General features: G+C 43.4%; 1 protein-coding gene across 1 annotated transcript; it reads left to right on the top strand.

The window, feature by feature from the left end:
• Positions 1 to 55,440: 55,440 nt before the first annotated feature.
• On the top strand, positions 55,441 to 123,411 carry TMCC3 (transmembrane and coiled-coil domain family 3; the record flags this gene model as incomplete). Its single annotated transcript, XM_079715632.1, is given in 6 exon segments — positions 55,441 to 55,518; positions 93,749 to 93,787; positions 93,789 to 93,809; positions 114,411 to 115,327; positions 117,870 to 118,005; positions 123,109 to 123,411. Coding segments are annotated over 6 exon segments (1,494 nt in total).
• Positions 123,412 to 144,179: the final 20,768 nt, after the last annotated feature.

Here is a 144,179-nt window from a genome sequence, read left to right as displayed (position 1 = left end):
TGCCTTGGCTTCTTCGGACACTGACTCTTAGAAGCCATGCCATGAGGAAGCCCAAGGCACCCCACCAAGAGGCCCCCCTGGAAAGGAAAAAAGAATGCTTGTTACAGTCAGCACCAGCACACCAACCACGTGAGTGAGTCGTCTTGCAAGTGGATCCTCCAGCCTCCGCTGAGTGACCCCAGTTAATGCCACATGGACCACAGATGAGATGTCTTCACTGAACACTGCCCAAATTGCAGAATTCATGAGCAAAATAAATGACTATCTTTGTTTTAAGCCACTAAATTTTGGCGTGGTATGTTGTGCAGCAGTAGGTAGCTGGAGCACCTGCCAACTTTGCTTAACCAATGTAAACTAGAATCAAATGTAAGGTCAACAAAGTATCATCTTCTTTAATGTGTTATTACAGGAAGTCTCCTCTAGAAAAAACTTAACTCTTAATTCAAACCATCCCTGAAAATAATCCCAGAAATTATTTTTGCATTAATTGCACAGATTTACTGACTAAATTGGAATCTTATAAGAAAAAACACATTTGCTAATTGAATGTCAACAAAGTGCCATCAGACTAATTGTGGAACCTAAGTCAATGTAAAATCAGATTCTAAGTGAATCTGTGAGTTGCTGGAAATTAGGTATAAGAACTACACAGTTTAAAGTTAGTTACTCACTTTAGCTAAAAAGGCAGAAAAATAAAATCTAACATTTTTGTTCAGGGCTCCCCACTCACTCAAGACATTTGTTTGGCAAATATTTTCCCAACCAGACAGCACAATTACATAGGGTGTGTTCCACCTGAACTGGCCAGCCCAGTTGGAGAGTGACTGATTACCAGGGTGATGTGTTTACTTTAAAGGGAAATCACAGGATTATCGCTCCCATTTCTCCTGAACTCTTTCCAGTTGGTACTTCCTGTGTTTAGTATGCAAGATAAGTGAAGAGGGGAAGAAATGCCCTTGAATGCATGGCTGGTGGTAAAATGCCTGTGAGACACTTAAGGGCTTTAGCCAGTGGTGAAATACCTATTAGAAAGTCGGTGGGTCTATGAAACCTTAGGGTGGCCAAGATATACAGTTGAATGGAAAAAAGCAGGTGGGCAGACAAATAGAAGGTAATGTGTCGAGCAATTTGTTTGATATAGAGATGGATGAATAAAAGATAGTGAGTTAGAAAAAGAGGTGGTTTTAGAAAGGCTGATAGGATCTATTCTGTTAGACCAGGGATGCTACTCAGCTCTGCAACTCTGGTGAAAAAATAGCCACAGACAGCACACAAACTAATGGATGTTGCCAGTGGAACTTTATTTATGGAGATTGCAAACTGAATTACATGTGATTTTCATGTGCCACTAAATAGTCTTCTTCTTTTGACGTTTTTTCAACTATTAAAAAATGTAAAAACCGTTGTTTTAGCTCACAGGCTGTGCGTAAACAAGTGGCAGGCTGGATTTGGCCCTTGGGCCATAGTTTGCTGACCTCTGTTGTGGTTTGGGTGGGGAAGGAGTTGGATGATGAGGGAGGGGGCGGGGGTGGGTAGGAGAGGAAGTGGCTTGCTTTCTGCCTTCTATTTTTTTCCTAAAATTTATTTATTTATTTATTTATGGCTGCGTCGGGTCTTTGTTGCTGCACACGGGCTTTCTCTAGTTGTGGCAAGCGGGGGCTACTCTTCGTTGCGGTGCGTGGGCTTCTCATTGCGGTGGCTTCTCTTGCTGCAGAGCACGGGCTCTAGGCACGCGGGCTTCAGTAGTTGTGGCACACGGGCTCAGTAGTTGTGGCTCGCAGGCTCAGTAGTTGTAGCGCATGGGTTTAGTTACTCCACGGTATGTGGGATCTTCCCGGACCAGGGCTCAAACCCACGTCCCCTGCATTAGCAGGCGGATTCTTAACCACTGTGCCACCAGGGAAGTCCTCTGCCTTCTACTTTCTAAACTTTTGTATTTTGAGAACTTTTAAGGACAGATATGTATATATGGCTTTCATAATTAAAATTATAAAATTAAAGATATGTCCATGTTAGGGTCTAAGGAAAAAAAACTGTACAAGGGCCCTGTAGCTTTCAGTGGGAAAAGGACAAGTGATAGCCCCTGGGGCTCATGTTCAAATAGTTTAAAATCTCATTCATTCAGATTTACCCACACAGAATTTGGGTTGAAGGTCCCATTTGCTTACTCCAAAAAGAAGATTTATTTATCAACTTTAATTGTAAACACTTTAAGACAAATGGTGTTACTAATTATAAATGATTTTTATCTGCTTCTTAAAGCAATTTCATTAGAATGTCTCCCTGAGAAGGCTGTGGGCCTAGAGTAAGATACTTGAAAGCTATGCCATATTTATTTTTAAATGCTGTGTTACTCAGACTAATTCAGACTACTCTCTTCTCTCATTTTACCCACAATTTGTTGCGCTTTTCTGATATCAATCTTAGGCTAATTTGCGTTAGGGTTGTTTATATTCTTCTTTTTGTCCATCTTCATTCTCTGTAATCTCCCGGAAGGCATGATACTGGCTCTTATAGATCACAGCTTTCATTCATTCATTCATTCAACAAACATTTACTGAGTGCCTCCTATGTACCAGGCATCATTCTAGGCCCTGGAGAAACCAGAGTGAACAAAGCAAAGTTCCTGATCTGTGGAATGAACATTCTTTTTGAATCTGATTTTGTCCTGTTCATCTGAATTGATTTTTCCTTCAGAGATAGCAGATGAGGTTTCTGTCACAGCTCAACTCTGATTGACTGTTAGTGGCTGCTTAGGGTAGTATGTTAGGAGGAATTCTGAGAGTCAGCTAGAAAGAGGACCCTCTTTCATTACTCATTCGGGGAGTGGAGTGCTGTGGGTCACATATGTTATCCCTTATGTAGACCGTGAATTGTGGCACATGGGAGGTGGAATACATACAGATTTGGTATCAACAGGATTCGAATTAATTTCTCTCCTTTCGTAAAAAAATTAATTTTTATTTAAAGCAAGATAACAGAAGGTGTAGAAAGAAGGTATCTATAAAATGACAGGAGATTTTAAGATCCTAAATATATGTGTGTATTATTTTTGAAACATGAAAGTAATAAAACTTCTTTAGGATTAATTAAATGTTGTATGAACAATGAGAAGATGTTGATCAATTTTAAAGACTGTCCTCACTTTTACATAAGTGTTTTTTCCATCTTTATATGGTTTTTAAATTATAGATTCCCTATAACTCCCTGAGGAAATCTTTATCTTCAGATGAAGATCTAAGACCTCTGGTGCCATAGCTCTTCACAGAATATTTTGAGAAAGCATCAGCCACTTCTTTTTGCACAAGTGAATTCAGTAATTGAATTCAGTAAGCCTAAGATACTTTGTTAATAATCGAAGACTCAAAAAAAATCAACGGTACTTGGTTAAAAAATATCATGGTTTTTATTTTAGTTTTCAGTATGTGTTGTGTATACATATACATGTATGTACAGTTGACCCTTGAACAACAATAGGTTTGAACTGTACAAACCTATGAATACTTTTGAATAATTTGAATAGTTTGTCTATTTATATGGGGATTTTTTTCAATAAATATACAGTTGGCTCTCTAGTATCCTCGGGTTTCACATCTGTGAATATGGAGGGCTGACTATACTAAGCCATTTTCTTTCTTTTTTTTTTTTCCCCACATCTTTATTGGAGTATAAATGCTTTACAGTGCTGTGTTAGTTTCTGCTCTACAACAGAGTGAATCAGATATATGTATACATATATCCCCATATCTCCTCCCTCTTGCGTCTTCCTCCCACCCTCCTTATCCCACCCCTCTAGGTGGTCACAAAGCATGGAGCTGACCTCCCTGTACTATGCGGCTGCTTCCCACTAGCTATTTTACATTTGGTAGTGTATATAAGTCAATGCTACTCTCTCACTTCATCCCAACTTCCCCTTCCCACCCCGTGCCCTCAAGTCCGTTCTCTACATCTGCGTCTTTATTCCTGCCCTGCCGCTAAGTTCATCGGTACCGCTTTTTTAAATTCCATATATATTAAGCCATTTCCTATAAGGGACTTGAGCATCCTTGGATTTTGGTGTATGCAGGGCTCCTGGAACCAATCCCGGGTGATACTGAGGGACGACGGTATTTATATTTTAGTTGACTAACGGGTTAGTTGTCTTTTGGGCTCATTAAAGAATTCATTCTCACATAGAAAGCATAGTCAGCAGGTCACTGTGGTCTTTTCTATCCCCACTATCAAGAAGCAGCCCCCAGGTTAATTTCTCTTCTGCCTCTCCTTTGTGGTGTAGCTCATGAGGCCTGGGTTTACTCGTCTTTAAAATGAGGGAAATGATATCTACCTCAGAAGATTGTTTTAAGAGTTGTTTATTCTTCTTATCATAACTATTGTCTCATCTAAATCATTGCTATTAATAGCTAACATTTACTGAACGTGTATTATGTCCTGTCTTGGGCACTTTACATGTATTATCTCGTTTAGTTCTCTCAATAACACTACAAGGTAGGTCAGATGAAAAACTGGGATGCAGAGAGGTTGCAAGTCTGCTCAAGACTACACAGCACGTGATGACATGACGTATGTGAAAGTCCCTGCACCAGGCCTACCGCATAATTGGTGCTCACTACATGTTGAGGGAACCACCAGCTCTTTGTGGGCAGTTTGTTTATGGGTTGATTGGGAAAGCCCATTCATTCTTGTTCCTCCTCCAGGCTTCCTAAGGTTAGATATGTCCCTCAGGATATTTCTAGTGGTGTCCTTCTTTTCATTTACTGTGAAGGCTTCAGCTTGGGCCTTTGACAAGACTACAGTATCAACTAGAGTCCAAACAGGAAATAAATGACACACACACATCAGATAATTTGAAGAGAATTAATAAAGAAACTCCTTACAAAGGTGGAGAGAAAATGCAGGAGATGTGCAGGGCTACTTCAGGCTGGTAACAGAAGGGCTGATACCAGCCCTAGAGCTGAAGAGGAAGGGAGTGGTCACCAGTACCTGGGGACAAGAGGCTGTGGGGGGCTGCCTGACCAGAGCTGTGACTTTTGGTTAAAGGATGCAGCCAGCTTACAGTGAGCCGTAGAAACTGGGGGAATGAATACCCCAGCCTCACTCTTCTTTCACCTCTCCTGCCGGTGCTCCCCAGCGGTGAGCCCACCTGGAGGCTGTTGCTGCAGCCCATGTAGACTGGGCTCCCAGGGAAGGTAGAGTAGATCCTGAGGGGCAGCTGGAAGATATTCAGCACTACTTCTGACCCTGGGCGTGACTGGGAAATGGTGAGGAGGACTGCAGACCGTTTCTCACGCTTCTTGGCACTTGTGCAGGATCTGACATGCTTGGCTCCAGCTGTTTAACAGATGGCTAGATCCACCAGGTAGACAGTTACAAATCACTGCTATAAGTGCACATGTGGAAGAGTCTCTGGCAATCCTTTAGTCGGAGGACGAAGAATTGACTTCAAAGGGGAGGAAAGCACACAGAACAGTAAGAAAGGCAAATATTTGGTAAACAGATGTTTGCCCTGCAATGCAGATTGTCAGATGAAAAAGTTATCTCTGGTAATAGCTCTCTTCCTGGTACAGGCTCCCTTTCTACATTTAGGCAGTTAAGGGGGAGGTAAAGAAAAAACTTTTCCTGTTGCTGGGTCTTGATTGCCTTCAGCTCAAAATAATCCACGTGCCAAAGTGGCATATTTTGGGGTGGCCTCTTCTGCTCTCCTTTACCACCAAAAGACATGCACAAGGGTGTTTATAGCAGCCTTATTCCTAATAGATCCAAACTAATAACCCAAATGGACATCAACAGGGAAATGGATAAATTGTGGTACTTTCATATAGCGAAATATTTCATAGCAATGAAAATAATTAATTTAAAAAGTGATCCAATGACACATGCAAAAGCATGAATGCATCTCAAAGATATTATGTTGAGTAAAAGCCAGGCATAAAAGGAGTACCTGTATGAAGTTCAGGGACAGGTAAAATTAACTGATGGTGATTAAAGTAAAAAAAAAAAAAAATTACCCCTTGTGCCAGGGTGGGGATGGGAAGATACTGATTTAGAAGAGTCACAGTGAAACTTTCTGGGATGTTGGAAATTTTCTGTATTTTGATATGGATGGTGTTACAGGGGTATACCTGTATAAACATTCTGTAGACTGTATACTTTAGATTGTGTACTTCACCCACTTTACTTCCTGTATAATATACTTCAATAAAAATGTTTTTTAAACAAGTGTACTGTATTGAGTTTTACAGCTAAACTCTGGCAAATGTAGCAATGATAATACCAGGAAAACACAACGAAACTTTTACCTTACTACAGAGTATATACATAGATACAATCTTTCTGGAGAGTTTGCTAATGTTGATTAAAAACCTTAGGAATATATATGCCACATCATATTACTCAGCCATAAAAAGAAATGAAATTGAGTTATTTGTAGTGAGGTGGATGGACCTAGAGTCTGTCATACAGAGTGAAGTAAGTCAGAAAGAGAAAAACAAATGCTGTATGCCAACACATGTATATGGAATCTAAAAAAAAAAAGGTTCTGATGAACCTAGGGGCAGGACAGGAATAAAGATGCAGATGTAGAGAATGGACTTGCGGACACAGGGAGGGGGAAGGGTAAGCTGGGACGAAGTGAGAGAGTGGCATGGATATATATACACTACCAAACGTAAAATAGATAGCTAGTGGGAAGCAGCTGCATAGCACAGGGAGATCAGCTCCGTGCTTTGTGACCACCTAGAGAGGTGAGATCGGGAGAGTGGGAGGGAGACACAAGAGGGAGGGGATATGGGGATATATGCATACATATAGCTGATTCACTTTGTTATACAGCAGAAACTAACACAACATTGTAAAGCAATTATACTCCAATAAAGATGTTAAAAAAAAAAAAAACCTTAGGAATAAGCACACCTTTGACTGTTACTGAACCAGATTAGTATCTGCTAGCCTGACTTGCAGCAAAGCCAATCTATTGACACTGGGTTGTGGTGAAGGAAAGTACAGTGTTTATGGTAGGGCACCAAGCAAGGAGAATGGGCAGCTCATGCTCAAAAGACCCAAACTCCCCAGTGGCTTTTAGGGAGGGGTTTTTAAAGAAAGTCTGAGGGGGAGGGTCATGGGGTGCGTGATCAGATTGTGTTCAGTTCTCTGATTGGTTGATAGTGAGGTAACGGTGCTGTTTTGGGAATCTCAATCATCAACTATCTGATTTTAACCAGTCTGGGGTCTGCGTGCTTTTGGTTAGCATGCAGTTAACTTTTTCCACCTGATGGGGGTTTTAGTATCTGTAAAACAACTCAAAGATATGGCTCAGGATATTACCTATGGCCCTTGAGGAGGAACTAAAGATCCTTAACTTTGTTTTATGGTTAAACTGTCATAATTTTGTCTTGTTTGACTTTGTTTGGTTTATTTCTGATTTTGTAACTTTTCTGATTTTGTAACTTTGCTCTTTGGAACTTGGGGAAAGCCTGGGAGGCTAAAGCTTTTTTACAAGGAAGAGGCTGGAGACACAGGGGATGGGTGGGGGGGCATGTCTCGGAAGACCCCATAGGGTCCCCCTCAGTTTTATGACCTAGCAATATCCTATAGACATCATTAAGAACATATGCGCAGGCTTATCCTTAAGGATGTTTATTTCAATGTCCTTTGTAATACTGAGCATTTGGAAACAATCCAGTGTTCAGTTCTGAGAACTGGTAAATATGTTTTGTAATAATATGCAGCTGTTTGAACAACACGATGGGGAAAGGAGCTATGTTTGTAGTCGTGTGTTTCTACTAAGGAAACAAGGTAGACATAGTAAAGACTGCAGGAAACTATTAGTTGACTCAAGTAGCTGTAGTGATGATGACGACATTTGAAATATGTGTATTGAATCAAATTGATAAATGTTAATAGATATTGATTACATATTATTCACCTCCCTAGAAGAGAAATATTATAGGTCTTACATTCCTTCCTAAAATCTATTTATTCTCATATTCTTTGGTTTAGGCTTAGATTTACTTTCTATGTTTCTGACTCAGATTCAGCAAAGAAATCTTGTCTGTGGCCTGAAACAGCAGTTTTCCTTTTTAGCAATTGCTGGTTAAAAAAACCCTAGGCCTGCAAGAGAGGGTGTTAATGTAAGTACAGAGACTGAGAGTTAAACAGTAAGGCAGTTTAGAAGAGAAAGCTGTTGGATAAAGTTGAAGGCTGAAAACCTTCCCATAATAAAATCCTACTCTGTTTTTAGTAACCATTAAACACCTTTTTAGAGATGTCTCTAAGAAACCCACTTGGAGACATCCAGATTTTCTAAAATTTAATAGTATCTCCAATGGAAATAACATTAACCTGTCAATTAATTGTCATGGGGTAACATTATTCAAATTGGTAACTGTAGCTCCCCAAGATTATATAAAGTTTTGATTATCTTTTCAAGAAACGGATCCTCAAACTTTATTTCTGTCTTTTCTTCTTCTGGCCAAAAGAAGAATTAAGTAAGTGACTCTGGTGGGTTCCTTATTTTGAATAGTGCATATAAGAGATTTTGTACTGTCGTTTCTAAAAGCTTTCTTATTCAAGTTAGCCAAGAATCTTTGGAAGAGGGTAATTTTTTCATTGGGGAAAGGAAGAATCACATTATTGTCAAGGTTGCCTTATATTCAGCCTTTTTTTTAAACTTCTTGGCCTCTATTTCTGTGTCTGTAAAATGGAAACAATAATGCTACAACATCTTAGTGGTATTAGAAGAATTAAACAGAGTCTGACATGAGGCAAGTGATGATAAATAGTAACTGTATATTTCTATATACACATACATAATAACACATAGATATAGCTCTGTGTATAGGAGTCATTATCTTAGTTTTTCATCTCCTGCCTAGCACCATATTTGGCCCATACTAAGCCCTATAGTTTTGTTTGTTTGTTTGTTTGTTTGCGGTATGCGGGCCTCTCACTGTTGTGGCCTCTCCCGTTGCGGAGCACAGGCTCCGGACGCACAGGCTCAGCGGCCATGGCTCACTGGCCCAGCCGCTCCACAGCATGTGGGATCTTCCCGGACCGGGGCACGAACCCGCGTCCCCTGCATCGGCAGGCGGACTCTCAACCACTGCACCACCAGGGAAGCCCCAGCCCTATAGTTTTTGATTGAAGCCCCCTTTTTTGGTTTGTCATATATGGCAAAAAAAAAAAAAAAAAAGCTTTGGTGACTCATTTTATTCTCCAGGCCACAGCAACTTGGGGTTTCAGTAGAATTACAAACATTTTCTAGTAAAACTTAACATGGCAACAGCATATTTAACGCCTTCCAAAACTGCCCTTTTTATTCAAGAGGATTCTTGTGGTGCCCTGTCCTTCTACCTGATTCATTCATTCATTCCATAAATATTTATTGAACAGTAATTACTACTTGTGCACATAGTTAGGTGCTGGAGACACATGTGAACAGGACAATAAGAGGCCTCTGCCTTCATTCATGGAGATATATTCTGCTGGGGGTGCCCTCCTCACGTCACTTTTTTGGCTGCTCCAGTGTTTACCAAGCAGTTCCCAAGCCCCCCTCCCGCTATTGCTTGGGGGGAGCAGCCTCTTGCTTCAGTGGGCATAGCTGTTCTCTGAGGAATGGGCTTCCCAGCCTTCCAAGCAAAGAGACCCTCCACCTCTTTAACTCTGCTGGACTTCTGAATAGGTCAGTGGTTACGTAGTCCAGGCTGATCTGGAACCCTCTCTCCAGGAACTCCATTGAAACGAAGTTATTGTTGCACAGTCTTGGCTGAAGACTTGAAAAATATCCCATAAACAAACACCAGGTTATCTGAGGCTTGTCCACACGATTTACCAGCACCCTTTCGCATTACAAAGATGTGAAAGGAACACTAGGGAAATGTGTCAACCCCTATTGGCAGGAACCGGAGATATTTTCAGGGAAGGGCAAGGGATTCCAATCCAGAATCTCTTTAGATTCTTGAAACTGAAAGGATTATGCAAAGATAAAAAGCAAAAGTAAACACTAAAACTGTGAACGAAGAATGAGCACAAAGGGGGGAAATCCTTCTATGGAAATAAGCTTTCCTCCAGAGGAGAAAAACAAGAACTTGATGAAAAATCTGTCAGCCTGGAGTAATAAGTGGAGGAGCCCAGGGTGCACGCTGCCTCCTGTGTCCCCATTTCTCTGCTAAAACCCTTTGTTTTCAAATGTAAATTAATGTTTGGTAGCTCAGAGACTGATGTCTCCAACGCCAGCTCCATTGTGGAGTGGAGACACAAACAACAAATGGGAAGATGATTTCAGGAGTGGGTTAAGCAGACGGTGAGAGGGTGCAGTGAAGTGAGAAAAAAAAAAAAAAAACAGAAACAAGCAAATTCTGTGAAGTCTGGGGCAAAGGTAGAGGCAGCTCGATTTGAGAAGTTCCTTCTCCTGAGTCATGAATTTGTGCACTAAAGTGTTATTTGTTCGGCATCCGCTCAGTGTCTTACATTGTGTGCTGGGCTCTGGGGACACAGTGGGGGGTTGGGGTGGGGGAGGAGCTAACATCCGCGCAGCCTCTCCCGTTTCCCAGGCAGCGCTTAGAACTACCTCCCAGCGCTGGAAAGTGGGGGGACCAGCCTCAGACTGAGGTCTTTCCAGCTTCAGAGCTCACTGTCTCCCTGTTGTTTTGGAATCTCTGTCCTGTTGTGGGTTTGTTTTTATTTTTACTTTTAATCGTGGCTAAAGTCTTTATTTCTATTGTGGAATGCCGCTTTTCCTTTGATCTTGGAAGCTGCTTTGGGCCACAGTGTTCTTCTGACCCAGAGCACCATATTCTCAGGTGGTATGTGACTGATTCCACCTTCTCCTTCCAGTGACTATTTGTTTTTCCCCTTACTCTCTGAACAGGTTTCTTTCTAAGCTCTGAATGATGCTTTCTGTTGCCAGATATTCTTTCTGAAGTCCTCCCCAGGTCTTCCCTAACTCCCCAAGACAAAGGCCTCCTCCCTCCAAACCAAACTAAGTATAAACCAGAATGAAAGCAGGGAAAGAGACTCGGTGAATTACCGAAGGTGCTCCAGGATTTTCACTTTTCCCATTCTGAAATCAAATTCTATTTGAAAGACAAGGACATGTTTACAGTAGAACATGATAAAACGAAGGTCCTTGTGTTTGATTCAGAGAACTCTAATGCAGATGCTGTAGGAGAATCGTAAATAAACATGATTGTGAAAACTTTAAAATTATAAGACATTATGCCGGCGTCTTTAATTTTAACCATTCATTCATTCAACTGATAGTTTTTGAGCACCTACTATGTGCCAAGCACTGCAGTGCTGAGGATACATTGGCAGTAAACAAAGTAGACAACAAAAAAATTCTTGCTCTTACAGGGTTTATATTCCAGCTCTGTGGATATTGACTGGGGAAAACAGTCAATAAACCTAACAAGTAAGTACATTATATGTTAGAAAGCGGTTAAGTGCAAAGAAGGAAAATAAAGCAGGGAACGGAGTATCGAGAGTGTGGTCGCATTGCAGTTGTACACAGGGAGGCCAAGGAAAGCCTCACTGAGATGACACATTTGGTTAAAGGTGTGAAGTGAGGGAATGGGTGTTCAGTCTGAGGGAACAGCAAGTACAAAGGCCCCAGTAAAGCACGCTGGGCACGTGTGCTTGGAACAATGAAGAGCCGAGGCACAGAGGCTGAAGGGGTAGGTGAGGTCCAGCTGTGGAGGTCTTCGGTGGATTTTGGCCTCTTTCTGAGTGGGATGGGAGCTATTTCAGGGGTTTTGAGCGGGATGGACAAGATTTGACTTGGTTTTAATGGAGGTTAATGAGGTCAAGAGAGGGATTTTTTTTTTTTTTTTTTTTTTTTGCGGTACGCGGGCCTCTCACTGTTGTGGCCTCTCCCTGTTGTGGCCTCTCCCGTTGCGGAGCACAGGCTCCGGACGCACAGGCTCAGCGGCCATGGCTCACGGGCCCAGCCTCTCTGCGGCATGTGGGATCTTCCCGGACCGGGGCACGAACCCACCACGTCCCCTGCATCGGCAGGTGGACTCTCAACCACTGCGCCACCAGGGAAGCCCTGAGGGAGGGATTTTTAAGAATGGGAAGATATCAACATGTTTGTGTGCTGTTGTAAACAATCCATGAGGGAGAAAATAAGATGATGCAGGAAAGAGAGGGGAGAATCGCTGGCGAGATGCCCTTGAGTAGGGAAGGGGGTTGGGGATGTAGAGCAGGAAGAGAGGGTTGGCCTCAGGATCACAGACAATTCATCTGCGACAGGAGGGAAAGCACAGTGTGTGTACAGGCACCGATGCACATGGTGGGTCGATGTGGCAGTGGGAATTGTGGAAGTTCTCTCCTGGTTGCTACATTTTTTTTTTTTTTTCCAGAGAATTGGAAAGCAAAATCATGAGCCAAGAGTGAGGATGGGGGAGGAGGAGGTATCGGAGGTTTGAAGAGAGAAGAGCATGAATTAACCATCTAGGAGAGAGGAAGAGCAGACGGACCAGGGAAATGTAGGATTATGAGGTGGCAATGCTGGTTTCTGGTCATGGATCTAAGATGAGAGCAGCCACATGGGTATGTTCTTCTCCAGCCATGCTGAGGTACACTCCTGCAGGCACAGAGTGAGTGGAGAGTCAGATTTAACCAAGGCAGAGGTTTTGCTGGGTGAATGCTATGAAGGGAGGGTGAGGCAAGAGAGTTGGGGATATAAGTAAGTGAATGATAAGCTGCTTTAAGAAGCTAAGTGGAGATACGGAGGATATTAATGATAGTGAACAGATGGTAGGATCAGTGCATCATAGGTCTCCGTGGATTGGGAGGGTACTGAAGGGAGTGAGCTGGAAATCAAGGAAGTGGTGGCTGGGATGCTTGAAATGGATGAGAGAGGCAGTGGGGTTTTGGCAATGACACGGTCTAGAGCATGACTGTGGGGAAGCTGAGGTAGGGTGGAGGACAAGATATTGGATGGAAAAGTGGTCAAGGAACCTAGAGGCAGGGGTATTGGGAGGCTCCCCTGTGGATTTGGAAATCACGAAGTATTTTATAACATGAGTAATGTTGGCAAAGGTAACAGTGAGTCAGGGGCTAAAATCTTTAAGGAATGAGAGGAGATGGGGAGTTCCCTGGCAGTCCGGTTATTAGGACTCCACGCTCTCACTGCCAAGGGCCCGGGTTCAACCGCAGGTTGGGGAACTAGGATCCCCCAAGCCCGTGCAGCATGGCCAAAAAAAAAAGAAAAAAAAAAGAATAAGAGGAGAGTGATAAGGGGTGGCTTTCTCTTGGTAACTGCAGCAAGGAGAAGCAGGCTGTGGTCAAGTCTAATGACAACTCTTAAAAGGTGGTGAGTATAGGGCTTCCCTGGTGGCGCAGTGGTTGAGAGTCCGCCTGCCGATGCAGGGGACACGGGTTCGTGCCCCGGTCCGGGAAGATCCCACATGCCGCGGAGCGGCTGGGCCCGTGAACCATGGACGCTGAGCCTGTGCGTCCGGAGCCTGTGCTCCGCAACGGGAGACCACAACAGTGAGAGGCCCGCGTACCGCAAAAAAAAAAAAAAAAAAAAATGGTGGTGAGTATAGAGAGAAAGGAAGATGTTTGACAGAGGAGCAAGGAGGCCAACTGTGGAGGTGGACTCAGGGCCGTCGCACAATGAGAGTGGGGGCGAGAACAGCAGAGGAAGCAGTGACCGGAGGTTTCAATTAGAATAAGAAGTGAAGAAAATGTTCAAAGTCTGAGGATAGAGAGGAATTTGCTGATGAAGTACTAGGGTTCTGAGGACAGAGTGGAGAGGTTTGGGGTACTGGGCTGTCAGAACTGTACGGGGGTGACAGCCTGGTGATGATGCTTATTTGCCTGCATCCCTGGGAATCCTGGGCTTGTATTAACCACCTTAGCTGAGGTGATGGGATGGGTCTTGTTGGTTTTGAAGGCTGAGAATATATGTGCCGGGAGGGAAGATAGTTCGGTAAAGGCAGGTCTCGCCAGGACATCTTGGAGCTTTTTCTCCTCTCAATTGCAAGTGTGTACAGTGACTACTTAGGAGAAAAGTAAACGAAAATGCATCAAAGCCCTCATAATAGTTGTATCAGGCTGGTGGAATTATGGACAATTTTTCCTTTCTTTTTCACTATTTTCCCCTTGAAGCCCATACAAAGATCTCACCACTGAACTCCGTGTAAAAATTCTACTACCTCTTGCTTGTAACTTAAATAAAACATCTAGTACTCTTTTACAGGGTTCAACTAATTTTATCTAGAGTCACAGAGGAAAAAGCATGCATTAAAAACAACGATGACTAAGACAGGAATAAAGACACAGACCTACTAGAGAATGGACTTGAGGACACGGGGAGGGGGAAGGGTAAGCTGTGACAAAGTGAGAGAGAGGCATGGACATAAATACACTACCAAACGTAAGGAAGATAGATAGTGGGAAGCAGCCGCAGAGCACAGGGAGATCAGCTCGGTGCTTTGTGACCACCTAGATGGGTGGTATAGGGAGGGTGGGAGGGAGGGAGACGCAAGAGGGAAGAGATATGGGAACAGATATATAACTGATTCACTTTGTTATAAAGCAGAAACTAACACACCATCGTAAAGCAATTATACTCCAATAAAGATCTTAAAAAAAAAAACGATGACCACAAATAATACCCCTGCTGATGATATTTCCCTGGGTGTTTTTTTTTTTTGCAGTATGCGGGCCTCTTATTGCTGTGGCCTCTCCCGTTGCAGAGCACAGGCTCCGGACGCGCAGGCTCAGTGGCCATGGCTCACGGGCCCAGCCGCTCCATGGCATGTGGGATCTTCCCAGACCGGGGCACGAACCCGTGTCCCTTGCATTGGTAGGCGGACTCTCAACCACTGCGCCACCGGGGAAGCCCATTCCCTGGGTGTTCTTAATGTGTTTTCACAGGATATCCCAGATAAAGCAAATGCCTTTCTGTCCTTGAATATGGCTAAGTACAATGCATGCTGCCCCAGACTGGGTTACATTTTGTTGGCCAGATCCAAACTCTCAGGTTCTTCCAGGAAGTGTGTTTCTAAAAATTTTGAAGGCCTGTATAGAGAGTTCTTTTGTGCCCAGATGGACAGATTTGTAATTATTAACAACTAAAGGGTTCTTTATGTCTTTGCTAACTCATCTGAAGGCCCTCGGGCTGTTAGAGGTGAAATTATTCTAAATTTTCAGTTTGGCTATCAGATCTCTTACTTTTTATTAGATGAAGAGTGCGGTTATTCCCTTAACCATCATCCATCCTTATCCCCAGCAGGACTTTTTTTTGTAATTAAACCTCCTGGTCCTGCAAACCAAGATTATTGCACAAACGTGTGTAGAAACTTGCCAGCCCATGATCTACTTAACATACTAAACACCACAGAATAGTTTTACCATTAACTATCATATCCTGCTTTAAAGAAAGTATATTAATTTTCCTCTTGGTTATAGGTAGAACACTATCTTATCTAAAGAGAGATACACTGAAATTGAACCTAAGTTTGGGGAATACCCTTAATCACAGTGTATTACTAGAATGAATGAATAAATATTTGATTAGTATTTCAAAGACTCTCTTAACCTCCAAGCATTTCAAGGGATTGACCTGGATCTTGAGTATGAAATCCTGCAGAAAAAGTAAGAACTTCTTGAAACTAGCAACAGAGAAAACTGAACTGTATTCTTGAATGTGTCTAACAGTAAATCCCTCTGTCAACTTGGGCAGTTGGCTTAACCTGTCTGGTCCTCAGTTTTATCATGAAAAATGACAGGATTTGACTAAAACTATAAAATTATGTGGAGTATGAAGGGATCATAGGGATTTGATAATTTGCTTCAAAGGAAACTAAGGGTTCTAATTTCCAGTTCACTTCTTTTCCATTATACTGTGCTGAGCTGTAAGCCACTTCCAAATCAAAAAGTTGGTTGATTCCAACTTTAAAAGTAGTTTCAAAATTGTGGCGACTTTGAAAGCAGATTTGTACATGTCCGTCTCCACCACCATTCATACCTCATGCCTACTGAGCCATCTCTGAGGAGTTTTGGATCAAAACTCCTACATCATAGTGATGGTTGCACAACTCTGTGAACGTACTAAAAACCATTGAATTGTGTACTTTAAATGGGGGAATTGTATAGCGTGTGGATTATGTCTCAATAAAGCTAGGTCAGAATTCTTTTGTTTGCAGGTAATTGGAACCAACTCAAACCAACTTAAAAAAAAGGGGGAGTTAATAGCCCATGTCATTGAAAAGTCCCACACTGGATGTCCAGGCATGACTAGGTTCTGGTCTCAAACAATAACATGAAACCCCAGATGCCTGCTCAGTCTCTCAGCTCTCCTCTGTGGGAGCTTCAGTCTCAGGAAGACTTTCTCCACAGGTGGCCCCTGGCAGTTCTCAGCTTATATTTTCACCAATTTAGCAACTCTAGCAGAAGTATCTCCAGCAAAAGTCCTTGGACTGAATGTCATTGGCTTGGTTTGGGTCACATGACCATCTAATAATAGCATCAACACTTACTATGAACCAACTCTATTCTTACAACATCCCATTTTATAGATGAAGAAATCAAGGCACAGAGAGGTTATGTAACTTGCCCAGGATCACACAGTAGTGAGTATAGGAGCTGGATTTGAAACTCAGGCAGTCTGCCCCTAGAGTTTGTGGTCTTATTGGTCTTAAGTACTATGCTGCCCCCAGTCATTGGAGTCAAGGGAAAGGAGTGAATGCTCTGACTGGTTGGTCCTGGAGCAGATCTAGTATTTGGAACTGCATTCTCTCCTGATGTCCTCTGTCCCAGATCTCTGGGGATTGATTTTTTATATATATATATATATGTATGTATGTATGTATAGGTGTGTATATATATATATATATGTATATCTGTCAGATGATTATATATCAGATGTTCCTGAAGTTTAGGTTTGTGAGCACTCTGCTTCAGAGACTGCAGCCATCTCTTCATCATGTTCTCTGTAATCACCATCACCACCCTGACTGTAGCCATTTGGAAGGGAAGCCACAGAGTTTGTTAGTAATAGTAAACTCAGGCCTCCTTGTCCCAGAATCAGAAGAACCATGTTAAGATCTTGGCCTGTCTTAAAATAATACACCAGTCTACAACCTTGGGAAGGAACAATAGAGTAACTGTTCAGTGTTTCATCAGCAACAAGAAGTTAAGGGAGACTTTAAAAATCACTCACAGAATAAGTCATAGCCAATAGACACACCCACTTATTTATTTATTTTTGGCTGCGTTGGGTCTTCATTGCTGCATGTGGGCTTTCTCTAGTTGCGGTGCGTGGGCTTCTCATTGCGGTGGCTTCTCTTGTTGTGGAGCACGGGCTCTAGGTGCGTGGGCTCAGTAGTTGTGGCTCGCGGGCGCTAGAGCACAGGCTTAATAGTTGTGGCGCACCGGCTTTGTTGCTCTGCGGCATGGGCATGTGGGATCTTCCTGGACCAGGGATCGAACCCATGTCCCCTGCATTGGCAGGAGGATTATTAACCACTGTGCCACCAGGGAAGCCCCAACATTCGTTTTTTTTTAAATGTAGATAGTTAGAAAATTAAAAGAAGCTTTTCCATCTTTTTCTGATGCAGGAAATAAACTTACCCATGGTAAGTATTTCTAAGGTGTCAGTTACTTCGCATCACTGTTATTGGAGTCACCTGGGATGCTCTTTATTAAATCATAATGCTTTGTGGTGGGCCTGGGAATATGCATTTGTTAAACACCCTAAGTGATTCTTATGGCCTCTAAAGTTTGAGAATCATCATTGTAAGTAGGGGGGAAAAGTGGCTAGGCTCATTAAAAGTAGGACCTTAGGGGGCTGAAGTTGAACCAAAGGCAACATCCATATGAGGCATCTTCCCTTGGGTAGAGAAAGGGGGACTGCTGACAGTCTCAGATTTCAAGCAGCTTTAATTGTTAGATGGTCCTGCTACAGTTTATCTCTCCTCATTCTTTATGTTCAGAGGTGTGGGTGTCTATATTCACTGTTAGCTCTGTAGAGCAGAAAAAAATAACACTAACCAATAAACTTCAGTGAGGAATTTTTCAGATGAAAAAAGTGTTCCTGTGAGCTATAAACCATGACTTCCAACAGTAGCCATTTAATATTAATAATATAATTGCTAAATAATAAGAGCTAACGTTTCCTGACTATACAGTGCTGGGTGCTTTATAGGCATTATCCCCTTCTGTCCGCCAGTCACCTTACGGATGAACAGGTGCTGATGTTACCTCCATTATCAGACAGGGGGACCCAGGCACAAATGTTAAGTCGCAGAAGTGGGGCACAGTTGGGACTGACGGGGTTCAGGACACGCTACCCCAAAATGTGGCACTTGGCATATTGAATATTTTTAGCTGAAGGAATTTGACAAAACAGCACAAGCAGGAGGGTCACCCTGACCTTTCCTCTGTCTTCTCCCCTGACACGGGTCATAAAACCCTCGGGGGAGAGGTGTCTTCCCTATACCCGGAGGAAAGGAGCATCCTTATCTCCAAAGACAAAGGGACCTCGGAGAGAACCTGAACAAACAGGATTTGCCAGGTTTCCCCCAGTTTATTGCAGTTACCTCACACTCCTTAACCTATCATATTCCTCCACCACTGTACAATCTCCATCAAACCTGGCTTAAGCATACTCAGGCTTAATTGTTTTGTGGGGTCTTCATTTCCATATGAAGGCTCTCATGTCATGTAAAACTTATGTTAAGTAAACGTGTATGCTTTTCTCCTGTCAGTTTACTTTTCAGGCCCAGCCAGGGACCCTAAGAGGGTCGAGGAAGACTTTTTCCTTCTCCACAGAACATTCAGACCAAGTTCACTTAACATGAAAGCCCATCTGCTGTTTGAGCCATATCGATAGGCTTGTGCTCTCAACAAGAATTTATTTTTCTCCACGAGACTGAAAACAAAGAATATGAAGAAACATTGACTGCAACACACATACATTTATAATAAACTTACCTGAAAAGAAAGACCCTCCTAGGACTCGCCATTCTAAGAGTTCTTATATGTCTCAGATACCTGGCCACTAAAATTAGGAAACAGTGGTACCCATGTCCTGTGGGCCCCTTTGAGCTGCTTGAAAGTTTCAAGGGTCATATTTCTCCTCCTTCCCTGGGTCTTGGATTCTTGACTTTGGATGGCCAGTTATAATTTCTGCTCTTGACTTGTGCTAAAGCCTTTATGCTGGATGCAGTCGAGAGGGATCATATGCCTGGGAAAATCAGGCACAGTGATCTATCTAGAGATGCATAAAACCACACCAAATTACTTTTGCTCAAATTCAGGCACCCACTTTGAGCCAGGCCCTGAGTTAATATAATGGGATATCCAAAGCTATATGACCTCAGAAATTCATAGAGCAGGTGGGACACGTGCACAAATCATTACGATACAAGGCAAGATGCAGTAGAACATGTGAGCTCTGGAGTCAAACCGGCCCCAGTCCAGTGCCCCCACTGCCCTTTTAAAGTACCTAACCTTTCTCTGCCTCAGTTTTCTCATCCACAAAAGGGAACAATAATAATAACGGTGTGTCCTCATGGAGGTCATTGTGAGGATTAAAGGAAATAAAATGTATGAAGTGCGTTGCATGATTCCTGTCCCATAGTGTGTGCTCAGTAAGTAATCTTATTACCAGCTTTACTTACTGATGTAGACAAAATGTTATTTGTGGCGAGAGGAAGAAGTTATTGCTTCTAATAACCGAGGAAGACTTCTTTTGGGAGGAGCATTCGATCTGGGCCCAGAGGGTGGGGTTTCTGTGAGAGAGGAGGGGTTATCCCATCAGCAGGAATGCAAAGCATGGAGATGGGTCAGGTTAGCACAGGTAGGGAATGGTGAGCGATGCAGGATGGCTGAGGCACGGAGGTTGGGCCAGCTGCAGAAAGGGAGGAGGGAAAGTCTGGTCAGAGGTAGTTTGTGGAAGTTCACCAATGGTGATCATGTGACCGAGCAAAGGGCTTGTGTGCCCGCAGCGCGGAAAGCCAAACTGACAGCGGGAGTTTGCAGCAAAGTAAGGACTTCTTGCAGAGCGCCAAGCAAGGGAGTGGGAGACAAGCCTCAGATACACTCCAACTTGGTCTTTGAGTTAGGGGTCATTTTAAGGAGAAGAACAAAGAACCTGGTCATCATCGTCTTGTGACATTTCTTTTTTTTTTTTTGCGGTACGTGGGCCTCTCACTGTTGTGGCCTCTCCCGTTGTGGAGCACAGGCTCTGGACGCGCAGGCTCAGCGGACTTGGCTCACGGGCCCAGCCGCTCTGCGGCATGTGGGATCTTCCCGGACCGGGGCACGAACCCGCGTCCCCTGCATCGGCAGGTGGACTCTCAACCACTGCGCCACCAGGGAAGCCCCTTGTGACATTTCTTGATGGTGCTTTCGGAAGTCAGTATGTCTCTGGTTTACCATTCTCTGTCCGGGTGGTGCATGGCTTGGGGGTCTGTGAGCTCTTCTTGCCCTAGAGAAACAACCTGAGTTTGTACGTTAAAGATGACATCTAGGGCTTCCCTGGTGGCGCAGTGGTTGGGAGTCCGCCTGCCGATGCAGGGGACACGGGTTCGTGCCCCGGTCCGGGAAGATCCCACATGCCGCGGAGCGGCTGGGCCCGTGAGCCATGGCCGTTGGGCCTGCACGTCCGGAGCCTGTGCTCCGCGACGGGAGAGGTCACAACAGTGAGAGGCCTACATACCACAAAAAAAAAAAAAAAAAAAAAAAGATGACATCTAAAATAGCAATTTTAGTACATTAACAGTGTTATTGACAACAGCAATCTTAGTCATCTGACTGGTTGATTAGTGTTCAGTTAGCACAGAATTGAGGTCAGAGGGGACAAGAATGGGAATACAGTTTTGGAGAGAGTGATTTATCATCAACTTGGTAAGGGAACTCAGTTTTAGGGGTACTTGGTTTCAGTTATATTTATTTCCTAGTCCACCTTCAGTCTCGGGTGCCAAACACCCAGTAAAGCAGAATTGCACTGCCTTCTTCTTCCTTTTCCTCTCCCACCCCACCCCTCCCCCTTCCAAGCCTCCTCCTCCTCCTCTCCTTCCTCCTCCTCCTCCCTTTTTTTCCATTGAAAATACTCCAGATCCTAGTCAGGGCCGATTTGGAGGCAAGGAGAATTCCTGGCAGCCTTAGAAGGCAACTCTTGTAGAAGTCACGAGTGCATCACCGAAGTTCTCCTCTCTCCAGCCCCACCTTGGCTGCTGCTAGCTACAGCCGCAGGAGCCCAGATGGTGCAACTTGAGTGTTACTGTCGTTGGGCAGCAGAGGACCCCAGGCCCTGGGGGTCAGGGGAAGGAAGGAGAACCGATCTTGTTTTGCAGAGAGAGAGGAGGATGCCGGGAAGAATTGTGTGGAAAGGGTGACTTAGCTGGTATCTGCTTGAATGTGGGATTGATTCACTCCTACTCAGAGGTTCTTGGAGCCCAGAATGTTACATAAGTGAAACGCCTGATGCATTTGGTCTCTGTAACACTTAATCCACTATCTCCGCCCCGTTGAACGTTTTCAATATTTGTAACATACAGTGATAGCTAAAGGGCAGGACTTGATGTTTTACATTTTAAAAATTAAAAGTAAAGCCCTAACCGTTCTCTTCTTTGTCCCTCTAATTGGAGATGGCCATGTCCATGTCTCCGTAAGAAATGAATGCATTCGGGGAGTTGGTACAGGGCTGGAGTCATGTGTGATCTTGCCCTAAGTAAGGCCTCAATTTGGAAGTGTTTAGGAGAGAGGCTGGAAGCTTGTTTGGTCTATAATTAGACTGGCTGTACTGGTTTTTCTTTGGTTAGTAAATGCACAAGCATTTAGATGTGCCAGGATTTGGGTACAGAATTGTTACATTGTCAGATTCAGAGCAAACTGAAAGTAAGTATGTCACAGTCAGCATTTTCAGAGAGCAGACAGCACTTCAAGCTTAGGCCTGGTTTAACCTGATTCACAGTCAGTCAGCTTCCACAACACCAGTTGTAGGAATGAAAGGTAAATATGCAGGTCTAAATAAATGACCTTGTGGAATTGTTAAGAAATCGCTGATTTTTTTTTTTTTTCTTTTTTGCGGTACGCGGGCCTCTCACTGTTGTGGCCTCTCCCGTTTTAGAGCACAGGCTCTGGACGCGCAGGCTCAGCGGCCATGGCTCACGGGCCCAGCCGCTCCGCGGCATGTGGGATCTTTCCGGACCGGGGCACGAACCTGTGTCCCCTGCATCGGCAGGTGGACTCTCAACCACTGCGCCACCAGGGAAGCCCCTCGCTGCATTTTTTTTTTGTTCCCTTGAATCAGTTGGTGAATGTTTGTACACATATCCAAACAGGTTGCTTCCAGGCTGCATACATTATAGTAAGTATCATTTAATGCTTACTTACCTTCAATCACAGGAAATACTGGCAATACGTTGCATTTGTATAAAGCCCTTTTACTGGCTCCACCTCATGTGATTCTGCCCAGAGCCAAGAGAGCCATAATAAACATTATCCTGACACTGAAGTTGGGCAGATTGCACAAGGTGACAAAGTTCAACAGTGGCTACCCCAGAAGGACCAGCCAGCTGGGTTTTCTGCCTCGAGGTCCAGTGTGTGGGCCTCCCCTGCGCATTGTCACAGAATAGTATGGCTCCATTGATTTTTCTAAAGCCCTGATTTTTCAGCTTCCCAAGAGAACTGGAGCAGGTCTTTTTGTTTCTTTTTTATGTTGACCCAGTTACACACCTTTTCTATAGATTTCTCCATCCTGTAGGATGTGGCAAGCAATTTTTGTGCATAGCCAAGGATTTTTAAAAACCCACTTTGTAAGAAAAATTTGAATTTCTTTGGAGCAGGAAACAGGGAAAACAAATACCTTATCTATGTTGATTGCTCCCACAGAGTTGCTAAGCAAAACTCTAAAAGGGGTTGTGTTTTAGAAATTCAAATTATCTTGTTGTCACCTAAAATAAAACCCACCTTGATTCTAAATTAGTGTAGCTACCGTGGAAAACAGTATGGAGGTTTTGCAAAAAACTAAAACTAGAACTCCCATATACCCACTCCTGGGTACATCTCCGGAAAAAAAACAAAACACTAATTCAAAAAGATACATGCACCCCAATGTTCATAGCAGCATTGTTTACAATAGCCAAGATATGGAAACAACCTAAATATCCATCAACAGACAAATGGATAAAGAAAAGTGGTATATATATATAGATAGATAGATATCTCTATACACACACACACACACACACACACACACACAGTGGAATACGATTCAGCCATAAAAAAGAACGAAATTTTCCCATTTGCAGCAACACGGAAGGACTTGGAGGGTGTTACGCTATGTGAAATAAATCAGAGAAGGACAAATGCCGTACGATACCACTACATGTGGAATCTAAAAAATACAACAAACTAGTGAATGTAACAAAACAGAAGCAGACTCTCAGATACAGAGAACAAACTAGTGGTTACCAGTGGGGAGATGGAAGGGAGGAGGGGCAAGATAGGGGTGGGGGAGTAAGAAGTACAAAGTCTTCTGTATAAAATAAGCTGCAAGTGGCTTCCCTTCCCTGGTGGCGCAGTGGTTGAGAGTCCGCCTGCCGATGCAGGGAACACGGGTTCATGCCCCGGTCCGGGAAGATCCCACATGCCGCGGAGCGGCTGGGCCCGTGAGCCATGGACGCTGAGCCTGCGCGTCCGGAGCCTGTGCTCCGCAACGCGAGAGGCCGCAACAGTGAGAGGCCCGCGTTCCGCAAAAAAAAAAAATAAATAAATAAATTTAATTTAATTTAATAAGCTACAAGGATATATTGTACAGCACAGGGAATATAGCCATTATTTTATTTTATTTTATTTTATTTTATTATTTTTTGTGTGTGTGTGGTACGTGGGCCTCTCACTGTTGTGGCCTCTCCCGTTGCGGAGCACAGGCTCCGGACGCGCAGGCTCAGCGGCCTTGGCGCACGGACCCAGCCGCTCCGCGGCATGTGGGATCTTCCCAAACCGGGGCACGCACCCGTGTCCCCTGCATCGGCAGGCGGACTCTCAACCACTGCACCACCAGGGAAGCCCTAGCCATTATTTTATAATTATAAATGGAGTATAATCTTTTAAATTGTGAATCACTATATTGTACACCTGTAACTTACATAATATTGTATATTAACTATACTTCAATTAAAAAAAGAACAGGAAAAAACCCACCTTCCCTTTAACTGTAGCCCTAGCTCTCTCTCCATTCTCTCCTTCACAGGCCAACTTTGGGGAGACCTGGCTGCTTCCCTGTCCTTATTTCCTCCTCTCCCTCTCACCTCTCACTCTTCTCCACTCTGGACACTGCCAGGTTTTTCTTAAGCTCACCAGTGGTCTCCATGTGAGTCAATTCAGTGGGCAGTTTTTAGGACACAATTTAATTCCTCTCTCAGCAGGATTTAGTATACATAGTGACCTTGGGAAATTTACTTAACTTCCTCATAGGATTGTAGCGGGGTCTAAAGGAGATAGTTCACAAGAAGTAGTGAGCACAGTGTCTGCTACAGCGATAAGCAATAATAAATGTTAACCATTGCTTCTAGCAGCACACTCTTCCTTGGTTTCAGTGACACTGTTTTCTTGTTTTCCTCTTACCTTCAATCCCTTCTACTTTTCTATGGTATCATGAAATGTTGGAATTTATTCCACAAATAATTTAGCAAGTGCACATCTCTTGCCAGGAAATTTTCTTGGCTCTAGGAATCCAGCGGTGAATAAAATTAAGTTGCTGGCTTCATGGAGTTACCTTTGGAGCTGGGAAATTATAAAAATTAATATATACTACACCAGATGGTGATTGACATATAGTAAATATAAATATAGTATATAGCATATACTACTATGTTATATAATACTATATTAGATATAATGAACTATGTCAAGTGGTTATATATCAGATATTGATAAGTTTTAGAAAGCAGAGAAAGGGGAATGGATGAATGCTTCAATTTAGGATAGGCTGCTCAGGGAAGTCCTCACTGATTGGCTTATATTTAACTAGAGATCTCAGGAAGTGGGAAGTAATACACGTAGAATATCTAGAAGACCATTCAGGCAAAGGGAACAGCAAGTGCAAAGGCCCTGAGGTGGGGAGTACTTGGTAAGTTTGAGGATCAGCAAGAAATCAGTGAGGCTGGAGCAGAGTGAGCCCAGCAGGAGAGGGGTAGACATGGAGATGAAGTCAGAGAAGCACCCTGGGGTGAAGAGAGGGGCAGGGCAGATCATGAGGCATTTTTCAGGCATCGTAAGGACTTTGCTTTACTTCGAGTGAACTTAGAGGCCATTGGAGGGTTTTGAGCAAAAGAATAACTTTAGTTTTAAAATAATCACCCTGGATTCTGTTTGGAGAATAGACTATTGGGGGCAAGGGTGGAGGCAGGGAGCTGGTTAGGAGGCTATTGGGATAGTCCAGCATCTCTGTGGGTCTGTTGCAGACCCTTCCCCTCTCATCTTGCTCTCTCTTCTAGACCACACTTGGCTTCAAAGAGCATCGAAGTGCCTACAACTCCCACGCTCAACTCTCTTGTTCCTCCCTCTCTTCTGACCTCCAGTCTTACTTATCCATCTGTTTACTTCCATCTGCACTCGATGGCCACTCAGTGTGTCCGAATGTACCCACGCTCCTCCACGTCCCCTCTAGCTCCTCTGGGGTCGCAGCTGTCACCCAACCAATTGCTCAGGAGCCCTCCTCCGACCCTTTAGAACACCATATCTGGGGAATCAGCAAGTCCTATTCTTTTTATTCCACAGCATTTCTCAGCTGAATTCTCCACACTATTCCAAGCCTAGTAGAGAGCAGTAGCCTCCTAGCTGGTAACTGAATCTACTCAGCCCCTCCAGCTACCACTGGCTTGTTAAATGATATTTTCCACAAAAATGTAGAACTCTATGAGAAGCAGTAGAAATTTTTTTTTTCTGTAAAGATGTGCCTTTCTCACAGTGGAACAGCCTTTTCAGTTAGTAAAGGGGACACAATAACATCTGAAACATTTGCTTTTGGATTATGTTTCTGACTTGGAGAGCTACCCAAGGACAGTAGGTATCCCACTAACATTTGCATGACTAGAATGCTACTTCTCAGAATAAAGAATGCTGTTCTTTATTATCATACCTGGGCAAACCCCAGATATGAATTATAATATTTTCCCTTGACCACAGGAAGCTTATTAACATCTGGTTTTGAATAATAGTTTTGTACCTACATCCTGCTACTCAGAGGACCCTGCTACATAATTAGAGATTTTTTTAATTAAAAAAAGGAGGTGGGGCTTCCCTGGTGGCGCAGTGGTTGAGAGTCCACCTGCCGATGCAGGGGACACGGGTTCGTGCCCCGATCCGGGAAAATCCCATATGCCGCGGAGCGGCTGGGCCCATGAGCCATGGCCGCTGAGCCTGCGCGTCCGGAGCCTGTGCTCCGCAACGGGAGAGGCCACAACAGTGAGAGGCCCACGTACAGCAAAAAATAAAAAAAATTAAAAAAAAATAAAAAAAAAAAAGGAGGTGGAGTGGGTGTGGTACATGCGCGTGTTCTCTTCTTTATTTAGTTTTATCAGAAGAAAGAAACTAGATTCTCTACTTCCACCCCAACTGTAGCAGGAGTGACCTAAAATGACCACAAACAACAATAACAATCAGATCATATGACTTCTCTGCTTAGAATGGATCAGTGGTTTCTAATTGCCCTGGCAATCAATTCTAGATTCCCTCCTCTGGCCCACCAGGCTCTGTATGATCTGGTACTTGCCTTCTCTCCAGCTTTATCCCTTACTTTTTCCAGCTGCGATAGATTTACCTCCATTTCTCACATATACACCACTCTCCCCTCAGCTGTCCTTCTCTATTCCTTGTGCACCCCCTTGAAAGCTGGTCTTTCTTTAAGCTTCGACTTAAATGTCTCTTTATCAGGGAATCCTCCTCAGCCGCTAGATCTGGTTCGGCCTCCCGGTCATAGGCCCCGTCACAGCTCTGTTTCTCGCCTGGAGCCCACAGCATACTGCACCTGCTTGCTTAGTGTCTTTCTGCCCCATCAGTGCTTTGCTCCTCTCGTCCAGGTGCTGTTGGTCTCATTCTGCTGCTGTCTCCCTACAGCCAGGCCAAAGCCTGACACACAGTGGGCCCTCAAGAAATATCAACTGGCTGGTTTGCCTGGCATGTGAGGATGTTGCATAAAACAAAGTGTTTTCCAAGTGAGGACTGCAATGGCTACTCTCATTAATTTGGTGATTCATTTTATTCACAGGGGAAAGGTGCCGTAGTTGTTTCAAGTGTACCTCTTAAAAAAACGGAAACAGATTTTCCAAGGGGGATGGTGAACTAAGAGAGCAGGAAAGCTGGGATAATCCTGTGGCCGTTTATCCGCCTTGTTTGGGGCTTCATTTCACTTGGTTCTGTTTCATAAACTGTAATGACTTTCTATGCCTAATCCAGTAAAATAAGATTCCTCACACTCTCGATTTGAATTGATAAATGGAATATTTATAAATGGAATATTTCCTGCCATATCAATAAACAAAGGATTTCATAGTCACCAAAGATTGCAGCCCTCCAACATGAGCTGGTGAGCTCTGAGGAAACTCAGGGCTGAAAAGAATACCTGCCATCTAGCAGCCATCAGACTGCAGTCACTCCGGGTGGTGAGCCCTGAGGAAACTCAGGATGCGTCAGGATGCTGGCCCCGGATAGCTGCGGTGCATATCAAAGGAAGGATTTCAGTGAGCCCAGACTCCTGCATCTTCCCATACATAGAAAGGCGCTAAATTCCTTAACTTGAGATTTCTGGTTTTCTTTGATTAACAGTAATCCTTTGACGTTCCCAACTACCTGTCCTTTGTTGCAAAACTCCTACATATCCGGGCTTCTCCCTTCCCCTCCTGGGAGCAGTCTCTCAGAGTTATCTGAAACGCTGTCTCCTGGGCCGCAGTCCGCATTTTGCCCCAAATAAAACTTAACTCGCAACTCTCGTGTTGTGCATTTTTGTAAGTCAACTGAATGAATATGCATAATGTGCTCTCCCTGAGTTGGAGGTCTAGGGAAGTCTGGGAGAGTGAAGATAGAAAGTATCCTCACAAACCCCCAAATCCAAAATTGTTACTTTTGGAGTGGGAAGGGGGGAGGGGCAGTTTAGGGGTAGGGAAGTAAGAGGTACAAACTATTATGTATGAAATAAGCTACAAGGGTATATTGTACAACACAGGGAATATAGCCAATATTGTACAATAACATAAATGGAATATAACCTTTAACAGTTGTGAATCACTCTATTGTATACCTGTAACTTATATAATATCCTACATCAACTATACTTTCATTGAAAAAACAAGTTACTTTTCCCTCCCCCTGCCCAGGTCGCTATCAGAAGCTGCAGATAACATTCTGTGGAGTTCGTTGCTGTGGTACCAGTATGTTTTATAATTTGTATAGTAATGTCCATGAAATAAGGGATGCTTTTCCCATTTCCATTGGTGTAGGAGGCGCTCAAATCCTGCCTGGATTTTTGGAAAAGTTTTTTCCATTTTGAAAAGAGTTAACCCAAGCTTAAAGACTTCAGCTTCCTTTTTAAAAACGTTGGCCCTTTTCTTCAGGAAATGTGTGTTTCTACCGGGATGCAAATGGGATTTCAAATACTGAAGGAAGTAGATTTGATTTACTGAATATACTCTTGGCAACTGAGAGAAGGCTATCTGAGATTTAAAAAGAATAATTACCAGGTTTGTCAGTGTACCACTTTGGGTTACAAAACTGCACAAGGTTACAAGGGTATCGTGCCTGGAACTTACTGATTCTTTTCTTTTTAAAAATACCACCTAATTATGAACGTGGTGACATAAAAACAAAAGCAATCATTCCCTTCCCAATTTCCATTCTAGTGAGGCTGACCCAAGGGCAGACTTAGATTTTCAAAGTGTTCTGAAAGAAAATTGAGTATTTTAAGGAAAAACAGCTTTAACCTTAGGCTGTAACTTCATGCATTAAATGTGAGCAGAAGGACACAAAAAGTCTGCTAATGAATATTACTTGCCATCTGTTGAAAAATAATATTACGCCACGGGGCTCCTACAGTAGTAAAAGTACATGCTCTTTGAGTCGTTTTTTTACTACAGTAATAGGTAATGGGTCACACTTTTACCTAATCACTCATGCAATTCAGATTTACCAAATGGAGATTTAAGGATGACCTTTGTGCTCACAGCACTTTGAGTCAACAGGTGTGAAGCATCAGGTCTCATTAGCCCTGGGGTCCAACAGTGTTGAGTTGTAGGTATGTAGTTACCAGCTATTTTAAATAAATATAAATTATTTATTCTGTCTGCCAAATAAAACTATTTCCAATTAACAGGACCACAGAAATTGAGCACCAGTACTCAGTTTGATGAAACATTTCCCAACAAGACTATAAGTTCTGTGAAACAAATACAAAGTTCTAAGAAGCTTTCACATTTAAATATGCTTGGTATATTTTAAATGTACATTCTGCCTTCCTTGGCTTGGTTCCTGGTGCCAGGTAGTCTTGAGTTTGCATCAGTTACTAGCTAATTCTTGTACCTTTTTGTGTCTCTCACCATGAACATCAGGTGATGGGTATGTAAGATGTACTCAGTAAATTTCCCATTCAGGTAAGACATGCTGAAGTGTCTGCATTGCACTTCTTTCGAATAATTCAAATAATACTTCAAAAGATTATGGAATTTTTCATCACTGACTAATTAAGGTCAGACAGCCAGGATTTCACTTGATTTATACCTAGAGATTTTTTGTTTTTATTTTTGTCTTTTTGGCTGCGTTGGGTCTTCGTTGCTGTGCGTGGGCTTTCTCTAGTTGTGGCGAGCGGGGGCTACTCTTCTTCGTTGCGGTGCGTGGGCTTCTCATTGCGGTGGCTTCTCTTGTTGCGGAGCACAGGCTCTAGGCACGCGGGCTTCAGTAGTTGTCTCACGCAGGCTCAGTAATTTTGGCTCGCAGGCTTTAGAGCGGAGGCTCAGTTGTTGTGGCGTATGGGCTTAGTGGCTCCGCGGCATGTGGGATCTTCCCGGACGAGGTCTCGAACCCGTGTCCGCTGCATTGCCAGGCGGATTCTTTTTTTTTTTTTTGCGGTACGCGGGCCTCTCCCGTTGCGGAGCACAGGCTCCAGACGCGCAGGCTCAGCGGCCATGGCTCACGGGCCCAGCCGCTCTGCGGCACGTGGGATCTTCCCGGACCGGGACACGAACCCATGTCCCCTGCATCGGCAGGCGGACTCTCAACCATTGCGCCACCAGGGAAGCCCAGCAGGCGGATTCTTAACCACTACGCTACCAGGGAAGTCCTATACCTAGAGATGTATTAATTCGTACTTTCTTAAGTAAATGTCAATTATGCTGCCAAAACAGAAACCAGTAACAATCCAGAGATTGAACAGTAGGAAATAAACCCAAGGTCTTGAGAAGCTCTTGAATCTAATTTTATATAATGCCATTATAAGTATCAGTTTTGAACTAAATATAACTTGGTCTGTTTATTTTCTTTGAAAGTGTAGGGAAATGGGGAAGCGTTGGTGTATGGTATCAGACAGACTTGGGTTTAAATCAGTCATTTCACGTGACAGTGGGCGTCTCTCAGTCTCAAGCCCCCTGTCCCAGGACTGTGACAAGGATGCTGTGAGGTATGTGTGTAAAAGTGTGTGGACATGGACCTGACCAGTGCCCACAGTAACTGCAGTCTCTCTTCTCTCTCTTCTCCCACTTCTTCCTCCAGCCCCCTCACTGATGTAGCGAGTCATTTTACACATCTGTGCCTCAGTTTCCTCATCAAAAAAAAAAGGCTAGACCATACACTCTTGAAGATTCTGAAAAGTTCTACAATTCTAGGCTTTAAAAGTATAAATACTTAAAAAAAGGGTTCCTACCTGGAAAAAAATATTGGTACCGTACTGAGAATTATGACTGATCTATAAATGAAAGAATCTACAGACCATGAACTGTATTTACGCTAAAAGTAAATTCTTCTGAGAGCAAGTTAATTGGAAAATCCAGAAAGCATCAATAATTTCTTGCATTCACCTTAAAAGAGCAATGAAATTCCATATTCTGCAGTCTTGAAATGAGTAAAATGGAACGATATAAATATTTATTGGAATGAGAGTGGAGCAAGAAAAGATCTGCTTTGTCTACTGGTGGGTGGTAACACATCTATGGATCATTGTTTGCACTAAGTATTTAATAATCCCATCTGTTGAAAATGTATATTCGGAGGTACTTTGAAATTGCTATAAGCTACCTAGAAATTGGCAAGGAAGTACTCCTGGAGAGATTCCAAACTCTGCAGCAGACCAAGAAGTCCAATATAAATCAATATGTAATTATAAAATCCCATCTTTGGCCACAGCTCTTTAAATATATATACTTAGGCATGGTATAGACTTTCAACACCAGAATCTGGGACTGTGGAGTCCTTTGCTAACCTCAGATTCAATTCTGTTTATTTGACCTGAAAAACCCACTCCTCATTTGACCCAGCAATGGCAGAACTTCCTCCTGCCCTACCCCCCAGCGATTGCTATGGCATCATCCCCTCTGATACCTCCATGCTCTCCTTATCTCCCAGGTCCTTTTAAGTAGATCACATCTCATTTCAAAAGTGAATTCCTGAGTTTTATAACAACTTTATATTTCTTTTTCCTTCCCGTTACCTCTTTTTCACACCTGAAATTCACTTGGTCCATCCTGCCCTAGCTTTTCATTCAGAGAAGCGCCATTACTGTACGTTCTTACCTCTCAATAGTGAATTTTATTTTTCTTACTGTACTTCTTTCTTTAAAAATCTCAATTCACCGGTTCCCTTTTCTCCCATCTCTTCTGTTTCTCACCTCACACTCTTGCTTTCTGCCTATATATCACTAGGCCCTACACATATGTCTTACACAGAGGGATGGCATATTGAGAATTGGACTGGCTCAGAAGGAGAAAAGGCTGGATATTTTGCAGGAGCTGTTAAAGGCATTTAATGGACTGTTACCTCTTTCATTATCTCTTTGGATGAAATCCTTTATGTAACTCTGTCTCTATGCGAAGTAGGAGTTTAAGAGAGTACCTAATGAGAATGAGCAGTTTTCTACAAAAGAAATCACGGTTTTATTTCCCAGGCTGTGGAGTTTCTCTGTGGGTTTAGAGATCCCTTCTCTTTCACTTCCCAGCTGCTGTTCCTCCTGGCCTCACAGCACAGCTGCTTACATATATTTACCAAATTAATCATACCATAAGTGGTGTTTGGGGCTGCATTGTTTCCCCCTAAAATTCATGTGTTGAAGCCCTAACCTTTTGTGCTTCAGGATGTGACTGTGTTGGGGAATTCCCTGGTGGTCCAGTGGTTAGGACTCCGCGCTCTCACTGCCAAAGGTCTGGGTTCCATCCCTGGTCAGGGAACTAAAATCCCACAAGCTGCGCAGCAAAAAAAAAAAAAAAAAAAAAAAAAAAAAGAATGTGACTGTGTTGGAATATAGGGTCTTCAATGAGGTGATTAAGTTGAGGCCATTAAGTTGGGCCTTATTCCAATCTGGCTGGTGTCCTTCTAAGAAGAGGAAGTTTGAACACATTGAGACACCAGGGGTGCGAGTGCACAGGGGAATGACCATGGGGAAAGGCAAAGCAGCAAAGGGGCTGCCATCTGGAGGCCAAGGAGATTGGCCGCAGAGGAAACCAGCCCTGTTGGTCCCTTGATCTTGGACTTCCAGCCTCCAGAACTGGGAGAAAATAAGTTTCTATTATTGAAGCCACTCTATTATTGAAGGTATTGTGTCATGACAGCCCCACAAACTACTATAAATGGTTATAGCACTACCACATCTGTGTTAGGAGGTCGCTGCAGGATCAAACAGGAGAATCCAAGATATGAGATCTAGAAAACAGGGTGAAACAACTCTCAAGCAGGAAATAAACTCACTGGAGAGGTGATCTGGAACATATGTGATACTGATATGTAACGTGTTTGGAAGATTCTTTTTCTTTCCAAGCCCAGTTTTGGGGTTTTGGCCTCCCTGGAAGTCAGGGAAGAAATTCCACGCCAGGCTCAGAACTACAGAAGTGTAAGCAAACCTAGCAGCATCCAGAGAGTGCTGCCTCCACACTGATGCTCTGAATGTCTGCTGCGTGGAGTTACTCTAAGAGTAACCAGCTTAGATCTGGGTGAGAGTGAGGGTCACACTGAGCTTGCCTCAGTGAACCAACCCAGATGGGGGTGAGTCAAGAGGTGCTGTTCAATAGCATGGCACACTGTCACTGTACAGCTGGATTTTGCTTCCAGCTTTATGGAGTTAGCTTCAAAGAAGTCTTTAGAAGTACTTTATACAGTACCTGAGTCCCTCCATGGATTTACTGGCCTCCACCTCAGTTCTGCAGTTTTGACTTTCATAAAGCCACAGGGACTGCTGGCTTGATTCAGTATATTAAAGAAGAAAAAAATGTGTTTTACATACCCTGTTTTGTGGGCATCTTTAAAATAAGTCCTTAAAAAAACCTTCATTTTTGTTCCTTTTTATTTCCAATGGGTAGGAACAGTGTATTAATATAATTCATATGTTGCCTAGTCCACTTGGAATTGTCAGTGAATCATCATAGAAAATATGACATAATTTTCAGAGATGAATTGCACCTGAATTTTTTATTTTGGTGTGAGATAGGGATCTACTGCTGTTTTACTTTTCTCCATGTGAACTGCCAATATTTTCCTTTCCCTATTGATTTATAATGCTGCCTCTGCCATGGATTATGCTTCCAAATATGCTTGGGTCTCTATTTTTGAGCTCTCTCTCTGTTGGTCTTTTTCCTGGTCATGGTAACTGAATATTACTGCTTATAAAATGAATTGATACCTAGAAAGGAGAATTCACCCTGTGTGTCCCCACTCACCATATTTTTTCCCCAAAGTTAGATGTTTTCTTCCACTGAATTTTAAAGTAACCTTGTCAAGTTTAGGAAAAACCCTTTTGGATCAGGTTCTGTTTCATTTATCAATTGATTTAGGGGAAATTGACATCTAGTTGATACTGCATCTTTCCCTCCATGAATACCTTAATATTAGTTTTAGGCTTTCTTTTATAGAAGAATGATTTTTTTTAAAACCCACTCGTGTATACTATATTCAAGTTCCCAAACGTTTATGAAAGGATTTCCATTGTAAGAACCACATTGGGTACTGATGGGGATTTTTATAATGAGCAAGTTAGCCCTCCTATTTCAAAAAGATCACAGTCTAGTAGAGAGGGGTGTGGTAGACATATAGACAATTTATTTAATACAAATTAGATTGTCAGAAATTCCCTGGCGGTCCAGTGGTTAAGGCTCCATGCTTTCACTGCCGAGGGCCCAGGTTCAATCCCTGGTCCAGGAACTAAGATCCCCCAAGCCACATGGTGTGCCGCCCCACCCCCCAAAAAAAGGAGGCTGTCATAAATACTATAGTAAAATTATACATAACATATTAGCAGGGAAGGAAGATTAATTTTGACCTAAGAGATCATTTGGGGGGGAAGAGCTATGCATAATAAAAGTATTAGTATGTTTATTATTTGTCTCATATTTTCTGTAATGAGATATAGAGAATACATGTCAGCCTCTATGTTTTCATATTTTGGCAACTAAATAAAAGTGGCCTTTGTTGTTTATGTTGGCATGTAGTCAGTATAAAAAGTATTAATGAATATTTTGCATTTTGGGGGTCCTAAGTTTTCAAAATGTAATTTAATTAAAGTTAAATAAAATTAAAAATTCATTTCCTCAGTCCCAGTAGGCACATTTCAAGTGCTCACTGGCCACATGTGGCTAGTGTCTGCTGTATTAGACAGTCATTTGTTATACAATTAATCTTTATCTAAATAAGGGAAAATATTTAAAGCACAGTAATTTAAATAGGTGTTTCTGGCCTGGAATTTTATGAATAATATACATTCTAATTGATAACCTGTATTCTAATGGGTTTTATCTAAAACATTCTGCTATTTTTGGATTGAAGAAAATGCAATTCTGTTTGTAAAAGGATCAGATGGAGCTAATCAATAATGGGAAAAGCCTCATCTCAGTAGGGCTTTGTCTAGAGAATAGTTTTGCAATTAGGAGTGTCAGGAGGCTACAGTGAAATTTATGGATTTTCTCCTTCTTTGGGTGGAGCAGAAATTCTAAATCAACCTTTATAAGCTTCTTGGTCTCTTCTCATATGTTTTCTTTGTTTGTTTTTCCTCTTATTACCTTCAAGAGTCCCTTTCTGCAGTTGAAAGGATTATTGTTTTTAACTCCAAATGACCAAACCCTGAAAAACCGACATGTTGCATTTTTGGTAACTTCTGATAGTTCCTATATATGTGTGTGTTAAGAGTATGCTCATGCTTGTAAGCGGGGGTGCCTGCCTGCTGGGTACCCTGCATGATGTTATTATATATTAGATATTTTAAATCTTATGCCTGGGGTAGCAGTTTCTTCCTTTAGTGAAAGACATCCCTTCAATGGAATGTCAGAAATATTAACTAGAAGTACATCAGCCCCAGCTGATCTGGCAAGGAACAATGAGAAATAATAGAACTATAGGATACCTTTCAAAACTGTCAGCTAGGATGGTGAGTACTTCACAATACTGGTAGGAAATTTAACCTTCATTCCACAGTGATATGAGAATTGAGTTCTCATTTTGTGAAACTTGAAATGCAAAACTGGAAATCTAGAAGTGCTTGGAAATGATTTAAAAAAAAAAAAGAGGAAGATTTACAGGAGCCTTCAGATAAAGTCCTAATGATGTAATTTTGAATTTCAAAAGCCCTGTTCATTTTCTTTCATCAAGGAAAGAACAGGAAACATGAAGAATATAGAAATCATCTTCATGGGGCTCTTAGGAATGCTGTTGTTCATTAAACTGTTTGGGAGAAGCAGGAAAAGGTCAAGCAGGAGGTGGGGGCAGGTCAAGTTCATATGAGCTAAGTGTTAAGTGAGGGGCCATGCAACAGTGGAGTTTCCAGATGCTCTGAGGTTCTTCCCTGTTCCTAGTCTCAGTGATGCCAGCATAAGCCTTTGGTTAAGAGACAGTTATTGTTTAATGGGTTCAATTATCCCCATTCTACAGGTGAGGAAACTGAGGCCTATAAAGATTAAATAAATTGTTCAAGGACATATACCTAGTAAGTGAGCTTTGGCATCAAATGGGCCTGGAATTTGGACTCCACTTTTGCCATTTACTAGCTGAGTACCCTTGGTCAAATAACTTAATGTATTCAGAGACCCTATTGCTACTCAGTAAAATGAAAAAATAATAGCACCTGCTATCAGAGAGGTGGGGGTTTGGCATAACTCAGAGTTGATGTACTTAAAGTTCCGGTGCAGATGGAGTAGGCGAAATAAATAACTGTTGTCTTTTGCTGACTCAGTACAGAATACGAGAGAGATGCTGCAGGAAGACACAAAAGAAATGGAGGACGATTTTTTTCTTACTCTTCAGTAGCAAAATATTTGGGGGCCTCTGCTGACCATTTTGCTCTGAACATTTGAGGGGTGGAGTGGGGGTAGTGGGTCAGGGAGTCTTAGCATTTGTGATACTTTATACCAGGCATTTTGTTAGGCTCTGGGTCAGTCAGTATTAGGTTCGGCTGCATATAACAGAAAAACCTAACATTGTAAAATGAGTTAAGACAATGGGAAATAGGCTCTAGTTAGCATGTTCATGCATTTGATTTTCAGAAACAGATGACTGACATTAACTGGAAAATAAATACAATTTCCAAATACAAGTACCACAGTTTATTTATCCATTTGTTGATGACAGCTGGGTTGTTTCCCCATGGGGACTCTTACCACCACGAACATCCTTGTCTGTGTGTCCTGGTTGACTTGTGTCCTCTAGGACAGTGGTCCCCAACCTTTTGGGCACCAGGGACCGGTTTTGTGGAAGACCAAACGGGGGTGGGGGTGGGTGAGCAGGGATGGTTTAGGCCGCAATGCGAGTGATGGGAGGGATGGTTCAGGTCTTCGGACCGGGGGTTGGGGACCTCTGCTCTAGGATATATACCGAGGAGTGGAGAGTTTGGGTGATAGGGTAGGCATGGCTTCAGCTTTATGAGATGATGCCCGATCGTGCTTCAGAGCGGTTGTACCTGTTTATGTTCCCACCTCCAATGTGTGAGAGTTCCTGCTGCTTCAGATCTTTGCCAGCACTAAATACTAAAATACTTCATAATTTCTGTCATTCTGGTAGGGTTATCCTGATTTTTTTGGTATAGCATTATTAAGTAAACATTTCCCCATGTGATTACACATTCTTCCTAAGTATAATTTGCAATAGGTATACTGTAGTTTTGTATGACTATCATAATTTACATAATTAATCCTTTATTCATTTATTTATTTATTTATTTATTTTTCCGGTACGCGGGCCTCTCACTGCTGTGGCCTCTCCCGTTGCGGAGCACAGGCTCCGGACGCGCAGGCCCAACGGCCATGGCTCACGGGCCCAGCCGCTCCACGGCATGTGGGATCCTCCCGTACCGGGGCACGAACTCGTGTCCCCTGCATCGGCAGGCGGACTCTCAACCACTGCGCCACCAGGGAAGCCCCAAATCCTTTATTTTTTATAAACAATAAACAACTGTTTCATAAACAATCCTTTAGATTGCTTCAAACTTTTCAGAATGATAAAACACTGTGATGGGCAATCTTCATCTGTAAAACATTTCCTGTATTGTATTATTTTTTTAGGATAGAGTCCTAGAAGTGGAATTATTTAGTCAAAGTGTACCAGCAAAAAGAAACTGTTTTAAGTGGGCGTCGGTGCCTTGAGGACAAAGGGAATCAAAGATTAGTGTAAAGGGAAGAAGTTTGCCTTTCTTGGTCCAGAGCTTAGCCAGAGGCTCCTAGTTTCTTCTTTGTTCTGTTACTGAAATTGGTGAAGGTGAGGTGTGACATTGGAATGCACCCTCTTCCTTAATAGGACACTTTCCAGGAAAACAGCCATCTTTGAAGTCTTACTGATAAGGAGAAAAATATATCACGTGAAGACAGATTTTAGGTTTTATTTTGTTTTCTGTAGGCATTTATTGAGCTGTTATTTGGAAATGCTTTACATATATTATCTGTTAATCCTCAACAACGATGAGGTGGATTTTCTTATTATTCTCAGCTTACGAACGAGAGGACCAAAGATTTATAGCTAAGTAGGTAGCAACGTCAAGATTTGAATCCAGGCAATGTGTCTCCAGTGTACCGTAGTGTCTCCCTGCAACAGTATAAGAGCATTTCTACTTAATGTTTATGTGACTAATAGAAGCAATAGATACTGTCAGTATTCAGAGAAGGGATGGATGAGTGTGGACCGGAGTGCATGAGGAAGGCTTCAGCAAGCAGCATCTTCCCTTTTGGTTGGACTGTGTGTGACTTGGAGTGTTTTTTAGACATCACATCAGATTTCTCTGGCAGTATCATCTCAGCATCCTTATCTTGCAAAGTGAATTGATAAAATGAAAGTGAATTCACAGACACTGTGTTCCTTCTGAAGTGTAGCTAGCTCATCCTTCAGGCTCGGTATGTGTTTGATGAGAAAGAAGTCTCCTTGTCTGGTCATGCATAGGGTGGAATCAGCTAGAGATCTCCAGAACACTGCTGCCTCTGTGGTGGAGGACAGTAGGAACCTTCAGCATCACAACTCCAGTTAAAGACTTAACCGAACGGGACACTCTGTGCCGAGTACAAAGTAAGGCATTTTCCTCTATGTTTGTTTTCTGTCGTTGTTGTGACTTCTGGGAAACTGCAGGAGCAGGCAGCCAAGAGTCATACACAATGATCACACAGTGCAACCCTTTCCTAGTAAATGGTAGGGTCAAGAGGTTAGAAATAACATAGCGCTCATGTTATCATCTGTGTGTTACATGATGTAATACAAAGACTCAGGCCAATATGGGAACCCCACTGCAGAACAAGGAATTTCTGGAATTCTCTATTCAATGTAGAGAATGTAAATTTTTGCATTTTACTAACAATGTACATTTTTACTAAACAACTCAGTATGTAATGAGTCTTTTTGAACGTGAACCAAATCTATGAACTTTGATATACTCTTCCAACCAAATCAGGACTTGTCAGTCATTTATTCAACAAAAACCTTATAGAATGACAGCTCTGTGCCAGGTGTGATGCTCAGCACTGGCTGGCCCAGGATAAAGGACTCTGCCCTTGGCCTCAAAGTCTTCACGGTTGAGTAGAGCTTTCAGACACAGTATCGCTGCAGCCAGGTGCTGATATTGGTGGTCGCATAATGAGCACCACCCACAGTCTTGCCCTTGACCCTCGATTTCTACAGCTGGTCCCCTCTTCTGGTGCAGCGAGGGGCCAGAACCTGAAAGAACTCTGCTCTGTGGACCATTTCTCCAGGGAAGAAATTCCCTGTACCACCCACTCCTACTTGCTGTGTTTTCCCCCCCTCCCTAAACCCAAAGATTTTCCTGTGAAAATTATCCCAATTGCACCTACATTTAAAATTAAATTTTTAGTTAAATTTTAATTTCAATTTAAAAATTTTTTAAATTTTTAATTGTATAGCCACATGCAGTTGTGGGAATAATACAGAGAGATCCCATGTATCTTTTACCTAGTTTCCCCAAAGGTAACATCTTGCAAAACTAGTAGTACAGATAACATGTTAACGTTGACACAATTCACAGTCTTATTCAGATTTTTTCAGAGTTGCTTGTATAGTTGCTCATTGAACAACATGGGTTTGAACTGCATGGGTCCACTTATATGCAGATTTTTTTCAATGAACACATTCAGTACTACACAACCTGCAGTTGGTTGAATCCGAGGATGTGGAACTGCAGATACTAGGGGCTGACTATAGGACTTGAGCATCTCTGGATTTTGGTATCTGCAGCGGATCCTGGAAGCAATGCCCTGTGGATACGGAGGGATGACTCTGTGTGTGTGTGTGTGTGTGTGTGTGTGTGTGTGTGTGTGTTTAGTTCCCTGCAGTTTTATCATATGGGTGAGTACTGTCCACCACTGCACTCAAGATACAGAAGACTTCCATCACCACAGGATCCCTGGTGGCGTTGCCCTTTTACCACCATATCCACCTCCTCCTGCAACCCCCTCCCTCCAGGCCCAGTTCCTAATCCTTGGCAATCACCAATCTCGTCTCCATTTCTATCGTTTTGTCATTTCAAGAATGCTACATGAATGAAATCACATGGTATATAACCTTTGGAGCATAGCTTTTCTCACACAGCATAATTCCCTCAGCACTCACCCAAGTTATTGTATATCAGTAGTGTGTACCTTTCTATGGCTGAGTAGTATTCCATAGCATGGACGTCCAACAGTTTGTTGAACTGTTCACCTGCTGAAGGCCATCTGGGCCATTTCTAGTTTTTGGCTTTTATGAATAAAGCTACTATGAACATTTTTGTGCAGGTTTTTATGTGAATGTAAGTTTTCTTTTCTCTGGGACAAATGCCCACGAGTGCAATTGCTGAGTCAAATGGTATTTGCGTGTTTAGTTTTATAGGAAAATGCCAAAGTATTTTCCAAAGAGGCGGTACCATTTTGCAATGCTGCCAGAACTGTATGAAGTATCTAGTTTCTTCATATCCTTGCCAGCGTTTAGTGCTATCACTATTTTTTATTTTAACCATTCTGATAGGTTCTGACAAGTATGTAGTGATGTCTCATTGAGGTTTTAATTTGCATTTCCGTAATGGTTAATGACATTGAACATCTTTTCATGTGTTACTTGCCATCTGTTATCTTCTTTGATGAAATGTGTTTTCATGTCTTTTGCCCATTTTTCAGTTGGATTGTTTATTTTTTTACTACTGAGTTTTGAGAGTTCTTTATATATTCTGGATACTAATTGAACTAATTTGTTGGATTGTGGTTTTGCAAATATTTCTCCCCATCTGTATCTTGTCTTTTCATCCTCTTAACAAGGTCTTCACAAAGTAAAAGTTTTTCATTTTGATGAGATAAAATACATTTTTGTACTTCTTGTTTTTTTCTTTTTTTTTTCTTTTTGCAGTATGTGGGCCTCTCACTGTTGTGGCCTCTCCCGTTGCGGAGCCCAGACTCCGGACGTGCAGGCCCAGAGGCCATGGCTCGTGGGCCCAGCCGCTCCACGGCATGTGGGATCTTCCCAGACCAGGGCATGAACCCGTGTCCCCTGCATCAGCAGGCGGACTCTCAGCCACTGTGCCACCAGGGAAGCCCATTTTTGTACTTCTTAATGTAGTTTCATGTCTACAGGGAAGATAAACGTTAGAGACCAGTTTCCTGAACACTTGAAGTCTCCCTGTAGAATCCTCTTTAAGATTCATTGCTCTTGAGAAATCAATTGCATGGAATCGTTGCATTTGCTAAAAGAGGAATTTTAGGAGGCAAGTTCACTAGCCTGCAGAGTTTGAGTCTTTCTGCTTTCCTGTTTTCATCAAAATCTTGCCAAGTGGAAGTTTTGAGCTTCTGTGCCAGATGATTGCTAATGCTGAATAAATAACAGTGATTGTTTTCTTACAGTCATATAGAACATGTTATCTTAAAATTAAATATAAACATCAGGAGTGCTCATTTCCAGTTGGCTGTAAATCAGGCAGTTAAAATTAGAAATTCATATTCGCCTCAGCCCTGGAAGCTTCTGACCTGCAGTGTAAACAAATTATATATATATGTATATATATAATTTATATATATATGTATATATCAGTATGCGTTCACCTTAAGCTAGCTGAATAAATTTTTAATTAATTAATTAATTAATTAACTTTTGGCTGTGTTGGGTCTTTGTTGCTGTGCACGGGCTTTCTCTAGTTGCTGCGAGCAGGGGCTACTCTTTGTTACGGTGCCCGACCTTCTCATTGCAGTGGCTTTTCTTGTTGAGGAGCGTGGGCTCTAGGCGTGTGAGCTTCAGTAGTTGTGGCACGCAGGCTCAGCACTTGTTGCACATGGGCTTAGTTGCTCCGCGGCATGTGGGATCTTCCCAGACCCGGGCTTGAACCCGTGTCCTCTGCATTGGCAGGCGGATTCTTAACCACTACGCCACCAGGGAAGTCCCTGAATAAATGTTTAAAATCTGATTTATTCTTCTCTTTCCACGCTCTGTCCTTAAATCCTTCGGAAAAAAAAAAAGCTTGCTGTATTTTTTGTCCTATAAATTTTCCCTGCAGAAGGAACACTTTTCCTATATTATTAAATAAAAATGGAATATGAAAGGAAATACACTATCCTTTACTTTATAAGAGGCTTACATTTTCATCTTTAAAGTCAGACTTTCCTTTATGTTTATTTCCTTCTCCCTGCTATAATGACTTGAAGCCTAACATACCTAAGGAGCTGGCTTTCACCAGGAGACCACTTTCTTCCTTTGCCCTGCCACTGTACCAAGGATGTAACTATCTTTGCATCTTTGCATCTCTATCAACTTTCTTTTGGCAGTCTGTCTCCCTGTCTAAATGGGATGGCCTTTCAGGATCGGACCGTGTCTTATTTGTTTTTATATCCCCAGCACCAAGAACAGAGCCCATCACATCAAAGGTGCTCAATAAGTAATTTCAGAGTTCACAAACTTCAGTAACCAGTCAGTATCTGAAAAATGGCAACATTCATTGTTCAGCAAATTTTCATCCTTACATATTGTTTGCTCCAGCCCCTTGAGGGCAAAAGCTATCTTTTGCTTACATCTTACTCGTTTCTTAAAACCCTATTGCTTGGAAAATAACTCGGCATTTCATAAATGTAGAATCTATCCATTCACTCAGCAAGTATGTACTGAATACACGATACTATGTTAGGAACCAGGAATATACACACTTAGCTAGAAGGTATCGCCTTTTCCTTCAGGTAACCTACAGTCTAGTTGGGGGGAGGGCACATATAAATTACCACATAAAATATTTAAATAGCATGATAAGATATTATAACTTCTGTGTTAAAATGAGAGGTACAGGGGCTTTCCTGGTGGCACAGTGGTTGAGAGTCCGCCTGCCGATGCAGGGGACACGGGTTCGTGCCCCGGTCCGGGAAGATCCCACACGCCGCGGAGCAGCTGGGCCTGCGCGTCCGGAGCCTGTGCTCCGCAACGGGAGAGGCCACCACAGTGAGAGGCCCGCGTACCGCAAAAAAAAAAAAAAAAAAAAAAAAGAGAGGTACAGACTATAATTAGCTAAAGAGTCTGCAGGAGGTCATCTGGCATGGACTGGCCAAGGAAGGCTCTCTACCTAGTGGCCTGAGAAAATCCTGTGTCCCCACTAGAATTTTCTGCTCACCCTCCCTCTATTCATGCTTTCCACGGTTCCTGCTTTCTCTTGAAATGCCACCCTTTTCATTGTTTTCTTTCTACCCAGACCCAGCATTGAATGTTGTATTAGGATTTTTAAAACTGGTTTAAGTAAAAAGAGGAATGCCTTGCCTCATATAACCAGAAAGGGGGGTCTAGCCACATCTGATGTGGTGGATCGTCTGCCATGATGGCAGCCAACAATTCTCCCATCCCTGTATGCGCACACTACTCCCTACTCCTTCCATCAAGAGGTGGATACTGTTTCTCTTCCCCTTGAGTCTGGGCTGGACTTTTGACTCATTTTGACCAATAGCATGTGACAGAAGTGGTATTCTGCCAGCTCCAGGCTCTGCCTTAAAGAGGTTTGGCACCTTTTATTTTTAGTCTCTCGGAAACCAGTCACCACGTAACGAAGTCCAACTACCCTGGTAGAGAAGGGGGAGCCCTGGAAGAAGAGAGACTATAAAATATAAAATATTTTGTTTAAATGTATAAACATATACAAATAGAGACAGAGGCCTGGCCAGCCCCATGCATTCCAGCCACCCCCATTCCTGTAGGTGCTGACATACGAGGGAAGCCATCTTGGATACTCCAGCCCCAAACAGTGTTAGAAGAGCAGAGAAAAGTCATCCCCCTTGGAGGCTTGCTCAAAATGCAGAACCATGAGCAAATGAATGGTAGTTCTTGTAAGTCAATATGTTTTAGGGTGATTTGTCATGCAGCAATAGATAGTGGAAAAAGCTGGATCTAGTGCTCTCATAATTCAGTAATGAGTCTTTCTCCTTCCATGGCTCTGTTTTTCTCTTGGAGGAGGCTGTCTTTGTATGTCTACCACATACAGCAGGGACGCTCACCATAGCAGCAGGCTTATAGTCTACCAGCTTAACCATGCCTACTGGAAGGGCACAGTTCTTTCCCAGTAGTTACAGCAAAAGTCTCAGGGGAAACTCTGATTGGCTCTGACTGGGTCACATGTCTATTTCTGCACAAACTTACAGTGACTCTGATTGGCCAAGGCTGAATCACATGCCTCTTCCTGGAGCCAGGGGTGGTGCATGGTCAGCCTCACCTAAACCGCTTGGACTGAGGGTGGGGGTAGGATGGGTCCCAAAAGAAAAATCCAGGCAGTATTTTGAGAATAATGGGCTGGATGCTAGGCAGACAAAAATAACAAATATGTACTATAAGAGTCAAGTAAATCCTACCTCTTTTTTTTTTTAACATCTTTACTGGAATATAATTGCTTTACAATGTTGTGTTAGTTTCTGCTGTATAGCAAAGTGAATCAGCTATACGTTTACATATATCTCCATATCCACTCCCTCTTGCGTCTCCCTCCCATCCTCCCTATCTCACCCCTCTAGGTGGTCACAAAGCACTGAACTGATCTCCCTGTGCTATGTGGCTGCTTCGCACTAGCTATCTATTTTACATTTGGTAGTGTATATATGTCCATGCCACTCTCTCACTTTGTCCCAGCTTACCCTTCCCCCTCCCCATGTCCTCAAGTGCATTCTCTACATCTGTGTCTTTATTCCTGTCCTGCCCGTAGGTTCTTCAGAACCATTTTCTTTTTTTAGATTCCATATATATGTGTTAGCAAACGGTATTTGTTTTTCTCTTTCTGACTTACTTCACTCTGTATGACAGGCTCTAGGTCCATCCACCTCACTACAAATAACTCAATTTCGTTTCTTTCTATGGCTGAGTAATACTCCATTGTATATATGTGCCACATCTTCTTTATCCGTTCATCTGTTCATGGACACTTAGGTTGCTTCCATGTCCTGGCTATTGTAAATAGTGCTGCAATGGGCATTGTGGTAGATGACTCTTTTTGAATTATGGTTTTCTCAGGGTATATGCCCAGTAGTGGGATTGCTGGGTCATATGGTAGTTCTATTTTTAGTTTTTAAGGAATCTCCATACTGTTTTCCATAGTGGCTATATCAATTTACATTCCCACCAACAGTGCAAGAGGGTTCCCTTTTCAGCACACCCTTTCCAGCATTTATTGTTTGTAGATTTTTTGATGATGGCCATTCTGACTGGTGTGAGGTGATATCTCATTGTAGTTTTGATTTGCATTTCTCTAATGATTAGTGATGTTGAGCATCCTTTCATGTGTTTGTTGGCAATCTGTATATCTTCTTTGGAGAAATGTCTATTTAGATCTTCTGCCCATTTTTGGATTGGGTTGTTTGTTTTTTTAATATTGAGCTGCATGAGCTGCTTGTATATTTTGGAGATTAATCCTTTGTCAGTTGCTTCATTTGCAAATATTTTCTCCCATTCTGAGGGTTGTCTTTTCGTCTTGTTTATGGTGTCCTTTGCTGTGCAAAAGCTTTTAAGTTTCACTAGGTCCCATTTGTTTATTTTTATTTCCATTTCTCTAGGAGATGGGTCAGAAAGGATCTTGCTGTGATTTATATCATAGAGTGTTCTGCCAAAGTGTTTTCCTCTAAGAGTTTTATAGTGTCTGGTCTTACATTTAGGTCTTTAATCCATTGTGAGTTTATTTTTGTGTATGGTGTCAGGGAGTGTTCTAATTTCATTCTTTTACATGTAGCTGTTCAGTTTTCCCAGCACCACTTATTGGAGAGGCTGCCTTTTCTCCATTGTATATTCTTGCCTCCTTTATCAAAGATAATGTGACCATATGTGCATGGGTTTATCTCTGGGCTTTCTATACCATTGATCTATATTTCTGTTTCTTTGCCAGTACCATACTGTCTTGATTACTGTAGCTTTGTAGTGTAGTCTGAAGTCAGGGAGTCTCATTCCTCCAGCTCCATTTTTCTTTCTCAAGATTGCTTTGGTTATTCCAGGTCTTTGTGTTTCCATACAAAGTATGAACTTTTTTGTTCTAGTTCTCTGAAAAATGCCATTGGTAGTTTGATAGGGATTTCAGTGAATCTGAAGATTGCTTGGGGTAGTATAGTCATTTTCACAGTACTGCTTCTTCCAATCCAAGAACATGGTGTATCTCTCCACCTGTTTGTATCATCTTTAATTTCTTTCATCAGTGTCTTATAGTTTTCTGCATACAGGTCTTTTGTCTCCTTAGGTAGGTTTATTCCTAGGTATTTTATCTTTTTGTTGCAATGGTAAGTGGGAGTGTTTCCTTCATTCCTCTTTCAGAATTTTCATCATTAGTGTATAAGAATGCAAGATATTTCTGTGCATTAATTTTGTATCCTGCAACTTTACCAAATTCATTGATTAGTTCTAGTAGTTTTCTGGTGGCATCTTTAGGATTCTATATGTATAGAATCATGTCATCTGCAAACAGTGACAGTTTTACTTCTTCTTTTCCAGTTTGGATTCCTTTTATTTCTTTTTCTTCTCTGATTGCTGTGGCTAAAACTTCCAAAACTATGTTGAAGAATAGTGGTGAGAGTGGGCACCCTTGTCTTGTTCCTGATCTTAGAGGAAATGCTTTCAGTTTTTCACCATTGAGAACAATGTTGGCTGTGGGTTTGTCATATATGGCCTTTATTATGTTGAGGGAGTTTCCCTCTGTGCCTACTTTCTGGAGGGTTTTTATAAATGGGTGTTGAATTTTGTCAGAAGCTTTTTCTGCATCTATTGAGATGATCATATGGTTTTTATCCTTCAATTTGTGAATATGGTGTATCACATTGATTGATTTACGTATATTGAAGAATCCTTGCATTACTGGGATAAATCCCGCTTGATCATGGTGTATGATCCTTTTAATGTGCTGTTGGATTCTGTTTGCCAGTATTTTGTTGAGGATTTTTGCATCTATGTTCATCAGTGATATTAGCCTGTAGTTTTCTTTTTTTGTGACATCTTCTCTGGTTTTGGTATCAGGGTGATGGTGGCCTCATAGAATGAGTTTGGGAGTGTTCCCCCCTGTGCTACATTTTGGAAGAGTTTGAGAAGGATAGGTGTTAGCTCTTCTCTAAATGTTTGGTAGAATTCGCCTGTGAAGCCATCTGGTCCTGGGCTTTTGTTTGTTAGAAGATTTTTAATCACAGTTTCAATTTCATTGCTTGTGATTGTTATGTTTATATTTTCTATTTCTTCCTTGTTCAGTCTCAGAAGGTTGTGCTTTTCTAAGAATTTGTCCATTTCTTCCAGGTTTTCCATTTTATTGCTATATGGTTGCTTGTAGTAATCTCTCATGATCCTTTATATTTCTGCAGTGTCAGTTGTTACTTCACCTTTTTCATTTCTAATTCTATTGATTTGAGTCTTCTCCCTTTTTTTCTTGATGAGTCTGGCTAATGGTTTATTGACTTTGTTTATCTTCTCAAAGAACCAGCTTTTAGTTTTATTGATCTTTGCTATTGTTTCCTTCTTTTTCATTTCTGATCTTTATGATGATTTCTTTCCTTCTGCTAACTTTGGGTTTTTTTGGTTCTTCTTTCCTAATTGCTTTAGGTGTAAGGTTAGGTTGTTTATTTGAGATATTTCTTGTTTCTTGAGGTAGGATTGTATTGCTCTAAACTTCCCTCTTAGAACTGCTTTTGCTGCCTCCCATAGGTTTTATGTTGTCGTGTTTTCATTGTCATTTGTTTCTAGGTATTCTTTTATTTCCTCTTTGATTTCTTCAGTGATCTCTTCGTTATTTAGTAGTGTATTATTTAGCCTCCATGTGTTTGTAATTTTTACGGTTTTTTTTCCTGTAATTGATGTCTAGTCTCATAGTGTTTTGGTCGGAAAAGATACTTGATACGATTTCAATTTTCTTAAATTTACCAAGGCTTGATTTGTGACCCAAGGTATGATCTATCCTGGAGAATGTTCCGTGAGCAGTTGAGAAGAAAGTGTATTCTGTTGTTTTTGGATGGAATGTTCTATAAATATCAGTTAAGTCCATCTTGTTCAATGTGTCATTTAAAGCTTGTGTTTCTATATTTATTTTCATTTTGGATGATCTGTCCATTGGTGAAAGTGGGGTGTTAAAGTCTCCTACTATGATTGTGTTACTGTCGATTTCCCCTTTTATGGTTGTTAGCATTTGCCTTGTGTATTGAGGTGCTTCTATGTTGGGTGCATAAATATTTACAATTGTTTTATCTTCTTCTTGGATTGATCCCTTCATCATCCAAGATCATCCATCATCCCTTCATCATTATGTAGTGTCCTTCTTTGTCTCTTGTAATAGTCTTTATTTTAAAGTCTGTTTTGTCTGATATGAGAATTGCTCCTGCAGCTTTCTTTTGATTTCCATTTACATGGAATATCACTTTCAGTCTGTATGTGTCCCTAGGTCTGAAGTGGGTCTCTTGTAGATAGCATATATATGGGTCTTGTTTTTGTATCCATTCAGCCAAGTTTGTGTCTTTTGGTTGGAGCATTTAATCCATTTACATTTAAGGTAATTATCGATATGTTCCTATTACCATTTTCTTCATTGTTTTGGGTTTGTTTTTGTAGGTCGTTTCATTCTCTTGTGTTTCATGCCTAGAGAAGTTCCTTTAGCATTTGCAGTAAAGTTGGTTTGGTGGTACTCAATTCTCTTAGCTTTTGCTTGTCTATAAACATCTTAATTTCTCCATCGAATCTGAATGAGATCCTTGCTGGGTAGAGTAATCTTGGTTGTAGGTTTTTCCCTTTCAGCATTTTAAATATGTCCTGCCACTCCCTTCTGGCTTGCAGAGTTTCTGCTGAAAGATTAGCTGTTAACCTTATGGGGATTCCCTTGTATGTTATTTGTTGCTTTTTCCTTGCTACTTTTAAGATTTTTTTTTTTGTATTTAATTTTTGATAGTTTGATTTTATGTGTCTCAGCGTGTTTCTCCTTGGATTTATCCTGTATGGGATTCTCTTTGCTTCCTGGACTTGATTGACTCTCTCCTTTCCCATTTTAAGGAAGTTTTCAACTATGATCTCTTTTTTTTTTTTTTTTTTTTTTTTTTTTTTGCGGTACGCGGGCCTCTCACCATTGTGGCCTCTCCTGTTGCGGAGCACAGGCTCTGGATGCGCAGGCCCAGCGGCCATGGCTCACGGGCCTAGCCACTCCGCAGCATGTGGGATCTTCCCGGACCGGGTCATGAACCCGTGTTCCCTGCATCGGCAGGCGGACTCTCAACCACTGCGCCACCAGGGAAGCCCTCAACTATGATCTCTTAAAATATTTTTTCAGCCCGTTTCTTTTTCTCTTCTTCTTCTGGGACCCCTATAATTCGAATGCTGGTGCGTTTAATGTTGTTCCAGAAGTCTCTGAGACCATCCTCAATTCTTTTCATTCTTTTTTCTTCGTTCTGTTCTGCAGTAGTTATTTCCACTCTTATCTTCCAGATCACTTATCTGTTCTTCTGCCTCAGTTATTCTGCTACTGATTCTTTCTAGAGAATTTTTAATTTCATTTATTGTGTTGTTCATCATTCTTTGTTTGGTCTATAGTTCTAGGTCCTTGTTAAACATTTCTTGTATCTTCTCCATTCTATTTCCAAGATTTTGGAATCATCTTTACTAACATTACTCTGAATTCTTTTTCAGGTAGACTGCCTATTTCCTCTTCATTTGTTTGGTCTGGTGGGTTTTTACCTTGCTCCTTCATCTGCTGCGTATTTCTCTGTCTTCTCATTTTGCTTCACTTAACTGTGTTTGGGGTCTCCTTTTTGCAGGCTGCAGGTTCATAGTTCCCATTGTTTTTGGTGTCTGCCCCCAGCGGGTAAGGTTGGTTCAGTGGGTCGTGTAGGCTTCCTGGTGGAGGGGACTGGTGCCTGTGTTCTGGTGGATGAGGCTGGATCTTGTCTTTCTGGTGGGCAGGACTGCATCCGGTGGTGTGTTTTGGGGTGTCTGTGACCTTATTATGATTTTAGGCAGGCTCTCTGCTAATGGGTGGGGTTGTTTTCCTGTCTTGTTAGTTGTTTGGCATGGAGTGTCCAGCACTGGAGCTTGCTGGTTGTTGAGTGGAGCTGGTCTTAACGTTGAGACAGAGATCTCTGGGAGATCTCTGACTGATTGATATTACGTGGGGCCGGGAGGTCTCTGGTCCAATGTCCTGAACTCGGCTCTCCCACCTCAGAGGCTCAGGCCTGACACCTGGCCGGAGCACCAAGACCTTGTCAGCCACACAGCCAGGTACGTGGGGAGTTTCTTGGCTTTTGGGAAGTCTGAGGTCTTCTGCCAGCATTCAGGAGGTGTTCTGTAGGAGTTGTTCCACCTGTAGATGTATTTTTGATGTATTTGTGGGGAGGAGGGTGATCTCTACATCTTACTCCTCCACCATCTTGAAGGTCCTCTCTGAGCCTCAGGGCCCTGGGCCACCTGTGGCCCGTTCCCGGCTCCCACCCACCCAGCCCTGTGCTGCTGGCAGCATTGCAGCCACTGAAGCCCGGGCACCTGGACAGATGCCTGCCAAGTCTGGCCTCTCCAGGTCTGAGGTTGTCTGCAAGCTGGTCTCCAGGCCCCCGGCCATCCTCAGCCCACTTCCCACCGTGGTGGCTGTAGCCAAGATCCCAGAAACGCCATACCTCTTTTATGAAGCCTTTTCTCATCATTCCAAACTTTAAACTATTACAGCTCAAAAGGTCTTTTCCAATTCTTTCATGCTTAGCATGTGCTGCCTTATTGTGCCACTTACGCTTTGGAAGTAAGTTCTTATTTCACACCCTAGATTTTGTACTTTTGTCTTCTCCTTATTGTTCTGACTGCATTCGCCACTTTAAAAATTGTGATTTTTAAAAAAAATAGTTTTTTCAGAGAGGCTTTTGGAGGTTGTTATCAGAGGCACAGACAATTTCTTACACTGAGGAAGAATTTAAGTGTTCTGTCTGTCCCTGTCTCTCTGTCTGTCTCTCTCTCTATGGGTCTGACAAAATCCTGGGCATTGCCTCCAAAAGAAGGTGCATGGTCTGGTTTCCCCGTGGGTCCTAATTCCAAATAGGAGAGCCAAATGGTGATCAGCACTGGTTGTTTTCTTTCTTTTCTGGGGAGCTTGCTCTTGTGCTATTTAATTTGGGCTTTTAAAAACATTATTTTGTATGAGTGCCCAGTAGAGCAGCTTTTGGGCAACTAGCTTATAAAATAGATCTAAATGATCTAAAAAAGAACTTCCTCTGTTAATTAAAATTGAACTGAGCCTAATAAAATTTTAATTCATCCTTTTTATGGAGGGTCAGCATTTCCAGAATGGAGTTCTTCTCAGCAATACCAAGACAGTAATAGAAATGGAAAGTAGATGACTGTTGTCACACCAACCAATGCCCAACCTTGATTTGTCAGGGACCTTACTTAGGTCTGCCCTCTCTAAAGTTACACACAGACACAGTTACACACACACATGTACACACATACACTTGAGCAATATAATTTCTATAGTCCTAAGTATCTGGAATAAATGAGGTATCAGGCAGATGGGGGAGGGGAACCCAGATACAGACTCTTATAGATCTCAGAATGGATCTTTATAAGATTAAATTGACATAAACACTTAATAATAACAGACTGTCTTGCCTTTGTATCAAAATTTATACCTGTAAAAGTGCTATTACATTTGTGTATTTGAGATGATACCACCACTGGTGACTTAAATCCAGGATTAAGAATACCATCATTGCATGTGTCCTTTGAGTCTTTGTTGTCTTTAAAATTTTAAATTATGAAATATTGTGTATGTGTGTAGGAATGAATACATAGCCAGTATACCAATAGTCTTTCATTAGGGAATTCCCTAGTGGTCCAGTGGTTAAGACTCCACACTTCCAATGCAGGGGGCCCGGGTTCTATCCCTGGTCGGGGAACTAAGATCCCACGTGCTGCGCAGTGTGGCCGAAAAATAAAAAATAAATAAATAAAATAAAATAATATTCCAAAAAATGGCCATTCATTAAATATGGCATTATTTATAATCTTGTATTTCTCTCCTACTGTATCCTTCTTTTTTTTTTTTTTTTTTTTTTTGCGGTACGTGGGCCTCACTGTTGTGGCCTCTCCCGCTGCGGAGCACAGGCTCTGGACGCGCAGGCTCAGCGGCCAGGGCTCACGGGCCCAGCCGCTCCGCGGCATGTGGGATCTTCCCGGACCGGGGCACGAACCCGTGTCCCCTGCATCGGCAGGCAGACTCTCAACCAGTGCGCCACCAGGGAAGCCCCTGTATCCTTCTTTATCCCCCCACCAGAGGTAAATACTGTCCTGAAATTTGTGTATATGATGCTCTTACGTTTCTTAATAGTTTATATATCTTTGGTCTCCTAAAAAATGTCATTTATTCTTCATATTTTAACTTTATCTGAATAGAATCTCACAACAGGTAATTTTATGTGGCTTGCTTTTTTTGTTTCTCAGTATTGTTGGTGAAATTCATCCATATTGATTTTCTTAGCTCAAGTTTTGCTTGTGGCTTATCTTTTCACTTTATTATTATTTCTTTTCATAAGCAGAAGTTTTAAAACTGTAATGTTGTTGAATCTTTATGGTTTATGCTTTTTTGTGAACTGCTTTTTATGCCGTGAGATCATAATGATATTCTTCCATTTTCCTCTGGCAGTTTTAAAAATTGTGTTTTCTCCTTTAGGTCTTTAATCTATCTGGCATTGATTTTTGTGTACGCCTTGAGGTAGGGGTCAATTTTTTTTTTTTCCCCAAGTGAAAAGGCAGAGCACGTCACTCCATTCCTTTGCTTAAAAATTTCCAGGCGGGGGGCTTCCCTGGTGGCGCAGTGGTTGAGAGTCCGCCTGCCGATGCAGGGGACATGGGTTCGTGCCCTGGTCCGGGAGGATCCCACATGCCGCAGAGCGGTTGGGCCCGTGAGCCATGGCCGCTGGGCCTGTGCATCCGGAGCCTGTGCTCCGCAACGGGAGAGGCCACAACAGTGAGAGGCCCGCGTACCGCAAAAAAAAAAAAAAAAAAAAAAAAATTTCCCGGGGGCTTCCCTGGTGGCGCAGTGGTTGAGAGTCCGCCTGCCGATGCAGGGGACATGGGTTCGTGCCCCGGTCCGGGAAGATCCCACATGCCGTGGAGCGGCTGGGCCCGTGAGCCATGGCCGCTGGGCCTGTGCATCCGGGGCCTGTGCTCCGCAAGGGGAGAGGCCACAACGGTGAGAGGACCGCGTAACAACAACAACAAAATTTCCAAATCTTCCCATTTTCCTCAGAGTTCTTAAAATGGCCTAAATGGCCCTATGTGATCTAGTCCTTTGAAATGTCTCTGATTTCATCTACTGTTGTTCCAGAGAACACTAGCCTCCTTGCTCTTTCTTGAACACTCCCAAATGTTCCTGCTTCAGGGCCTTTGTACTTGCTGTTCCTTCTTTCTGCAGTGTTCAGATATCTACATGGCTGGCTGTCTTTTTCCCAAGTCTCTGCTCAGATGTCACCTTATCATGGAGGCCTTCCCTGGCCACCCTAGCTAAAATCACACACACGCACTCACATTTCATATCTCTCTTCTCTGCTTTGGAGTAACTTACCTGAAACACTCCCTGGGCCTGGTGCAGTTGTATCATATACAGTGGGGGGGTGGGGGGAGTATTTTAAAGTGTTGATTTAATTTTTTGAACGTTTTAGAACTGTATGGGCTTTTCTATTTCTTCTTAAGTTAGTTTTAATAAGTTTATCCTTTTAATTTAAAAATATATATTTTTTTTACTTTTTGAACGGTTAATATATGCACATAGTTCAAGCATTCAAATTTAAAAAACATACACAGTGAGAAATAAATCCCCAGCCCTCCTTTTAGCTACCTAGTTCCTCTCTCCTTCCATCAGTGTCTTGTCTATTTCCCTAGTTTTATGTTAATCCTCCCAGAAATATGCTATGCATATTTAAGCATAAACATATAGTTTTTATATAAATGGCGGAATACCACATATATTATTCTGCACATTGCTTTTTTCACTTAACTGTATATGTTAGAGATATTTCTATAGCTATACATAGAGAGCTGCCATTCTATTGCAGGTACCTAACACTCCACTGGATGCCTGTATCATAATTTATTGATACTTAGTCTCCTCCTGAAGGACATTGAGATTGTTCTCAATTTTTGCAGTGGCCTTCTAACCAGTGTCCCTTACCCATCTTTAATCAGTGCTTCACACAGCTATCAGATATTTCCTCTTCTTAAATTTCCATCCTGATATTGTCATGTCCCCATTCAGAAACCTCCAGCAGCTGCCCAATACCCAAGAATAGGGCTGAACTTCTTAGCCTTGAAAGTAGAGCCCTGCACCACGTGGTGTCCACCTACTTTTTCCATCATGTCTTTCTGTTCCTGAAGAGACTCGCTGAACTGATGACTTGAGGTTTTCCAAATGTACCCTTGTTTTTATGCTCAGTATTTTTCTTCCGCCTGCACTTCCCTCCCTGCTCAACCCATTGAAGGGAGGAGCACATCCCTCCTTCCTTCTAGGCTGGTCACATGCACTGCACTTTCCATATTTCAACTCAGTCTCCCACTAGTACACACTTCATAACCAGACCAGGTGTTCTGAATGTCTCTTCTAGATGCCATCTTTCTTGTGGGCAGGGACTCTTCCCTGGAAATAGGGAATACTAAAATGAAAAGATATGTCTTGACTTTTAAGTAGCTTCCAACATAAAGGTGAGCCAGACATGCAAAATTAAAATACACACCACCACAGATCGTAGTTTAGGGGGAAGTGTATTCTTTGCTCAGTGGAATCAGAAGAAGAAAAATATGAGCTTAAAAAAACCCCAAAAAACAAAAAAAAACCCAACTCTGGTCCCTACTCCAGGGCCTGGCACATAGAAGATGTCCCGTAAGTGCATTTTGAATAAGAGTAACACGAAAGGAAGCATTTAAGGCAAGCCTCACAACATCTTGCCAAAAATCCATCTTTTATCATAAACATACAGATTAAGTCAACAAATAGTGGAGATGTCGCTCACCTCTTGAGGAAAAAGGGCAGTGTGGGAGGGGGTGGAATCAAGTTTCAGCAAGGGAGGGAGGCAAACAGCAGCACCTGGAGAGTGGTCTCGTGCGGGCGGGGCGCGCAGGGGGAGGGGCGGAGAGGGGAAGGGGGAGGAGACTCTCACGTCCCTGCCCCGCCCTCTCCCCCACCCCAAGGCGGTGGCGGCGGCGGCGGCGGCGCAGGGCGGCCGTGAGGGTGTCGGTAGCATCTGCGGCAGCCCGTGCCGCCCCCTGGCCGAGGCTCCCCCACGGCGAGCCCGAGCCCGAGCACGGCAGGCAGCTCGCGGCGCGGCGGCACGGGGCCCCGGGAAAGTTCCCAGCGCGAGCGCCGAGATGCCGGGCAGCGACACGGCGCTCACCGTGGACCGGACCTACTCCGACCCGGGCCGGCACCACCGCTGCAAGAGCCGGGTGAGATGCGGGCGCGGAGTGGCGGTGGGGGCGCCCGGCCGAGGGGCGAGGCCGGGTGGGCTTGGGCTCCCGCGGGAACGACGTCGCCCTGCGCGTTTCTCCGCCTCCCTCCCTCCCTCTCTTCCCGGCGGCCCCGAGTCCGGGCTTCCCCGCTCAGTTCGAGCTGACGGGGTTGGGAAGTGGGGAGTGGGAGCCCGGCCCGCGGTTCCGAGACCCCAGGTCCCCCTCCCGGGCGGGGGCGGCGCAAAGCACCGCTCGCCGTCTTTCTCAGCTCGTCGGTCCCAGCGCGCCCGGGTCTCCCCGACGGCAGGCGCTCCGCCTTCTCTGCCAGGGAGCGCCCGCCGCGCGGTGCGGGACGTGAGGGGATCCCGCCATCCGCGGCACCGTGTTCGCGGAGGACGGCCTCCTTCCCTCTTTGTAAGCTCCGGTGCTGCCGCCGCGTCTCCGCAGCCGTCGGGGATTTCGGGCTCGGGGCTGGTGGCCGGAGCCCGCGCGCTGCACGCGGCCGGAGCGCGGAGGGGCGGCGGACCAGCTTCCCGGTTTCCCGCGGCCGCTCCTCCCGGCTCTGCCCCAGTGAAAAGTCATTCTGACCGCTGCCTCTTAAGAGTTTTTAGCCGGGCGGAGCCGGCGCCCTCTCCATTGTTTGCAGGGTAATTTGCTGTTGCTGATTTTGGCTGTGGGCGAAAATAGCTTTTCAGAGTATGCAGCGGAGACGAGCCGTACAGTGCTTGAACGTAGAGGGAGGCCTCAGCCTGAGCGCTGGTCCCTCGGGGATACCTTTACTCTCCTGAGGTGTTTAATCGTCCAGGCTCAACACTTCGCTCTCCCCTTGGCTGATTGAAGTGCCATTTAGAACAGCAGCTCCTCCACCCTGGCATTTGTTCGGGCGGGGGATACCTGGAGGTGTTCTTTGCTCTAACCGCTCACTTGTCCGATCTCAGCCTTTGAGTGCCAGCCTCCCTGCATCAAGTTCACGGAGGTAGGGTCGTGCTCGCACCGGTTAATCAGTTTAACAGAATGATTTATTTTTTTTTCGGATTAAATATATTTAGTGGAATAATACTTACCTCCTGCATCCAGTTCGCTCTCCCCTCCCCCCAAATAGTTCTCTTAATTTTTTGCGCTTTCTTTAAAAGTTGCATAACAGTTTGTCATGAAAATAACTAGAAACTCCATTTGGAAGAAAACATTGATAAAAGATCTTTGGTTACCTACAGTTAGAAGTTTTTGGAGGGATGGCTGCTGGTGAATACAGTGTTAAATGCGAAGAAAGGTGAAGATCTTTTTCTAGTGCGTTTGTAATTGGAAGGGGTGGCCCATAATGTTGTAGCTGACAGAAGAAATTTCAGATTTGAAAAAAATGTGGAAGCTGGGTTTCTCTTGTCACAACTGTGATGATCTTCGCGTAAACAACAGGATTAGTAATTTTTGAGGGATGGATGGCTCACTGAGCCCATTTAAGCAGTTTGGCAAAACTCACGGAACTTTCCAAAACTCACTCTTTTTACTACTGAGATGGAAAATGGCAAAGCAGATGTGTAAGTCAGCTGAAGACTTTATCTCTCCTGTATCTGCCATTGTTCCATTTCCACACGCATTTTTTCTATTAAAGGACCGCAACCTTATGTGAAGGATGTTTCTTATTTTGTTTAAAATTCTACTGACAGGGCTTCCCTGGTGGCGCAGTGGTTGAGAGTCCGCCTGCCGATGCAGGGGACACAGGTTCGTGCCCCGGTCTGGGAAGATCCCACATGCCGCGGAGCAGCTGGGCCCGTGAGCCATGGCTGCTAAGCCTGTGCGTCCGGAGCCTGTGCTCCGCAACGGGAGAGGCCACAACAGTGAGAGGCCACAACAGTGAGAGGCCCACGGAAAAAAAAAAAAAAAAAATTCTACTGACAGTATCAAACTACTACATTGTTTTGTTAGCATGGAGATACCTGGTTTTTATATAGACCACGTATTAAAACTGAGTTAGACTTTATATGTACTGATTATTCTAAATTAGCTTATTGGGCAAATGAAATCTGGTGAGGACTGGAAGAAATTGGATCAAAGAAGGCTAGAGCTTCAGTGGACAGTGATCACAAGTTCTACAGCACTGATGATGCTGAGATGCTGAGTTTAAACATGCTGATGTTTAAACTTCTTGACTGTCTGTTTTTAGGGTTTTTGTTGAGACAGTGGGGAATAGAAAGAATGAGTGGCATTTTTGAAAACTCCTAAAAGCCTTTCTCAAGTGGGGCTGATGTAATTTTGATCTGTCCTGAAGGCAGCAATAAGTCTGCTGTAAGGAAGGAAAGTCAGCAGTAATTTTCCTGTGCAGAAGGTAGCCCATTAGATGATTCTAATTCCTGTTTTGTGGAACTCACTTAGACGTAGCTATAAAGAGTTATTTTCTTTACACTCAGAATGTATATAATGCCGAGGGAAAACATCAAGTGGCACTAAGGTTTAATTTCTTGATGTCACCTTCTCGACTTAACAATAAACCATCTAGTACAGGATTTAAAAATAACTTTTTTTGTGGACTCATTTGGTAAATGAGCTCCCCTAAAAACACTATAATGAGAACTGGCGGTGCATGTGAAGAGCTGATTAACTTTCAGAGATATGCAGATTCCTCCCAGGCAGGGGCTAAGACTATGAGATCAAGTTCTTGGTTACCGAATGGTCATTTTTTGAGTTCAAAATCGATACTTTGTTGAGAAAACAGGGAACATACACATCTCTCTTGCTGAGCTTGTTTAAGCCTTTGAGACTGGAATAATAATGAGGCAGTGTACTATTTTAACAGTGTACAAGTCTATTTTTACAGCCAGGTGGATTAACCTAAATTTTTCCCCCCTCAGTGAAAATTTAATGTAACTGATGAATTCTGTGATTGTCTCTAAGCTGACAAGTCAGGATCATTCACATTTTTAAACTTCATCTGGGTAAAACTCAGAAATGGTACATGTTAAAACTCAATGCACATAATATCCCTCTGCTTTAAAATAAAGAGCATCTGTAATTAGAATCCTGCTTTTTTTTATGCCCTAGATAAAGCCTATTATCTTTTTATTTATTTATATTTTTAAAATATTTATTTGGCTGCGCTGGGTCTTAGTTGCTGCACACGGGATCTTTAGTTGCGGCATGCGAACTCTTTGTTGCGGCATGTGGGATCTAGTTCCCTGACCAGGGATCAAACCCAGGCCCCCTGCATTGGGAGCATGGAGTCTTAGCCACTGGACTACCAGGGAAGTCCCCCATTATCTTTTTAAGAATATAGGCAGTCTGCTTTCTAGACAGCAACTGGTTTTTATTAATCAATTATGTCTGAATCACATTTTTGTTAGTCCTCATTTTAAATGTCCTAAAATACCATCTTCAGCCACTTGGGTATAGTGGTGAACAGCTGTGGCTCTGGGAGCAGAAGGCTTGGATCGTATTCTGGCTCTTCACACTTCCCAGCGGGGTGACTGCTGGGGCAGGGTCTCACCTTTCTGAGCCTCCAGTTCCCCATCTATAAAAGGTGATAATAATCCCTATTTTGGGGAGTGATTATGAGTCTTCAATAAGAGAATTTGTAAAAACAATGGTTGTGTATACTCAAGTATTAGCTGTTTTTCTCCACATATGTAAGGTGGATAATTTTTTTTTCTTGCTCTGTTGATACCACTAATCAGAACTGCTAGTTGTCCTGAGTGCCTGCCTTCCCTCCATCTCTAGTCTGTCAGCCATGCCACTGGATCTTTGACATTTCTCTGGAATCGATTCCTTCCATGTTCCCCAGTCATCCCACCTTAGTTTAGCCACTTAAGACCTCAGGAAGAGAAAACTGGTACGTTAGCTTCCTCTTTGGTCTCTGATGTCATCAGCTTCTATTCCATCTAGCCTGCAAGGACCAGACTGTTCTGTCTACAGAACCACTTTCATTCGGCTAGCCCGCAGAAGACAGGTTCTGTGCTGGTAGTGCTGCTTCCTAACCATGTCACCTTGGACCTTATAGTCATCCTAAGTCTTAGTTTCCTCTTCCACACCATAGAGGTGTTGTGAGTAATAAATGAGTAATGTCTAAAAATGTCAGGTCCACAGTGAGAACTCAATAGATAGTGGCCAGTTTTTGTTATTACTATATAAGACATATTCATAAGCTTGGAAATGGAAAGACTCTAATTTTGTGAATAATATAGAGACTTTTCTGGCACTTTTAGCACTTGGTGCCTCCCTCCATTGCACATTCCTCATCAATTGATTGTTTACATGTTTATAAACTATAGACACTGGCACTTTGAGAGCAAGAAGTTTCATTCAGCAAATATTTGTGAGCACCTTCTCTGTGCTAGCTGTAGGCATCAGGAATATAAGGGTGAATGAAACAGGCTGGCCCCTCTGGAAACTTAATATCTGGTGAGTGTATCTTATTTATACTTGTGGCCCTAGGAAATACCCTTCTCTTTTACAGGAGGAAGTGATGATAGTAAGTAGTCTCTAGCATCTGAAGTAAAACCTGTGTTGGGCATGGTTGCTACCTGTAGTACATCTTTATACATTCTGAGGTTTGGAAATTGATCCAGAATTGCACGATGAGTAATGGCCAGAGGCAGTGAGGAAGAAGAGGATGTCAGATCCCTTCTCACCATGGAAATGGCTGGGCAGTGGTGTAGTAAGTTGATGATCGCATGCTTACTCCTTGGGCAGGAACCAGAGTGAGTGGAAACTGACTTCTGTTGTAGGTGACACTGACCTGGTGAAGTGGTAAACTGAGTAAGTGGTGTGTGAGTACACTTTTAATCAGTGATTTGTTTTATTCTAAAGAGTTAATTAAAGGGACGGTGAATAGATGAATGTCCAAGTCAGAATTTTCTTAAGTGCAACACGAATGATTGATGCGGTGCATGTTTTTTGAGTGATGCTTTGCTACAGTCTCACCGGTTCTCCCTTTAGATCGGAGCGTGCTGCTGCGATCCACCAGCATGCTTGCTTGTCACGTCCACTGTAGAACACCAAAACAGCTGCTACCAAGTTGGGTCGCAGGACTTCTTTGCTTCAGATCCACCACCTGGGTTTCCAGGGCTGCTCTTAAGGTCAGAAATCAGCCTCATCTTTCTAGGTGGATATTGCCCAAGTCTTAACTTAGGAGAGGCTGTAGCTTTCAGCCCTGCTGTTTCTTAACTGTGTTTTCATGTTTTCAGCAGAGAGGGGGGTGGTGAGAGAGAAGAGAACCACGAATCACTGTACTGTGAATCAGAATGAGGACTTTACATTCCTCAGAAAAGGGACTTCATAGTTGTGCATGATCTGTGCATAATCCAGCTGCTTCCACTGACTTGGGGGAGGGAGATGCTACTTGAAGGAGAACGTAGTGCGTGTGTTGATTATTCCTCTGTAAGAAGGCAAAAAGTACGTAAATGAAAAGAAGAATGCAGCAATGGTGATAATAGCCAACGTGTACCAATTCCTTACTATACACCAGGCATGATATTAAGCACTTCAAATGCACTACCTCCTTAATCCTCACAATATCCTATTTATAGTTCCATTTTACGGATGAGGAAGTTAAGGCCCAGATGGGTTAAGTAATTTGTCCAAGGCCCTGTGGCTATTAGGACATGTTGGAACCAGGGCTTGATGAACCCAGATCTAATAACAGAGCTGGCATTTTAACCACTTCCCAATCTTGTGCTTTTGAGCTGAGTATTGGAGAGCAGCTCCGTCTTATTTTATTTTATTTTTTTGTCTGCGTTGGGTCTTCATTGCTGCATGTGGGCTTTCTCTAGTTGCGGCGAGCTGGGGCTACTCTTCTCACTGCGGTGGCTTCCCTTGTTGCGGAGCATGGGCTCTAGGCGCGTGGGCTTCAGTAGTTGCAGCACGTGGGCTCAGCAGTTGGGGCACACGTGCCCTAGAGCGTAGGCTTAGTAGTTGTGGCACACAGGCTCAGTTGCTCTGCAGCATGTGGGATCTTCCTGGACCAGGGATCAGACCCGTGTCCCCTGCATTGGCAGGTGGGCTCCTAACCACTGCGCTACCAGGGAAGTACGAGCAGTTCAGTCCTATTAAACTTGCTGAGTGCTTGGGGATGGATTACTCAACTTCCACAGGGTGCCCAGCCAAAATTGTGCCCTCGGGATTCTTAGGACACAGCACTTTGCCAGTGCTTTGCAGATAGTTGTATGTTCCCAGTAAGCATTTGGAGAATGCATGATTTATGAACTTTTTATAATGCCTAAGATGTAAGAATTTTGAGAGTAGTTGGGGACATCTTCAAGGCTGTTAAATAAGCTTATGATTTAAAGACATTGTCAAGGAATCTTCTGCCTGGTCTTTGGTCTCTGGAGGATGAGCAGTTGAAGTACACAACGAGGGTCGTTTCTCCTTGTGACAATTGAGTCATGTTCTGGCCTCACAGGATCTCCCCGTAGGACTTGAACTTCACTGAGCTGAAGGCATGCGCTTTTCATACTTAAGGCAGAGGGTTGGTAAGTTAGACTCAAAGGTTTCACCATGTTAGAACTGAAGGAGAATTCAGACATTAACTCCAGACCATTCCACTTGCAGAAGTAGGAAAGTGACATCCAGCCAGACTGTAACCAGTGAAATTACGTAACTAATACAGACTGATTAGGACTAACCATTATACCAGCTTCTCTCTTAGAAGAGAATTTCTTTAAAGAAAACTGCTTAAAACATTTTTAAATACCAAGTTAATTGCTAAGTTACGTGTGATAAACATCTCAAAATTGAACTCGGGTGAAATGGGAATTTCTAACTATTTTCAGTAGAGAATTAATTGATGAACAGATTTAAAATTTTGTGTTTTTAGGTGAAAAAGGCTGAATTTGAATGATTTAGTGTTGGGCCATTATCCTTCTGAATTTATTTCCAGATTTTTGGTGGGGCTGGAGTGAAGAGGAGGGGGAACAATTCATATATCAAACTACTTAGCTGCACTGGGTCTGCTGCCACTTTTTAAACATTATCTTTTCTGAGGTCACTTTTATTGTCATTTTTTTTTTTTTTCAAAATAAAGTTTTGAGAAGTGAGTTCATCTTTGTCTGACCTTCTACCTGTTGGGTAAGGGTACTGGGAAAAAACATATACCATATGCAGAAGTCTTGGAATATATCATATACGGACTTCACTTAGAATTCATCCCCAGTCTTCTGTCACCTCTGAAGCTCTCCGTTCCTGTGAGTCTCTTTTGAGAGCATCTTCCAGCACCAAGTGGCTTTGGTATATATAATTTCCATATAACAGAGCCTGTAAACACAAACTGAAAACATCATCTGGTTCTTAGCCGAAGAAATAGTCATGTGCTGTAACCCCGAGGGAAGACAGGGATGGGGTCCTTCGGCCTTTTGAGAGATGGCACGTCCAGTGCCCATCCCCAGGGACGTGCCTCCCTGAGTGAAAATGTGTGTGGTTCCTGTCTTACATGCTGACTTGAGAGCCCAACCCAGGTGCGGCTTTACCCCGGAGTACCCAGCTGTTCCACAGGCACCTCGAAGTCTGTGTGTCAGACTTAACTCGTTCTCTCAAATCTCCCCCAATTCCTGATGAATGCTTTTCCCACACAGCCAGCCCCCAAACTGGATGCATGGGAAGCCCCCTCAATCAGCCCTCCTCGTCCACCACATCCAGTGGTTTACTTCTTAAATTTTCTCAACCACCTTTTCCTTTTTATCCCTAACCTCACTTATGCAGTTTACTTCTAGATTTGAGGGCTGCAGTAAAGGGTTCAGAGTCTGGACTTTGGAGCCAAGCTGGAATGTCAGCTTCTCCACCTGCCAGCTGTGTGAATGACTGCGAGAAGTGGCATTGGGAAACCCATCACAGCGTTTGTTGTTCTGACATTGAGTCATTCTTTGTCTATCGCAGAGTTCCCCAAACTTCACTCATTCCCACGCCTCCTACAAACAGCTTCGGGCCACCTGTACCCTTATTTGCTTAATACTTCTAAATCAATTCACTCCTTAAAATTTTATCTTTAAAGTATCCATGTGACTACTCTAGCTGCGTACTGTCTGGGCCTCTGAGGCCTGCAGCACCAGATGAAAAAGATGAGCAAATGCGGGAGCTTTGTCAGGGAGCTGTTAGTGCAGAACAAGACTTTCTCCTGGACTGAAGCAGCTGTGTTGGGTTGAGGACTGTTTTCAAGGGACTGACTCACTTCCGGTGATTCTGTGTTTAACGCTTTCATTTTTGTCCTAAAATGATTCAGAATCATTGAGGAAAACGCTGGTGTTAATGTATCATCTCCCTTCCTTTATGAAACAGTTCTTTTAGACCATTTGCCTAGAAAATGCTTAGAAATATATATTTTTTCTTCTCATGGATTGTGAAAATTTGAATAATTGAATGTTTTGGGATGAACAAAAGTGCACCCTGTTGAGTTGAAGGCAGTCTTGTCTGGGTAGGGATACTTGGGAGAAGTTGGGAAAACAAGAGTTGTGTTCCAGGCTGTGTTTCTAGTCTTCCCGTGACCTTCGAGAAACCAAGGCGAGGGAAGGCCTGAGGCTAAAGAATGGATCATCCGGAAGATACGGTTTCTTTGGGAACTTCAGGCAAGGACAGAAAGTGGGTGGAGAAGAAGTATAAGCTCTGTGTGTTTCTGAAGTAAAGTTGAATCTAATTAAGCTGTATCTGTAGGCTTGTTGTAATGTAAGGAAACTAAATGATGCCTTCTTGAGCTGCATCCTTTCTCAGAAAATTTGATGTAAGCACTTGTCCAAAAATAAAGTCTGCCCTTAGTGAAAGCTATGCTTCAACACCTCGGTATATTTACTCATGTGTGTGCAAGTGTGTGTTGGGACCGAAAGTCCCTCTTTTTCTGTCTTTGTAAAGATGTTGTCATAATCCAGAAGGCTTGGAACTCGGCTTCAGTGGTGTACTATTTTAATCTCACTAATTGGAACAGGTGGCCTGGATTTGAGAGTGAATCACTAGTTGGCATAGATTTTAATTTATCTGAACATATGAGGCCCATTCAGTAAGAGCTGTTCAGGCTGTGCATTGGCATCAGGCAAAGTGCTCGAAAGCTTCAACCATTAAAAGCACAGGAGACAGAGAGGAGGGCTGAAGAAATGTAGTTGAATAGTTTGCTGCTTTAACTCCATTCTTTTTTTTTTTTTTTTTTTTTTGCGGTACGTGGGCCTCTGTTGTAGCCTCTCCCGTCGTGGAGCACAGGCTCCGGATGCGCAGGCCCAGCGGCCACGGCTCATGGGCCCAGCCGCCCCGCGACACGTGGGATCTCCCCGGACTGGGGCACGAACCCGTGTCCCCTGCACCGGCAGGCGGACCCTCAACCACTGTGCCACCAGGGAAGCCCTCCATTCTTAAATATTGGGTGAAGAGCTATAAAGGAACGTGGTTAAGGAAAGCTTGTCTAGATGCTTGAGACGTCTACTTGTAAACATTTCTCCAAGTGAGGAAAATGTCTTATGTACATCCTTTGAATTCACCCCACAAGATGGCATGTTTCAAGAGGACTTCATGCTGTCCTCCTGGCTCTGTAGGTCTTAGCACATCGACAAGCGTGAGGTGAAGGGGTGTGCCTGGGCGACTCAGCTTACCGCAAGTGCTCAAGTTGAGGTACCTTAAGACACCTCTCGTGAAATCATGCATGGTCTCCTGATCATGAGCTTCTCTAGCTGGACCACTGCTTTATTTTTAGAGTAACTGTATGCTTTGCATAGTGTCTTGTCAATATCTTGCTTTAAATCCTTCAGACAGAATCCCAGCTTCTTACCCTGACACCAGAGCCTCTTCATCTGACCTCTGTCTTTCACCCTCTCTCTGCCCTTGAGCTCTGGTCTCCTTTCTTTGTGGGCTCCCATGCCTCCCCTTTCTGCCTGTGGGCACTTGCTTCATCCTCTCACATGGGGATGGTTATGTTTTTTATCCAGACATGGAGCCTGGTACATAGTTGGGGCTTGTAAATACTGACCAAATGAGTGGATGTGGGTATGCTCTACAGGACTTCAGAAGCTGGAAAGTGTATTCTACTCTTGGTCCATATCAATGCAGATTAATCGAGCTTGTTATAATTGCTGTACAGGATTCCACTATATGGGTATTCCATAATTTATTTAACCATTTCCTTATTAAAGGATACTTCTATTACGTCCAGTCTTTGATTATTATAGGCACCTCATTGACTGCCCTTGGGCATGCTTCTTTTCCCACGTGTGAAGAATATGTTAATAGGCTAAATTCTTAAATGTGGGATTATTCATCAAAGGGTGTGTGCATTTTAAATCATGATATTGTGAAATTGAACACCGCCCCTGTGCAGCAGAGAGCTAAACTGATAGAGTTTATGTTACGGTCAGTGTATGAACATGCCTCAGCTCACATCTTTCCGACACACAGGGTATTGTCAAGTTTGTTGATCTTCACCAGTCTGGTAGGTGAAAACTGGTACCTCATTTTAATTTATATTTTTCCTGATACGAACGAGGTTGATTGTATTTTTAAATTTTTATTTTGAAATAATTACAGACCCACAGGAAGTTGCAAAAAAATAGTACAGAAATGTCCGTGTACCAACCCTCTACCCAACCCGGATTCTCCCAAGGGTTACATCTTACGTAATTATAGTACAATGTGTTAATATTTTCACACACTTAAAAAACATTTGTCTTTATTGTGAACTACCTGTTTATATATTCTGGCCATTTATCTATTGGGTTATTCATCTCTTAGTTTGATTTGTAGAAGTTTCTTACTTATTAAATAGGTTGTTTGCACCTACATTTTTTCCAGTTTGTCATTTCTGACTTAATTTTCTACTGTTGCATAAAAAATTACTACAAATCTAGCAACTTAAAACAACACCCATTTATCATCTCACGGTTTCCATGGGCCAAGAATCCAGACCCAGCTTACCTGAATCCTCTGCTCAGTTTCATCAGCCTAAAATCAAGGTGTCAGCCAGGCCCACAGTCTTGTCTGAGGCTTGGAATACTTTTCCAAGCTCACTGGTTGTTTACCCAGTTAAGTTCCTTGCAGCTGTAGGACTGAGGCCCTCAGCCCCCAGAGGCTGCCTACTATTCCCTGCCATGTGGCCCTCTCCACAACATGGTAGGCTGTTTCTTCAAGGCCAGTAGGAGAGCGTCTCTGTTGCACTACCTCTAGACAAGGGCTCTTTTAGAGGGCTCACCTGATAGGCCAGGCCCACTCATTATTCCATCTTTTGATGAACTAAAGTCAACTGTCAACCGATTAGGAACCTTAATTAAATCTGCAAAATTCTTTCACCCTTGCCATATAATGTAACCTAATTATGGGAGTAAAATCCCGTCATGGTCACATGTCTTGCTCATATACAAGGAGAGGTTATCTGACAGGGTGTATACACCAGTGGGTAGGAATCTTGGGGGCTCTCTTAGAATTCTGCCTTCCACACTGATTTAATGACATGTTGTATGTGTATAGAGCTAGCATATGCCAAACACCAAATAAATATTAACCAGACTTTGCCATGAAGAAATTTAAAAATTTTAGGGCTTACAGGTTTGTGTCATTCTTAGAATGGTCTTCCAGATTTTAAGAGCCTTTAAAAAACCAAAACACCATGTTTTTTAAATACGTTTTATGATTTTTGTTTTTATGTATTTTAATCTTGATCCAGTTAGAATTTGATTCTCTTTAAGATGTCTACACATAAATGACATAGTTATCCCTGCACCATTTTTTGCATAGTTACTTCTCTTTAAAAATACACTGCTGTCCATATGTAGAGTTTCATTTTTATAAATTTCTTTCTCCTGTTTTAAAAGTATTGAATCAAAGGTTATAATTTTGGTTCATTTATTCTGGGTTGATATCCCCCCTCCCTCCTACACCCCTATCCAGGATTTGAAATGAGCATTTTGAGAACTGTAGCTCATGCATTTAGAAACTTTCAACAGGCATGATTCCAGTATCACCTACCGTAATTACGGAAAGACCAAAAGGTAAAGGAGAAGAGATGGTAAAGTTTGTCATTTAAAAAAAAAAGGTGCTTTCAATTCTTTTGAAGTAGATGTTACCTCTCAACAAGTTCTACATATTCTTTACGGTATAAAGAGTATGTATTGTTGTTTCCTAAACCCTCTGTGCTGCCTTAATCCTTGTGGTCCACCATCCTAGCTCTGGAGATGAAACAGCAGGAATGACTTTCAGCAGACTACTTTCAAGCTTGTGGTCCTCTCACTTAGTAAGCATATGTAGCACTCTTATGCTGTCCTCGGTACTAGGAATTTAAGTTGGTTTATGACTCATGTTAAAATTAATAAAACAAGATTTCATGTTTGTAGGTAATAAGCTGTTGCTTTGTTTGGCTTAATTATCCTTATTTGTAGGTTACTCCTGTGGCTTGCTAAATATCAGTAGATGTTTAGGGCTTGTTCTGTGCACCTAAGTTAATTATTGAGAGGTTCACATGGCTTATAATCCCTGTGTCTGACACAGAGGGAGGTTGAAACTGTTGGTTGTGCCCCGAAATGAACACTTAACGTTTCATAAGCTGACCCAAGAGCATATTAATGGTGGAATGAGTGTGCTTTTATTACGTGTATTTTCATTTTGGAAAGGCACTGTGCTTGTCAGAACCTCCTGACCTAAGCAAATTATCAAGTAATATTCGTTGTATAAAGCCAGCTAAAATTTACCTCATGTGCTGAGCAGTTTAGAGGTACTCACTGAATTGACATCTGTTGGCTATGTGGGCACCAGAATTAAAGTGAGAATCTTCTTTCATTCAGGCGGCTCATTTATGTCCTATTACAACCTGGGGAGCCATGAGGGCTCTTATTTACACCAAATCATTTTCTGTTTCTAATATCCCGAAGTGTTCCTACTGTTTGGGTAGGTGGGAATGTTAAGTTCTGTCGAGAAATTTGACTAGCACTCTGGCCATTTAAAAATGGTCTAATAGCAAGAAAGTTTTTTAAGTACTCAGGGCTCAAATTAAGCTCTTATTTTTAAAAAATATTTATTTGTTTACTTGGTTGCGCTGGGTCTTAGTTGCGGCAGACGGGCTCCTTAGTTGCGGCAGGCGGGCTCCTTAGTTGTGGGTCACCAGCTCCTTAGTTGTGGCATGTATGTGGGTTTTAGTTCCCTGACCAGGGATTGAACCCGGGCCCCCTGCATTGGGAACGCAGAGTCTTAACCACTGCGCCACCAGAGAAGTCCCTAAGCTCTTATTTTTAAAGGAAGACTTAAAAGGAGAGCTCTTCAGCCTTGTGCTGTTTAAGGATGGCTTTGTGAACTGAGCCCACCATTCCAACAGACATATTTTGAAACTTTTCTTTGGGCAAATAGATGAATGAAATAATCTTGTATTTATGTGGCTTCCTTTAAATTAACGTTGACGCCTTCTCAGCCTTCATTTTTGAAATAATTTGTTGCAAATTTGGGGTGATTTTAATGGTAACAGATTTGCTAAATAAGAATAATACATATACTGTTGAAAGACAGATACTAAATCTGTATACAAAGATTTTTTTATGTTTTCTGATACTTTGGACATTTCAGAAATCACAATTACTTTGTTAGTAAATAATTCTTTAAAATAATTGCTCCTTTGTTTATTTGTACAGTAGCCTAAAATGAGCCTGGATGTTTTTCTAGGGCGGCTAGCTTATTAAACTCTCAGTGGATTTTAATTTTCTTAAGTTTATGCTTGCTTTGCTTGTTAAATTTAATTTAAGGTTGAAGTTAATGTCCTGTGGAAGTAAATGCAGTGACATCAGATTCCAAAATTATAAGGTAATGGAATGGCCCATCAGAAACAGCAACTTACACCATATTTTAAAAGTAAACCAGATTCACAGAGGGAAGAATGTTCTGAGCATGAGGAAAACCTGTATCAAAATCATTAACCAAAGTTCTGGTTAAATAGTAGACAACTTTATTTTTAATTACTAAATGCTTCAGATATGGAGAAGACGTTTTTTAAAGTGTGGTACTCAGAGACCTACCTCCTAGATGTAACAGATGTTAACATTTTGCCATGTTTACACCAGATTTCTGTCACTTGTTTTTAAGAGATAAATGGTCCCAGATACAATATCTGGATGTCTTCTCCCTTCCTATTTCCTCAGAGGTCTCCGTAACCTGAATTTGTTGTGTTTCATTCCTTTGTATGTTTTTATACATTGGGAGAATCCGTAAGCAATGTATAGTTTGTATTTTGGATTAAATATTTATATAAATGGACTCTCTTTTGTAACTGGTTATTTTTTCCAACATGGTGTTTATACATTTATTCAACTTCATTTCCATTTTTTACTGCTGTACATTATTTCAGTATATGAGTAAACCAGAGTCTGTTGATAGCCATTCTCCTAATGATGGACAGGCAGGTTGATTCTGAGAAGGTCTGTACACTTGTGGGAGGGTTTCTCTAGGAAAGATACTTAGAAGTGACATTCCTGGGGCAAAGGAAAAAGAATATCTTCAACCTTACCATCTATTCTTAAGTAGCTTTGTCAAGTAACTGTACTTACAGGAGTGATTTCTTAAAGTCATGTTTTAATATTTGTCATAGAAAATTGTCATAATGGTGTTAGATTTTATGTAGATGTTGAATAGTATTTGTTTAAAGTTTGTATGTATTTTAATTTTTTCTGAAAGCAGATATAAAGTTATTTTGAGTTTGCTAGTAGGCAGTTTTTTGGACCATGTCAAGAACTTAAGCATCTATACTCTCGTTAATGTCTATCAAAGCTCTTATTTTAGAATTAAAGCCATCAGTTTATAGAAGTATATTCATTGACATGTCAAGAGGTCATGCTTTTATGTTGATTGAAAAAGTTTTCAAAATATGTGCACAGAAGATACCATTTTTGTTTGTAAAGTGGCACATACAAGTAGAACATGAATAAAGCTAGCAGAAGTGAGTAGTTCTGCTGGCAGTGTGACAAGGGCTTATGTGGGTTACGATAATTTTTACAACAGTACCAGAAAGTAGGTACAGTTATCCTCATTTTATGGATGAAGAACTGAGGCTCAAACAGGGGTAAATAACTCAAGCATGATCATACCAGTAAGAAATGGAAAGGCTGGAACTTGAACCCAGATTGGTCTGCATTCATGAGCCTTTGCCTCTAACCATTAGGCAGAACTGCAACAACCACTGAAAGGATAGCGACATAGAAACCCAAATATAGACACTGGTTACCTCTGGGTAAGTAGAGCATTGGGTGCTTTATTTTTCTTCCACTGGCTTTTTGGTATTTTCATAGTTTTTCTAAAACAAACATTGTTTTGCAGTTAAATTTAGCTAAATGATGAGCAGCCTTTGTCCTGAAAAGGAGAAGATAAATCACAGTAATGCTATAACTTTCTCATTTACTCTTTGTTTGCCCCGGGTCTGGGGAAGGGTCAGTGGTCAAGACTTGTGACCCCAGTGACAGAAACCAGTAGCAGCGCTGCACTGTAGGTCCCAAGCTGCACACCCTAGAGCATGGATCTAGAATTCCCTGGCTTTCTTCTTAGGCAGGGATGATTTGAAGCAGGCTGTGTTCTAACTCAAGATCTCCGTAGAAAATATAAGGAGAGGCTGCCTTATTCCAGTGCCCCCTTCATTGTCCTAAGTGCTTCACTGGGTGCTCAGCGCTGGGCTGGGCCCTAAGACCAGTCAGACGTGAGCACTGCCCTGGAGGTGCTCAGGCTCAGGAGGACAGACTTGCACACAGAAAATGGCAGTGCTTCAGGGAGCCCTGACCTCACATGGGCCCTTCTGGAAAGAATTGACCCAGGGTCCACCCTGAGAGGCTCTAGATGGGAAGGAGTAGGTGTCCGCTGTTAAGGCTTCCTGGCCCACCTCCCTTCATGCTCACACTCTCCTGCATGAGCGTCTCCTGATAGATGTTTGTAGGACGTGGTTGGGAGAGAAGGACAGGTGGTACCCATTTCTGAGGTTTTGGTTCACCTCTGATTAGCCTTTCGATGATGTGCTTTGTATATGAGTATATGTGTGTGTGTGTATCGTTACATCCTCGTGCAAAGGAAATACTAAACCCTGGGCATCACAGATAGGTCCTTTGATTTGACTCAGATGTAAGAAGGATGCTGCCAAAAAGGGAGGAACAGAGATGTCCGTTGTCATGGCAACCAGCAGTTTTTTGTTTTTTTTTTAATAGTGGAACACTGCCTTTGTAACCCAAACCAGACACCCTTAGTTCCTAACTACAGAAAACAGACTGATGCAAACTCCAGAAATTAGAGTACCATCTCTCAGTGGGGCTTTGTTTGCTTTTTGGAAACTGTCTTGCAGTGGTTTGGGTTACTTTGTAGGATTTCACTTATGAAAGGCACCCTTTAAGCGCCTTAGGATTTTGTGAAGTCAGTACTTAGGGCCTTCCCATCATTATTACGCATCACCCTCATTTCCACCCCCACCGCACCCCAGTTTAATCTACGTGGCCAGGATTTTTACTGATACGGGGGATTAGCCTGAGGTGCATTTGGAGTTTGGGAGACGTTATACACTCTGTGGCACAAGCTTCTCCCTGATGAAAAGTGTACACTCTCCCTCCCCTTGAATGCGTTTGCTGTTTGACCTTGTGCGATCTTTCTGTGCTTGGGTCTTCACCATCCATCCCCCTCTAGACTCAGCAGACACCAAGATGCTGAGAGCATCTCACTCCTGCAGTCAGTCTGTAGGCAGGTTGAGAGTCCACCCTTTGCTGTCTGAGAACTCCTGGAGGATTGAACCGTTATGGTTTTCTTTCGGTAGCTTTGGTGAGGTTTCCTAAACCTGGGGTACAAAAGGCCAGTGTAAGAAGAGAGCCCTTCTGCAAACAGGTGGAGCTTAACTTGGGAGAATAAGGACCTCCTTGAGTGGCTAGGCAGAGTTTTTTTGTTTTCTTAGCACTTTGGGAGAAGGCAGAAACATAGGTTACCCTTTACTTCCCCTAACTTCTTGGTCTGAGGTGTCCCCTTCACCCAGGACCACACCTTGAGATCGAGAGCCCTCATGGGCTTCCCTGGGTAGTAGCATCCGGGTGGGTAGTGTCTGTGTCTCCTCAGCACGTGCCAGGGAAGAGGACTCACTCGGGCACCTTTGCATGGCACTGATTTAAGAATGAGCTCCCTGTAGCCCCTGGGCCGGCTTCTTCCGACCCACCTCCACCAAGTTGGCAGCATCTCATGTGGGAGATGTCGGGCCACTGTCCACGCATAAGCAGTACAGGTATGGGTCATGCCTGCAACGATTCTGCTTTCAGCCTAATGCAACACATATGGGTTGAGTACCTTGCTCCGTGCCCGGCATCCCAGGGAACAGAAGAAATTTCCCTACTCTCACCAAGCTTATATTCAGGTAGGATGAGGCAGACAGCCCAGACCTATAGGTAAATTACACGGTATGTTAAGTGGTGATAAATGCAATGTTGAGAAACAAAGCATGGAAGAGGGGGCTGGGGAGGCCCAAGGTGTGTGTGTGTGGGGGGGTGGGATAGAGGAAAGCAGTTTCAAGTAGGAGGCTCAAGGTCAGCTCTACTCAGAGATGCTGCTGAGGATGGGCCTGAGGAAGAAAGCTGTTCAGCTGTGCAGGGGATGAGCTCTCCAGGGAGAGAGAACAGCAAATGCAGACTCCCTGTGACAAGCGTGTGCCTGTTGCTTTTTTCTTTTTTTTCTTTTTTTTTTTGCGGTATGCGGGCCTCTCACTGTTGTGGCCTCTCCCGCTGCAGAGCACAGGCTCCGGACGTGCAGACTCAGCGGCCATGACTCACGGGCCCAGCCGCTCCGCGGCATGTGGGATCCTCCCGGACCGGGGCACGAACCCGCGTCCCCTGCATTGGCAGGCGGACTCTCAACCACTGCGCCACCAGGGAAGCCCCCCTGTTGCGTTTGAGGCACATCAAAGAGGCCATGTGGCCGGACAGGGCAAGCAAGGAGTTGAGGAATCATTAGGACGTGAGGTCCAAGAGGCAGGGGCAGGCCAGTTCACGTTTAACAAGGATCACCTGGGCTGCTAGATTCAGAACCGGCCATTTTCAAGCCCTGCTTTGGTGTATTAGAGCTCAGAGGGGCAGCTCAGTGTCAGGGCTCTGGGGACCACGGGCCTGGTTTTTAAATCCTGGTTCTGCCACTTACAAAGGGTGTGGACTCATCTTAGGCAGTTTGCCCGACCCATTTGAGCATCAGTTTCCTCATGTGAAAAAATAAGTGTAATTCTTCTCTTATGAAGATGTTGAAGGCTTCTGTAAGTTCCTGAACTGAAGGGGTCTTCCCTGACTCCCCTTCTCAGCTCATCCCCAGCCTGGGTGCTCCCTGACCAGACTGGTACCCAAGTCTGTTGTGAGCCTTCTTTGTGTTCTTCTCATGTGTGGTTCGCTTGTCTCTCTCCCCCTGGAAAGCGGGCAGGGATTGTATCTCCAGGGCTTCACACATAATGCACAATATATGTTTGGATGGATAGAGAAATAGAAGGATGCAAGGAAGGAAAGAAAGAATGAATTAATATTTCATGCATAGGTATTAGTGTAATATTTGAGTTCACACGTTCCAACGGACCGTAGGACCTGTTCAGAGGTCAATGTTTGAGGACGTCAAATGGTTAAGGCTTTGGCTACATTTCTTATTTAAATAGGTCTCATTAGGGAAGAAAAGTAATGTACTCTTATTTCCATATTTTAAAATTTAAGGGACTTCCCTGATGGCGCAGTGGTTAAGAATCCGCCTGCCAGTGCAGGGGACACGGGTTCGAGCCCTGGTCTGGGATCCCACATGCTGCGGAGCAGCTAAGCCTGTGTGCCACAACTACTGAACCTGCGGTGTAGAGCCCGTGAGCCACAGCTACTGAGCCCATGTGCCACAACTACTGAAACCCACGTGCCTAGAGCCCGTGCTCCACATCAGAAGCCACCACAGTGAGAAGCCCGCACACCGCAACAAAGAGTAGGCCCCACTCGCGGCAACTAGAGAAAGCCCGTGCACAGCAGCGAAGACCCAGCGCAGCCAAAAATAAATAAATAAATAAGTTTATTTTAAAAAATTATCTTCTCTCTACTTGTGTAGAGAAATGCTTATTTGAAGATCCTAACTGGTGTTTTTACTTAGGTGTTCTCTAAGAAGAAATGTTTTGTTAACAGCTTTCATCAAGAGTCTAAGGAAGTTTTCCTCCAACGTTTTATTGTGAAAATTTTCAAACAAATACGTACAAAATACAAAGGTAGTACTTGCTTCAGCAGCACATACACTAAAAAATTGGAATGATACAGAGAAAAAAGTACAAAGGTAATAACAATTTGTATTAACATTAACTTAATATACAGATGATCTAAATCACTCAACAATGTTGGTATAGTAGTGACTTCAGGGCAGGTTTTTTTTTGTTTTTGTTGTTTGAGTTTGGATGCCTCTATTACCTATATCATTTTCCATGATTTGGAAAGGCTTAATCCGTAACTTTTCTGTGAGAAAAATTCTGTGTGACACCTTTGTTCACTGTGAGATCGTTTGACTTTCATCTGGGACTTCGGCATCATTTATACGTAAAGTCAGTGTTGAATAGGTTGAATTCTGTGCCCTCAAAGAGATGTGTTGAAGTCTGTGATAATTGGGATTTACAATAAGAAATATATATATTTGGTCTTCATCCCCATTTCTGTCCCAAAGCTCCTAAAACCTTAGGAATTTCCTAAGTGATAAGAGTGATAAAGGTGAAATGGGTGTCTTTGGTTAATTCATATAACAAACCTCTTTCAACCACACCTGAGTTTATGTTAGCTTTGGAAAGCCCCTAAAGATGGGGGCAGGTTGCCAGGGGAACTTTTAAGTCCCACTGTGGGGAGGGGAGAAGGGCTGGAGGTTGCATTAATCACTTACAGCCAGTGATTCAATGTCATGACTTTGTAATGAAGTCTCCATAGAGACCCAAAAGGATGGGGTTCAGAGGGTCCCTGGGTTGGTGACCACGCGGAGGTTCTGGCAGAGTGGTGCCCAGAGAGCATGGAATATCCTTGACCTTTCCACATGCGTTGCCCAGTACATCTCTTCCGTCTGGCTGTTCTGAGTTACATCCTTTTATGATAAACTGGTGATCCATTAAGTCAATGTTTTCTTGAGTTCCGTGAGCCTCTCGAGCAATTTAATCAACCCGAAAAGAGGGCTGTGTGAACCTCCAGTTTAGAGCTAGTCATTCAGAAGCACAGGTAACAGTGTGGACTTGAGCCTGGTGTCTGAAGGGGGGGGAGGAGACAGTTCGGGGGACCGAGCCCTTAAGCTGTGGGATCTGATGCCACCTCCGGGTACATAGTGTCAGAAGGAGTTGATTTGTAGGACGCCCTGCTGATGGAGAAGAACTGTTTGGTGTGGGAACCTCCCCCCCACCCCCAGCTGCAACACTAGGTGACCAGCAGTGTGGCAGTCCTGTGAGTGTTTCCTGTATATCGTCCTAGCCCCCGGCCCCTCAGAACATGACCTTCCTTGGAAATAGGGTCTTTACAGAGACAATGATGTGTCAACTGAAGAAAAATGCACAACCTAAAAGTTGAGAATTATGTTTTATTCAGCGGACTTTCTGAGGACTCAAGCCCAGGAGGCAGCCTCCCAGATAGCCCTGAGGGACTGCTGGGAGCCAGGAGGTATAGGAGTTTTTGCAACAGAAACCCAAGAGTTGGAACATCAAGGGATCATAGTTAAAACCAGACATGTCAAGTTAATGAATTTAGCACTTTACTCTTTTGGGGAAGATGGAAGAGGCTGGGCTGATTGAAATCATTCCTTTGATATGCACCTTAACTATCTGGGGCCAGTATCCTGTTTTTCTCTATCCTGCATCCCCTCAGGGTGCAAAGTTGGGGGAGGCTGCTGTGGTTGATGGCTCACTGGCCCCTAGGTGGCCCCCACCCTTTGTTTACCGACGTGGCAGTTGACATTCTTCGTCCACACATTAAAAGGAAGTCAGTTGTTAAGGTGGGCCTTAATCCACCATGACTGGTGTTCTTTGAAATGGGGGAATTTGGAGACAGACATGCACAGAGGAAAGATGATGTGAAGACAGAGGATTAGTGGAGGAAACTACAAGTCAAGGAATGTCTGAGAAGCTGGGAGAGAGACATGCAATGGCTCCTTCCCCAGGACCTGCAGAAGGAGCATGGCCTTGCTGACGCCTTGATTTCAGGCCTCCATAACCGTGAGACAATACATATCTGTTGTTTTAAGCCACCCAGTTTGGGGTACTTTGTTACGGCAGCCCTAGAAAACCAATACAGTTAGCCGACACGTTTCCTATCCACCCACGACAACTAAAGAAGTACTAATACCTGGCCCCAGCGTGAGTAGAAATACAAAAAGCCTTGAAACCCCAGGATTTCGAGGTACTTGGTTAGCAGATGGTTATCTCTGTGATCCTCCAAATTATATAAATATTTTTTACCATCTAAATAAGCACATTCTTGTAAATTGTCTGTAGCAAACTCGTGGAACCCCAAGAATACGTCCGTGGACCCAGTTTGGAAAACTCAGGTGTAGGAATAAGAGGAGCAGCTCAGACTTTGGTTCTGAGTTCAAATCTCATCTCTGCTACTGTGCAGCTGTGCAACCCTGATCACCTTGCATAATCTACCTGAGTCTGTTCTTGAACCTTGCACATGGCACATGTTCAGGAATCAGCTGAGGCATGGAGCCTGGGTGAAGGGAAGAACCCAGAGAGGGAACCTGAAGAGAGTCGGCGAGAGTGGGATGGATCTTGGCCTGGCAGACAGACGGGGTCTGATTCCCCTGTTTGAACACTACCTGAGAGGTTTCATCCAAGTGGTTTTTCCCCTCAAAAAGTCAGATTCTTTTGCTCATGGGGCAGCAGAAGAGAACATTGGGTTCAGGCATGAGCCTTGTTTCCTTAAAAAGGTACAGAGACCCCAGAGACAAAGTAACTTATCCAGAGTCAGGTGATCTTGTCAGTTGGGTTATTTTTTATTTAATAGGACAACCAAAAACCAAAAAGGAGTTGTGTTGGTTTTTCCTTTTTAAAAAAAATAACAGTTTTATTGAGATATAATTCATATACCATTACAATTGACCCATTTTAAAGTGTACAGGTGAATGATTTTTGTATACTCACAGAGTTGTGCAATCACCACCACAATCAATTTTAGAACATTTTCATCACCCCAAAAAGAAACTCCATATCCATTAGCAGTCATTCTCCATTTCCTCCCTCCCCAAACTCCCCAAGCCAAGGCAACCACTAATTTACTTTTTGTCTCTATGGATTTGCCTGTTTTGGACATTTTTTGTAAATGGAATCAGATATAATGCGGTCTTTGTGTCTGGCTTCTTTCAATCAGGATAATGTCAAGGTTCTTCTATGGTGTAGCATGTGTCAGTTCTTCATATCTTTTTATTGCCAAATAATATTTCATCGCATGGATGTATCACATTTTATTTATCCAGTTGATGGACATTTGGGTTGTTCCCATTTTTTGGCTGTTAGGATTAATGCTGCTATACACATGTGTACAAGTTTTTGTGTAGGCATATATTTTCATTCCTCTTGGGAACATACCTAAGAGTAGAATTGCTGGGTTATATGCTAATTCTGTATTTAACCTTTTGAGGAACTGCTGGAGTGTTTTCCACAGCAGATGCACCATTTTTTGTTCCTGCCAGCAGTTTATGAGGGTTCTGGTTTCTCCCTATCTCTGCTAACACTTGTTATTGTATATTTTTTGATTGTGGTCGTCCTGGTGGTTGTGAAGTGGTATCTCATTATGGTTTTGTGTTGGTTTTTGAAATTTCTTTTAATGAAAGTAGTTGTATTCATTATATGAGGAGATAGATAAAATACCTGTAGCTGAAAGGCTGCTATGATTAATAATATAACTGAAATTAACTTCCATGCTTTACCACATTCCTTCTTACTGGTCATTTCTCGAAGCTGTGTATCCAAAACCAGGGTTGGATAGAATAATTGTTGAGTTTTCATGGCTTGGCTTTTACTTCGTTGCTGAAATTGCACAAGGACAAGTACCTAGAGCTTCCTGGTCCTCCCCGTGCCACAGAGTCCAGGGTTGGAAGGCCTTGTCAGCAGCCAGCCTTTTGAGGGATGTAGTAGGTGTCTGGCCCATGTCAACTTAGGTAAGTGACCAGGGAGGGCATTTGCTCATGATTCTCCCAAGGGTTAGCTGCTGCTGTGCAGATGTGGTGGTTATTATAAGTGGGGACAAGCCAGAACTGGCCCCTTTCTCCGGTAAAGAGAGACTCTATGCCCTCTTTACAGACAAGCTTTATAGGCTGCAGATTTTATTGTAAAGAACAAGGAACGTAACAAAATACAAAACACCTGTGTGGCCAGAAATAAATGTTGGGTGAACAAATGATTGGCTTTGGGCTCCAGACAACATTCTAATATGGCAGCTTGGAGCAAGCTGTTTAAGCTCTCTGAGCCTTGGTCCCTTAGTTGCAAAACAGAGACAGGGAAATGCCTCTGTTGCTGGGTTCTTGGGATGACCTAGAAGTGCACGGCTCATGGTAGGCACTCAACAAATGTTAATTCTCTTTCCTTAAGTAGCTCTGCTATTAGTCTCAGGTATTTTTTTCCTACAGGTTTCGTCCAGCTCCAGATACAACAGAACACAGGGTTGTTTGTACTGTTTAGCTTATCTCTTCTTTACAGAGAAATCATGAGCTCTTGGCAAAAATTAAGTATTGGTGGAAATGAATATTGCAATTTGGTAGCTGCTGATTGACACATGTTTGCTAAACAGCTACTCAAATTTCAGGAAGCTTGCCTGGAAGGGAAAAAAAAGGAAGAAATCCTAAGAATATTTTCATCCTCTTTGCCAGGTACTTATTTATAAAACCATCTTCTTGGTAATGGCCCAGCTGACAAATTTTTATGAAACATTGTTTAGCTTTGGCTCAGGAGTTCAAGTTAACCTGCCTGAAATAAAAGGGTTGGGTCCTTTTTGGAGCTCTTTGCCTTAGAAATTTTTTTTTTTTTTTTAAAGAAAGGGCTGTTCTTTTGGTCACTAGATCTTTTTTTAGACCTTTGGGGAAGTCATAGTAACAGGCTCCATGTCTGATTGGGTTCCATGGCAACAAAAGGTTGTGACTTTATTAGGGGAGAATGGAGCATGCCAGGAAAGATAAAAATCAGAGTATGGAAAATGTCTGACCAGATGAATGTGTTTTTTGGATCCTGTGCCCTGGAACAGAAAGGTTTCCCAAACTGGCATCAGTCTCCATTACAAATTTGAATCTCACTGGGTTATCATTAGGTCAGAGGGGTCAGTGCTTATTTCCAAAAGATCTGTCTGCATCTTTGCTTTTTATTGACTCATTCATCCTTGGTTTTTTTTTTTTTTTTTTTTTAATCAAAACAGCAATGTTGTAAGAACCTAACCGGACATAATTCTGACTTCAAAGGTAGAAAAGAAATTTAGCACATTCTTTGTGGAACTGATTACAGCTGTAAATTGTGAGACCGTGTGGGAGTACCAATTAGAGGCAATTATAACTTGATTGAACCCTCCCTGAATTAAAGCTTCCTGTGTGCTTTCCAAGCTGGGGGTTTAGTTTCCCATCAGTGTTTCTTGTTGATGGGTTTAGAGATACTGGTTTCAGGGCAAGGTTGTGGAATCTCTGTAGGAGCTGTCTTCTTCTCTCTCCCAACAGCAAGGTGCAGGCTGTTGCTATAAATGAAAGTGTGATTATTAGACTTCTTTTGCTAAAGTTTCTAATATTTGACCAAGAAGTAGTGAGATCAGAGGACTTTGAATCTTCCTCACCTGGTTATAAATGTGTGGGACTGTATTTCCTTTTCTATCAGATGTGCTGTTTTGTGTGTCCCCTCATCCTGATACTGAAAGTGAAAGAACCCCAAGCGGCAGGTAGCTAGATGTTGGACAGCCTTATAGCAATAGTTATTCTTTAAACCAGTGGCATGTAATGACACACCCTCTGCCTTCAGACCTCATTAGTCACTTACTTGGGGCTTCATCATGGTTAATCAGAAATTTCATAGATACTCATGATAAACATAATAATAAGTAATATTGATATAAGAGGCAAGAAATAGCTCACTAGGTTTCAGGTGTCCCAGCTATGATTAATCAGCTGGTAAGTCCTTCGGAAACTTACTTAACAACTTGAGCCTTGACTTCCTTATCTTAAAATGAGTTTGACCTGAATTGGTGATTCCCAGAATTCCCTGTTTATGAGAACAACCTGGGTCACTGGTTTAACATCTAGAACCTCTATTAGAGATTCTGATTCACTAGGTCTAGGGTGGGGCAAGGATAACAGGGGCCCTAGGTGATCTTACAGTCGGATGTTCAGGAAATACCAGAAGAGCTCGGTAGTTGTCAGACTTTATTTGGACATGAGAATGGGGTGGGGGTGGGGGTGGGGGTGGGGGTGGGAGGGAGAAAGGAGGATGTGTGATCAGGTGATCACAGCCACGATCTGAGAAACAGCAGTCTACACTACGCGAGGTCCCTTCCAGCCCCAAAGGTGGCTTTTCTACATGTCCCCCCGCCCCGTACCCCACCTCAGATAAGCCAGAAGCTTTGATGGGAGGGCCTGGTGGGTTCTGCTTACAGCCAGTGCTGGTTCCAAACTCCATATCAGTGTTCAAAAAAAATTGTTTTAAAATCGTGGAATGATGCAATAGTGAACACCTTTGTTTATAGAATTTTCTACTCTATAGTGTGTAGTTTCGTTAGGATAAGACACAGTGTTTGCTAAGCATGGTTACTTTTGGTGTGCGTAAGGTAGGACCAGCAATGTAGAAATTACCTGGAGAGCTGGTTAAAAAATATAGGAATTGGACTCCCAGACCCAAAGATTCAGTAAATCCTATATGGAGCTTGAGCATTAGTCTTTTTTTTTTTTTTTTTTTTTTAAGTTGAAGGGTTTTTTTCTTTTTCTTTCCAAGGTTTTGACAAAAGTTGTGGGTTCCTCCCAATCTCACCCCAATTTCCAGAGTAAAACTAAGTTTAAGTGTCAGCACACATGTTTAGCACAAGGGTGATGGTTAAATTGAGCCACTTAGATTATGGAAGAGTCTATAACACATACATCAGGTACTTTAGAGAAAAGAAGCCTGGTCTTCTGAGAGGCTGAGACAAGGGTTCCTAAAGTGTAATGATGACATCATTTACCTGCTGGAGCAAACACATTTTAATGTATATCCGCTCTATAGAGTTTCTATTTGTTCCTCATTCTATTTCCTTTTTAACGAAGATTGAGTGACATTGTTAAATGAAGTGTCTTGTAGATCATCCATGTAAGCCCAAATTATGAAGGTTCACTTTGTTTTCCTGTTAACTAGCTACATTTAAAAAGTGCAAGTGCATAGGAAAAAAATCCCATAGTACTAAAGGGCACATGGTAGAAAATGCAGTCTCTTTCCAACTTCTCATCCTTATCCCCAGAGATAAGTGCTGTTAAATTTCTTATGCATCTTTACAGAAATGTTCTCTCAAACAGTGTTCTCACAAAACCTATATATATCATTTATTTAACCAGTCTCCTACTGATAATACAATTTAAGTTCCTTCTAGAGTGCTTTTTGTCCATGTTTGTTTTGCCTTGTAATACTGTACTGAGTATTTTTGTACATCTTTTTTTCTGTAACCGTATATGGATAAATTTCTAAAAGCAAAATTGTTGGGTTAAAGGGCATGTGTCTTTTAAATAGGGATAGATGGGAACAAGATGTCCTTCCAAAGGGTTGTACCAGTTTACCGGGGAAATCTTTTATTTTCAAAAGGCTTTCCTGCCCCAGCTGGTTCTGATGCAGCAGATAAGCAGCTAACTCTCCTTGTTTACTCAAAACCTGTGTCACCAGGGCCTCTGGTTGAAGGAATTAAATGAGATATTTCTTGAGAAAGAGAATAATTAAAAAGATATCTCAGGTTTTCAGAGGGAGAAGAGAATAGAGAATGGCTTGGCAAAGCAAGTAATTAACCCTCAATTTTGCCAGGAGAGGGCTTTGGATCACACGAGGTCACAGAACCTGAACTGGGTTGGGAAGCAAGTCAGGCAGCCCTGCAGCAGAATGTGATAATGAGAAAATCATGCTCTAGATTACGGTAAACCGTTTCCTGGATCTGACCCGCTCCTTTAGTAGACGCCGTAGGGCAGTTTTGGGTGAAGCATTGTGATGAGAAGCTCTTCATTTTAAACACCTCTATTGTGAGTCATGGTGTAGTAGTTAGGTGTGTGTAATGTGCGTTTCAAAGTAATGTTTAAATGGAAAGAATTACATCTCAGTAGTCTGTCAGCCATATGTGTGTGCATCTCCTTAATGCAGGTCGGGAGCCAGGTGGCATGGGGACTGTGCTGGTTTAGTGGCAGTTGCCGTACAGCCTGGCTCTGTCTCTGTGCCTTCATTTTGCCTCCTTGTGACAGTAAGATAGGAGAGGATCTTATAGACACACAGAAAATTAGTTGAGTCTATTCAAGTCTGGGAAGTTCAAGTCCATTCAAGGCAGGGAAGAATTGGAGGGTATCTCGGAGGGGGTCGATATGTCAGTGAGGAGTCAGAATCTTAGATATTGGCTAAAGAGGGATGGCCGGCTGTATTGTGTGAGTTTAAAGGGAGCCATCCAGAGTCCAGACAATCTAAGAGCAGCAAGAACCTCGGGTTAGGGCTGGGCATGTTGGGGAGAGGGATACATGTTCTTCGTCAGCGTGTAGGGACCCAAGTGCCCTCTAAAATTGGTCATGCTTGAGCCGTACCACCTGTGGCCGAGTTGAAGGCAGCTGGGAATTAAACAAGTCCCGAAGACCATAGCTGTGAATTGGATCATTATCTATCTTGAATCAGAATAATTAAATGAGCCGAACAACTAGAGAGCTTTGAGACAATCGTAAAACAAATTTATATTGGAAACCTGTGTGAAGTTTTTGGAGATATTTATGACTAGACACAGAACATGAAGTAGGTATGCTAAACTAGGCTGTCGATGAAAGAATGAGAATATATAAAGCTACCAGGGAAGGATCAGGAAGCAAGGAAGGAGGTGATCGTGAATGTGTTTCAGCCAAGTAAGTTGGAGATGAAATAAAATACCCAGTGACCAAGATGTTTGCAGACTAGGGAGGCAGCCAGAAAAATGGGGTAAGACAGGGCTTCCCTGGTGGCGCAGTGGTTAAGAATCCGCCTGCCAGTGCAGGGGACATGGGTTCGAGCCCTGGTCCAGGAAGATCCCACATGCCGCGGAGCAACTAAGCCCATGCGCCACAACTACTGAGCCTGTGCTCTAGAGCCTGCGAGCCCCAACTACTGAAGCCCTTGTGCCACAACTACTGAAGTCCGCGCGCCTAGAGCCTGTGCTCTGCAACAAGAGAAGCCACCGCAATGAGAAGCCTGCGCCCTGCAACAAAGAGTAGCCCCCGCTCACTGCAACTAGAGAAAACCCGCGTGCAGCAGCAAAGACCCAATGCAGCCAAAAGTTAAATAAATGAATAAATAAAATTTTTAAAAAATGGGTAAGACAAATTAGAGCCTAAATTTGAAGGCAAAACCAGGAGAAAAATGAACAAGCTTGGCTATGTGGAGTTGAATTCTGTATGCCTTAGTGGGCAGTATGATTTTTAAATCTTATTGTAGTTTTTTTTTGTTGTTAATATTTATTTAGGCTGCTCTGGGTCTTAGTTGCGGTATACAGGATCTTCATTGCGGCCCGTGGGATCCTTAGTTGCGGCATGTGGGGTCTTTTTTTTTTTTTTTTTTTTTTTAGTTGCGGCATGCATGCGGGACCTAGTTCCCCGACCAGGGATCAAACCCGGGTCCCCTGCATTGGGAACACAGTCTTACCCACTGGACCACCAGGGAAGTCCTTTATTGTAGTGTTTTGTTTTGTTTTTTTAAATGTGGCTGTTTCAGGTCTTAGGTGTGGTACATGGGATCTTTGTTGCGGCACACGGGCTCAGTAGTTGCGGCGTGCAGGCTTAGTTGCCCTGCGGCATGTGGGATCTTAGTTCCCCAACCAGAGATCGAACCTGAGTCCCCTGCATTGGAAGGCAGATTCTTAACCACTGGACCAGCAGGGAAGTCCCCCTTATTGTAGTTTTTAAATGTCCATTTAAGAGTTATAAATGGAAAAAGCAAAATGAGCCTAACAAAGAAAGTATAAATTTCTTATATACAGAATATACTGTTGATTTAAACTTTGGTTTAAGGCAAGATCCATTTGCTGGAATTCATTATTTAACCTTTAATTTAAGACCTTTACGTGAAGTGAGCCAGAGGATAGAGGCTGTGTAAATACTACCGTCCGTAGGCACTCTTCCTCTTACATGTCACGGTATAGGTTTACGCAGAGTACAGTTCTGTTCCTTTCGCGGGGCTTCATTAGACCGACAAACCTTTCTTTCTTTTGCGAACCTCCATTACCCTTTTCTCCCCCCGTCACACCCCAACACAGAATTAAATCAGTACCGTATAAACCATACAACCATTTTGAAATCTGTGCGTTAGTTATTTAATGCCAAGGGCAAGAAACCCTAGTCTCCTAGACTCATTCCGGCCTGAGTCTTTCATGTGACTTATGGCAGTTCAAATATTTGAGAATCTCTTCATGCAAGGAAGGTCAAAAGGGGTTCAAAGGCGAGTGACTGACAGCGAGGCAACTTGTAATCTGTTGCAGAGGTTAGTACTCCAATTACTATAATAAAAAGCAGTATATGATCACGAAAGGGCAAGAGAAAAATATTTAATATTTGTGTCTGGCCTGACATAAGGTTCTTTACTGATCTTATTACATTCCAGGAGGAGTTTCCTCATATGAGACCACAGTCTCAAAAAGGTTAATTTACTTGCCGGAGGTCATACAGCTGCTGAGTGGCAGCCTGGGGATTTGATCGGGTCTGCCTGACACGAGAGTCCAAGTACTTCCTCTCGGTGAGCTGCCCCAAGGCACTGTCACTGATGGGCTCCAATTCTCTTTCTTAAGCCCCTGTCTCTCTGAGTGCCCCTCTGGACACCTGGGCTTAAATGTCCCACAGGAGCCTCGAATTCATTATGTCTGATGCTGAATCCTCCGCTACCCCGAATCTCTTCCTCCTCCGCCTCTCCTCAGTTGCCTGCCTTGTGCTTCATCTTTTGGCCACCAGAAGGGATGAAACAAGTGGGGTTTTCTGTGACCCTGCCGTTCACCCCCCATCCGATTGGTATCACGTCCTTTTGATGCTGCCTCCTTTGCCTCCCTCGGACGCTGTTATCTCCTTTCCCAGGACCCCCCTGCATCTAGCCATCACCAGCTCTCGCCTTAGATTACTACAGCAGGCTCCAGTCCGCTCCACCGAGATGCATTTGCTCTCCTGCGTTTTCAGAAGGACTTGTCTGAAACAGGGATCTGATTATCCTAATCCCTTGAGCAGCTGCCACCTGTCCTATCAGATGAAATCTAAACACCTTGGTGTGATGTAACTGGAGCCTCAAAATCTCATCCCTGTCTGCCGACCCAGTTCCTCTCCTGCCTTCTTTGCCATGCCCAGTACCCTTCACATCTTCACCTGCCGTCTGGCCGAATGAATCAGAGCGCGCTACCTGAAGGACCTTCTCTCTGACCCGTCTCTTCCTGCCTCGCACCAGCCTTGTTTCCTCTCCTGCCCTCCTCCCCCTCCTCCTCTGCGCCCCCCACCTTGGCTACCCCTCCCAAGTGCTGCCTTCTGGCACCGTGTACACCTCCTACGGCACTCATCAGCGACTGTCATTGTTTCCCTTGCCACTAGCCGGGGGGTGGGGTGCCCCTTTGCAACTCCAGCACGCCTCGCTGCGTCTGATGCTCGAAGGCACCAGCGAGCATGTGTCTCACGAATGAAGCAACAGAGGAAAGAGTCTCCTGACCCCACTCACTGCCCTTCCCTACGCGCTTGCACCACTTACCGCTCGCCCTGCCTTCATCCGTGTTGGGGTTTCCTGTGCTCGGTTCACTGCTTTGCATTGGCTCTGCCCAACTGGAGTCTGTTGAATTGAGCCCGTTTCCTAGTCGGTAAATCAGGAGTGCCAGGCTGGACATCCTCTAAGGTCCTCTCCCACCCCCAGAGTTGTGTGATAACAGGACTTTGTTCTAGTCTGCCTCTCTCCAAATATACAGAATGCATATCTTTTCTTCTGGCAGTACCAAGAGCCTGCTTGTCAGCAGTGGGTTGAATACAGTGTATTATTGCAGGCAGTAGCATTGGTTACAGTGCAGGGCGTGGAGTTTCTCGGAGACAAACACGGGAATACCCAGAGATATGTGAGCAGTATCTCCAAAGTTCAGGGTGAGTCATGGTAGGAGCTGTTTGACTATCCAGCCTGCCTGCCTTGCAGGCTCAGATGCCTCTCAGACAGGGTGGGGAGTGAGCTTGTTTGCTGATCCCAGTCTGCTCCCTGATTTGTGGTGCGGCGTTTGGTAAGTCTCCTCCCCGCTCTGCGGTTTCAACCAGGCTGTGTAAATATGTATCGTAGAGCTGTGTAGTAATTCGTATCCTATGAGATGCTTGAAAGAGATACAAGTTATTTGGGGGCTTTTAATAGTTGTCTTTATGTTTGGCCGAGTCCTTCCGTAATCTCTCACTGGATTTCTAGATACTTAAACTGCTGAAACTCCTAATGAGCCACGAAAATCCTTATCGGTTGGTCCTTTAAATACGTAAATTCAGTGAGTGTGATTTAAGAGGTGAACAAATATCTGACTGAGTAGGAGTGTGCTGGCTCCTGGCTGGAAAAGAGCCAGTTCTCCTCATACTTCCCTGTCATTTTGAAAGTGATCCTGGGTCTGACCAGACTGAGCTGGAGTCTAACTTTGTACTTTAACATCCGGTCTGTTGACAAGCAGACATCCCTCCTTGAAACTTCAGGCTCCACAGAACTGACTGCGAGACAGCTTGTGGTGTGGTGGCTGTGGTTGGGAGAGCGAGCAGCGGAGGGGAAGCGACGGAATCTGAAGAATCAGGGCTCCCCCGCCGGCTGTCCTCAGCCACCCCGTGGTGGTGGATGCAGTGCCCCCTGTGGGGCAGGGAAGGTTCCATATCACCTGAACTCTGCTTATAAGAGCTGCTTGAGCTCATGGGAAATCCGTATTTAATTTGTGATTGTGTGTGTACATCTGTGTCAGGGAAGACTTTGGGATATTGCTGCAAAATAGTCTTTCATTTCCTGGACGTTAAAATATTTTGAACACTTTTATTAATTCAGGTCATTTTTCCCCCAGTTCTGTATCAAATGTTTACCTGGAATGTCACAAAGGTGGGCTTGTTGTTGATAATGATCCCCAACCTTTGGAAACAAAAACAGCTTGGAGGGGGGGCGATGAGGGATATGGAGAGTTTGGAGGAGTTTGCTGCTTATTGTGTGATCCTTTGAATCTTGGAGATTAAATTTCTGTTGTTACAAAAAAATTGGAGGGCTAGTTGAAAAAATAATTGGAGGGCTAGTTGTTCTGACAGCAGAGCATCTTAACAGCCTCATATAGCATTGTGAGCGCAGTGATTGACAGAGATTGATGTGCACGGTTTCAGTTGGAATGAAAGGGAGAAATTACCACCCAAACTGCTAGAGCACAGCTTGTGAAACAACTATAGCTGCCGTCTGTGCAAGGCTAGGAATGGGCCTCTTCTTGCCAGCCGCCAGTTGAAGGGCTCTTCTGGAGAAGCCCTTGCAACGCTGGCCAGCCGCTCCCCCCAGGCTCTTCCTCCTCTCTGTTCCCCTCTTCCAGCCACTGAAGAGCTCAGTCGGTTACCTAAAGTACAAACATGGGTTGTTTGCAGGCTGCCTGGCGGTTACTTTGTAGCCTGGGGGGAATTTGGGGCTCTCTCCTGACTACATCCTTCACATTCCAGGGTGTGAGCCACTGAGGATAATGACCCAGGGAGACTTAAGTCAGGACCTATTGCAGGAGGTGGCCTGAGGGCCTTTGAATCCAGGTCACAATTTAAGTAGGGCCTCAAATTTAGATTTTAACATTATTACCCAAAGAGTTAAGTATAGACCCAGAGATAAAAGCAATGGGATTAAAAGAGGATGTTATTTATCATATAACTTAAATGTACACACACACACACACATGCACACACACACACACACTCAGTTTATTTTACTGTGTAATTTATTCCATAGTTTTTATTTTTAAATGTCTGTAAATTGTAAAACATTATATATAGAAGATATTCCATTTTAACAAGTAACATGAAACACCCCTGCACCTAAAACCCAGGGCAGGAAATCAGACTTGACCCTCTGACCTTTTCCCTGATTCATATCCCGCTATCACAAGCCTCCTCACCCAGGAGGTGATGCTGTCCCCAGGTTTGTGTTAACCGTCCCCTTGCTTCCTTGCTTTTTCTCTATCGTTTACTACCTGTGTGTTTATACCTAAACAAGAGTTTGCCTGCATTTGAACTTTATAAAGTGGAGTTCATACTGCATGTGTTCTTCTTTGACTTGCTGCTTTTAAAATTTATCCACTTTAAGTCTTGAAGCTATGGTTCATTTCGTTCCACTGTATAAATGCACACAAGGTACGTGTATCCATTCTATTGCCTGTAGACCTTTGGGTTATTTTGGGTGGTCGTTACTGTTGTTGTTTTCTGTTGTGGACGTTGCTGCTATGAATTTTTTTTTTTTTTTTGCGGTACGCGGGTCTCTCACTGTTGTGGCCTCTCCCGTTGCGGAGCACAGGCTCCGGACGCGCAGGCTCAGCGGCCATGGCTCACGGGCCCAGCCGCTCCGCGGCACGTGGGATGCTCCCAGACTGGGGCACGAACCCGTGTCCCCTGCATCGGCAGGCGGACTCTCAACCACTGCGCCACCAGGGAAGCCCGAGCTAATGAAATTTTGTAGGTATTTGCTTTGATATTGCAGACTCAAACTCAAAGTGGGTTTAAAAATATATATGACATGGGCTTCCTTGGTGGCGCAGTGGTTGAGAGTCTGCCTGCCGATGCAGGGGACACGGGTTCGTGCCCCGGTCCGGGAAGATCCCACGTGCCGCAGAGCGGCTGGGCCCGTGAGCCATGGCCGCTGAGCCTGCGCGTCCGGAGCCTGTGCTCCGCAACGGGAGAGGCCACAGCAGTGAGAGGCCCGCGTACCGCAAAAAAATTAATAAATCAATACAAAATAAAAATTAAAAAATATGACAATACAAGGTGGGAAAAAACCAAACTATACCAAAAACAGAATATAAAACAAAAAGTATCTCTGGTCCCAGATTCCCAATCCTATTCCCCAGAGGTAATTATCATCCACAATTCCTAAGACACCCTTCTAGAAATTTCTCTACAAATAGAGTACACTTGTATCACATTTATATAAACCCCACCACTGCCCCTCTTTTAAAGCACAAATGAGTGTGTACTATACATATATATAGCTCTGTATCTTTCTTGCTTAACAATTTAGTTTGGACAGCTTCCCGTAGTAGCCAGTTGAGATCCACCTCTATTTTAGCATCTGCACTGTTTTCCATTGTAATCGTTTTTTAAGTGGCTCTCCATTAATGGATGTCTAAGCTGATTCCAGCATTGGAAACGTAATGGTGGTGGTAGTGGTGATGGTGGTGATGAAGGCAGACTGTCCTGTTAGAAGAAGCAAAGAAGAATAGGAGAAGGAGGCAAAGACATAAATATTTTCATCTTTATTTCTGTTCTTTAAATCTCTCAAAAAAATTTTTTTAACCTGTTTTAATGTGTTTGGAGAACTGTATGGAAGTTGAAGAGAACAAGTTTTTTTTTCTGCTTGCCTTTCCTTCCTTGTGGTGGTCATAGTGCTGGAAGAGATTGTGATATTTAAGGATATGAGGGAAAGGAATGTGTTTACAATTTGTTGGCTAAAGAGCTGGGAGATTCCAGTTCTCTTCTCTCCTACTTCTAGTGCAAACAGCACCCTGTCTGTAACAGGAGTGTTTCTTAAAAGCTGATTAGCAAACCTTTCTTAAGGTAATTAATCTCTTTGGACCGTGGAGGACTTTCATTATACACAACTTATCATTGCGTTAATATTTCTCTAAAGGTGTTGGTTGCCTATCCAAACACCATTTTCCTTGCCTTTCTGCCTGGCTGGCAGAGCCAGTACAGTAGAGGCTGAAAATGTTAGATTCTGCTGCCACAGCCTCCCTTGCAGCTAGCGCATGGATGTATGACTCAGGCCCGGCCAGAGGGACCTTGGAGAAACCTGAGGAGTTTCTGGAAAATATTTTCCTTCCTAACAAAATATGAAAGACGAGCAGTATTCTCATATATAGCCAGAAATTGTCTACATGTGTTTCTTAAAGCTGCAGTAGCTCCCTTGCCTCCATGAGAGAACTTGCAAATACCCTGAAGATAGTATAATGAAGAATTAGAAAGAGCTTGGATCTTTGATAACATTTTTAAAAAATTTTACTTATTTTAATTTATTTATTTTTGGCTGCGTTGGGTCTTCATTGCTGCACACAGGCTTTCTCTAGTTGCTGCGCGAGGGCTTTCTCTAGTTGCGGCGAGCGGGGGCTACTCTTTGTTGCGGTGCGTGGGCTTCTCATTGTGGTGCCTTCTCTTGTTGTGGAGCACGGGCTCTAGGCGCACGGGCTTCAGTAGTTGTGGCCCACAGGCTCAGTAGTTGTGGCTCTCGGGCTGTAGAGTGCAGGCTCAGTAGTCGTGGTGCACAAGCTTAGTTGCTCCACAGCATGTGGGATCTTCCCGGTTCAGGGCTCCAACCCGTATCCCCTGCATTGGCAGGCGGATTCTCAACCACTGTGCCACCATGGAAGCCCCCTGATAACATTTTTAAGCCACCAAATTAGCCCTGTCCGCTGATCTTCTTAGTTTGTGACATCATAAGTGCCCTTATTATTGAACGTCTTTTATCCAGTTAATGAAATTACCCTACCTGATGTGGAATTTTATCCATAGGAAATGCTATCAAAGTAGAGAACTCAGTTATAAGACAGTTGAGTGCCTACTGTGTTCAAGAGGCAATGTGAGGCTGTGGGACTGCAAACAAGGGGGGAAAAGAATAAGGCAACTAATAATATGAGGCAGCAATGAATTTAGTGCAACCAGAGGGACTCGGACAGTAAGAGCAGCAGGGGTTCTGAGTAAGCACTGTTTACTAGATTGGAGGTGATAAGAAACACCTCTGTGTGGAAGAGGTTAAATTGAGTCAGACTCTGAAGGAACCCCAAGGTTTTGGTAAGTAGAGAGTTGGGGATGGTATTCCAGGAAGCCTGAAGTTTTAGAAAGAACATAGGCTATGGAATCAGACCTGAGCTTGAGCTTAGGCTCATCACTCACTAGTTTGTGAACTTGTCAAAGTCTTTGATTTCTTTGATACTCATCATGATAGACTAAACATAACTTGTAGGATTGGGGTGGGGATTAGAGACAAAATATATCAAACATCTGTCATGCTGACAGGCACATGGCAGGCACCAGGTGGATGGTGGAGGTGGAAGGTGTGGCTGGACTGCATGTTGGGGGGTGCGCATGAACAAAGGTAAGGTGAGTTAGTAGAAGTGATCTGGGCATGTTGTTCTTGATCTGGTCAGAGATCACTGGATCAGGTCCTTTGGTCTAGGTAAGGAGGTATGTGTACAAAATCTGGAGAGAGACGGGATTGGGTCAAGACATGGAAGACCTTGACTTTTCAACTAATGGAATTTGGACCTCATCCTATAGACAACTGCGGTGACCATTGACTGGGGTGGGGGGGCAGCCTGGAGACAGTGAGATGAGTTAAGAGATGGTTACAGGAGTCCAGATGTGCAGTATAGAAGACCTGAACCGAGCAGGTATCAGATGTTGGAAAGAAAGGAAGGGTTAGGTGTTAGAACCTCAAAAAAGAAAGAGAACTTGGTGATGTGTGAGGCAAGGGCGAGGAAAGACTTAGCAGTGAGCCTCAAAACCCTGAATGCCTGTCAGCTGTTCAGTGTGAACTTCAGAACTGACCTGGAACACTTTCAGATAATCATATCCTAGGTTGCGGCAAGAACATTTGGCAAGATTTATTGAAATTGTCGATGAAAGATGCTCTATTAGTGGTAAATAAATGATAATGCCCAACTCTGCTTGTCATTTAATTCTTGCCTAATTATGTTTGTCACGTTCCCACTGTTTATATATAAAATTTGGTTCCTTTGAAGGATGTGATACTTAATAAAATAAACATACCCTTGCCTCTGATTAGATATGATTGAACACTTTGAGTCAGCCCTGTAATATGAAGTATACGTTCAGTAATTGTTGACTGCGTGTTAACCTAGTATGAAAAGCAGTTGAGCAAAATTTTCTCCGACACAGGGATTATGGTCCTTACAGATAAATTTACAGTGGCCTTATTAATAAAACATCAGCCAAATGAACATCTAAAATAATGAATGACATCACAGGCATCATCAAGTATAGAAATCAAAGAAGTTTCAGTTCATCAAACTCAGGGTAACGTCTTGGGCTGAATGAGGTTTCGTAGTGTTCTCAGTTGGTGGATCTTGAACAGATGGTTCTCTAATATTTTGGAATGCTGAATAAGGTAGATGGACTGAGTCAAATTAATAAAGTGTACCACACTGGAATATTAGTGTGTAGTTAGCAGCCCTTGGAGTCTTATCAGTTCATCAGCTTTCCCAATGTAAGGCAAAAGAAAACCCTACCATTCATATATCTTAGGGAAGTAGGCACCCTTCCATTTGGGCACAAAGTTAATGTTTTCCAGTGGTAATTCTGCACAAGACAGTTCTGTAATAAGCTCAGAGCAGGTGTCCTGTCTGAGAGTTTTTGCAGCCTCGTCGGGAAGTTAGGGCACTAAGCCAGGTACAGGCCCATGATTTGGTTACAGTTCCCAGTAAAGAGCAAAAAAAAGCATCTGTCATTGAAGCTTTCCCAAACTACCTTCTATCCTTCCCAGGCTTTTTTTTCCCCCCTTTTACAAATCTAATTTGGATTTTTAAGTATTTTTCCTGCAGGATTTGAGTCATAATAGATATACAGTGTAGATTAGGTGTACTGTGGTGCTTTCCTAAAGTCAGAAGAATCTTGAGTTGTTTTCTGTAACTGTGGCTTACAGTGAGGAGAATATGATTTGCAACATGCATATGTTGAAGGATTTCTTTTTTCAATCCGTAAATAAAAGACAAAAAGAAGTGTATCCTTCGTCAGACCCTTCTGATAAAAAGCACCAGGCACTGTGATAATTAGTTTAGCATTTCAGATGAGTAGAGATGGAATAAATCATCAATCATGCATTTCTGAGACAAAATGTCTGATTTTCCATCATGTGATGGATACTGTTACTTCAGGTGAGAATTCAGCTGTCCTTAACTTCACATGATTTTTTTAATAGTAGATCTGGTTACCTGATCCCTGCATCCCAGACAGAGACCCACTTAGTGTTGCTGTGCAGTGCAGTATGAGTGTACAGGCACATAATGATGAAGTCTTCCAAATTCATTAATAAATCCTTATGTGACTATGCACAGTACATGAACCAAGTCTGAAATCCCTATATGTACAGTATAGTCATGGTTCTGTGTTTTTAAAAAATTAATAAGGGGCTTCCCTGGTGGCGCAGTGGTTGAGAGTCCGCCTGCCGATGCAGGGGACACGGGTTCGTGCCCCGGTCTGGGAGGATCCCACGTGCCGCGGAGCGGCTGGGCCCGTGAGCCATGGCCGCTGAGCCTGCGCGTCCGGAGCCTGTGCTCCGCAACGGGAGACGCCACAGCAGTGAGAGGCCCACGTACCACAAAAAAAAAAAAAAAAAAAAAAAAACTAATAAGAATCTAAGCAGTGTCTATATTTAAGGGGGGTTATGGGTGATTTTCCCCCTACTCATTTTGCTATTTCAACTTCTCTATTTCTCAATATTTTATTTTTATGATTAAAAAAATTTCCCCTTGCCTGCATGATAAAGTGTCAAGTCTAGCATGGTTTATATAGAGGCTGCCACAGGCTGTCTGTATTCTTCAGAGTTTCATGCCTCCTCCCTTTAGAAATACTTGCCCTGTACCTCTTTTTTGCCCCAGCCCTCGATCAAACCCTGACTTAAAATGACCCATTTAGCTCCAAGTTCTAGACACCCGAAGAAACTTTTCGTTCCCTAATTATTCTACTGTTTGCCTCTGTGGATACACCGTGTTCCTTGCTAGGCTCTCTTGGCTGATTTTTGAGCCTCCTCTTCTAAGGCCACGTCACATATCATCTTCTTAGAAGGTGTCTCACTGAAGCCTTACTTATTTCCACTTCTTTGTTTCCTGTAGTCCATATTACATTTTTCTACAGTTGTATAGTTCTGTATGTCTCCCAGCCCAAGAACTCCTAGGCTAGAGTTTAGCATATTCATCTTTCTGACTCCAGTGCTTTTAGCATACTGCCTGGCTCACAAAAAAATGCCCAGAAAAACATTTTTTAAGTGTCAGTTCTGTATCTTAGGGGGCCTGGCTTGGAACCTAAATTAATCAGTTCCTTTAACTGTCATAAAAACAATTTGGTCTAAGTCAGTGAGTAAGCCTTAGTTGTACTTTGTGTGCTTTTAGTTAAATTCAGCCTCTTTGAGAAACATTGGCTTTCTAAATAACTATTATGTAACGAACCAGGTCATTTTCAATCTGCATCAACATGGTATTTAGGATTTTGCTGACTTTTGCAGAATGTAAGATTAAATATTTTTGTGTCTAAATCTGATGTATTTAGTTACACCATAGATACTAGTGCCTTGCTAGTATACCATACAGATTTCTACTCTTTTTCTGTATTTTGTACATTTGCTCTTCTATATTCTGGTACTGAAAACAAATATTTATTAGAGGGTATCATGAAAATTTCTGAAACTTTAAATATGTTAAAGAGCTGACAAAGTGCAATATGAATTGACACACCATTGAAATTAAAGTTCTTTTCCTGCTAGAATTGAACAAGTCTGTATGTTAATCAACATGCATTTATTGAGTACTTATATGTTATAGGTACTGCAAAGATAAAATAGTAGTTTTGACAGCTCCTGAATTTTCATTTTCTATGATTTTTTTGTATTTTATTTACTTAATTTTTTAAACTATTTTGTGGAATAACTTGTAGTAACATGCATACATCTTAAATGTACAGTTGGATGATTTTTACCTGTGTTGCACCATGTAACTGTCCCCTGTGTCAGTGTTGTCCGCACCCAGCACTCCCTTGTGCCACCTTCTGGCAGATCATTCTCCCTTCCCCTGCTTCCCCACAGTGTAACCAGCTCTGACCTCCCTATCCTTGGAATCATAGAGCATGTCCTTTTGGGTATGTAGTTTCTTTCATTAAGAATGACATTATTGAGATTCACTTATGTTGTGTGTTAATAATTGTTCCTTCTTTATACTTGCTGCATATTATTTTTAACTGCTTTTTGCTTCATTTTCATTTTGGTGAATAAGATTCATTATATGGAAGTGTAAATATTCAATGTGTGTTAATTGGTATGTGCTGAGGGCTGCCAGCTTTACAGACCTAGTAGAGATAGAACTGTCGAGAAGAAGAGCTGCAAAGGCTTAGAGGTTGCAGAGTTCAGCCACTTCATTTTCTCCAATGAGGGACCTAAGACTGGAGGGTTAACTAGACCCCAGGTCCTGCGTGGATCTAGACCAGGTTTCTTCCTGAGGTCAAGATGCTGTGTCACAATTCAGACTTGGTCATATGGATGATCCCAGTTAACAGGAAAGCAGTCTTGGGAAGCTAGTAATTTAGAAATCAGTCATCAGCAAGACTTAATACGTTGGCCCATAAATGGTAAGAATTTCAATTATCTGGAAATTTCTTTCATTCATCTATAATATTGCACTTCCCTCTTTGTGTCAATTAGATTGAGGTGTTACTGACTCTGTTTGTGGAACGTATTCTTTTATTAGAACCAGTGCTTAAAGGAGAAGGAAGGGGAACGTTTTAACCAGTGTGCATGTTTATTATGATATTTTCAGTTTCGATGCATTGTCTTGAACTTTTGCCATTCCCAGATGTTGTTCTTTTAAAGCCTCAATGAAAACCACAAAGATTATTTTTAGGATGAGAAGTCTTAGGGTAAATTCTGATTCTGTGATCTCTGTAAGTAAAAAAGTAGTCCTTAATCTTAAACCTTTCTGCTAAGGTAGTAGTGATTCATAGAAAGTTCCATAGAAAGGCTTTTAAAGAAGAGATTAGTGGACTCATAGCAATGGAAGATTAAATCCCTTACTGTAACATTCTTCAGAATGTTAGAGCCTCCTTAAATATAATCAGTAAACATAGAAACAAGTGGCTTATCTTTCTTCTTAATTATAGAGCACTGGTTTTCAAACAGAATTGAAACCCATTAGTTGGTTATGAAATAGATTTAATGAATAGCAACTATCATTTTATATTTTTAGATGGAAAGGCAGAAGGAAGAGTACAGCAAATACCCATCTGTGTTACCCAGATTCAACAAACATTTTCACATTTGCTTTGTGTCTGCGTGTATGTATGTTACATACAGACATCAGGGCATATCTTTTCTGATACGTATCTAAAAATAAGGACTTTTCCTATATAATAAAATTAACATGTCTAACAAAATTAATTGTAATTTCCTAATACGTAGTTGTCTAAAAAACGAGCTAACCAACCGTGTTTTTTTTGTTTTTTTTTTGTTTTTTTTGTTTTTTTTGTTTTAATTTTTATTTATTTATTTATTCATTCATTTATTTATGGCTGTGTTGGGTCTTCGTTTCTGTGCGAGGGCTTTCTCTAGTTGCGGCAAGCGGGGGCCACTCCTCATCGCGGTGCACGGGCCTCTCACTATCGCGGCCTCTCGTTGCGGAGCACAGGCTCCAGACGCGCAGGCTCAGTATTTGTGGCTCACGGGGCTAGTTGCTCCGCGGCATGTGGGATCTTCCCAGACCAGGGCTCGAACCCCTGTCCCTTGCATTGGCAGGCAGATTCTCAACCACTGCGCCACCAGGGAAGCCCCGCAACCGTGTTTTTTTAAAATACTGTTGCATGTATAAAGATAAGTGTTTCATAAAACTTGTGTTTCAGTTATGTATGTGTGTATACATGTGCACATATGTATGTGTGTAGTGGTACATATGTATTTCTTACTATGGGTCTCATTCAGAATTGGGAATATACTGCTTTATAGCATAGGGAAGTTGGTTATAATAAGTATTTGCTACCCAGTGATACTGCTGGTTCTGTGCTGAGTATTGTGTGGTGTCTAAAAAATGAATACTTCTAGTAATCTAAAAATCCAACAAGGAAGATAAAACAAGTAGGGACCCACTCAACAGTATAAATAAGAGCCAAAATGGATCAGGAAGGATAGGAAGTGACATGGGCCTCAAGGAAGAGATTTTGAAGGAATGGTAGGATTTGGATAAGAGAGAGGGCTTGGGGGCTTCCCTGGTGGCGCAGTGGTTGAGAGTCCGCCTGCCGATGCAGGGGACACGGGTTCGAGCCCTGGTCTGGGAAGATCCCACATGCCGCGGAGCGGTTAGGCCCGTGAGCCGTGGCCGCTGAGTCTGCGCGTCCAGAGCCTGTGCTCCGCAACGGGAGAGGCCACAACAGTGAGAGGCCCGCGTACCGCAAAAAAAAAAAAAAAAAAAAAAAAGAGAGAGGGCTTGGAAATGTTGTGTCCAAAGGGAATGATGTAACTACTGAGGTTAAAAAAAAAAAGTACAGAAATGTATTGTGTTCTACAGTGCTGGGATCTGTCTGGTGGAGGTTGTAAGAAAGGAGGAAGACACTGGAGAACTGGAATGGGAAAAATTACTCAGATTAAATACCAACAGGAGGAAGAACCCAATTCCTTTATTAAAAAGAAGAATCGTACATCTTGAGCATTTTGTAACATGATGTAAGTGGAAGTTTAGAAGATGAGCGTAACGATTCGCTATGGACTAGATAGAAGTAAAATGTTGAAAGCAGGGTGCTTCCCTGGTGGCGCCGTGGTTGAGCGTCTGCCTGCCGATGCAGGGGACATGGGTTCGTGCCCCGGTCCGGGAGGATCCCACATGCCGCGGAGCGGCTGGGCCCGTGAGCCATGGCCGCTGAGCCTGCGCGTCCGGAGCCTGTGCTCCGCAGTGGGAGAGGCCACGACAGTGAGAGGCCCGCGTACCGCAAAAAAAGAAAACAAAAAAAAAAATGTTGAAAGCAATGAAACCCGATTAAACCATTCCCCTTTGTATATGTGAGGTAGGGAGTTGGGGGCTGGATTCAGGTAGATGGACCCGGAAATAGCAAGGAAGTGTCAATCTAGAGAGAAATTGCTAGACAAAGAAATAACAGAATTTGGTGGCAGCTTGAATAAGGGATGAAGGAGAGAAAACTTGGTAATATTAGAGAATGAAGCCATTGATAGATAAGGTCATGGGGTTAACTATAGCCTGATTGAAAAAAAAATCTCACACTTTATAAAGACAAGCTTCCATGACATAATACTCTCAAGAAATAATTTAGGAGACTTTTTAGAGAAAGTAGCAAGTTATGATCATTAGATAAGCTTTTCTAATACAATTTCCCCTTGTTTTGCTTAAAGACTTAGAGATAGGAAATGTTAGACATCTGTCTTTTGGGTCTTAATTTAGAGTTCTGGTTTTACTGAAAATAGCCACATGGAAGACTAATGACACTTATTTAAAAATTAAGACCAGATATTGAGATTTAAAATTTTAGTCATTAGAGGTACTGTACCTTTTTAAAAGTTAGATTAAATCACTCGAATACTAGGTCGTCTGCTTTTCGGTTGGTGGGCATTTTTTTTTTTTTTTTCCTGGTATGCGGGCCTCTCACTGTTGTGGCCTCTCCCGTTGCGGAGCACAGGCTCTGGACGCACAGGCTCAGCGGCCATGGCTCACGGGCCCAGCCGCTCCGTGGCATGTGGGATCCTCCCGGACCGGGGCACGAACCCGTGTCCCCTGCATCAGCAGGCGGACACTCAACCACTGCGCCACCAGGGAAGCCCCGATGGGCATTTTTAAGAAGTATTAGCTTTGCTGTTCAGGTTCATTGAAACTTGATCCTTAGGGCACTTCCTGGCGTGAGTTTGAGATCCTGTTCATCTTTTCTCCTCCCTCTCTGCGGCAAGATGCAGATGCACACACAGGCAGATTCCATGCGGTGGCAGTGCTCAGCTTCTACTGGAAGAGCTTAATCATGACAACAGCAGCACCACTGTTCTTGGCTCTGGACTTTTCTGAAGTTCCCACCTATTGGGGGTATGTTGTGTTTCATAAACGATAGCTTATACTTACAGCTCTTATTCTGTACAAGGCCCTGTTCCAGCTTCATAAATATTCATTGATTTCATCCTCACAGTCACCCTGTGAAGTTGACACCTGCCCCCACTTCACAGATGAGGAAACTGAGTCATAGAGTAAGTAACTACTTGCCCAAGGTGATACAATTAACATGGCAGAGCTGGGATTTGAACCTGCATAGCCTGGCTCTGAATCTGTGCTTTTAAACCACTAACTTAGGCTACCACTGTGCCACAGTTAAGCTCTGTTTAGGACACACTTCTTTGGAATCAGGGCTTTTCCTGTGAATCTGAGCTGGCTAGTTGTTGCAAGTATTGTGAGTGGCCCTAGAAGGCTGTTGCCTTTGTTTGGAAATACAGTCAACCCAAATACAGGCTTGGATTCTAAGAAGGGTCATGGTATAGTGTTTATCTTAAAAATCACAATCCACAATTCAATTCATTTCTTGCAGTTTCCTTCCTCCCAGATTACAAAACAATAAGTTCCTAGAGGACTATTGTCTCTCCGAAACATGACTCTTTGGTGCTTGTGAACTGCTGTAGCTGTGGGAGAAGGAAGCCTCCTCTTATCTGCATCTTGGTAGCAGAGCCTGTAATGATTACAGTATCCACTAGAGCTTTAGCCAGAAGAGGGAGTTGATGTGTAAGCTGGCATGTTCCCCCGGCATTGAGAATCATTTTTAAAATGGTTAAAACAGAAGCAACCTACATTTTTTATTACACAAGATATCTTGGGATTTAAGCTAGTGTTTCGTTTTACTTATTAAATGTCAAATTTGGGATATCTCCAGTAATTGCCTTGTAGCACCAAGAACTGTCCAAAGCCGTCTGTTAGTATTCTCCCTTCTGGTTTCTCTACCATGCATACTTTTTACTTTGTAATATTTAACGGTAGCACAGTGATTTAAGTAAAGGAAATTTTAGGCGTTGTAAGGGTTATGGAAAACATGTTCATGTCTAGGAAAGGGTCTGGTATATGCAGTAGGCTCTCAATAGAGGTTGGAAATATTATGAAAGCCCAGCCCTTAGAGCCAGGTGGAATCACAGCTCTTCTACATGCTAGCTTTATGACTTCAGATAAGTCCCTTACTTTTTCCATCTGGAAATGAGAATAATTGTTGTAATCTCAGATTCTTAAAAGGAAAAATAAAATAAAGTATGTGAAGCATTTCGAAAATTATACGATACTTAATAAGTCCTTAGTAACTAGTAGCTTCTCTTTTTAAAATAAATTTGAACTATCTTGCCAAGATCCTGTCCTCTTTTGGACCATTCTTCTTGAGGCCTGCTTTTGGCCTTAAACAAGTCATTGCCTTCTTAGACTTTAGAGGATGAAAGGGCTCCTTTATTTTTGTGTTCTTGTTCTATACAATTGTGATTTCCTAAGGCACAAGGAGCTATAATCGTCCCTTGGTATCCCTGGGGCATTGGTTCCAGGACCCGCCTTGAATACCAAAATCCTTGGATGCTCAAGTCCTGTAGTCGGCCCCAGCTTCCACAGATTCAGCCACAGATTGTGTAGTGCCGTGGTATTGATTGAAAAAAAATCTGTGTGTAAGTGGACCTGTGCATTTCAAACCCATGTTGTTCAAGGATCATCTTTACCCTTGACAATCTTGCTGGTGTATTGGATAAATTATTTTTTAAAGTTTTTCATTTAATGCAATACAAGACTGCTTCCTTATATGCTACCACAAATAATGGATTGAGTTCAGACATGGATGTGTTAGAAGGAGCAACAGTTAGGATGGTAACCGCAGCGGAAATGTCACTTAGGAAGGGAGTACACCTGCATGTTCCGTACATTGTGGGTCTTAGTATCTGTCGTTTGATAATTGGTTGCCTGTATTCTGCTTGGAGCAGCTAAGAGCCGTGAGACACATTAGTCTCCTGAATATTTGATCTCTTGCATGAATCAAAGCCATTAATTAACAGTCCAAAGTCCAGTCTGTCTTGAAAGCAGTCCAGCACCACCTCAGCTGTGGGTTCTTCTTGATCTCGTTGCAAGCCGCTGAGAGGATGTTAAACATGTGGGACAACTGGCTGCCCCAGTTGGCTCTGTCAACCATTGATTCACGCAACAGATAACAAGGTCCTATTGAGGAAGGAATGTGGGGCAGGACACAGGTGGCTTAGGAGACATTCCTCCCCTCCAGGCTTCAAGACAGTGGGGGAACAAACGTTACACAAATGCTTACCAGACCTAGAGAAGAATTACTGGAAAAGGGGAAAATGCAGATTTGGGGGAGAGTATAAAGGAAGCTGGGCATGGGAACGGGGGAGGCTTTGTGGAAGAGACAGTGTTTGGGTTGGTCCTAGGAAGGTACCTGGGGATGGAGGTATGGAAGGCCAGGGTGAGGTACTTAACACGGAGATTTAGGAGAGTGCATGAAGCATTCAGGGGTTTGTTGGACTAATGGAATGCAGTGAAAGTTAAAAGCTTTAGAGCTTGGTACAAATCTTGGTTCTGTGTCTTATTAGCTGTAACCGTGACTTATTTGATGGCCCTCACTTCCAAATCTATAAAGCAAAGCTAATGGCACCTACTTCATGGAGCTGCGGGGATTAAAGGAGAGCGTGTATCTAGCTGGATCCTTACTCTGGTGCTGGTGCATAGATGTGCTCACAGTAGCTTTATGGATGAGTCTGCTGGGGGTAGGACAGGACCCTGATCAAGAGCATTTTAAATTCTTCACTAAGGATTTCACACTTTAGGGAACTTAAAAGATTTTTGAGAAGGAACAGGACATGGTCTGTTTTATCTTTTAAAAAGATAATTTTGTGCTCGCTTCGGCAACACATATACGAAAATTGGAACAATACAGAGAAGATTAGCATGGCCCCTGCGCAAGGATGACACGCAAATTCATGAAGCGTTCCGTATTTTAAAAAAATAAAAAGATAATTTTATTCAGTCCAAAGAAGTCAGAGTTGTTATACTGATTGTCTCATTTGAAGGTCCAGCATGGCTTAAAGGTAAGGTTGTTTTTCCATACTAATAAATAGCAAAATGTTGATTGAATGCATTTTTCATGGACATTAAAGTTTTTTCTTTAAATGTAATGCTGTTTATAATTTTGGTAGAACTAAAAGCAGCTTTTTATTTCCAATTGCTATTTGGTGAAAATGCTGCTGGCTTACATTAGAAAAAATAAAATTGCTCAAGGGAAATAACTTCAGTATTGCAAAAGGGAAAGAAATTAATATAGATCAGTTTTCCTTTGCTCCCTCAAAACTTAACTGTGTTATTTCTAAGCCCTGTGTGATGTCTCTTAGTGTTCTGATCCATTTAAAACAGAATTCTATACTACACATCATCCAGTACATATGCCCCTACCCTGGTATTTGTTATAGTACCAAAAACAAATTAAACCCCTGGCCTGCAGGGAATAGTTCAATTATGAGGCTTAAGTTTGCTTAGGGAATGTGCTTTAGGGCCTGAGTACCAAATGCTATTTTCTGGCTCAGTCTTTTTTTTTTTTTTTTTGCGGTACGCGGGCCTCTCACTGTTGTGGCCTCTCCCGTTGCGGAGCACAGGCTCCGGACGCGCAGGCTCAGCGGCCATGGCTCACGGGCCCAGCTGCTCCATGGCATGTGGGATCTTCCCGGACCAGGGCACGAACCCGTGTCCCCTGCATCGGCAGGCGGACTCTCAACCACTGCGCCACCAGGGAAGCCCCTGGCTCAGTCTTAATATAGCATCTTTTCAAAGGACATGGACCAAGTTGTGACCCTACTTTCTCTGGGTGCCCTGGGAAAGGAGGATGGAAGGAGCTGTGCCAACTTATAAGCTCGGTGTGTTTGACTACATTCCCCCAATTACATTTGGGAGTGAGTCTAGTTTCATCTCCAGGCAGCCTGACATACCTAGCATCTTTAGATTGAAGTTCACCTAGCTCTTTCCAATGAGAATCAGGTTATGATAGGCACATGGAAAATATAGGTGGAGTAGCAATAATACCCAAAAGTTCTAAAAAAGGAAGGAAAAGCAAATAGGCTCATTGCCAGGTCTAACAGTTACTCTCAGTTTGGTTCTGAAGTTCCTAGTATCCACAGCAAAAAGGGAAACATGATTACTGATATCTGATAGACACCCCTATCATATTTACTATTATATCCACTTTATGTTTTGATCCAAGAAGCTATACTTTAGTAGACAAATTGCCTTCCCTTTTATGTAGGGCACCTATAATGAACAGAGCGTAGATTGAAATAAAAAGTTACTTGGGTATGTATTCAGGCTGCTTCTTTTAAAAGCAGGCATTAGGCCAAGTGAGATCTCCAAGGATTCTTCCACCTCTGAAAGTAACTTCTGTTGCAGGTGACTGTGACTCACATGAAGTTATCCATCATTGTGTATCTAAGAGGGCGATACGTGTCCTTCAAACACCTTGTTCAGATTGGAGATGCCGAAAGACAGCAGGACAGGGCTGGGATTTGTAGTTATTGCTCAGAAGCTTAGCTTAAGCACATGTCCCTGCCAAGAACACTCACCCTCCATGTTTTGGGGGTAGGGGAGGTGGTGAATAAATGCTGTAGGAAAAGGAAAAGATTAGGCCTCGGCCCTGGGGGGAGGCAGGCCTTCTGCCCGCAGGCTTCCTTTCCGGCCATTCTGCCCTGCCCACTGGATCAGGGCCTTGGGAACCATTTCTTCCCCCTTAGAGCTGCCTCTGCTCCCTCAGTTCCTGGGGGTGCTTCTCCTGGAGCACAACGTCCCACTTCTCCCTTAGCCCTCAGAGCAAGTGCTCAGGTCCCTTTCCCGGGAAGGTTTTGCTGACAGATGCTGCTAGGAACGGACGGGGAATAACCATGGTGGGCACAGATCCCAGAACCCCTCCGAAGTTGTTAGGTTAGTGCCCAGGGGTTCTCACTCACCCCTTCCCTAGGTTCTGAGTATAGGAACTAAAAGCCTCAATGACGCTTATTCTAGTTTAGTCCTAAGTTTGGAGCTTCCTGTTTCCCCTTCTTTAGAACTCACCATCCCGCGTCTCCCCGCAAGAAGGAACTGTGACCCCTTCCATCAGGAAGGCACAGGCTCCTGCCCCGGACGCACAGGCTCAGCGGCCATGGCTCACGGTCCCAGCCGCTCCGCGGCATGTGGGATCCTCCTGGACCGGGGCACGAACCCGTGTCCCCTTCATTGGCAGGCGGACGCTCAACCACTGCGCCACCAGGGAAGCCCAGGAAGGCAGAGTTCTTGGTAGAGGTGAGGGGCCGGCGTTAGGGGCTCACTTCCCGTCCCTAAACTTGCCTGTTTTCGAGGTACATGGGGTTCCCAGAGAGTCCTTCCTCTTCTCAGCAGCACCCTTTTCTCATGTCTCCTCACAGCCTCCGCCGCTCCCTCCCTCGGGGACGTGGCTGTCCTTTAGCTGCAGGTGGTTCTCAGTGTAGATTGGTTTTCATTACCATACCCTTCCCCTTCTGCTCTTCAAGGCACAATCTTTTTTACTCTGGCCTCCCCCCTCCTTTAACTTAATTCTTGTATAGATTATAAAGTACACAGTAGATCTTTACCAGGTAAGGGATTAATTTGCGTTAATTGAAAGCTCTTTTGAAGAAATAGGTATTTTTCCTAGTGTATGTAACTCAAAGTAGGTTACCTACCACTGTTGCCTGGTAGAGGCTAAATGAGAAGATAATTACTTCTAATTACAGTATCAAGTGTTTGTAAGTGCTTGAAGATATTTGAAGAATTTGTTTTTGAGAACCCTGAACACTTTGCCTAATCTCCCTTACACTGTTAATTAGCAGTATCTGTGGATAAAGGATTGGGCTTTCAAAAGTACGTGTATTCCAGCCCTGGTTCCAAAGGATCCTTGATTCCAGGTTTACTTTACCTGCAGTCAAGAAAGAGAACTTTTGATGCTACAGATTTTCTTTTTTCAATGATACCAAGAGGAAGAGGTGGGGAGAAATAAAACCTTTATGGTAAAACTAGTGACTCAATTCCTGTTCCGTACACCGTGAACAGAATGTGCCATTGTCAGAAATGAACTACAAAAGGAAGTGTTCTTTGTCTAAACAAATTAGAACAAACATTGTACTAAGACACTTTACTAATAACATATCCTTTTGGATACCACATGAGGGTCTTTCGGATTTTTCATTTTGAGCATGTAGTGTGGAGAAGTAGCTTTCTTCTCAAATACAGGTTTTGAATATTCTGTATAGGTATCCACATGAATGGAGTAATTTTGTCTTGATAAGGATGCTTATTGAGCCTTCAGAGTTATCTTTCCAGTACAGATTGGCTCAATTAGCAAGAAAACCAAATGTTTGATGCTAGGGTCCCGTGAATGAGTTGGCTTCCCTGGGTTCCATATTCACTGAGTAGCTAGACATTTTGCAAGTGTGTATCAGGTGACCACAGTGTAGCAAGAGGGAAGATGGCTTGGTAGCATCATGTATATTACCAGTAAGAAAGTGATATAGGGACTTCCCTGGTGGCACAATGGTTAAGAATCCACCTACCAGTGCAGGGGACATGAGTTCGAGCCCTGGTCCGGGAAGATCCCACATGCCGTGAAGCAACTAAGCCCGTGTGCCACAACTACTGAGCCCGCGCGCCTAGAGCCCGCGCACCGCAACAAAGAGTAGCCCCCGCTCGCCGCCATTAGAGAGAGCCCGCGCTCAGCAACGAAGACCCAACGCAGCCAAAAATAATAAATACATTAAAAAAAGAAAAAGAAAGTGATATAAAGCTCACATTCTTCTGATAGAACATACAAAGGTCCCCCCTTCAGGGCCATGCTGAGCAGTGCCTTGTTTTCTCAGCTCTGTCACCCAGCCTAGGGAAGGGTGTCTTCCCTTCTCTCCAGGCAAATCCATGGCTTATCTGCTGAGCGCCTGTTCCTGTGTATGTCTAGATATCAACTCTTCACTTGTGAGGCCCCAGCATCTTCTTTATAGGCCCCTTATCTTACTTGCTTTTCTGGTTTTTACCATTTTTCTCCTTCCTTCTCTTTCTGATTGTAAATGTGTGGGCATGATTCTGATAAAAGCAATAGCCTTTTTATCCTCATCAAATTATTTTGCCTCAGTCACTGTTTGCCTTTTAGAGCATGGATGAAGAGGAATGGACTTTACAGGCCGTGCCAAACCCAAGAGGGGTGTGGCTCCAGGTGGCAACACCAGGGCCATGGTAGGAAGTCACGTGGATGAAGATTTCAAGCTCAACCTGAGGGTTGGGTCTGGACCGAACCCGGAGTGCCCACAGAAGTCCGGGTGACCATGTGAGGGACACTGCAGAATGGGTTCTCACACGGTTGGTGGCTTGTACAGATCGCCCAGAGTCTTGCATATTTCATATAAACTGAGTGGAGCCCCAGCTAAGCTGTTTATTTTCTGTGGATTTCAAGAAACATACATTTTTTTTTTTTTGCGGTACGTGGGCCTCTCACTGTTGCGGCCTCTCCTGTTGCGGAGCACAGGCTCCGGACGCGCAGGCTCAGTGGCCATGGCTCACGGGCCCAGCCGCTCCACGGCATGTGGGATCTTCCTGGACCGGGGCACGAACCCGTGTCCCCTGCATCGGCAGGCGGACTCTCAACCACTGTGCCACCAGGGAAGCCCAAGAAACATACATATTCTTTATGAGCCTTGCTTTTCTCATAAAATAGGGCTGGTGTGAAGAATATGTGAATACATAAAAAATATTTAGCATAATGCCTGACTCACAATAAAAGTACTCAGTCAGTATTGTCAGGGAAGCATGCTCTGGAGACAGACGGCCTGGATTTCAGTCCTATCTCTGATGTTTACTAGGCAATTTACTTAGCTTCTTTGCATCTAGTTTTCTCATTTGTAAAATGGTAATAATAGTAGAACCTGTCTCAGATTTTTTAACCAATAGGATATAGCACGTGTCACTAACAGGATATTTTTCCTGCCGGGCATGTGGTAGGATTGAAGTTAGGTAGGGCCAGTGCAGTGAGTTCAGGAAGCCCAGGAGTCCCTTCTGGGGAAATCTTCAGGAACCAGTGGGCGATTCACCAAGTTCCCTGCTCCTGCCACGGCCACCAGCAGCATTCCTGATGGTAGGGGCTCCATCACAGCCTGGGTCCCTCAGCCTACTAGCAGCAGGCTTGTTAGCATGAGCGAGAGATGAGCCTTTCCCTTTTTTTAAGCCCCTGGGATTTTGACGTCGATTGTTACCCGAGCAAAGCCTAGCACATTCTGACTGGCACACCAGAGGAACAGCCTTGACGCTACACCTAAAGTTAGTTTTCAGCTGAAATGAGTAAGAGTACAGAATGTCAGCTGTGTTGGCTCGGACACTTAGGCCACAAAAACCTGCAAAAGCCTTTGGATCCTGAACCTGTAGCTCCTTTGTGGGCCTGTCTGTAACACCGCTCTCGTGTGTGCTCTGAAATACCTGTTGCCTGGGCAGTGACCGCCGGTTTGAAGGACCTGACCCTTTCCTTACATGACCGAGCTCAAGCAGCTTTTCTTTAGGCAAAAGTTTATCATATCTTGCCTTGGGACTAAGCAGGTGGTTGTTATCTGGCCTCGGGACTAAGCAGCTGGTTGTTATCTGTCCCCTGGTTTTGATCTCTCGGCCCCTGCACCTTCTGGCCACTCTGTGACCCCAGAGCCCCAGGCTCTCCTGCCTCAGTCCACACCCTCCCGGTGTCCACAGGAACCTGCATTCCCCCTTCCAGTTCTCTTGGTTTAGGTGATGTGCCTCTGCTTGGCTATGCTGCCCTTTTAGTTCATGTCTCTCTGGAGCTTTAGGGGGCACACATGAAATGTCATAGGGTACAGCCCTCTCTTGAAGCTTGAACCATGTGTTTGAGCAGCACTGGTAATGACCGATATGTGCCTGGCATCCCAGTGAGGAAGGTGAGCTCCCGGGGGTAATGGTGCTGGAGGCTTGGGTTGGAGCAGAGATGATTCATTGTCAGGTTTTGACATCTGTCCAGGGCTTAAAGGTTTTCCTTGCCTTTGTTCCAGAACATTGAGATGACAGTGGAAATGTTTCTGCTGCCAGAAGGAAAACATCATTAGGAATGGCTTTTCACTAGAATACTGGTGGTCTGCTTTTCACGTAAGGTAATAATAGACAGGTAATTCAGAGAGAACTGAAGGAGGTTAGCAGTCATTTTTAAAGACAGCATCTTTTCTGCCAAAACGGTAATTCAACTTCCTTTTTTAATTTTATTTTATTATTTTTAAAATTTTTTGGCCGTGCTGTAAAGCATCTTACTTCCCCGACCAGGGATGGAACCCGCTCCCCCTGCAGTGGAAGCGCGGAGTCTTAACCACTGGACCACCAGGGAAGTCCAGCTTCCTTATTTTTTAAAAATTGGAAAATACAACAGCATAATAAAAAGAATGACTCCTTACAATCCCACAGTGCAAAGATAGCCATTGTTAACAATTTGGAGCTTATTTTTCTTTTAGTTTTTTTCATACAAGTACATTTTTTAAATGAAATCGGGATGATAAACAATAGCAAACCTTTACTGAAACCATTTTCTGTGCCAGGAAGTCTTTAAGTACTTCATGTGCATTATCTCATTTATTTCTCACAACTCTTCAAAGAATCATTATCACCATTTTACAGAAGAAGAAACTGAAGCACAGAGAGGCTAAGTCATTTTTCCAAGGTCACACAACTCGTAAGAGTGGTGCCAAGATGGAAACCAAAGCAGTCTGTCTCCTGAGCCCAGGGTTTTGACTATCCTGTGTGTGATACTGTCTCACAGTCAAGATAGCTTGGAGTCCACTTCATGGCATTTTGCAGTGTTAGCTCTTGAGTTATCTGGTTCTGTCTCCTCATTCTATAGATTAGGAAATCAAAGACCACACAGGTGATTAGATATACCCGAGGACATATAGCTGGTAAATGTCAGTGCCAAAACTGGAGCATGTGTCCCACGATCCACCTGTTGATTGACTCTGGGTGATCTGTGGACCTTTGTCCTCCTCCCTGAGCCCCAGCCCTGAAGCAGTTGCGTTGTACTGGTGACCTCCGTGCCGAGTCCAGATGAAATGGGGGACGGAGGACTCCCACAGCCTTCTTCCAGCATATACCTGAAATCCCAGTTTGAGTTCAGGGAAATGGATGGGCATCTAGTGATACATGTTAGCTGGCTCTCAATTATCCTGCAGAGCTAGGGCTGCAAAAGGCTGAAGCGTGCAGCCCAGCCATAGTTCCAGCTTTCCCCCCCATCAGACATTTCTAACTGAGATCTGCCAACCAGCAGTAAGATTGATTGATTCATTGAGCTTTAAACACTGTTGCTTTCCTCCACCTGGACTCTCGGGGACATGCCAGGCATTGTTGTAGCTTGAAAGTAAGCCAGAAGTCAGCCAGCCATCCGTGTGTAAACATTCCTGCGTACACGGCTGGCCCGGCCCAGCATCTGTGAGAGAACTGGGCCCTTGCCGGGGCTGGGTGGCCAGCTGCCATGGGCTTGAGAATTAAAGGAAGAGGAACAGGTGATGCGGCGATGCCTTCTTGCTGTGTTTGGTAAGGCAAGATTTAAAAACCTCTGTATCTTCAGAGGTTTGGTGAACTTCTTAATAGGGACTATCAAGCAGGTGGTTTTTTGTTTTTTTTTCAACAACCTAATCTGATCTTATCAGAGTCCAGGAGGGCAGGAGCCCTCCTTCTTATGACTCTTTTGCTCTCACAATGTGGAGCAAAAGAGACAAGAGGAACACATGATACATTAATCAAAACTAGTGTATTCTGTTAGAAGTCAGGTTCGTGGTTACCTCTGGAGATGGGGGTGATGTTGTTATGACTGAAGGGGACACAAGGGGAGCTTCTGTTCTTTTTTTTTTAAACTGGTCCTGGTTACACTAGTTTCACAGTTTGTGAAGATTTGAGTTTTATTCTTTTTAGATGTGCTCTTTTCTGCATGTAAATGAAACTTCAATTAAAGTTTAAGTCTTTATTTTTATTTGTGTATCAAGTTGCTCATGGATACTCAAGAAAATCTGTTTAGTTGAATCGGGTTGAAATGATGTAGAACTTCCTACCTAGTTATTAAGAAAACATCTTTACCTGGAATGGTGGTGTCTATCTGGACTGAACTGCTATGGTCATTTTTTTATTCTCTTCAAATGTATCTTAAATGATTTCAGTGTAGATTCTCCTGGAATGAAGAATGATGTTGCTTTAGTTCAGCAGACATTTCACTGACAGCCTCCTGTGAATAAGGGACAGTGCTGGCTGTACTAGCTGGGTGCAGGTGTGACACCGCCTCTCCCCTGAAGGAGCATGTGAGCGACAAAAGGAGGGATAAAGTGCCCCAAGAGCACCATGGGGGAATCACAGGAAGGACAGGCGGCTTTCTGGCGGGACTAGGAAGAGATTCATGGAAAAAGTAGCACTTGAAATGGATTGTAAAGAGTATGTTGGATTTTGGGACCTTCCAGTGCAGGGGACGTGGGTTCAATCCCTGGTCGGGGAACTAAGATCCCACATGCCTTGGGGCAGCTAAGCCCGCGTGCCACAACTAAGAGAAGCCCACGTGCCGCAACTAAGACCCGATGCAGCCATAAATAAATAGATAGATAGATAGATAGTATGTTGGAGTTTGATAAAGAGAAGTGGACGGCTGGCTGGCATTGTGAATATCATGCATATGAACTTTAGGTTGTGTGGCTCACTTAAGATGACTGGCATCCATCAGGTGCAAGGTGAGGCCTGAAAGGTAAGCTGCGGACTTAACAGTGACCAGGTTGTATTACATAACTGGGGAGGCACTAGGCCAAAGAGATTTTCTGAGAAGTACAGTAGCACAATCAGATTGGATATCTTCAGTGAAATGGAATTTCCAGCCTCGTGGTTGGACCGTTCCCGTTAATTACCCTGTCTGCCCAAAACAAACATTTCCTGGGCTTAGTGCATCCTTTGTTACTGTAATTTGAGCCCATTCCTGTTTGGGTCCACTGGTGAGCCATAGCTGCTTGGCTTCCATGAACTTCCTGTGGTCATCTCTCCAGGACCTGAAGATGATTATTATGTACCTTCTTTAGTCTCTACACCCGTCCTTCCCCCTTGACCAGGTGAAGTCACAATTCCTTTATTCCTTTTTCTAGTCTTATAGTGATTTGGCATTTATTTCCTTCCAGCCTTTCCTATGCGATGCTCTTCTGCCAGATAAAGCAACCAGGGTCTCTTACGGCAAAGCTGTGTGTGGGAAGAGAGGGGTCGAGAAATAATGCTAACAAACTTTTGTAAGTTGTGAAAGAGGCCTGACCCACCGACCTGGGATTGTGTCCCACTGTACCTACCATTGGGCTCCCCCCTTTTGGAAAAAGCCCTGGGTAGCCTTTTTCATATGGCAGAATGTTAATGCTCATTGTTGGAAATGGTCCACATTTGAGCCTGAGTCACTTTGGCAGTATGAGGTCTGTTATTATCTTAGCGATTTTTTTTTTTTTTTTTACTATGTCAGCCTCTTCTCTCCTTAAAAAAAGCTAACTTGAGCTGAATATTGTCCTGTCTCCCATTGTTTCTGTCAAGACTGTATATCAAGGTATTTTGCTAATCAAAGGGTTGTTAACTTGAAAAATAAGATGCTTCAGTTTAGATCTTAAGTATTTTTGTTTAGAGATTGTGTTCAGACTCTATAAAGACCTGTTTTTAGTCCTCTGGGGACAAGAGTAGTAGAGTGTCCTGAGGTGGAAAAAGGACCAGCGTTAGGGTGACTTGGATTCAAATCCTAGCTCTTTAAGTCTCCGTTTCTACATGTTATATGGATGTAACACATTCTTTGCCTGCCATGGTGGTGAGGCTCAGACAAGGCAAACCCTGGGGACATTCAGTGCCTGGCACACAGACCACATTTGCCTTTCCCTTTCATTCATTCATTCATTCATTTATTAATTATTGTCAGCAACACCTCATTCAACAATACCTCATGGAAATCCTTCCAAGTTTCCTAGTATGGTTCTTTTTTTTTTTTTTTTTTGAATTTTTGAATTTTATTTTATTTATTTATTTTATACAGCAGGTTCTTACTAGTCATCAATTTTATACACATCAGTGTATACAAGTCAATCCCAATTGCCCAATTCATCACACCACCACCCCCACTCCCCCACCGCATTCCCCGCTTGGTGTCCATACGTTTGTTCTCTGCATCTGTGTCTCAATTTCTGCCCTGCAAACCAGTTCATCTGTACCATTTTTCTAGGTTCCACGTACATGCGTTAATATACGATATTCGTGTTTCTCTTTCTGACTTACTTTACTCTGTATGACAGTCTCTAGATCCATCCACACCTCAACAAATGACCCAATTTCGTTCCTTTTTATGGCTGAGTAATATTCCATTGTATATATGTACCACATCTTTATCCATTCGTCTGTCGATGGACATTTAGGTTGCTTCCATGACCTGGCTATTGTAAATAGTGCTGCAGTGAACATTGGGGTGCATGCCTTTCCCTTTTAGAGCACAATCTAGCCACCCCCTTTGCCAGGGTGCTCAATGTTGCTTTGCAATTCCTTTTTTCCAGGTGGCCCTTGAGTGAGAAAGCTATTTCACATGGTCTTAATATTGTCACTGTTGTTGTTGTTGTTGTTTTTAACATCTTTATTGGAGTATAATTGCTTTACATGGTGTGTTAGTTTCTGCTGTACAACAAAGTGAATCAGCTATACGTATACATATATCCCCATATCTCCTGCCTCTTGCTTCTCCCTCCCACCCTCCCTATCCCACCCCTCTAGGTGGTCACAAAGCACTGAGCTGATCTCCCTGTGCTATGCGGCTGCTTCCCACTAGCTATCGGTTTTACATTTGGTAGTGTATATGTGTCACTGCTACTCTCTCACTTCGTCCCGGCTTACCCTTCCCCCTCCCCATTGTTGTTTTTAATCACTTTGGTTGTGTTATTTGTTTCCATATCTGAATACTGTTGTTTTATTACTCAATTATTAAAATTAATCTTGCTCAATATTATTCCATCACATCTGTTTAATCATTCCATTAAGACGGGAGAGGCGGGCTTCCCTGGTGGCGCAGTGGTTGAGAGTCCGCCTGCCGATGCAGGGGACACGGGTTCGTGCCCCGGTCTGGGAAGATCCCACATGCCGCAGAGCGGCTAGGCCCGTGAGCCATGGCTGCTGGGCCTGCATGTCCAGAGCCTGTGCTCCGCAACGGGAGAGGCCACAGCAGTGAGAAGCCCACGTAATGCAAAAAAAAAAAAAAAAAGACGGGAGAGGCCACAACAGTGAGAGGGCCCGTGTACCGCAAAAAAAAAAAAAAAAGAAAGAAAGAAAGTAATTTCTTGTGTTGACGAATGTACCTACTGAGACTTTGATTACTTGCTTCCTTCCTTCCTTCCCTCTCTCCCTTCCTTCCTTTTTTTTTTTTTTTTTTTCCATTTTTCTGTTAAATGATTGAGTACCAAATTGGGTTCATTTCCCACAATGGTGAAGTTCACTGTGAATGGGGCATGGCAGGCATCCCAGTCACCTGGGCACTTTGGGAAACCAGAACAGACTTGATGACCTCATCTCATTATGTATTTTCTACCCTGGCAACCAAGAGTTACTATCTAATCAGGCAGAAAGTCAGATACCCTGGCAGAGGTGAATCTCATCGCTCGTATACATGGGTGCAGGAGGAGTTGGGTTGTTCTGCATTCAACTTGAGAGGCTAGTAGGGAGTTTTATCTTTCGGATCCTTGCAGTTTGAAAATCTGGGGCGTAAAATATGCCTGTTGTGTGTGCACAGATTCCATCACAGCGACTGTCTCTTCGACTTCCAATCTTAAAGTGCTTCTTCCCTGTCTCCTCCAGGTAGGACGTCATGACATGAATACCCTAAGCCTTCCCCTGAACATCCGCCGAGGCGGGTCGGACACCAACCTCAACTTTGATGTACCAGATGGCATCCTGGACTTCCACAAGGTCAAACTCAGCGCGGACAGCCTGAAGCAGAAAATTCTAAAGGTCACAGAGCAGATAAGAATCGAGCAAACGTCCCGCGATGGGCATGTCGCAGAGTATCTGAAACTAGTCAGCAGCGCGGACAAGCAGCAGGCTGGCCGCATCAAGCAGGTCTTTGAGAAGAAGAATCAGAAGTCGGCTCAGTCCATTGCCCAGCTGCAGAAGAAGTTAGATCAGTACCGCAGAAAGCTCCGGGAGCTCGAGCAGAATGGGGCCCCCAGGAGCTCAAAGGACATTGCCAAGGACAACCTGAAGGACATCCAGTCCCCTCTGAAGGATGCGCAGGCCAAGGCTCGCACCGTTCCCCACGGCCTGGAGAGCAGTAAGTCGGGCCTGCCGGGGCTGTCCCTCACCCCACCCGTCTTCGTCTTCAGCAAGTCCAGAGAGTTCGCCAACTTGATCCGGAATAAGTTTGGCAGTGCCGACAACATCGCTCACCTAAGAAACTCCTTGGAGGATTTCCGGCCCGAGGCCAGCGCCAGGGCCTACGGGGGCAGCGCCACCATCGTGAACAAGCCCAAGTACGGCAGCGACGACGAGTGCTCGAGCGGCACTTCGGGCTCCGCCGATAGCAACGGGAACCAGTCGTTCGGGGCCAGGGGCACTGGCGCGCTGGACAGCCAGGGCAAGCTCACGGCCGTCCTGGAGGAGCTCAGGGAGATCAAGGACACCCAGGCGCAGCTGGCCGAGGACATCGAGGCGCTGAAGGTGCAGTTCAAGAGGGAGTATGGCTTCATCTCTCAGACCCTGCAAGAGGAGACGTACAGGTATTTCATGCTCTTCTCTTCACATTCTTTCAGGAGCACAAGTTACTACCTGCGGAGAGATTGCTCGAAGGTGATATGCTAGTGGTTGTATTTTCTGTAAATATGGATATAGGTCAAAAGGCATTTAGGAATCGATAGTTCTTTCCATACCTTGTGATTCTAAGTTTTGAAATTTGTGACTTGAAGCCTGACAGCTTAGAGAAAGACCTTATACATGTGGGTCTGTTAAAATATCACTGTATAGTCTGACTCGTGCATATTGAGCTCCTGATTCAGTAGGCTGCTGTTATGAGGTCTCAGTACACTAATTCGTAGATCTGTATTTGATTTCCCTCCATAATAACTGTCAAGTAAAAAATGAATTCATTGTCCAGCTAGGTAGCTTTTATTCGGTACATAAATCTTGAAGTCTTTATGTAGTGTATTTTTTTATGATATTGTATTTTGCTCAGTAAACTTTTCACCCTAAATGAAGAGCTTTCAAAAGGAATCTTAAGATTATAAGTATAATCAATAATAAATTCAAATCTTGTGGATTATATTAGCTAATTTTTAAAGTCCGGTGTTGTGTAGGCTGGCTTTTAGGTGCCTCTAGCTTAAAAAGTGTGTATGCCCAAGTATGAGGTGATTTTCCACCATTTTCCCAAGTTTTTTTGTCAAATAAACGTTAACTTCTAAAAATGTAGATTAAAAAGTGAATGCCTATTACATATGGTAAGAGGTAAAATTTAAATTTAGTTTACACGTTTCTTATGTGATATATGATTTTATATATGTGTTAATTTAGAGATGTGGCTTTTTTCGGCTGTCATATTTTATGAAATGATTTTTTAAAAGCTTTCCACCTACATCTTTGACTTTGGATTCTTTGTCACATAAGAACTGTTTCTGCGTCACAGTTTTTCCAGATAATATTGACTTTAATTCCTTTCAGATAGTTTGGGATACAGCACCCTTTGGATCCCTTTATTTCAAGACACAAATATCCATTAGGACAGCTTTGGCTCTCATTTGTTATATAACATGTTTGTGATCTCCATGATTTGGTCACTCACTATATTACTTTAAGAGATCTTTATTTTTTCTTTTTAGTTTTTATTTAACATTGGAGTATAGTTGACTGATAATATTGTGTTAGTTTCAGGTGTACAGCAAAGTGATTCGGTTATACATATATCTATTCTTTTTCAGCTTCTTTTCCCATATAGGTTATTAAGAGTATTGAGTAGAGTTCCCTGTGCCATATAGTAGATCCTTGTTGATTATCTATTTTATGTATAGTAGTGTGTAGACATTAATCCCAAACTCCTAATTTATCCCTCCCTGCCACCTTTCCCCTTTAGTAATCATCAGTTTGTTTTCTAAGTCTGTGAGTCTGTTTCTGTTTTGTAAATAAGTTCATTTGTATCATTTTTTTTAGAGTCCACATATAAGTGATATCATATGATATTTGTCTTTCTCTGTCTGACTTATTACTTCACTTAGTATGATAATCTCTAGGTCCATCCATGTTGCTGCAAATGTCATTATTTCATACTTTTTTATGGCTGAGTAATATTCCTTTGTATATATGTACCCTGTCTTCTTTATCCATTCATCTGTCAAGAGATTTTTAAAAGGCTTGCTTACAAAACACCAACATTGGGCACCTGTGAAGTCCTACCTGAGAAAAATCATTAAATCTATATTAAAGTGTTTTTTAAAATGATTCTATCAGGTGACTATATAAGCATCTAAAACTGACGTTGATCGAAGTCATCCAGGCTAATGCACCTTCCCCAAATAGTGCTTCCTATTTCCAAAGAAATATTACACGGTTTCAAATACAAAACAAAATTCCCCTTCTCTGAGGGGATTGGGGGGTGGGAATGGGAATCTTTGTGCTTCTGTTACTTTAGATTTGGACTTTCGGAAGTGCCACCTGATAAGCCATCTTTAATTTGCAACAAGCATGATTTTTTAATTGACATTTAAGTCCTAAGAGCTGACACATGTATTCGGAATCACTGTGTGCACTGGGAAATAAGAGGAATTGGCTCCAGCATAGAAGTTGGTCATTTCCTTACAGCCTCTCTGGCACATGAGAGCTGTGGCGGTGAACCAGTAGGCACTGTGGGGTCAGAAGAGGGAAAAGCACCAGGATGCCAGTGGGTCCTTGCCTTTAGCAGGATGACTGACAGCCCTGTCTCCTGACCACCCTTGGTGAATGTGCCAGTGATAAGGCCTGCCCTGTTGTCCCCACAGCCAGACAAGGTGTTGGTCTGACATGGGTGGGAAAGCCAGGTTTGGTTTGCATGAACCCTCAGCAGTGCAGACAGAGTTAAGACTGCAGAGACCAGTCCTTTCTGGAGCTAGAGTTCAGTGTTTTCCAAAAGCATGTTCCCCACAGCTTGACTTACTTTTTTGGAAGCACAGTCTGCCTGGGGATGAGAACAAGCCAAGGGGAACTGGTGACAGTGAGACACAAAGAATGTCATTTTCTAAGTGCTGTCAGAACACCTCTGAAATGTCACGTTCAGAATCACCTCCTCTCTTTGGAAAGGTACGAGCGACTGGAAGACCAGCTGCACGACCTCACGGACCTGCATCAGCACGAGACGGCCAACCTGAAGCAGGAGCTGGCCAGCATCGAGGAGAAGGTGGCTTACCAGGCCTACGAGCGGTCACGGGACATCCAGGTGCCTTTCCTCTCCCCACCACAGCTCACGTGGGCTCTTCCCAGCCTTTCATTCGTTTAACAAACTAAGTGCATTACCCCCAAGCCCGAAAGGATTTCTGACACGTGGAGCAAACATTTATTCTTCACCATATTAACCCCATTAGCTCGTGTTATAGACATTAAGCTATATTCTGTTTACTTTCTGCCTAAATTAGTTAGCAGGTGTTTATTATCTACCCCAAGCCTGTCACTGATACTCTACTCGCCCCACCATCACCACAGTTTTTACAAATTTTAAAACATTGGATAAATCTTGCCTTCGACATGCTTGCCTAGGTGGAGGATCAGAAGTTACGCAACTGCCAATTGGCTCAAGACAATGTGAACAAGGGCCAAATCACGTGACGCAGACTCTGAAAGCCTCAGAAATTTAGGCGTGCAGTGCCCAGCAAGCTGTGAACAAGTGGGGCGGGGGTCCACTTAGTGGTCAGACACTGGACTTCAGTCCCAGCCATTTACCAGCTTTGTGGTCCTGAGCAAACCTTAAGTCTATTTGCTCATCTCTAAAATAATAGCTTTCATATTTGTGGGAATTTCAAGCAGTTGAGTGCATACCGTGTTCCAAGCACTATCAAAGCACTTTACGTGTCGCATTTCCCCATCTATTCCTCACAACCACCCTCTGAGGTAGTGTTTGTTATTCTCTTAATTTCTCAGATGTGGAGACCAAGGCACAGAGAGGTTAAGTGACTTGACCAAGGTCTTGCAGATAATCCTTGAGTAATGAATGTGAATAAATGTCCTGGAGAAGGTGGGACTTGAAGAGGTGGGTGGGATCCTGATGGATGGAGGGAAGGGGTAACTGGATCAGTATAAACAGAGGCATGCTCCAGTATTAATGTGATACAACGCTGTAGTGAAGCAACCCTCGGCTTCTTGAGCTCCTTTTTTTAGGGGTACTAGAGGGTCTCTTTTCCCCCCAGTTTTTATTCTGATATCATTGACATATACTTGTATTAGTTTACGATGTACAATATAATATTTGATATGTGTACATATTGCAAAATTATCACCACAGTAAGTTTAGTTAACATTCATCACCTCACATCGTTACAAATTTGTTCTCTTATGATGAGAACTTTTAAGGCTTACTCCCTTAGCAAGTTTCAAATATACAATACAGTGTTGTTAACTATAGTGACCAAGCTGCACAGTACATTCCCCAGGACGTATTCACCTTATCGCTGGAAGTTTGTGCCTTTTGGCCCCTTTCGTCCATCTTACCTCCCTTCCCCTTATAGATTCTGCCAGATAAGTGAGATCATACAGTAGTTGTTTGTCTCTGTCTGACTCATTTCACTTAGCAAAATACCCTTTAGGTCCATCCATGTTGCTGCAAATGGAACTATTCCTTTCTTTCTCACGGCTGCATAGTATGCCTGTGTGTGTCTGTGTGTGTGTGTGTGTGTACCTCATTTTCTTTATTCGTCCATCAGTGGACACTTGGGTTGTTTCCATGTCTTGGCTATTGTCAATAATGCTGTAATAAATATGAGGGTGTGGATTTCTCTTCTAGGTACTGATTTCATTTCCTTCAGGTATATACACAGAAGTGGGATTGCTGTGTCATACTGTAGTTCTATTTTTAATTTTTTGAGGAACCTCTATAGTGTTTTCCATAATGGCTGCAGTGATTTACGTTCCCATTGATCCCCTTTTTAAAGAAAAAAACAAAAAAGTATACTGTCCAAGTCATGCTCAGCTTCAGTTTTACAAATTTTCTTTGTAGGCAGTGCTTATTTTCTCCAGCCCCACTTTACAAGGGAGAGATTTCTCCCACAATGTGTGAGCCAGAGTTTTAGCTGCCCACGTTTTGTTCTACACCGTGTCTAGGGCTGAGCCTGTGCTAATCCCAGACGTCTACTTGGACAATTCTGGGAGCCACAGCATCAGACTTGTTTGCCTCTGAGGACCCTGGTGCAGAAGACACTTGTGGGATTTCTGCCCCTGCTCTGGGCTAGGAGACTTAACTTCACTGCTGACTGGTTTAAAAAATGGGAACCCATTTAAATGTGAAGTGTTGCCAGGTGAACAGTGCAGTCTGTTTTATTAGAGCATTCTGTTTTAGAATATGTCTGGGATGCCACTAGCTGATGTCTAAATATATGGTTTTCTTATTTAGGGGATTGTTTGGGTTTATATTATTATTCCTTTTTTTTAAAGAAACATACTTTAGAGATGGAGGGGTAAGATAAAGGGAGGGACTTCACAGAGAGAGCTTAAAAATTTAGAAGAGTTCATTTCAGCATTTTCTAGTTTCACCTTGTAGCTCAGAAGTGCAAAGAGGATGTCTGCGTGAGTGACTGGAGGGTCTTTCTTGTTAGGATAGTTAGAATCCTGGCTCGGCCTCTTACCATAAACCTGCACACATCAGCGTTGTGCCTCAGTTTCCTCATCTATAAAATGGAAATATTAATGAGCTCCACCTCAAAAAGCTGTCAGGAGGATTAAATGGGATAAGACATATAAAGTACTTAAATCTTTACCTGACACATAATAAGTGGACAAAAATAAATACTGGCTAAGTTTTGTATTTATTATGTATGAGTAGCCATATTTCTTGGGGCTTTTGGCAATTGGACCTGCTCAGCTTCCTCTTTCTTTCTTTTTTTTTTCCTCTTTATTTCTTGTTATACAAGATGATGGAGTAGTATAGATGAGGGTGACTGTTGCCTATAGGGATGCAAGGGTTTTGTTGTTGTTTTAAAATGCAAATGAGTTTTTTAACCCTGAATTCTCAATTAGAAGAGTTTAAAGATAATCCTGTCCTCTGTCCTTATCCCCAATAAGTTAAATACTGGGCCCGAGGAAGTACTAAAGATTGTGGGGCTGAATATCTCTTAGTGGGTGCTGTAACCAAAATTCCTTACGAATTCACTGCTTAATTTTCTCGGATTTTCCTTTTGGTAAAAAATTTGACAGAAGTTCTAAGGCAGTTCTAGGATCAGTCTATTTGTATATGTAATTCATCTACCCAATCACAGATGGATGAATTTGCCTAAAATGTTGATCTTTTATCCTGTTCTATCACCTTTTCCATGCCATGCCTAAAAGAGGGGACACCATGGGCCTAAGTATTTGAAAAGAATGCATGGTATTGGCGGCACTTGCCTGTCATTGTAGAAAGCCAGAACTTTTTAGAATGTGAGATCTGAAGAAGTTGTACCTTTTTTGTTGGTAGCCTGTGTAATGGAAGTTCCTATAGTAACAGAGAACCCTTGGCCCATAGAGCATGTTCAGCAGAAGGAAAGTAAATCAGTTTTGGAGCCATTATGCTTGTTTAAAACCTGAAAACATTAATGGATTTTAATTGAGCAAACATATATTGGTAAATGAGTTAGAAAATAGGCTCGTGAACTAAAAGGAGCTCCTTGTACCACCTCTACTTCGATCCTTTTCTCCCGAGGGGTGTAAGGTTTTTCTCTCTCAAGCCTCATATCCCATTACTGGCATCCAGTCTGGAGCATTCAGCCAGCACGTACCTCCTGCTGCAGATAACAGCGCGGTGCAGGTGTGGTCCCTTGGTTAGGGATGAGGGCCAGAGGGAGACTTGACATAGTCTGGTGGGTCCAGGAAGGCATCCCTCAGGATGTGACCATCAATGTGGGGCCTGAAAGATGGAGGGGAATGGTGTGTGGGGAGGCAAACCTTTCGGGCACAGCACACTGCGTGTGCAAAGGCCCTGAGCATGGTCCTTTTCAGAACTTCAGAAAGCCGGTATGGCCAGAACACAGTGAGGGGCTAGGGAGGGGAGAGGAGGCTTACCAGGTAAGCAAGGCAGGAGGCAGTGGCTGGGCCTGGACCACGTTAAAGATTTAAAAGGTTCTACAAGAAGGAGTGACATCCGATATGCGTCTTTCAAAGATCACTTGGGCTGCTGTGTGGAAAGTTGATTCATGAGGCTGAAGACCAAGAGGGTGTGCAGAGAAACGAGTGGAAAGTTACTGCAGGTGGAGACCCTGATGACTGAGGTGGGGGGTTACTGTGGGGGGAGAGAGAAATGGACCGGTTAAGATAAATACCAGATGTTGCATCGGAGGGGCTGGATGCTGGATTAGATGAGAGGGGTGTCAAGGCATGCCTCTCAACGTTTCTCACATGACAACTTGGTGCATCAGATGCTGTTTTCTGAGAAGAGGAATTGGAAGGGAAACAGTTGATGGCAGGAGCGGGGAAGATGCAGACATGAATCCACAACTGGCCATGGTGCATTTGAGGTGCTTTTAAGAAGCTCAAAATGGAGATGTCCAGGACGCATGTAGACACATGAGTCAATCTCAAGAGAGACAGCTGGGCTGGAGATACTTGGAGTCGTCCGTGTCTGGTAATCAAAGCCTTGGCAAGAATGAGATCTGGGGAGAAGGCGTAGCTTCAGATAGTGCCCTGGTAACGCAGCGTTTGAAGAGCAGCCATGAGAGCCCCACAGTCAGCCGGGCCCCATCCCTCCCTCCGTCCTCCACTGGTCTGTAACAGGTGCACATGGACTGGGCAGTGGAATAAGGACTAGCAGTTGGTGGGACTTCCCTGGCGGTCCAGAGGTTAGGACTCTGCGCTTCCAGTGCAGGGAGCCCCGGTTCGATCCCTGGTCAGGGAACTACGATCCCGCATGCTGTGTGGCACAGCCAAAAAGAAAAAAACAAAAGGACTAGCAGTTGGAGATGTCACCTACCCTGTGACTGGAGTTAGTCACCCGTCACAAAACGGAATCCCACCCCTCTTCTGGTTTGTCCCTGATGGTTCCACCAGATGCCAGTATTTTATGCACTTTATTTTAAATATAGGTGGAGTCAAAAATACCTAACCGTAATTCCTCATTCATGATATTTCATGGTTGTAGATACATGCGCGTTCTGTCTGTGAATGACAGGATCAAGTGAGCCTTGGGATTCTTGTCTTGCTTCTCTGTCTGTCATCACCATCATCATCGTTATCATCGTCAGTCCGAAGCTGCACAGGCAGCAGCGTCCTGGGCTGGGTGGCCCTCGCGCACGTCCCAGCTCACGCTCGCGTGTTGCTGGTGATCTCAACAGCATTTGATCCCCGCTCTTCCTCTCGCCCACAGGAAGCCTTGGAGTCCTGCCAGACTCGCATTTCTAAGTTGGAGCTCCACCAGCAGGAGCAGCAGGCCCTGCAGACAGACACCGTGAACGCCAAGGTCCTCCTGGGGAAATGCATCAACGTGGTCCTGGCCTTCATGACTGTCATCTTGGTGTGTGTGTCCACCATCGCCAAGTTCATCTCGCCCATGATGAAGAGCCGCTTCCACATTCTCGGCACCTTCTTCGCTGTGACTCTCCTGGCAATATTCTGTAAAAACTGGGACCATATTCTGTGTGCCATAGAAAGGATAATAATACCAAGATGAAGCCGCTGGTTCCTGTCCTCATATTCTTTCAAGTTTTTATGTTGGAGAAAACTCTCTGCATACTACCGAATTTTAAAATGAACGTTTGTACCGACAGAAGATTACAAGGGCTGCGGCTGTGTGTTGTAAATAACTACGGTTCTCTTCTCTCGGTAGCACTTGCCAGCTGGGTCCCTGTACGTGGTTACCATGAACCTGTTTCCATGCTCTCACCACGTTGCTCACTGCCTTAATCAGACCAGGTTTCCTGCCCACCTGCCCAGTCCAGCATGGTCAGCCTCTGGTTGTTGAGCACTTGGTGTAATTAGTGACCCAGAAGGGATTTTAAATCTCTCTCTCTTAAGTCTCTGTCAAAATTGAGCTGCACTCTTGCTGGCAGTTGTGTTTTCCCCGAGTCCTATAAGCAGCGAGGATGTGGCATGACTTGGGGAGGGGAAGAAGCATAGGCGTTGCCCACGTGAGCACGTGTGGCCCGTGGAAGCACAGTAAATCCCGTGTAATCCGTCCCACTGTTCACTGATGACCATAGGCCCCATGTGTGCCCAGTGTCCACAGTGGTCAACTGTTCGTGACTCTCTATCACATGGAAATCTTATAACACACCTGTTGATCCATCAAAAGTCTAACTTAAGTGTTCGGTTTCTCTTTAAATGGTAAGACATGAAGATTTATGAATGGGCCTTACCTTCTTATACCCAGGGAGCCGCACTCCTGATTTCACATTCACTGGCTGTCTTAGGCACCACCTTCAAGGCATGTAGAGATGCTTTCAAATACCTCTTCAAACTGTGGCTTTAACATTAAATTGATGTCTGATAAGCACTACACTGGAGGTTTGTGGTTTGGCACATACATTGTGATACGCCCCTCTGCGGATGTGATTCACTTTCTGTGATTCACTTTGTTCAGTCTGTGAGGGATAGCAAAGCTTACTCAGTAAATGAAAAAGGATGTTCATGTTGCAGTGTTTTTGTTTCTCTTCAAGAAGGACAACAGAATCGTAGCTTATAAAGCTAAAGTGCCCTGAGGTAGGTACGCTGGAAAAGGGGAAGAAAATATGACGTGTGATCTAGCTGGGTGGCAGCTAGATGAGTGGGTGCAGGTCACCTGGATGAAGACTGAGAGAGGGTCCTTGTCAGACCTTGAAAGACCAGCAAGAATAAAATAAATTAGATCCAGTGTCTGAGCCAAGGTTGCCATCTCTCTCTTAGGATAAGTTCTGAGGTAATACATGGAGTGGCCACGCTTCCACTCCATGGAAAGTCAGCGTCTTTGGTCTGTTTGGGGGATGCCATCACTATCTTGAGCCCAGATAATATTTTCCTTTAAATCTGTTTCTCTGCGTATATAACAAAAAGGAAGTCCTAGAAGAATTTAATGGAAACTGTTGTTCAGCTCCTTCTCACACCAGCTGTTTTGTTATCTGAAGGCATAAAGAAGCATGTTAGTGTACATTTTCTTCCAGAAGACATCAAATCGCCTGGATTTAAATTTGAAGTGTAATATTTTGCAAATAGCTGCTCTTAGGGAAATCTCCTGAAAAAAATGTGACATAAGCCATGGTTTGAGGGAATGGAATAGTCAGGCGTTTGGTACAAGTCCTGTGTGGGTGAGACTCATACAACTTAAGCTTGCTTTTTTTTTTTTTAAGTTTACAATTCAGTGGTTTTAGTCAATTCACACTTAGGCAACTATCATTACTATCTAATTCCTGACTTGAGCTTTTTAAAACAATAAACATCATTTCACAAAATCTTTGGCTTAAAGTATCTTGCATTCAGGGAAGAGGGAGTCACAGTCCCACCCCATCTCATGGCTGTGTCCCCTTTCACTGCCAGGCTCTCCCCTGGTCTCCCAAGTTGGCTGTAAATACACTGTGGTCCATCCAGTCCAGGGGACGGAAACAGGTTGCAGATCCAGGGAAGGGAGAGAGGAATAATGTTGTGCTGCTTCTTGCTTTTCCGTTTTCATGGCCAGCATTCCCTGTTGTCTGTGGGCTTCAGTCTCCATGTGGGCTGAGGGCCGGGTGTAACTTAGGCCCTTGAATCAAGATGGCTCCTGGATGGGCTCCTCTTGATTTCTGGGAACATTTCTGAGGCACTTTGGAGATGCCAGGGGGTAGGGTGGGTGTAGATGCCGCTGGTAGTTTAGAGAGAAAGAGTGAGATCCCTGGCCCTTCCTCCAGGTAGGCATGGGCCGCCTTCTCACGCCCCAACACTCTGCTCCGTCGCTCAGCCAGACCTGTGATCAGTGTGTCTCCTCCCTGGGGAGAAAGGTGGAGAAGAAAACAGAAAGCAACACAACTCACCCCCTCCAGGCTGGAGCTGTTAACAGAAGCTGCTTGAAGCTGACTCTCTTCTGAAATACTGTAGGGTCTAAATCATCCCACCTGATCATGAATTTTTTTTTAAAGAATTCATATTTCTGGTGATTCTCATTAGATTTCAGAAACCCTGTTTTCACTTGGATATGCTCAACCTACACAGTGTATTTATTTTAGAGTCTCACTGAAAGTTCATGAAGCTTTTTAATAAGACGATACCCTCCAAGGAGACTTTCACTCTCCGCAGTTTATTATTTTCTTCTTAAAGAATAAACTTTCCCACTGTTGCTGCTTTTCACTCTAAGGAGATTAAATAAAATGTTACAAATATACAATGAAAATAGTGCTCTAGCTATGACATACCCTGGAGTTGGGTAATCAATGTACATTTAACGGATCCTCTTCCCCACCTTTCGCTGGCAGTCAGCATCATGTGCATACCTAGAGATGAAAGCCAGCGGTGGGGTGGGTAAGCGCCAGCTCCCTCAGCGAACTTAACTGAGTGGTTGAAGATGCTGGACATTGGGTTCTAGCACTGGATCGTTTGGTGCATGTTATTTTCATGATCACCAGGATAATGATAGCTTGCTGAGGACAAAACAAAAACCTAAGAATACTCTCTTGTGGGTTTTGAATTGGTTATTCCAGCTTATACTTTGAGTATGATTGAGTTGGAACAAAACATCCCCCCACTCATTCCCCCCCACCAAAAAAATTTAAACCCATAATGTAGCAGTAAATAAAAATATTCCATTGCTGATTCTTTTTTAAAATAGATCTTTATTGGAGTATAAGTGCTTCACAATACTGTATTAGTTTCTGTTGCACAACAAAGCGAATCAGCCATATGCATACACATGTCCCCATATCCCCTCCCTCTTGAGCCTCCCTCCCACCCTACCTATCCCACCCCTCAAAGTCATCGCAAAGCACCGAGCTGATCTCCCTGTGCTACGTGGCTGCTTCCCACCAGCCAACTATTTTGCATTCGGTAGTGTATGTATGTCGATGCTACTCTCACTTCGCCCCAGCTTCGCCCTCCCACCCAACGTCCTCAAGTGCATTCTCTATGTCTACCTCTTTATTCCTGCCCTGCAACTAGGTTCATCCGTACCATTTCTTTTTTTTTTTTTAGATTCCATATATATGTGTTAGCATACTGTATTTTTCTTTCTCTTTCTGACTTACTTCACTCTGTATGACAGACTCTAGGTCCATCCACCTCACTACAAATAACTCAATTTCGTTTCTTTTTATGGCTGAGTAATATTCCATTGTATATATGTGCCACATCTTCTTTATCCATTCATCCGATGATGGACACTTAAGTTGTTCCATCTCCTGGCTATTGTAAATAGTTCTGCAATGAACATTGTGGTACATGTCTCTTTTTGAATTATGGTTTTCTCAGGGTATATGCCCAGTAGTGGGATTGCTGGGTCATATGGTAGTTCTATTTTTAGTTTTTTAAAGAATCTCCATACTGTTCTCCATAGTGGCTGTATCAATTTACATTCGCACCAACAGTGCAAGAGGATTCCCTTTTCAGCACACCCTTTCCAGCATTTATTGTTTCTAGATTTCTTGATAATGGCCATTCTGACTGGTGTGAGGTAATACCGCATTGTAGTTTTGATTTGCCTTTCTCTAATAATTAGTGATGTTAAGCATCTTTTCATGTGCCTCTTGACCATCTATATGTCTTCCTTGGTGAAAAGTCTATTTAGGTCTTCCACCCATTTTTTAACTGGATTGTTTGTTTTTTTGATATTGAGCTCCATGAGCTGTTTGTATATTCTGGAGATTAATCCTTTGTCTGTTGTTTCATTTGCAAATATTTTCTCCCGTTCTGAGGGTTGTCTTTTTGTCTTATTTATGGTTTCCTTTGCTGTGCAAAAGCTTTTAAGTCCCATTTGTTTATTTTTGTTTTTATTTCCATTACTCTAGGAGGTGGGTCAAAAAAGATCTTGCTGTGGTTTATGTCAGAGTGCTTTTCCTATGTTTTCCTCTAAGGGTTTGATAGTGTCTGGTCTTACATTTAAGTCTTTAATTCATTTGGAGTTTATTTTTGTGTATGGTGTCAGGGAGTGTTCTAATTTCATTCTTTTACATGTAGCTGTCCAGTTTTCTCAGCACCACGTATTGAAGAGGCTGTCTTCTCTCCATTGTATTTTCTTGCCTCCTTTGTCGTAAATTAGGTGCCCATATACGCATGGGTTTATCTCTGGGCATTCTGTCCTGTACCATTGATCTATATTTCTGTTTTTGTGCCAGTACCATTACTGTCTTGATTACTGTGGCTTTGTGGCATAGTTTGAAGTCTGGGAGCCTGATTCCTCCAACTCCGTTTTTCTTTCTCAAGATTGCTTTGGCTATTCAGGGTCTTTTGTGTTTCCATATGAATTGTAAAATTATTTGTTCTAATTCTGTGAAGAATGCCACTGGTAGTTTGATAGGGATTGCATTGAATCTGTAGATTGCTTTGGGTAGTATAGTTATTTTCACAGTATTGATTCTTCCCATCCAAGAACATGTTATATTTCTCCATCTGTTTATGTCATCTTTTATTTCTTTCATCAGTGTTTTATAGTTTTCTGAGGACAAGTCTTTCACCTCCTTAGGCAGGTTTATTCCTAGGTATTTTATTCTTTTTGTTGCAATGGCAAATGGGATTGTTTCTTTAATTTCTCTTTCTGATTTTTCATTGTTGGTGTATAGGAATGCCAGAGATTTCTGTGCATTAATTTTGTATCCTGCAGCCTTACCAAATTCATTGATTAGTTCTAGTAGTTTTCTGGTGGCATCTTTAGGATTTTCTATGTATAGTATCATGTCATCGGCAAACAGTGACAGTTTTACTTCTTTTCCAATTTGTATTCCTTTTATTTCTTTTTCTTTTCTGATTGCTGTGGCTAGGACTTCCAAAACTATGTTGAATAAGAGTGGCGAGAGTGGACATCGTTGTCTTGTTCCTGATCTTAGTGGAAATGCTTTCAGTTTTTCATCATTGAGTATGATGCTTGCTGTGGGTTTGCCATATATGGCCTTTATTATGTTGAGATAGGCTCCCTCTGTGCCCATATTCTGGAGAGTTTTTATCATAAATGGGTGTTGAATTTTGTGAAAAGCTTTTTCTGCATGTATTCAGATGATCATATGGTTTTTATTCCTTAATTTGTTAAAGTGGTGTATCACATTGATTGTTTTATGTATATTGAAGAATCCTTGCATCCCTGGGATAAATCCCACTTGATCATGGTGTATGATCCTTTTAATGTGCTGGATTCTGTTTGCTACTCTTTTGTTCTGGATTTTTGCATCTGTATTCATCAGTGATATTGGTCTATAATATTCTTTTTTTGTGATATCTTTTTCTGGTTTTGGTATCAGGGTGAAGGTGGCTTCATAGAATGAATATGGGAGTGTTTCTCCCTCTGCAATTTTTTGGAAGAGTTTGAGAAGGATCGCTGTTAGCTCTTCACTAAATGATAAATTCACCTGTGAAGCCATCTAGTCCTGGACTTTTGTCTGTTGGAAGATTTTTAGTTATGGTTTCAATTTCATTACTTGCGATAGGTCTGTCTGTATTTTCTAATTCTTCCTGGTTCAGTCTGGGAAAATTGTATCCTTCCAAGAATTTGTCCATTTCTTCCAGGTTGTCCATTTTATTGGCATATAGTTGTTTGTAGTAGTCTCTTATAATCCTTGGTATTTCTGCAGTGTCAGCTGTGATTTCTCCTTTTGCATTTCTAATTTTATTGATTTGTGTCCTCTCCTTTCTTTTCTTGATGAGTTTGGCTAAGGGTTTATCAATTTTGTTTATCTTCTCAAAGAACCAGCTTTTAGTTTTATTGATCTTTGCTATTGTTCTCTTCGTTTCTATTTCATTTATTTCTGCTCTGATCTTATGATTTCTTTCCTTCTACTCACTTCGGGTTTTCTTTGTTCTTCTTTCTCTAGTTGTTTTAAGTGTAGGGCTAGATTGTTTATTTGAGATTTTTCTTGTTTCTTGAGGTGAGACTGAATTGCTATAAACTTCCCTCTTAGAACTACTTCTGCTGCGTCCCATAGGTTTTGGGTTGTCATGTTTTTGCTGTCATTTGTTTCTATGTGTTTTTAAATTTCTTCTTTGATTCTTCAGTGATCTCTTGGTTATTTTGTAGTGCACTGTTTAGCCTCCATGTGTTTGTGTTTTTTACAGTTTTTTTTTTCCTGTAATTGATTTCCAATCTCATAGCATTGTGGTCAGAAAAGATGCTTGATACGATTTCAATTTTCTTAAATTTTCCGATGCTTGATTTGTGACCCAAGATGTGATCTATCCTGGAGAATGTTCCATGTGCACTTGAGACGAAAGTGTATTCTGCCACTTTTAGGTGGAGTGTTCTATAAATATCAGTTAGATCTATCTGGTCTATTGTGTCATTTAAAGCTTGTATTTCCTTATTTATTTTCTGTTTGGATGATCTGTCCATGGTTGTAAGTGGGGTGTTCAAGTTCCCTACTATTACTGTGTTACTGTAGATTTCTCCTTTCATGGTTGTTAGCATTTGCCTTATGGATTGAGGTGCTCCTATGATGGGTGCATAAGCATTTATAATTGTTATATCTTCTTCTTGGATTGATCCTTTGATCATTAGGTAGTGTCTCTCCTTATCTCTTGTAACAGTCTTTATTTTAAAGTCTATTTCATCTGATATGAGTATTGCTACCCCAGCTCTCTTTTGATTTCCATTTGCATGGAATATCTTTTTCCATCCCTTCACTTTCAGTCTGTATGTGTCCCTAGGTCTGAAATGGGTCTCTTGTAGACAGCATATATATGGGTCTTATTTTTGTATCCATTCAACCAGTCTGTGTCTTTTGGTTGGGGCATTTAATCCATTTACTTTCAAGGTTATTATTGATATATATGTTCCTATTACCACTTTCTTAATTGTTTTGGGTTCGTTATTGTGGGTTTTTTTCTTCTCTTGTGTTTCCTGCTTAGAGAAGTTTCTTTAGCATTTTTTGTAAAGCTGGTTTGGTGGTGCTGAATTTGCTTAGCTTTTGCTTGTCTGAAAAGCTTTTGACTTCTCCATCAAATCTGAATGAGATCCTTGCTGGGTAGAGTAATCTTGGTTGTAGGTTTTTCTCTTTCATCACTTTAAGTATATCCTGCTACTCTCTTCTGACCTGAAGAGTTTCCACTGAAACATCAGTTGATAACCTTATGGGGATTCCTTTGTATGTTATTTTTTGTTTTTCCCTTGCTGCTTTTCATATTTTTTTCTTAGAATTTAATTTTTGTTAGTTTGATTAGTATGTGTCTTGGTGTGTTTTTCCTAGGGTTTATCCTGTATGGGACTCTCTGTGCTTCCTGGACTTGGGTGACTATTTCCTTTCCCATGTTAGGGAAGTTTTCCGCTATAATGTCTTCAAATATTTTCTCAGACCCTTTCTTTTGCTTTTCTTCTTCTGGGACCCCTCTAATTCGAATGCTGATGCATTTAGTGTTGTCCCAGAGGTCTCTGAGATTGTCTTCAATTCTTTTCATTCTTTTTTCTTTATTCTGCTCCTCTGCAGTTATATCCACCATTTTGTCTTCCAGCTCACTTATTCCTTCTTCTGCCTCAGTTATTCTGTTATTGATTCCTTCCAGTGAATTTTTCATTTCAGTTATTGTGTTGTTCATCTCTGTTTGTTCTTTAGTTCTTCTAGATCTTTGTTAAACATTTCTTGTATTTTCTTAATCCGTGCCTCCATTCTGTTTCCAAGATTCTGGATCAGCTTTACTATCATTACTCTGAATTCTTTTTCATGTAGATTGCCTATTTCCTCTTCATTTATTTGGTGGTGTAGGTTTTACCTTGCTTCTTCATCTGTGATATACTTTTTTGCCATCTCATTTTTTTTTTTTTTTTATGAGTGGGATTGTGTTCCTATCTTCCTGGTTGTTATGCCTGAGGCTTCCAACACTGGAGTTTATAGGCTATTGGGTAGACCTGGGTCTTGGTGCTGAGATGAGGAACTCTGTGAGACCTCACTCTGACGAATACTCCCTGGCATGTGAGGTTCTCTGTTAGTCCAGTGGTTTGGACTTGGAGCTCCTACCACAGGAGCTTCAGCCCAACCCCTGGCTCATGAAACAAGATCCTGTAAGCCATGTGGGGCGGCCAAAAAAAAAATAAACTAAAAGAACAATAACAAAGTAAAAAATAAAATTATACTAGGGAGCTAACAGATATGTTAGAATATAAAAATAAAAATATAGGTGAATCAACAACTGGAAGGTACATCAGTACCACAATAGTAAAAAAGAGGAGGAGGGAAAAGAAAAAAACAAAGGGTCGGGGCGGGGGGAAGGCCTTGGCTGTGGAGGGCGGGGCCTAAGCAAGGGCGAGGTTTGGCCAGTGGGCGGGGCCCCTGCTCAGGACCCACAGGGCTGGAAAGGGCCCTGGGGGCCATGGGGGGTGGGGCTTAGGCTCAAGGAACAGAAGGGGCCCCGACGTGCCCCCCACCCCTGGGCTCAGAGGGCAGGGGACCTCACCTGGGAGCCCAGCAGGCTTCCTGGGCTCGAGTGGGCGGGGCAAACACCCTCCTCTCCTCTCCCGCACCTCTGCTCTGGGAGGGCCCCTCCTGCTTGCCTCTCCTGATATCCACAGCCTCAGGGGCGCTGATCCTGTCTGGCCTCCGCTTCTCCTCCCCCCTCAGTCCCCCTGCGTCCTACAGGTTCACTCTGGGATTCCTCCCATCTCCTTGGGCGTCTGAGTCTTCCACCAGCGGCTGGCAGGCGCCTTCGTTGTGGGGAGATGCTAATTCCGTGTCTTCCCACACCGCCATCTCGACCCCGCCTCTCTATGTTGCTGATTTTAGACAGTGAAAGTAGCATTTGTTATTTAAATATATTCAGTATCTGTACATACAGCTGTTTTATTCTTTTTTTTTAAATTAATTAATTTATTTATTTTTGTCTGCGTTGAGTCTTGGTTGCTGCACACGGGCTTTCTCTAGTTGCGTAGAGCAGAGGCTACTCTTCGTTGTGGTGCGTGGGCTTCTCATTGCAGTGGCTTCTCTTGTTGCCGAGCATAGGCTCTAGGCATGTGGGCTTCAGTAGTTGTGGCACATGGGCTCAGTAGTTGTGGCTCACGGGCTCTAGAGCACAGGCTCAGTAGTTGTGGCTCACGAGCTTAGCTGCTCCGCGGCATGTGGGATCTTCCTGGACCAGGGCTCGAACCCGTATCCCCTGCGTTGGCAGGCGGATTCTTAACCACTGTGCCACCAGGGAAGTCCTGTTTTATTCTTTCTAATAGCTACATTTTATTATGTAAAGAAATTATTGTAAATCTTTCACCCACTTACAGTAAAAGCATAGAAATTCCTGTTCAAAAGAAAAAAAGAAAAGAAAGTAACATTCGTCCCAAGTTTACAGCATGTATAGTTAGTTGTTCTGCTTATATGGTTGCTGTGATCTATTGATAAATTGCAATCTTCTGAAACTCCTCCCATTTCCATTGCAGCCCATAATGCTATTATTATCCTTCTCTGTCAATTAGCATCCATGTGATTTTAGCCCTTCTCCTGCTTGGTCACTGTTGTATCCATTTCATTATTTCCCCACTATATATGTTTCTCACCCTGTCATTTTTCTAGTGTATCAGGTTTAATTATGGGTTCAATAATAGAGGATCTAGCTTCCCTCGGGCAACTACTCACTTAGGTCCTTTTTCTTTGTTTCTTAAATACCAAATTATTTTGCCTCAAATGGAACATTTTTGCATTGAATCCAAATATCGTTTTATTGGTTTGGGAAAACATTTAAATATACTTACTAATATGAACATGCATGATTAAAGAACCTATTATGCATATTTCTATAATTTTGAGAAACCAGGGGTAGGATGAAATGGCGTTATTTAAAATTCAAGACTTTATCTGGAGAGAGGTGTATAAGTTTAGCACACGTGCTAAGGAAAGAGTTGTTCTAAAAAGATAAATCACTGAAAAAAATGAAATTGGCCTATTTTTATTAAAAGTAGTTAAGAAGCTTTTTTAAAAAGAAAAGTACATTTAACAGGAGTGATAACCCAGAGGGTATAAAAGCAGATCTATAATTTTCTAAAGTCAATACAATTCTCTGTTTATAAGAAGCTGGAAAGTAAGTACCTTTATTGTTTTAGGAATGATTTATGTGTTGCAACTTTATTTAAAGCATGTCGGCTGTATTTGTCCTTAGAGAAATGTTTCAACAAAACGTGCTCGCTGTTTAAGATGTGTTTAGGCAGTAGTTAGCGGCTCCGAGCGTAGAAGCTGGAAATGTTCATTTTGAGGTCTGTTGTAGCATTTCTGTTTTGTGGGATATCATACAGTTTCATGTCAGCCTAAAATTGTAAATTCCCTGTAGATCTTCAGCACATTCAAAGCAGGTGCCATTATTTTTTTAAATAAACACTTGATGTTGGCTTTGATGTTAAACCAAGAGCTAGAGGCTTCCCTGGTGGCGCAGTGGTTGGGAGTCTGCCTGCCAATGCAGGGGACATGCGTTCAAGCCCTGGTCCAGGGAGATCTTCCATGCTGCGAAGCAGCTAAGCCCGTGCGCCACAACTACTGAGCCTACGCTCTGGAGCCTGTGAACCACAACTACTGGGCCCGCGTGCCACAACTACTGAAGCCCATGCGCCTAGAGCCTGTGCTCCGCAACAAGAGAAGCCACCGCAATGAGAAGCCCGCGCACCAAAACGAAGAGCAGCACCCACTCCCCACAACTAGAGAAAAGCCCATGTGCAACAATGAAGACCCAACGCAGCCAAAAAATAAAAACAAAACAGATAAATAAATTTATAAAAAAATAATAAAGAGCTAGATTTCTTAAATTTTCACATTTGTCAGAACCCATCTCAGTAGCAGATCTGTTTGTGTGTCTGTATAATCATTTTTTAAAATAGGCTATTTTAGGGCAGTTTTAGGCACAAAAAACTTCATTGGAAGGTACAGAGATTTCCATACACCCCCTGTCCCCACACATGCACAGCCTCCCCTGCTGTCAACATCCCCCAGCAGGGGGTACAATGTAAGGGGAACCTACACGGATACGTCATCATCACCCAAAGTCCCTAGTTTACCTTAGGGTTCACTCTTGTATATTCTGTGGCTTTGGACAAGTGTGTAATGACATGTATCCACCATTAATTACAGTGTCATACAGGATAGTGCCCCTGCCCTAAAAATCCTCTGCCTATTCACCCTTCCCTCTCCCCACCCACCCCCAATCAACGTTTAAACTAATGTCAAGTCTACCCTGTGGAAGGTTGTCCATGTGCCCATTCCTTGAGCCTGGTGGGAGGGAGAAGGATGGTTTGTCACAGTACCTGGAATTCTAGGAGGTGTGCTCTGGTGTTGTGGGAAGAGGTGTGGTAGGATGCTGAGGGCAAGGCAGAGCCGTCCTGAGCTGGAGCGAGACAGACAAGAAGGAGGGCACCACCAGGACAGGTGTGGGCACAGGAGTGAGCAGACCCTCTGAAGAAGCAGCCTGTTTAGTGGCATCTCTTTTGTATGGTGGTTTGGTGCTGACGAAGCACTTTATTTTCCTAGTGCGGTAACTTATCTGAGCCAGTCCTATGCCATAGGCATCGTTATCCCTGGTATATGGGTGGAATTGAAGCTCAGACACTTTTCCCAAGGTCACAGCTAGTGAAGGAGGGAGCCGAGTTCTCTTTGCCTTTGCCTTCTCCTGTCTTTTTATCTACTTCCACTCAGCTCGATGTCCTGAGCAGTTTCTCCTCTGGTCATCCAGCACTCACGCCCCCTGTACTAACAAAATAACTAGAATGTTTAGGTGATGGAGACATTCGTAAGTATGTCAGCTCATTCCCTGCCCTGGTTATTTGCATATTTGAATCTTTGGAAATCTTATGGGACCCTGTTGTGATTTTGCACACTCATTGTTATTTGATGTCTGAAGATGTACGTACAGAAAATAGAACTGATTATATTAAATGTGTGACCAGTCCGGCATATTCCCAAGTGTCACTTTAGAGAAAACACCAAGTCTGTATTTCCTTAAAAAGAGAGATGGAAAAACAGTTCGATGAGTTAGATTATAGCTAATAATGAAAGATACTGCCACACAATAAAGCAGTGCTTTCCAATTTTGAATCATACATGGACCCCTAATAGAAAAAATTATCGTGGACACCTGAGAACACCCATAGTCACAATTTAACCAAGTAACTTCAAACCTTCATAGCAGTTCATAATAGTAGCTTTTGTTAATTTACAATCATAAGATTGCAGATTATCTGCAGCCCTGCATACAGAGTTACTTTCTGATAGGTATGACCATGAGATGTAGGAATTTATAGGACACAGAAGGACCATGGCAATGCCAAACAGCACCTTCTGGGCTTTCATCGCTGTGGAATGACAGCTAACATTTTTTGAGCATTTACTGTGTACTATGCTATGTGTCAAATGCTTTGCATTCACTATCAAACATAATTGTTCCAACACCCAGTAAGACAGACACTATTGTCCCTGCCTAACAGATGAGGAAACTGAGGTTCAGAGTGACTGAAAAACTAGCAGCATCATGAAGTGGGTAATTGTGGGCTGTTTGTTCAGCCCCAAGCTTGTGTGACTCTGGAGCCTACACTGGTAGCCACTCCCCTGGGCTGTCGTGGAAGGACTGAGCGATTGCCTTCCAGTTACTCGGTAGCTCCCAGCTCCTGCGAGGCAGATGACTCTCCTGGAGCCCCAAAAGGGGTCACTTAGCCCCAGGACTGGAACAGTCAGTACCGCAGTTGCAGATTCCCGCAGTTGCAAATTGTGCGTTTACACCTTTGCTCTTTGGACATACTATGGTGAGGATGGTTACCTGAAGCCGATGTCCTAGATCTTTGAAAACACATGGGCTGACAGACTTGTGGTTGAACAGAATGGAAAGCTATTAACTAAAGAAACTTCTACACCGTCCCTGGCTTCCTGAGCTTCTTGGGCTGTATAACTGGCAATTGGTTTGGCTGGGTATTTATCAGCTTTTTTGCTTAGCTCTGAGACGGTGAGGTCCCTGGTGGCTTCTGCCCTGTGCTCGGTAGCATCTGCTACCAACCATCTGTGATGGCTACTCTCAAATTCCTCTCCTTGCTAAGCCAGCCAGAAGTTCTCCCATGCCAGGCCTTTAGCTTGACTAAAGCAGTTAACAGGAGCGAGTATCAGCCATGTGTTGGTGGTGGTTACACTACTCTGGGCCAGGTATGGGAATTGGATTTTTTTTCTTCTGTTCTGCTTAAAAATAGCTACCAAGTAGTAGAAAAGAAGCAAAGTCATGCCTCGGTCTCTACTAATAGTTAAGGGACTCCATTTACCAAAGAAACTCTCAGAGGCCTGGATTCTCCTGTGATCTCAGACGGTCCACATTACAAGCAGTGGTGCTCTCCAAGCTGGGTGTTTCCTTCCCAGAGTGGTGTTTTTTTTCTTTTGTTTTGTTTTTTTGCGGTACGCGGGCCTCTCACTGTTGTGGCCTCTCCCGTTGCGGAGCACAGGCTCCAGACGCGCAGGCTCAGCGGCCATGGCTCACGGGCCCAGCGGCATGTGGGATCTTCCCGGACCGGGGCACAAACCCGTGTCCCCTGCATCGGCAGGCGGACTCTCAACCACTGTGCCACCAGGGAAGCCCCCCAGAGTGGTTTTGATTGCTCTTCCATCATCACACTTCCCTGTGGTTTGAAGCCCAGGCCCTCTTAGCTGCAGGGAACAGAGAACTATAAAACAGACCCCCAACATTCGGGCCATAGGCAGGACATAAACACCCGCAGTGGCTCAAGCCAGCAGGAACTCAAACAGAGGCCTGGATTCACAGAGAGATGGCCTTCCCCAGACACGGGAGTCAGAATTTTTCCCAGGTGATTTCCTGCTATGCATAGGGTTTCCAAGAAGCAGTCACCTAAGAGTCGATGAAAACCGTATATAGAGTTGGAAGGGAGGAGGCCCATTCATCATTCAACAAGCACTTCTCAAAGGAGAAGCTGGGAAGGACCCAAGGAGGCTGAAGGCTGGCGGCTGGCTCTCCTGGCTAGTGGAGAGCGGGCAGCAGCGTGTCGCTGGTCCTTGAGAAGGAAGGATCCTGACCGGTCAGCCCAGTGGGTCTCCTGGTGTCCAGTTCCCAGAGTGGGCTCACGGTCTCCCTGAGAGCACTGGACTCCGCCCAGGCTCCTGGCCAAGCTGGGGGATGTTCCTCTGGCTCCCTCAGTCACAGACCTGTCCTACTGGGGATGGACTGAGCCATGCAGCTGGTCACAGCATTTCAGCTCCTTGGCAGCTCTTTATATTTGAATGTAAATCAGCACATTTGCTTCTTCTTGTCAGCATGTCTTGTCCGAGTTGGGTTAGCATGAATCATGTTCACAGGAGCGGTCACCTAATAAACTAATCAAGCAGATTCTGAATGACTGCGTGATGTGTGGGCAGGCCAGCCGGAAACTCGGGGGGCTTTCTTCTTACCCGCAATCTGATGAACCCGGAGAAAATGTTTAACCTCTCTGAACTTCCCTGTCCTAACCTGGAACATGCCTAGGGTGGTAAGGTTTAGATAAAGTGCTTGGAACAGGGTCTTCAGTCATTTAATGTATTTATTGAGCACTTACCATGTGTCAGGCAGTGTTCTAGGCACAGGGATATGAAACAACGCCCCTCTCCTCGCGGGGGTTACATTCTAGTGGGAGGAGACGATGACAAACAAAAATAGAATATTTGGCAACAATAAGGGCTGTGCTCTGAGCATTTAACCTAAAATTAAAACTTACCTTGATACTCTTAGAGAGGAAATGAACTTTTTAAAAAGAAAACTTTATTTATTTATTTATTTATTTATGGCTGTGTTGGGTCTTCGTTGCTCCCGCGGGCTTTCTCTAGTTGCGCGGAGTGGGGCTACTCTTTGTTGGGGTGTGTGGGCTTCTCATTGCGGTGGCTTCTATTGTTGCAGAGCACAGGCTCTAGGCGCGCGGGCTTAAGTAGTTGCGGCACTTGGGCTCAGTAGTTGTGGCTCCCGGGCTCTAGAGCGCAGGCTCAGTAGTTGTGGCGCACGGGCTTAGTTGCTCCGCAGCATGTGGGATCTTCCTGGACCAGGGCTCGAACCCGTGTCCCCTGAACTGGCAGGCGGATTCTTAACCACTGCGCCACCAGGGAAGCCCGGAAATGAACTTTTGAGTGCTTTTTTCCCAGCTCAGTTTCACAGACAGCCATGTGGACTTGACTGAGGAGAGCCCTCCAAAGTGGAAAGATTTCTAGGTCAGTGAAACTCAGCACAACAGCAGGAGTGCTGGGAATATCTGGGGTGGTTCCATTTGGAAGGAGGATGAGATACTCTTAGTATTCCTGCTCTTTTTTTTTTTTTTTTTTTTTTCTTTTTGGCTTGAAATGAATAACATGCAAATGAGCACCTGGATGTGAGTCAGTGGTGAGTAACCCCTCTGCGGGATGCTGAGCCCTGAGCAGACACACAGCTCCCCGCTTCCTCCTCCGGACCCCTAGGAGCTCCTCACTGGCAGCCTCTGTGCCCTGACCCCAGGCCCTTGCCCATGCCACCCTTCCCCGGGCACAAGCCCGGGACAGGCCAGCTGCTCCCTGCACCTGCGCCCAGGGGTTCAGCTGATGAACCCGCATCCCTGGAAGCCTGGGGCGTCCTCACCACCTGGGGCCTCAGTGTGCCTACCTGCAGCCGGTGCCAAGTAGCACTGGCTACTCCCTTCCCTGGTAGCTCTCCCTCCACAGAGCACTGGGACCCCTATTCATTGGGCCTAAACTCGCTCAGCGGTTCCCTCCTCTTCCCGTTCTTTGCTCTCCTCTGTCCCCATGCCCCCACATTGGTCCAAGATGACCCTCCTACCTGTGCCCACTTTCTCCCTGCCCCGCCCCTCCTGAGAGCTTGCTCCTCGGTCATCAAGTCTGGTGCCATCCATGCCTGTTTTTCCATGGATTCATTTCAGCCTACACAACTGTCCACACTGCTGCTATCCTGAACCCACTTTTTTGGATCCTGCCTTTCCTCAGCTCACCACTCCTTCTTTTCCCCTCACCATGTTTCTTTCTTTTTTTCTTTTTAAATTAATTAATTAATTTATTTTTGGCTGCGTTGGGCCTTCATTGCTGCACGTGGGCTTTTCTCTAGTTGCGGTGAGCGGGGGCTACACTTTGTTGCGGTGCGCGGGCTTCTTATTGCGGTGGCTTGTTGCAGAGCAAGCACGGGCTCTAGACGCGTGAGCTTCAGTAGTTGCAGCACTTGGGCTCAGTAGTTGTGGCTCGTGGGCTCTAGAGCACAGGCTCAGTTGTTGTGGCACACGGGCTTAGTTGCTCTGTGGCATGTGGGATCTTCCCAGACCAGGGCTCGAACGCGTGTCCCCTGCATTGGCAGGTGGATTCTTAACCACTGTGCCAACAGGGAAGTCCCCTCACCATGTTTCTTACAGTGTCCACTCCGCTCTCCTCGGACTCCTTAATCCACTAAAAACTAGTACCAGCCCCCAAACTTACAGAACACTTCTCTCCAATGACCGGTTTGCTTATCTGGTGCATCCTTTGCAGCCTGTATCTTTACTTAATTCCTACATCGTTTGCCACTGTGATGCTCACACTGGGCCGAAACGTTCTGCTCTCATGGGTGTTTCCTTGCTGCCACTCTTCTGCTTCTCCTCCCACATCTTGACCATTCGCTAGACTTCTTTGGCTGTATTATCTACATTTCACCTGCTTTGTTCAGACTCCCCGTGACTCAGCCATCATCTCTATGACTAATAACTGCCAGCTCCATGTAGTGAGTACCTGCCTGTTTTTTTTAGCCACAGACCCCTATTTCCAATGACTCACCCTTCATCTCTACAGAGATATCCTTAGCGCACCTCAGATTACAAAACCAAGCTCGGTGTTTTGCCCTTGCATCACACCTGCTCTTTCTGTACTTCCCAATTTCATAAAGACCCCACTACCATCCACTCACCCACCCAAGCCAGAAACCTCAGAGCCCTCCTCCTCTTCCTCACCAGGACCACCAAGTCGTATCAATTCCACCTTCTCAATAAGCCTGCACATTGTTCACCTCACTCTATCCCACTTGCTACTACTGTGGTTCAGGGCACCATTATTTCTCCCAGGACAGTTGTAACAGGCTCCTCAGTGGTTCCCCTGGTCTGGTTTTGACCGCCCCCTCCCAACCCATGTGACTGCCAGTGTGATCTTTCTAAAATGCAAATCAGATCACCCTGTTCCACTGTTTAAACCCTTCAGGGGTTCCCACTGCCCACAGGATCAAGGCTGAATTTCTGAGCAAAGCGCATGAGGTCCTTGACGTACTGGAGCCAACCCAACTTCCCAGCCTCCGGCCCCAGCTCCACACATCCGGCCCTGAACCCACTTTGCTATTTCATACCCTCAAGGCAATGCCCGAGTGCTTTCTTCTGCCTGTGATCACATTTCTTCTCCTTCCTTTCCTCGTGACCCTCTCACATATCTGCTTTGTGAAGACCTCCTGTGCTTCCCTTCCCCACTCTGTATTCTGTAAAGGAATGCCCTGTTATAATCCCTTTATCCTAGTGATCAGGGAGGGTTTGGTTTATGTCTGTCCCAGTAGTAGACAGTGAGTTCCTTATAGCCCGAGCCATTTCTCCTCATCTGGTTCTTCCACTGGACCTCACTGAGTGCCACGCACGTGGGTGGTAATCAATAGATACAATGAACAAAGAGGCCAAATAATGTAACAATGGAGCTGCCTTCCTTCCCCACTAGATTGTGAGCACTTGGTGGGCTGCACCTCTTTCTTCTGTATCTGCGGTTCCTGGACAATTGGTGTTTAATACATATTACTGAGTATGGAATCAGGGTTACTCACACTTTCTACCAGAAACTCCTCCCAATGCAAAAGGATGAGGATATCTTACGGGAACAATGCCGCTTTTGGAAGGCTTCCCTTCAGCGTGACTTTCCCTGGTCCGACCGTCACCTCACCCTGCCATTCTCCCAGTATCAGAAGGAAGTCTGGGGCCATAAAGTGGGTCTCATAAAACTTCGCTGGGGTCTGAAGTCCACATGGCTGAAAATAGAGCACACCTCTGAGCCCAGCCCTACTGGCGTTTGGTACTGGTGGCTTTTATCAAAATGGTGACCACATTTCTGGAATCTAAACAAGGAAACATGAACTTTTAACTGATAAAGAAAAACAGTTCCTGTTCACCAAGCATGTCATTTACCCGGCACAGGGCCTGGAGGTTTTATGGATTATGTCACCTCTTCCCCACCACAGCCCTCTTCTCATCTTACACGTGGAGGAACTGAGGCACAGACTTGGCGGGGCTGGAATGCAGAGCCTCCTCTGTCTGACTCCAAATCATCAGGCCATGATGGGTGCCACCATCAGGGGCATGAGACTGTCTGGGACGTGCCCTTGGGATCCTGAAATAGAAGAATATCTGGGATTTCAATGATTTCTCAGGCCAGGAATTATGAATTTCTGATTTCTGAATTTTCTAGGACGTTTGGAAGCTATTATCTCAGAATAGGGGGGCTAGATGTTCTAGGGAGGGGCCCAGCTTCCAGCGGTAGTCAGGCGGCCCCCAGAGGCTGGCCCATCTCTCCAGAACCTCTTTGGATCTCCAGGGGCTGCAGCACCCGCTTCGGCACGAGGAGGTCTAGGTCTGCTTGTAGGTCCCAATGCTCTGTATTTGTATATGTATATGCTCTATTAGTACACAAATAAAATAAATATGTAGTATATAACCACACCTATTCTATACTTAGGGATATTTAATTCATATATGTAAATAGAATTTATTGGGTTTTTAAAATTTTTTTAATGATCACAAACTTAGAGAAAAGTTGGATGTGTAGTACAAAGAATTTTATTTTTCCTGAACCGCTTGAGAGTAAATTTCCAACCTGAAGTCCTATCACCTACAAACACTTTATTGTGTGATTCCTAAAAATAAGGACATTCTCCTACATAACCACAATACAACCATCCAAATCAGGAAATTAAATAGATGTGTTACTGACATCCCATCCTCAGACCCCATTCAGGTTTCACCAGTTGTCCCAATAATGTCTTTTGCAGCCAGAGGATCTGGTTCAGAAGTATGAACTGCATTTAGTTATCTTTTTTGTCTCCTTCTATCTGAAACAGTTCCTCCATCTTTCCCTGACTTTCATGATCTTGGAGCATTTGAAGTTTACAGTTATTTGTATAATGTCCCCCAAGCTGGTGTTTCCTTATGATTAGATTCAGCTTATCCATCTCTAGCAGGAATATCACAGAAGTGACGCCGTGTTCTCACTGCATCCTGTCAGATGGGCTGCAGTTTTGCTGTGTCTCATTACCGATGCTTTTGCTTTGAACACTTGAGTAAGGTGATGTCACCGTAAAGACATCTTTTCCCCTTGGTAATTAATAAGTATCTTGTGGGAAGGTACTTCATACCTCCTGTTCCTTAGCAAACTTTCAATTTATTCATTAATTTACTTCTATCAGTATGGGATCATGGCTTTCTGTTTTATCCAAAGGGTTATAATCCATGATGATGATTATTCATTTTAATGACATGTTGTCCCCTGAGTGACCAGTGGGAAGTCATTCAAGCTGTCTTTTGTGTCCTTTTGGCATGTCCTCATCATTCTTCGAGCACCCTTTGTTTTTAGGCACAAGATGTTCCAGGTTCATCTTGTGCTTTCCCCCCCCTAGACCTGGAACTGGCAGTTTTTTCAAGGAATCCGGATTCCTTCTAGTGGAAAACAGTATTTAAAAGCCAAGCTCTGGGTGCTAGCTCTGCTCTTTGCCATTGGAGTGTCACCACTCGCAGGCCCTCTCAGTGGACAGCAGTAGGGAATACACGCAGCGTTTGTGTATGGATATATGCACATAATATGGAATGAGATAGATGTACCTGCGTATATACCTGCCATGGACGGAATGTGTGTGTCCCCCAAATTCATGTGTCACAGCTCTAACCTGAGGTGATGGTATTTGGAGATGGGGCCTTTGGGAGGTGATTAGGGTTGGATGAAGTCATTAGAGTGGTTTCCTCGTGATGAGATCAGAGGCTTTGTAAGCAGAAGAGGAGCATGCACCGAGGAAAGGTCAGTTGAGCACACAGTGAGGAGGTGGCCACCTACAAGCCAGGAAGAGGGCCCTCACCAGGCATCAAATCTGTACCCTTGATCTTGGATTTCCTAGTTTCCAAGAACTGTGAAAAAAAAAACCTATTGTTTAAGCCACTCAGTTTATGGTATTTTATTATGGCAGGCTGAGCTGACTAAGACAGCATCTATATTTGCTTATATACGTATATTCACATAGATATACATTTAGATCTCTGCTTATTTCTGTATCTACCTGTATGTTGAAGACCATGAGTTTACACCAACACTTCTGACCCCAGTCCAACCCCGTGAGCGCATTCAAATTGTCTTCCTTTCTGTATTTGCACAC

Source organism: Hyperoodon ampullatus (assembly GCF_949752795.1).
Source record: "Hyperoodon ampullatus genome assembly, chromosome: 11".
NCBI lineage: Eukaryota > Metazoa > Chordata > Mammalia > Artiodactyla > Ziphiidae > Hyperoodon > Hyperoodon ampullatus.
This window is presented reverse-complemented; position numbering and strand designations above follow the sequence as displayed.